Source organism: Humulus lupulus, chromosome X (assembly GCF_963169125.1).
Source record: "Humulus lupulus chromosome X, drHumLupu1.1, whole genome shotgun sequence".
NCBI classification, from domain to species: domain Eukaryota; kingdom Viridiplantae; phylum Streptophyta; class Magnoliopsida; order Rosales; family Cannabaceae; genus Humulus; species Humulus lupulus.
Genome location: NC_084802.1, coordinates 206,040,305 through 206,184,483, shown reverse-complemented (window position 1 = coordinate 206,184,483; position 144,179 = coordinate 206,040,305). Strand labels below are relative to the sequence as shown.

Here is a 144,179-nt window from a genome sequence, read left to right as displayed (position 1 = left end):
GGCTTTTGAAGTGCGGCTTCATCCGCGAGGCTAAGTATCCGATCTGGGTCGCTAATCTGTCCTGGTCCCAAAATCAAATGGAAAATGGTGGACCTACATCGATTTCTCCGATCTAAATAAAGTATGTCCCAAGGATTGCTTCCCCTTGCCAAGGATTGACCAGTTGGTGGACGCCACCGCAGGGCACGAGCTCATGTCCTTTATGGATGCGTACTCTGGATATAACCAGATCGCCATGAACCCTGCGGACCAGGAACACACTAGCTTCATGACTCCAACTAATGTGTACTGCTATAAAGTCATGCCCTTTGGGCTGAAAAACGTTGGGGCGACGTACCAGACGTTAGTTAACAGAATGCTCGCAGATCAGATTGGAAAAAACATGGAAGTGTATGTTGATGATATGCTAGTCAAGTCAAAGACTTCCAATAACGATGTCTCTAATCTGAAGGAATGTTTTGGAATTCTAAGTATAGTATGAGGCTAAACCCCCAGAAATGTACTTTTGGAGTGGCGTCAGTGATAACTCTACAAAATAGAGTTATTTTACTACTTTTTATGTGCTAATTGTTGCTTAATTCTTGAGTTTTTAATTGATTTATTAAGTTTTAAAGTAATTTTGAATTTATTGGGTTTATTTTGATTTTATATATTTTTGTGTGTTTTTATAGTTATTTTGTTGTAAAATATTGTAGTTAAGTATTTGAATTATTGTTGTTTAGTTTGAGGTAAAAAAATGTTGTATTATTAAAATTAAATGTTAAATATAAATTAAGTTATAATTAATATTTTCAAAGAACTAAATTGGTTTATTTTATAGTTGAAAATATTTTATTATGATTTAGTTTATATTTACTTTGTAGGAAAAATAATGCATTTTTGCTCTTGAGGAGAAAGAAAAAAATGAAGAAAATGTGACATTTTCAAGGAAAGTTGGCATTTTTCTCCTTGGGCCCACGCCAGGCCCATGCCCAGAAGCCACCTAGCCGGCCCACCATTTTCACCTCATCAACATAGCCTTCAGCAGGCCCACCCTCCCAAGCCTCCCCACTTCAGCAATCAATCAGCCTTCCTCCAAGCAATCATGCCGCCAGCTGTCCTCTTGCCTCCAACCTGAAGCTCCAGCCCTCACGTGCCAAGCTACCTCTTCCAAGCTGCCCACGACCCATCATCACCATAAGCCACCTGCCATGAGCCAGCCCACTGCCCAGCTGCCTCCAACAGCCACTTTGCCTAGCCACCCAGCTGCTTTAATTTGCCTTGAGCCCATAAATTACACATTGTCTCCCTTGTTCCTTTGTCTCAAAAATGCCACATTTTTACCCCACTTTCTACACATTTTACCAAAACTCATCATCACTCCTACAAATTTACCCCTATATGTCATATTATTCATCATTTCAAATTTAATTTAATCAATTTAATTAATTTAAATTGATTATTTTAAACACCTCATTTTGGCTATAAATATGGAGTTTTGAAGACCATTTAGGGTGTCAATTTTAGAGGGAGGTTACCATACTACACAAAGTTTCTACATTTCAAAACCTCTCCATTTTCTTCTTCTTCTTCCTTTTTGGTTATTTTCAATGTATTTTTAGAGGAAAGATTTGGGGGTTCATCCTCCAAATTTTCCTATTTATGTTTGTAATTTTTAGTTTGTATTTACTATTCTAGTTATGAGTTTCTAATCTTTTTAAGATTATTAAGGTGATGATGAAACAATTTGTAACTAGATAGTATTTATTTTGTATGTTGATTTCCCATTTTGTGCAACAAAGTTTATGGAATTTTCTTCTTCAAATATCTTCTTTCATCTTAAATATCATGTATTTTGGATTGTTAGCACATATTTACACTTTGTTCTTCATTAGTGCAAAAACATAATATTCTTTGTGTAAGATGTGTAATTAAATTGTACACATCCATGCTTAGAACAAAAATATTATGTTTTGCCTTATAAATAATGTTCATTGATTTATTTGTTATTTCATTAGATTGATTTACACTAAATGCTTTGAAATTATAATTTTGAAAAGTGAAGAAAAATCTTATCTTTTTAGAAGTAATTTGTGCTTAAAATTATAAATCTATTTGAAAAATGATAGTTTGATTTATTTTAACTATCACTAAAACTTGGGAATCAATGTACTTATAAATATTATTGAACTTATATTTTGTGGATTCTAATCCTTAATAATCTTATTTTACCATATTGTTTACAATTATTAATTTAGTAATATATATTGTCTTTAATTTCTTTATTATTGTATTTTATTTTATTTTTATTGATACAAATTTTCATCAATCTTTGGAGCTAGGTTAGAATTTATTAATTTTAATTTAAAATAGTTTTATTTTCGATTTAAGTCAACTCCTTTGGGTTCGATCTCGTGCTTACATGAACACTATATTCCATATACGATTCGTGCGCTTGCGAGTATAAATATTTAAAACATACCCGTTTTGGGTTCATCAGTCAGGAAAATTCCTGGGATTCATAGTCAACACCAAGGGGATAGAGGCGAACCCGAACAAAATCAGATCACTACTAGAGATGCCTTCGCCCAGGTCGCATAAAGATGTCCAGACTCTGACAAGAAGAGTGGCAGCCCTCAGTCGATTTATTTCTAAATCCACCAATAAATGTTTTCCATTCTACAACCTGCTTCGGGGGAACAAAAAGTTTGAGTGGACTGAGGAGTACAAGCAGGCTTTCATCGACCTAAAGAATCATTTGGCCAAGCCACCGGTGTTATCTAAACCAAAGGCAGGAGAGCACATTTTCCTCTATTTAGCCGTGACCAAAAATGCGGCCAGCGCCGTGTTGGTCTAGGATGAGGACCGAGTTCAAAAGCCAGTATATTATATAAGCAAGAGACTTCTCGGAGCAGAATCTCGATATCCTCTAATGGAAAAGCTGGCATTCTGCCTTATTACGGCTTCCCGGAAACTTAGGCCATATTTCCAATCCCATTCAATCCATGTCATGACCGATTAGCCTTTAAGGCAAGTGCTGCAGAAACCTGAGACATCGGGACGTTTATTGAAATGGGCGGTCGAGCTCAGCCAGTTCGAGATACTGTATGTACCCCGAACTACGATAAAAGGCCAAGCCTTGGTGATTTCATGGCTGAATGCACTGGATTCCAGGAAGAGCCCTTGAGAGAACCACCGCAGGAATTATGGAGAATCTTCGTAGACGGATCATCTAATGAGAACGGGTCCGGAGCTGGGATCATCCTAATATCCCTGGAAGGGAACCGTTTCCACTCCGCGCTGCGGTTCGGGTTCGTGGCATCCAACAATGAAGCTGAATACGAAGCCCTTTTGGTTGGGCTTAAAGTGGCGAAGGAATTGAAGGTCAAGGTCGTCCACTGCTACAGCGATTCCCAGCTCATGGTAAACCAAGTATCTGGGGAATATCAAGCTCGAGGGGCCCAAATGGCAGTTTACCTGGCCAAGGTCAAGACAGAGCTATCCGAGTTTGAGTATAGCTTAGTCGAGCAGATTCCTCGCCAGCAGAACGCCAATGCCGACGCCCTGGCTAGACTCACTACCTCCAGAGAAGCCGAGATTCTAAGCATAGTACCCGTGGAATTCTTAGAAAGTCTGAGCGTGGCAGAAAGCTCGGTGGAGGTCAAGATGATCGATATCAAACCGACCTGGATGACTCCCATAATAGAGTATCTTACGACAGGAAAATTTCCTGACGAGCGGAAAGACGCGAGGAGAGTACTCTATCAAGCTCCAAGGTACACAATCATAGACGGGACGTTGTACTGACGTGGACACTCCTTACCTCTACTACGGTGTGTTCTGCCAGAGGAAGCCAAAACTATTTTGCAGGAGGTGCATGAAGGCTTCTGTGGGGATCACGCTGGGGGGCAAAGCCTGGCCTTGAAAATATTATGGCAAAGGTATTTTTGGCCCACGCTGTAACGCCCTACTTGCTTAGAGTCGTTACTAAGTGAGTTTAAAAACGTGCATTCAACTCGCTAATCGAGGTTTTAAGTCAAGTAGTGTAATTAAGCCATAAACAAAGGAAAAACTTAGAAATAACTCCATTTCATTGAAAATCATAAAAGTTTAACACTTGAGATCCCAAAATACAGTTTAGAAATATTTACAACATATAAATTGAACCAAGTCGACTAAACGACAAAATTTAGGTTTATTTACAATCATCTCTCAAAAATCCACTAGCTGTGGCAGCCAGGCAGGCCAAACATGTACACGCCGCTTCATGCCTGCTACGCTCATGGTTGGTTGGCTTTCTCCTTGCCCTTACCTGCACCACAGAGCACCCGTGAGCCGAAGCCCAGCAAGAAAACCCACAAACAGATAACATATGCAAAACATACACCAAGCATATAAACAGGCCATCAATAGGCTAAACACATACGGCTAAGCCGTCCCAGGCGCTTTACCAGGCCCTGGGTTCGCGGTCTACACCGTGAGGATATCCCAGGTATCCTTTAGGGTCCCGCCCTGGCAGCTCGCACTCCACGTGCTCAATACTGCTCCCGGCCCCTTGCTGTACTCGGCCTTGCACTCAACGTGCCCAACGCCGTTCCCGGCCCTTTGTCATTCTCGACCTCTGCCGACCTCGGCCTACACCATTCTCGGCTCTTGCCGATCGTTTACACAATAGCAATCATAGCATAATAAACAAATATCGAATACTAAAAAATTCAATCAAAGGGCTACGCCCTGCAATTCTAACATTTTGGGGCTCAGCCCTGCATACAAGCTCTATGGGAACAAGGGTTCTCTTACCTAAGTCTCGAGCTCTCCGAGCACCGATATCCCGAGCACAGTCCTCTAACTTGAGCCTTGACGAAACCCTAGTCACAACACATTAACAATATCCATCCATCAAGTTCTAATCCATTAAATAACTTCGAGCCATATCCCTAACCTCCGGTGCTTGAATTATATCAATCCGAGTGATAAAATCCATCCCGAGCCTTAACCATTGAGTTCCCAAGCCTAAACACACTTAAAAACTCAGACTGGCACTAAGAGCTGCGGCTCTACCCACAAGCACCGCGGCTAGCCTCGAAACAGAGGCTAGCGTCTCCCTGAAGCACACACGGGCCGCAGCACATATCAAACATCTCGGCCTCCCACGGCCGCGCGCGCACACGGGCCACGGCATGCCCCTCCTAGGGCCGCGGCCCTAGCCTCCAACCCATAAATCTTCATCATTTTTCTGCGTTTTTCCTCAAACCAATTCACCCAAAACTTAACTAACAGTCCCAGATTATCACCACAAAAGTTATAACACAATCTCAACATCAAAACCTATCAAGAACCAGCTTCAAAACTCAACCAAGCAATCAAGAACATCCCAAACTTAGCTAACATGCAATCTCTAATAACCAGCAGCAATTCCAAACATAATCTTTATAATTAAAGCTTACCCTTGCTGAATTGAACCTTAGAACCAGCTCCCTATGCTCCAAGCTTCAAGCTCCCCTAAATCCCCAGCTGCAATTCCTTAGCTTTAAGTTGATTTCCCCAAGTTTTCCTTGCTAAGCCTTAGAGGAAGATAAAGAGAAGAAAACCAAGTGATGAGGGAAAGATATGGGTCGGTTTCTATATGTTCTAAACTATTCCAAGTTTTGTTTTATTTAACTAAAGCTTCAAGGTTACCTCAAGGCTCGGGGTACCAAAACGTCCCCGAGGGCAAAATGGTAAATTTCCCCAATATTCCCTCCTAGACATTCTAACATCAAATATATCTCCAAATATTTATTTCCATAACTCGATAACCCTATAATACATCTAATACCCAAAGTACCTCTCGACTCACCCTGAGTTGGATTCTTAACCCCGTTGTGACTTTCTGGCTAACCGCTCCCTAGGACTGTCTCGGATCGTGCTGCACAGATATATCACATATATATCGCATTTATCACATTTATACCCCTAATATCCAAACGGGGCCCAAATGCACATTTAACTCAACTAAACATGCTTCATTATCATATATTCACACAAATTCACATATTAACATATTAATTCATTTATTGCCCTTCAGGCACACTAATCAAGGCCCTAAGCCCTATTAGCGAATTCGGGTCGTTACACACGCTATCGAAGGACTCCATCTCTTATGTCAAAAAGTGTGATAAGTGCCAGCGGTTTGCCACCATTGCCTGAGCTCCTCCGGTCGAGCTAAAAATGATATCATCCCTCTGGCCATTCGCAGTATGGGGAATCGATTTAATTGGAGCCCTGCCCACAGGAAAGGGAGGAGTTCGCTATTCTGTAGTGGCTATCGATTATTTTACAAAATGGACAGAGGCAGAGCCCCTGGCTACAATCATCGCAAAGAGAGTCCTCGACTTTGTGGTCAAGAATATTGTTTGCCGATTCGGACTGCTAAGAAAGATTGTGCCAGACAATGGGATGCAGTTCAATAGCGATCTCTTCACTGTGTTTTGTGAAAGGCACGACGTAATCAAAAGCTTCTCCTCGGTGGCCTACCCGCAGGCCAACAGACAGGTCGAGGCTGTAAACAAAACTTTCAAAGAGAGCCTTAAAAAGAGGTTGGACAAGGCTAAGGGAGTATGGCCCGAGTAGCTCCCCCAGGTGCTGTGGGCTTACCGAACCTCCCACCGAACTTCCACGGGGCATACCCCTTTCTCCTTAACTTTCGGAAGTGAGGTCGTCCTCCTTGTCAAAGCAAAGGTAGCCACACATAGGCTCCAGACCTTTAGCCTGGAGCGGAACGACGAACTACTCAGCGCGTCCCTTGACCTAATTGATGAGAAATAGGAAGATTCACAGCTACGGCTCGCACATTATTAGCAAAAAATCACGCGTTATTTTAATTCAAAGGTCAAAAAGCGTGTCTTTGGTTTAGGAGACCTAGTACTCCGAAGGGTATTTTTGGCAGGCAATGACCCCAAAGACGGTGCCTTAGGCCCGGGCTGGGAAGGGCCCTATCAGATAGTCGAAATCGTATAGGAAGGTACTTTTAAATTGGCCCGACTTAGTGGAAAAATGGTTCCACGGACCTGGAATGCTTTGTATTTGAAAAACTATTATCAGTGATCAAACCACCTATCTATGTAAGGCTTGAGTATAAAAGCCAGCTAATTTTGGAAATATATATATAAAAAAAAGTTATGGTATATTTGTATTTTGTACGGTTTCATATGCATGTTAGTTCAAAGTAACCCAGAAAGTCCACTTCCTGATTACTTGGGGGGCAAACAACCCGAGGACCAGGTTTTGAAACTTAGAAGTTGGTTAAATTGATCAAAAATGTTTTTTCTTAAAGAAAAAGCGAAGTATTCAATAAAACTAACATGAACTAAGTTTTTAATTAAATATCCTGGACACGACCAGGTTCCGAAGCTTAGAAGTTGGTTAAATTGATTAACTAGTGTTTTTCTAAAAAACGCGAGGTGTCAATAAAACAAACGCGAACTAAGTTTTTAATTCAATATCCTGGACACGACCAGGTTCCTAAGCTTACAAGTAGGTTAAATTGATTAACCAGTGTTTTTCTAAAAAACACGAGGTGTCAATAAAACTAATGTGAACTAAGTTTTTAAATTAAATATCTTGGACACGACCAGGTTCCGAAACTTAGAAGTTGGTTAAATTGATCAACAATATTTATTCTAAAGAAAAAGCAAAGTATTCAATAAAACTAACACGAACTAAGATTTTAAATTAAATATCCTGGACACGACCAGGTTCTGAAACTTAGAAGTTGGCTAAATTGATTAACCAGTTTTTTTTCTTTCTAAAAAACGCGAGGTGTCAATAAAACTAACGCGAACTAAGTTTCTACCGAGCACATCATAAAGCATGAGAAAGAGATCGAAGAATAAGTAAAGCTTAGATAACTAAAATTAACATATATAAATTGTCTCGAGGTGAATAACCTCGTGCTTAGCATTTACAAAGGAAAAATACATAAGTAAAAGAAGAAAAAAAATCTAAGACCCCCCAGACCGCTCTGAGGACGTCACCTCCTCAGTCTCCTGCTCGCCAGTGACAGAGGCCTCCCCGGTCTCAGACTACAGCTCCTGTTGTAGCCGAGCCTTGTACTTCTCGAGGTAGTGCCCCCACACGTCGGAGGCCATGAAGGAGAAGTTGTCATCCTGATTGAAGGCCCAGCAGTGGTACAACATGCTCTCCATTGAGGATGTCGATGCCTTCTTCTCCAACAAATTTGTCGCCTTGACCTCCAGCTTTTTGGCCTTGGCCCCCTTGAGCTCGGCCTGAAGGGCTTCCGCGGCAGCCTTTGTCGCCTGCTCGCCTTCTTGAGTCGTGGTTAAGGCAGTCTTTGCCGCCTGTTCACCCGCTTGGACCGCCGCCAAAGAAGCCTTGGCACTTTGCTCGCTCAGTTAAGAGGCGATGAGAGCAGCCTGGGTAGTCTGGAGCTCGGCCTTGAGTTCATCATTCCTGGCCCTGGCCCGAGATATGCTTCGATGTTGAGCCAAGGCAACCTGCAAAAAGCAAAGAAACAGTTAGGCACATACTAGGGAAAAATAATAAAAGTTAGGTCAGGAAAAATGCTTACTGTGAGGTTCATCCCCGAGGTAGACTCCATGAAATTCTCCGGGCTCCTCTCCTCGATCGCCCTCAGGTCGTTGGGCTTGGCCTTATAGAAATGCTCCACCGAGTGACTCACCATCTCATAGACGGTCCCCCGAAAAGTGTCTGGAATCAGCTCCAGATCCTGGGGGTTGACGGGGATGCGAACAATGGCGGCAGGGACCACTAGAGCTGGGGGACCAACTGGTGTTACCGGATCCCGAGCAGGAGGTGGGGGAAAGCGAGGAGGGGGTGCAGCTAGACCTCTCTTCTCCGGGGCTGCGGCGGGCTAAGCTCCCGAGCCCAAGCCTTTCCCCTTAGCCAAAGATTTGGAGGCAGTCATGGCTGAGGGGGGCGTTTTCTTCGACGTGGGCTGAAGTTTCTTGACTAGGGGACCTTCGCTGGATCTCCCCTCCTGGAACATCGAGCGAATGTCAGGTTCCCCTCGTTGTGCCATCTCCTCACCTGAAAAAGGGAAATGTGCTAAGAATGCATATACGCTCATCAGTTTACCAAGAAAATGCGTATAAAGTAATAAAAATCCTACCCTCCGAGCTAGAGGAGTCTATTTCCACAACCTCCAGCGTCGGAACTGCTATAGGGGAAGGAGAGTCTAAGTCAACCACTTCTCGGATTAGGGGAGGTTCCGGATCAGGCTCTACCTCAGGACTGGACTCCTCTACGTATTGCCTGAGTCCAGGAGCTACAACACCTTGGAGAAGGGATGGCCACGACCTAAGATTGGTTCCATACTCCTCAAAGAAGGACAACCTAAAAGACAAGGTGTTATCTACTACTACGGTGCCCCTAGGGCGGCTCATGTTGTGACGTAGTACTAATTGATCGACACACTAGAGTAAGGTTATATTACGGTCAGGTTCGTTTTGGTGACGATGCACGAGCTGATTTGGGTTAAACCTAACTAGCCTAAGGTCTGCGGCTGCCCTATCTAGGTCCCGAAAAGGGTATGGGTTACCTTGGCCGGAGGGGCCGGCTGCTGCCCCCGATTGAGCTTGGTCCACATCAAGTTCCCGAGCGATCTCAGGAGCTTGCCTCTTTCGCACAAGTGGCACCTCAGGCTCCTCTTCCTGCTCGTCACCGTCGACGATCACAGCGCCTCCCTCGGGGATGGGTGCCAACTCGCGGGCTAATGTGTAAGTAGCCCGCGTCCTCCTCAGGGCCAAAGCCTGGCCTTCAGAAATTAATTTACACACCAACATCGTGTCATCAGACATGAGCTGGCGGTAGTCCTTCTCACTAGGCAGAAGCCCCGCCAGGGTATCATACTGACCACCAAGGGTCACTAATTTGGCCGTCCTCGCAAAGATGGATGCACGATGATGCTCCAATCAATATACACGAAAATCTAAGAATAAAAAATAATAATAATTTAATGAGCTGAGAATAAGAAGGAAACTTACGAGGACGGTTGAAGTAATGGTATTCGCAATTGCAAAACCCATTCGACATGAAAAATTGGTCTTTGAAGTCGATGGGATGAATGGGAAGCTCGATGACCAAAGGCAATTCGGGAACCAGGTCAAGTAGTAGAACCCGTCACCTCGCCCCCTTTGGTCCGGGCTGGCTTTGAGGCAGAAGAAGTATTGGTGGAAGAGATATCTCAGCCCGGTCAGTAGACAATAAGAGTTCGGTGGAAGTTGAAACGGTGCCAACCTCACATAGTTGAGGAAGTCCACGAAGTATTGGTCAAGGGGGAGGAAGGCCCCAACCTTTAAGTGTTCATCACTCCAAGCCGCGAAATTGTCCTGGAGTGGTGCGCAACTCCGCTCCCCCTCGTAGGGAGGTCAAGCGATGAGAGCCCCCGTCCCAGCCTCAATGTTATGAGACAGCAGGATCTTATTGACCCTTCCTTGGGTCATTATCTTCGAGACAATCCTTTCGGCCTCGAAAAGGGCATCAGGAGCGACCACGACCTCCTTCTCCACCACGGGGCCGAACTCAGGCAGGGGGGAATTAGGGACGACCTCCTTTCCCTTGTGAGATTGCTGGGATGATGAGCCAGCTATGTTATTCTTGGATGCGCCTTTCTTGGGTGCCATCAACTCGCCTATCGAATAAAAACGACGGAGTTTTTAGTGGGCGACGTAGAATTTTTTAACATGAGAAATAACAAGGGCCAGGGGTCCTAACACGCGAGCTGATGCAATATCAGCCCGCGTGATGTTGCGCGTCGCCTATGCTACGCGCCTAGGTTTCCCAATAGATCTCTGATATTTAGGGATCCGTGTGTCAGCAGAGTCAGGCCACTACTTTCCTTGGGGAAAGTGTTTTAAAGAAAAACCGCCTAAGAAACGTGACCCCTAAGTTACCCGGTTTTGTACCCTAAAAACCTCCCGTCTTCCACATCCCGAATGGGTATTTCCTAAACTTACCCAGAAATCACCCAGAAATTACCCAGTTATGAACATCACAGTTCTAGGCATGTTTTAGGATCTACTCAATACGCCTACAATCAAAACTTATGCACCAAAGTTATTTAGGAGCAGCCTACTGTTGGTAACTATAAAGTGCAGATTCACATGACAAAGAAAAAGGAAGAAAATTGAAACACGCAGAAAACAGTAACATACAAGTCTCGGAAAAACAGGAAACTTACAATATGTTCTTCAAACGAAAGTTGCAAGCAAAACAAAAGAAAGGCTCCTAAAGAAATCCTTGATGACTGGGTTTCCGAGGGTTTTTTGTGACAAGATTATGGGGATTTCTAGAATTTTAATCAGAAGAAGAAGAATTTTTGAAGCTTAGAAGAGAGAAAATGAAGAAAAATTTCGAATGAAATGTGATGAGTGCTAAAAATTGCCAGCCCTATTTATACGTAAAAGGCATAAGGAAACGAGAACTGTCCGATCAAGTTAATGCGAGATACGAGGGTCATGATTCGGAAGATGAAACGGCGGCAAAAAGGTGGCCAGGCCATTTAATACAATCCTCGAAACCCGAACAGACGCCAATCACGGCGTTCCACGTGTCCAGTACTCAAATGGTGGGCATGGTCTGGATAATCGCAAAGGAAGTTTAAAAGTCCCTACCGTGAAAGTCAGAAGTGATGTCATAGAACACGAGCAGGGACTCAGGGGGCAAATGTACGCCCTGAAAATCAGCACGTACCTTGTTGAAGAAGCTCAGGTACAACGGGCTAGCAAAAAGCTATAATCGATGTGCCACATGTTGACCTTTCATCCGAGGAAATTCGGTACGATTCCCCAGACAAATAACTCGAACTGGTGAGTTCAAAGCAGCATACCGCCTGGAACCACCTGTGGAATATAGCATCGGAAGGCACGAGCTGGCACTACGCTAGCTCGTGATAAGCCAGAGATCTAACATGCCTCAGGATCTTTATAAAGTTGACTATGCAATATAAACGTGCATAAAACAGACATCACGTGTCTGTTTATTCCCGAATTCCCGGATACGCAATATAAACGTGCATGATCAGACATCACACGTCTGATCTAGGCCATATGACCCATTATCCATTTTACATATTGATTAGACCACACTTCAATATAAAATTTAGATATTAATCATTAATGTCACAGAGATGATGTGAAGGATCAAGAGATCACGGGATGACCCCAACACCTACCCAGAGATCATTCTCCTATAAATACCAAGACCCTGGGTAGTGCAAGGGGTTGGATTCTTTCTGTAATGCTAATACTCTGTAAAAATAGAAAGAGATATACAACAATAATACTGACTCGTGGACTAGGGGGATTTTAACCTCCGAACCACGTAAAAAGGAACGAGTATTCTTACTATATCATTCTAAGTACCTAAAAGAGTGATTATTCTCATTACGATTTATCCTTAAGCACTAGTTCATTCCAGTTAATTTTCGTAATACACTGTTGCGAAAAATCGTGTCAACAAGAATTATTAAATATATTCTTTGTTTATAGATTAAATTATGAGTAGAGAAGTCCCGAAGAACTTCGTATGCATAAAGAATCATATTGTATATGGTTATATGATGTAGAAATTAAAGAACATGTAACGAATGCAACGAATATATGGTCCCGAAGTACCATTTTTATTGTAAATGAAAATTGATATTATCGAAGATATTCATTCATGTGATCATATTTAAATTTCAAATTTTGGATTGAACATAGTCATAGATAATGAATATCCACAAATATGATGCATATTATAACATTGTTGATATGATATGATAATGAACAAGGTTATACATGATTGATTTAATATGTTGGATAAATATTCATATTCCATTCTACACATATGCTCTAGGAGAGTTATAGTAAATATATGATCATAGATAATTTATGGTGATTTATAATTACAATGAAAATCATATGAGATATTTGATCACGAAAGTTACTATGGATATGCATGAGGGAGAAATATATACGTGTTGCACTCTTTTTTTCTTAGTTCAGGTTTTGTCCCACTGTGTTTTCTTGACAAAGTTTTTAACGGGGCAACTTTAAATTATATTGAGATACTTGCAATTCACGAGGCAAGGGAAAAATGTGTGATTGAGATCAACGAAACAACATATTTGAGGAACATGTAGATTATCACCCGATAAATAAATGTCAACAATTCTCTATAAAGATATGATGCATGCACTACTTAACTAAAAAGATAATACCTTAAAGGAGATAAATCTAAATATATTTCACCGCAGTTTTTCTTCACACATAATCTTCAAAATAGTGATATTTGATGTTCATCAAATTCGTTCAAGTGACATTCTTGTAAATTCATTTACAAAATCATTACAAACATCAACATTCAAGAAAATGGTATATAAGAATGAAATGCATCAATTAAAGGATCTCCAAGAGCGTCAAAATGAGGAGAGTAAATATAAACTGCATTATTTTTCCCTTGGTCGAGTTTTTGTTCTACTGGATTTTTCTGGCAAAATTTTTAATGAGACAATTTTCATAGACATCTAAGAAAGAGTATTATAAATATTATATATATGAATATCCATAATAATGAAGTTCCTTTATACCTATCAAATCTCTAGAGAGCTTATGTATTTATATAAATAGGTCCTTTCTATTTAAATATCACACAATAATTTAACTCTTTTTTTTCGTCTCTTTATTTCTCTATAAATTACTTTTCTTTATATTTTACATTTTACTATTCTAAATAGTCTTATAACAAACAAAGGATTTAAAAAAAAAAATATTGCAGCTGTATTATCTCAACGATAAATTCTCATTCAGAGCCAAAATCCAAGCACGGCAATAGCATGCATCTTCTTGATCTTGAAGCCGTACAAACCAATTAGCTCTGAATCGACGAACGGAACAAATACTCTTTCTTCAGCACCGCCCTCTTAGTCTCTCATCCATTATTGTGTGGTCCTACTACTCTCATCGAAAACCCTAGCTAGCTTCTGCAACGACGGTAATGGCGTTCCTTCTTCTTTTTTAATTTGATTGACTGTCCCTTCTTTTTTTGGTTAAAGAAATAAAAAGTTCTCTACGCGGGAGGGAGAAGGCAGTGGAGGGGCAAAATTGATATTTTCTCAGAAACTTTAATAGAAAATAAAGAAAAGCAGAATAAAAAGAAAAGAATTTTCTAATTCTAATCTTGTGTATAAATACGTGTTCTCAGACCACGCGGTCAAGCAAACCCAGATACGGACGCTATCTCCTTCTTCTTTCTTCAATGGCTGCTTCGATTGCTCCAACTCTCCTCGTCAATCCTATCTGGTGTTTTCTTCTTTCTCCTTTCACTTTGTAAAACTCTGTAAATTGAACCTGTTTCTTTCTTTCTTTCTTTTAGTGTTTGTGCGCGGATTGGAAATTATTTGTTTCTTTTTTGGAAATAATTCGAGGGTTTTTAAGAGTTGAAGAGCTGAATCTTTGGTAGAGTTTAGTGTGATGTTTTGAGCGTTCTTTGATACTTGCATCGTTCTTGATATTTGACTAATTTTTGAAGTTTTGGCTTTTGATGATTTAATTGGTAGGGATGAATCATAATTTGGGCAGTTGGAAATTCTTTATCTTCATTATAGTTTATATTTATTTGTGTGCGAAGAATGCTGGGTATGCGTGTATTTGTTGCTTATTTGTCCAGAAAATCCAGAAGAAGAGAAGAGAAAACGGATTTTTGGGCCTTTAAGGGTATTATCTTATTAACAGGTTTTATGTCGTCCGTCTTTATGAAGTGTACAAAGAAACTTTCATTTCCTCTTCTGTTAGGACGATTGACCTAGAACTCAGTGCTTTTAAATTACCTATCTGAAAGGAGGGGTAGCATAAGTTCTTGCTCTTAGGAATTCAAAAATATTTTTACGACCCGGGAAGTTATTTTGTTCTATTAGTTTTGTCATGTGTTGTTTTATCAATCTACATAATTTCATTCTGAACTTATTTTATTTTGTTTATTACTTTTGCTTCTGAACAGAATGGAGTTTTGTTAAGGTTTTCCATGCTTGTGGTGAAACATAGTTTATGTCCATCAGTACAACACATGTCATTTAGCTTACCGCATTTTCAAGAAGGAACGGAAAAGCGCTATTCTTTTTACAATTTTACGGATGTTTTCCTTATTCCCAATTGTGCTGGTTGAGTTGGATGGACATTGCCACGCCGAGACTTGACTTGAAATTCAAACAGATTCTTTGCCTTTGTTAATGGAGCAGCTGGGAAGTATCAGCATCAACGAGCACGTTATTGATGTAGCTGGGCATGGTGAAGGGTCCCCATCTACCTCATCTCATAGACTTTCAAATGAATTAAGTTTATCACAACAAGAAGACATAACTGCAAGTGCTGCAAGAATTCTTGCGTCTCTTGCTCCAATTTCTTCCTCTAATGGATCAAACTCTAGAAATACCTCGTTTGTAAGGAGAGGAGATACCCGCCGCCGTCGAAGTCCGTTGAATTCTGGATTATGGATCTCAATTGAACTAGTTCTTACAGTTAGCCAAATTATTGCCTCTATAGTTGTTTTATCTTTGTCAAGGGATGAGCGTCCGAGAGCTCCATTATTTGCCTGGATTGTGGGCTATGCATCTGGATGTGTTGCCATCGTCCCTCTTCTTTACTGGCGTTACCGACATAACAATCCGCCCTCTGAGCAAGATGTAGCTCAATCACGTCAAAATTCTCAGATTACTGTATCTGCAATGCCATTTTCTCTTTCAGTTAGTAGGTCACCTGAAGGAGAAGATAGTCGAGGTGGCACTTCGTCTCTAAGAAGCCGACAGGGTGCGGAGATAATGAATGCAAGGTATGGGTTCATTTTTCTTTGGCACGTCAAAGTTCAATAAACTATTGTGTGACTTACTGTTCTTGGAAGACTCATCACTTGTATTTTCTTAATTTTCATATAAGGGTGGGATGCTTGGTAAGTAGTGCTGTCATTGGCAAATAGTTGAGTTGCTGAGACAAGATTTTGTTTATTTGCTAACCTTTTAATATTCTATAGCAATGAACTGAGAACTGAATGATCTTTTAAAACTTGGAGAGAATTTAATTAGATTTTGCATTTGGCTATGCAACTTCGTTTAAAAATATAAAAGAAATTTTTTGCAGACATGCTTCTGAATTGCTTTTGACTATGCCCCTTCTTTCCTTGCATGTTTCTGGAGACACTGTACTCCTTTCAAATAAGTATGCTTCATGGTTACTTTTTGAAATTTGTTGGCAACTTTTTGAATTTTTGGCATACTGGAAGCTCTTAAGATTTTAATCATGCGTAGAGATGCTAAAGAGACATAAGATGAATACGTGGTTGTTTAAAATTCTTCTGATTTTGGCACTGTTGCTGCTGCTGTGTGGTGTGCATTTACAGCCTTTTTTGTTTGAGCTTATAATTTATTAAATTTATAATGTTTTAAGGATTCAAAATATTTAAAGAATAAGGATTGGTTATGGTGTTCGCTTTTCCTTATTTATTTGGAAACTCAATGACACGCCCATAGATATGATGCCACCCCTTCCATCAGTCTGCAAAATTCCTGTTTAAGTCCAAACCATCTTGACCAGTTAAAGTCTAAACTAGTTTTAACTTTTACCTACCTCCAAATAGTTATTGATGACATTGTATGAAAAATTACTGTAACTGTGTCTGGCATGTGGATTCACTTGTTTCTCATCAGGATCAAGGCCCTTGTGGAATACTTTAAAATGGGATTGGACTGCTTCTTTGCGATTTGGTTTGTGGTTGGTAATGTTTGGATCTTTGGAGGACATTCGTCTGCCAATGTTGCTCCTAACTTGTACAGGTATTGATTGCTCTCTGGCCTTTCTTGAGTCTAACCTTCAGTTTCTACATTTGTTGGAGTTAGTAGCTCATCAATATTTTACTTTGCAGGTTATGTATAGTATTTCTTACCTTTAGTTGTATCGGATATGCCATGCCTTTCATTCTCTGTGCAACAATCTGTTGCTGTCTACCTTGTATAATATCCGCCCTTGGGTTTAGAGAGGATTTGACACATAACAGAGGAGCCACTTCTGAATCAATTGACGCTCTACCAACATACAAGTTCAAGTTGAAGAAAAATAGAAGCGGAAATAATAGAGACAGTAACTCAGGTGTCTCTGAAGGGGGAATTATTGCTGCAGGAACAGAGAAAGAGCGTGTGATTTCTGGAGAAGATGCGGTAAGTATAACCTGGTGAATTTAGTATATTATAAAACTTTGGGATAGGTATAGGTTTCACACTTTAGAAGGATCTCATCATGACAACAATCAATTCAATTCCACAATATGCAAACCTTCTAAAGTGTGAAGCGTCTTTGTTCCCCTTTGAAGCTTGAGTGGATTCAAAGACTGCAACACAATTTTGATTTACTCTTAAAACATTACTGATTCTTTACGCAAGTGATATATCAATTTCAGTGGGTTTCAGAGGTTTGATGTATTTGTTACTTCCGCAGGTATGCTGCATTTGCTTGGCTAAGTATGCGAACAATGACGAGCTGAGAGAGATGCCGTGCTCTCATTTTTTCCACAAGGACTGTTTGGATAAGTGGTTAAAGATCAATGCAACTTGCCCTCTTTGCAAGAATGCTGTTGGTGATGGCCCGTTTTTGGGATCATTCTCAGGAGGGAATGCAGGCCACGAAAACAGTGATAGCTAAGGAAAGGCAATGGCTTTGGGGGTATGTTGTCCAAGTAGGATCACTTTCAGAGGGGAATGCAGGCAGAATTCCATTAAAACAGGTTAAAGTTAGCTCATCTTGGTCTGAGTTTATCCGTTCATAGTTTTATCCTTTTCTTCGTTTTCCCCAGTTTGGGTGAGGCAATAGGCAATAGCTAGGGTAGGTAGTAGGCAATTGCTTTTTAGTGGCATAAAATGGCAATGTATAGCTTTTTTTTTTTTTTTTTTGGTTGTTGTTAGAAGTTTGAGTTGAAATGATATGCAGTATTTAGTATTTACACAGTACAGAAATGTAAAGAAATAAGATGTTTATCTTTTTTCTCATATACTACTAGTATTACTGGATGTTCATAGTCCAACTTGGGTTCAAATTAATTACAATATCTATATGACGTATTTACAATTTAGTTGTCATTCATTCTGTTGTGCAATAATTTACTACTAATATTGTTAACTATTTATTTTAACGTTATTAAAAAAAAAGTAAATAAAATAAAATAATTCACTAAGTTGCTTTATGCGACTTTGAATTAATTTTTTACGATTGGGTTTTCAAACCATTTTGTTTACTATTGCAGTTTTCTAGGCATTCAAAATTCGAGTAGTTATTTTTTTATTAATTTATTTTTGAGATTGTATCATTTTGGCATGGCTCATTTTGTTCAAGTTAAATTTCACTTTTGGACATTTTTCTTTAAAAATTATTTTTGACTGTATTTTGTCAAGGGTTATAAGTATTCTTTCCAAAATATTTTTAAATATAACCAAAATATTGTTGATTTTATGCTGCAAAAAGAAAAATGTTGATTTTATGAATTAATTAATTAAACAGCAATAAATAAAATTGTAATTAAAATAAAAATCATTATTTTTAATTATTAAAAAACTTAAAAATAACTTGAACGCATACATAAAAAGAAAGCATAATAAATAAACTAAAACAATATTCATAAACAAAATAAATAAACCTTTAAATTAATTTCAAATTTAGAAACCTTTTAAGAATAAATCAGTTTTTTTCCCTTCCTAATCCTTCTTCTCCTTTTGTTCATCATCTTCAAATATCTTGTTTGCCAGCGTTGGTTCATCTGGTCTGCCATCGTTGAAGAAGGAAATGACAAGGCCCTCTCCCTGTCCTCGACCTCATCCTCCTACGCCCAACATTTGTTCCTCTCTGCCTCTAGTCTACAAGCCAAAATGTATTGGGGCGATGTTTGTGTTTTTTTAATATTAACATGTGCTTTTGTTTATTATTGTTGTGTTGTTCCTTTGCAGATTAGAGGAAAGAATTACAAATCTCATGGTGCGCTATCCCTAGCGTCTTTCCTTTCACCGACGCGTCAAGTTTCTTAGTCGACAACTATGAGGCTACGTTAGAAGGTAAGAAAGGAAAACTTTGGTAGATTTATACGCTTGGAATATGTAAAATCTTAAATTTTGGGTGTAGAACAATAAATTTGGATGTTTGAGGCCATAATGAAGATTGAGACTTAATTCATTGAAATTTGTTGTTCTACACACTCCAAATTTAAAGTTCTACTAATTTTGAATGTGTAGATCTTGAAAAAAAAAATTATCTCAAATTGAAAACTTGGTCAAAAGCTATGCCTCACTAACGTTTTTATCAAATCTCATCGCAAAACCATCGTTAAGTATCAATTTGTCATTGTCTTTTGCCTTAAAAAAAATCAAGTTTCATGGCACCATCGCCAAAGCACCATTTTTTTTGCCTAAAAATCAAGTTTTCATGGCACCTTCACTAAAACATCATTAAACTTCAATTTTTGCCTAACAAATCAAGTTTATATGAGACCATCACCAGTAACGGACCCAATTTTTTGTTTGAAGTAGGGTTAATATGTAATTTTTTATTGAGTCAGGGCTTATATTTAATTAATTTTTTATTAATATTTTAAATAATTAGACATTTGAGGTGGGGCTTGAGCCTCCACTCATGATAACGCCCCTCCGTGCGCTAAGCCGTCATTAAGCATCGTTAACAGAAAAAATATGCAATTTTTAGAGTTTTAGATGTGGAAAAAAAAAAACACATCCAAAAAATCTTGACGAGTTTTCACTATTATGTTATGTTTACGGATGATTGTACCTGATATTCATAGGTTTATGCGACATAAAAATTCAGTCTTTTTTTGTTTCACTCGATTTATGGCTTCTTCTTTTTTACACTAAAACATGGTCAAGTAAAATAACTTTCTTCATCAAAGAAGGGAAAAAACATTCCTATGAGTTTGCTTTTGGGGAAGATGAGTTGGGATTTAGCAGTGGATAATGAAAGTCTTTGGAGCAGAATTCTAAGAGGAAGTATTGTATCAGTACGGATGACTTAACTCCTAAACAAAGATCGCAAACTTTTATTAGTATTTGAATCCATGAATTTGTGTGTTAAAGTAAATATTTTCTTCCGTTTAAGTTTTGAATTGAAATTTCAATCATTAAAACATTAAAAAAAGTCACGGGTTCTTCAATGGGTGCTTCAATGGTGTTTCATAGGTATGGGAGGTGGCGGCATCGTGAGAGAAAGAGAGGGGCAACTTTGTCCAAAATTGTAGAGATGGCATATTTTGCATATAATCTTTAAGGTTGTCATATGTATATATATATATATATATTATAAATATGCTCTATTTTAATTCATATATGGTCAAATTTCCCATGTAATTTGGTATAAAAAGTAAACTATCATGAAAGATAGTAAATAAATTAAATAATTTTTAAAAAACAATGGGCCCGTTTGGTAAAATTTTTGTTTTTGAATTTTTTAAACACAAAAATAGAAATATTATTTTATTTTTGTTTCTTTATTTTTAAAAAATAAAAATATATTTGATAACTATTTTTGTTTTTTGTTTTTAAAAACAAAAATTAATAAACGCGTTTGATAACTTTTATTTTTATTTTTTGTTTAATAATATAAAGTGTTGAATTGAGGAAGAGAAGAAAAAAAAAAGGAAAAATTAAAAACTGTTTAAAAAAAATTTGAAAGTGAAAAAATTCTATTTTCAAAATTTAATAAATTTTAATAAAAATAATAAATAAAAATAGAGTTACCAAACACATTTTATGTTTAATTTTCAAATTTTTAATTAATTAAATAAAAAACTATTTTTTTAAGTGTTACCAAACAACACTAATAATAATGTTGTAATTAAAAAAATGTACATTAAAGTATATCTCATTAATTTGTGACAATATTTTAAATAGAAAATATATATTTATTGTTGTGTTAAATTTAAATATTGTACCAAATTTGACACACATATATGATTGGATAAATATTTTTTTTACAAAAATACTAATATACAGTATTTTATCATAAATTTGGCACTCCTTTTATTGTTGATAAAAAAGAGGGATTTTTTTTCTTTTCTAAATTTATTGAAATTAATTAACTTGCGGGACCGTTTATAATATTAAATGTATAAAATAAAAAATATAATTGTATGAATATTATGTGAGTGTGTATATTATAAAATAATTTAATAATTATGAGATAAGATATTATATAAATAATGGAAATATGTGTTTAAATTTATTAATTATAAAAAAATACTCATATTATTAAAAAATAAAATCTTTTATATATTAAAAAGTTAAATGATCATTAATTTTAAGTCATCAATTGTATTAATAATCATAATATGGTATAAGAAATAATTTCAACTAAAAAATGTAATAAAAATGAGCAAAATATTTTTAAATAAGATAATCTAATCAATATAATGATAATTTACACATATATAAATATTATATATTATGTGCAAGTAACGTGAAATGTACATTTATTTAGTTTTATTTATAAAATTTATGAATTATTTTTATTAAATTTTCATGATTGTCATATAAAATTTAAATAAATAAACAATGTTATATATAAAAGAATGACATAAACATATTAAAGAAAAATTAAACCAAACATTATTTATGATTTTTTAAAATAATAATATGATAACTTTTTTAGATCACAAACTACCATATTTAAGATACCAAATATTCATGATATTATTCAAATCACAACTCAATGATTGGAGAAAAAACTAACTTATTCTTGATAGAAAAGAAATGTTATTCTAATTTCTTATGTATTTACACAATCATACTATTTGTACACACATGTCACTTATATATAATGTATTTATAATGTTTGTTGTTATTTAATATGAATATATATATATATTTATATTAGTTAGATTATGTAATGAAAATAAATAACATGTTTTCTTTTTAAATATAAATGATAAAAAATTTAATAAAAATTCGGGTTTATACTTTTGGACCTTGTGTTTTGTCTCATTGTCTGTTTGGACCCAGCTGTGTTTTGACAAATTACTTTTTGGACCTTGTGTTTTGTAAAATTGTTCAAATGGACTTGTAAACCTGATTTTGATGAACAAAAGATTGAATATAACAACACAATTGTTAGGTAAAATGGTAATGCTTTTGTTTTGAGTTGTTAGTTTGGTGAATTATTCGTGATTTTAGTTCAAAAAACTTTGATCAAAATCAGATTTAGGAGTCTATTTTAACTATTTTACGAAATACAATGTCCAAAAAATAATTTATCAAAACACATGGTCCAACAGATAATGAGATAAAACACGTAGTATAAAAATGTATAAACCCTAAAAATTAAGATTATGTATTATATATTATTATAATAATGATATTTTATAACATTTGAATTTATATTAATATAATTATTAAATATCTAGTTTTGTATTAAATATTATTATAATAATGATATTTTATAGTATTTGAATTTATATTAATATAATTAATATATATTTATATTTAATTGGTTTTAAAGATATATTTCATTAAATATTTATAATATTCCGTTAAAGTTAATAAAAAAATCTGTTAAAACCAAAAAAAATTGTTAGATACACACTTTTTTATAGAAAAGATATTGGAAAGAAAATTTGAAATTTATATCAAAAGAAAAATTAAGTTTGCTTTTCAATTTTTACATCTCATTTAAAAAATTATAATTTGATACTAATAACAAAAGTTAATCAAATGTATATATTATATCGATATATACAAGAAACAAAATATATTCAAAAGGAACCACTAAAGATGTGTTTTGCAAAAGTTACCGATCGGACCCTATGTTTTGTTAAATGACAATTTGGACCATGTATTAAGTAAAATAGAACAAAAGAGTACCTTGGACCAGATTTTAGTCAAATTCTTTTTTAATATGACCAAAATTCCCTCATTTGTATTGATTAATGAATTAAATTATATAGATAAAATATTAATAAATTGATATAAAATGATATTTACCCTTAATTAATTCATTAAAACATAAATATAATTTTAAACAAAATTAAAGTAAAAAAATAAAATCAAAACCTAGATTATTCCCCATCAAAAATTCAACTTCATGAATAAATCTTGCAAAAACATGAACAAATCTACACAAGAATATTATCCCAACAACAATATGAACAAGATTCCTACAAAAAAAAAAAAAAATCGGTCTAGATAAGCATACAAATTCAAATCAAGTTTATAACCAATTTCAACACAAATTAAGTGAAATCTGAACCCCTAAGTTGTGGAAATCAAACTCAGATCTAAGCCTAAGTTCACATTTTCCCCTCAACTTCTCTTATTCTTCCTTTTCTTCGGTTCCTCGTATTTCTCTTTTTCCTATTCTTCTTACTGCACTGCAGGCATACCAACACAAACCCAGCCATTCAACAAGGTGGAGCTCGACCTAGGCAAGGCGGATGACCTTCTTTTTACTACACTGCAGGGTGGAGCTCGACCCAGCCATTCAACACATACCTTATTCTTACTGTACTGCAAGCATCCGTTGTTCGTCGCCTTCGTCTACAAGCATAGTTCCCAGATCCATCCTCACAATGAGCTTTTGTCTCCAGATCTGAAAATCGCGACATTGCCTTGCTTGAGCTGCTTGCCAGTGCCATCGCCCATGCTTACTTGTAAGGTCATCATTGCTGGAGAATAAGAGATGAGTATCAGCATGGATTGAAACCAGATCTTCAACACGGCAGAGCTCCACCTTTGCAGTCGCACTAAGCCTTCGTTTGTTGCAACAAAGCTCCACATTCGCAGTCGCCCAAGCCTCCTGCAAAGGAAAAGAAGAAGAAGAAAATGAGGGGTGGAGCTTAGTGTCACGCTCCTAGCCTTTAACTGTAATCGTGCGACACTTAGCACGGTTCGTTGTACTAAGTCATCCTTCCCAATCCCAAATGATCCTCAAAGTTGAGTATATAGAGACTTAGAGTGATGAAGAACTACAAGAGATGATTATGGAAAAACAAAGAGAGTATGAAAAAGTGCTTTATATTTCACTTGAGATGCTTTGTAAAAGTTGTCCAAGTTGGCTACAAATGATGTGACAGTCAGAATCTAGTGATCCGCAGGGGGAAAGACCGAGTAAAAACTGTGCAATCCCACATCGCCTAGGGAAGGTCAAGTGTGATGATTCTAAGACTGTGTAGGTATGGGACTACCCAGTTGAAGATGACTTAAATGGGTTGATGGGTACTACCTATGCCAACAAGATGCATCTTCTTTTTGGTAGCCCATCACTTGAGAACTCCAAAGTTAAGCGTGCTTGACTTGGAGTAGTCTCATGATGGGTGACCTCCTGGGAAGTTTTCCCAGGAAGTGTGCGAGTGAGGACAAAGCACGCTAGAAAGACTCGCGTTGGTTTGCAGGGCTAGTTGTCATTCCAGGAAGCAACCATAGTGAAGTAGGGCGTTACAAATGGTATCAGAGCCTTGACCTAGCCAGAAGTGTGGTCGAAGGGGACGCCAGACCCCTAAGGGGGGTGATTGTGATAGTCAGAATCCCGTGACCTGCAGGGGAAAGATCGGGTAAAAACTGTGCAATCCCAAATAACCCGGGGAAGGTCAAGTGTGATGATTCTAAGACTGTGTAGGTATGAGACTACACAGTTGAATAAGGCTTAAATGGATTGATGGGTACTACTTATGCCAACAAGACGCATCTTCTTTTCAGTAGGATTGATGGGTACTACCTATGCCAACAAGATGCATCTTCTTTTCAGTAGTCCATCACTTGAGAACTACAAAGTTACGTGTGCTTGACTTGGAGTAGTCTCATGATGGGTGACCTCCGGAGAAGTTTTCCCCGAAAGCATCCGAGTGAGAACAAAGCACAATGGAAAAACTTGTGTTGGTTTGCAGAACCAGTCGTCATTCCGAGAAGCAACCATAGTGATGTGGGGTGTTACAAATGAACCCCAAGGGGTTATTTATAGTTAAGCACCATGTTCATGAGTGGCTAAGATCTTGCCACTTGTCTAGATCCTATAGGCTTTCTATAATGTACATGGAATATTACAATTCTATATTATCTGCAAGGTATAGTACCTTCTAACCAAATCTAGTCAACTTCTAAAGTCTTCTAGAGTTGTCTAGTTCCTTCTTGATAGTTCTTGATGCTCTAGAGTATTCTAGTGGCTTCTACACTCTTCCCGCACTATCTAGCATGTTCTAGAACATTCTAGAATCTTCTAGTGCTTCAAGCACATTCTGGTGTACTCTAGAACTTTCTAGAGTCTTATAGACTTGAGTTGAGTCCATCAAACTCTAGCTTTCTCTAGAAAATGCTAGACCACTCTAGAACTTTCCTATGTAGTAATTTGTAGAAAAATCTATACTCTTTTGGAAAGCACCATTTCTTTGGATTTCAAGGAGCAAAATGAGCGGAGTGTGACACCCTCCCCAACTTAAGTTCGCGACGTCCTCGGTGCGTCTGCAAGCTTGAATCTCTCAATTTGATCCTTAAACTGCCACAAGGAGTCATCTAGTCCCAACTTGCTTCAACATTTGGATTATTTTTCCATTTTACCAAGTATTCTAGATAGCTTGGCAAACCCTCTTCGTCGAATTATTCGATCAACCAATATTATCTCTACCTCTTTGTCAAAAGAGGTTATTAATGCAAGTGGTGCCCTCTTTGATCTCCTCATGACAGATCCTCTTCATCCCCAAGATATGGCTTTAACATGCTCACATGGAGGATTGGATGAACCTTAGGTCTTGATGGTAGTTGGAGCTTGTAATTTACCTTTCCAAGTCGTTTAATCACTAGAAATGGCCTTCATACTTCCTTATTAACCCCTTATGAACCTTACCAAAATCTTTAAACTGTTGGGGCAATAACTTTACAAGTACAAAATCTCCCTCTTGAAACTCTACTAGCCTTCTCTTTTGGTCGGCCCACTTTTTCATCCTTTTAGATGCCTTGTTTAGGTATGCACGAGCCAACTTTGCTTGTTCATGCTATGCCTTAGCAAATTTGAAGGTCGTTGGACTCTTTCATTCGTAACTTGTTGCCAAGGCATGAGGTGTCATAGGTTATTGCCCCATGACAACTTCAAAAGGACTTTTTTTTGTATATTCACTTCTCTACAGGTTATAAGAGAATTGAGCCACATCAAGCAACTTGGCCCAATCTTGTTGATTTGCACTAACAAAGTGCCGAAGGTATAACTCCAGTAATGCGTTGATACACTCTGTTTGGCCGTCGCTTTGTGGATGAAAACTTGCTGAGAAGTTCAATTCTGATCCTAACAACTTGAATAACTCTGTCCAAAACTTCCCTGTAAACCTTGGATCCCGATCACTCACAATGTTGGATGGAATACCCCAATGCTTCACCACATGTTTGAGGAATAACTGTGTTGTCTCATCAGCAAGGCAATCAGCATAGGTGTTTATAAATTTGACATATTTGTTGAACCGATCAACAATAACTATAATGCTACCACATCCCTTTGACTTGGGTAGAGAAGTGATGAAGTCCATTGAGACACTCTCCCAAAGTCTCTTTGGAATAGGCAGAGGTTCCAACAACCCTCCTAGTGCATGTTTGATGGACCCAAAACGGGTATGTTTAAAATTATACTCGCAAGCGCACGAATCGTATTTATAGAATAGTTTTCGTGTAAGCACGAGGTCGAACCCAAAGGAGTTGTCTAAAATAAAAAAGAAAACTATTTTAAATCAAAAGTAATAAATTCTAACCTAGTTCCAAAGATTGATGAGTTTTAATATTATGAACATAAAATGAAATATATTGAAAAATAAAATTATTTAAGAGAATGAAAATAAACCAATAATGATTTGACAATAAGTGTTAAAAGAAAAGATTACTAAGATACTAGAATCCACAAAATGTAAGTTTAATAATATTTATTAGTATATTGATTCCCAAGTTTTAGTGATAGTTAAAATAATTTAAACTATCATTTTCCAAAGATATTTATAATTTTAAGCACAATTTTCTTATAAAAAGATAGGATTTTTCTTCACTTTTCAAAATTATAATTTCAAAGCATTTAGTGTAAATCAATCTAATGAAATAACAAATAAATCAATGAACATTATTTATAAGGCAAAACATAATATTTTTGTTCTAAGCATGGATGTGTACAATTTAATGACACATTTTACACAAAGAATATTATGTTTATGCACTAATGAAGAACAAAGTGCAAATATGTTCTAACAATCTAAAATACAAGATATTTAAGATGAAAGAAATATATGTAGAAGAAAAATCCATAAACTTTGTTGTATTACAAGGGAAATCAACATACAACATAAATATTACCTAGTTACAAGTTGCTTCATCATGATCTTAATAATCTTATGAAAAATATTAGAAGCACATAACTAGAGTATAAATTACAAAATAAATGACATACATACTTGCAAAATGCTCTTGAAAAACCCAAATGGAAGAGAGAATGGTAGAGAGAAAATGAGAGAAAAAGATGGTAACCAAAACATTAAGCACCCCAAAAATGGTCTTCAAAACCCTTATTTATAGCCAAAATGAGATTATTAAAATAATCAATTTAAATTAAGTAAATTGATTAAATTAATAATAATATGGTAAATAGGGGTAAATTATAGGAGTGATAATGATTTTGGGGTAAAAAGTGTGTAGAAAATGGGTAAAAAGGTGGCATTTTTGTCATAGGGGACAAAATGCAATTTTATGGGCTCAAGGGGATGGTGTACGGTACACCAGGCGGCTGGAACACGGCTGGGCCGAAGGATGCTGTTTGGGCCTTGGGTGAGTGAACTGAAGAGGCCCAAATGATTTGTGAGAAAAACAAAACACTTGCTGAAGGCTTCATTGGGCAGGTGGCGTGGGAGTGTGAAGAAGAGGCTTGGGCATTAGTGTATATATGATGAAGGAGGAAGTGCACAGGAGGCTGGGGACTTTGGGCCGTACGGTAGGCAGGCGTGGGCCTGGGTGGGCTGCTGAAGGCTGGTGGAGGTGGAAGAGGCAGTGGGCCTAGCGGGCCTGCTGAAGGATATGGCTGCCACAATTTGCTATTTTCTCTTCATAAATGCCATTTTTGTTTTCTTTTATCTTCTTTCTTTCAAGCATGCAATATAATTCCTACAAGATAAAAATAAATTAAATAACAATCAAATATTTTCAATTATAAATAAATCATATTAATTATTTGAAAATATTGATTATAACTTAATTTAATAAAGCATTTAAGTTCAAAAGAATTACATTTTTAACTTCTAACTTAACAATACAAATTTCATATAATTAAATTACAACATATTATAATAAAATATCTATAAAAACATATAAAAATCTATAAAACTACACTAAGACTAATAAATTAAAAATTACAAAAAAACTTAATAAGTTAATTAAAAACTCAAGAACTAAGCAACAATTAGCATATAAAATATGGTAAAATAACTTTATTTTGTAGAGTTATCAATGTTGTTCAGTCTTGTCTTGTTGGCATACAAGACAAGTCCTCATATAAGCCTCTACGTCATCTCTTAAATGAGGCCAATAGTAAACTGCCTTAATCAATGCAAGAGTGCGCTTGACACCTGGGTGACCACCCATAAGGAATCGTGGCATTCCTTGATTAGCTCTTTTCTCAGGTTACCCCATCTTGACACATATACTCATTTTTCCTTTGAGTAAAGCAGTCCATCGCTTGCCCAAAACCGTCAAGTCTTTCCTCCCTTGATAAAAGTAAGAATATTCTTTGCAAGGGGGTCATGCTCCTAACCTTTCCTTGATTCTCTCCATTAAAAAGGGCTGCTAGGTTGACTTAAGGCTACCAACTCAGCTTTTTGACTAAGCGCGTCTGCAACCACCGAGCTTGCTTAGGGCTCAACATATTTTGTGTTTGGAAATAACTAGTAGCCACGTTATCTGCAACGTCCCAAAATTTTCTAGTAAGACTTAGGGCCAAGGAGGGCAATATTGGAATATTGTGTGTTTATATGTGAATTGATTGAATATTTATGTGATTATGTGAATTTCATGGGTTATATTATTATATGAATGATTATGCATGTTTAAGTGTATTAAATGTGTGAAACATGCCCGTTTTTATTTAAAAGGACATATTTGTAATTTTGACCCGTTGATGGTATAATTGTGATTATATGATTGAGACCACATTATTTTGTGGATGTATTTGAGATGTTCGGTAGGAGTCGGTCCTTTTGAGCAATATAGCGGTTTAGTCCCAACGGGGACTTATACCTGGCTCGGGGTGAACCAAGGGGTATTTCAGTAATTTCATGAGTTACCGGGACTCATTAGAGTATAGCTCTTATTTTGGGAAAAATAGTGATATTCTGGATTTAGCAGAACTATCTGGGAATTATGAGTAATGAGAGACTAGAGAGTCAAATGACGTTTTTGCCCTTGAGGGGCTTTGAGAAGGTTTTAGGGGAGTGAGGGCATTATGGTCATTTGGACCATGAGGTTGCCTTAATTAGCTGAAACTTATCAGCTTTGATCTTTAGAAATAGAACACTCTCTCCTTCTCTGTCTTTCTCTCTAAGTTTTGAAACTTTGGAAGAAAACTTGAATTTTAAGGAGAACTAGGGCAAGTTGGAAGTTGTTAAAGCTTAGGATCTAGCTGGGAATCAAATTCTATCAAAGGTAACTCGACTATTTGAGTTCTTGGTTTTTTTTTATTTAAGTTTTGAAGTTTATTGAATTTTGATGTTCAATTGAGTTTTAAGGTTGGTTTACTATATTTCTGAGCTGCTGAGACCATTATTATGGTCGAAACTGGTTAAGATTGTGTTTTGGGATGATTTTGGATAGGTTTCTGATTCTTTAAATCGCTAGTTTTCTGGGTTCGAAGGGTTGCGCCGCGATGCTTTTCTTGGAGCGTCGCGGCCCTCATGAACTCAGGAAGGCAAAGGGTGCCTCAAACTGCCTTGGCACTTCGGCGCTAGGCAGGTTGCGCCGCGACGCTTGTCCAGTGATTTTTTGGGCTCGGGCTCTCTAACTTGTTGAGCGCCACTGCCCTTAGTAGGGGGGCGCCGCAGCTCAAATTAAGAAAAATTAGAAAGTAGGTTTTGGGAGCTGGGAACCCAAACCTAAGGGCTCACAAATGGTTCTACTACCCGGGTTAGTAGAATTTAGAGTCCCGAAGGCTAGGACTTGGTCTGGAAGCCTTTATTAGTTCATTTCCTAATAATTATTCCTTGATATGGTTGTGACTAGGGTGAACCGTTAGACTCGGGAGGAAATGTAATTATCTCAAAATTATTTTCTTGCCCTAGAAAATTAATTCCTTTGCAATTAAGTCATTCTCTCTACAAATATTTCTTTTGACATCCTTACCATTGACAGTGTAGGAGAGATGTGATTTGTGGACCATGAACCTATAATACAAAGCTCCGATAAACCAGATTATTAATTAAACTTTTTAGTATAATAATCTTATTTATTAATTCCATGATTACTCCATTATAAATATGGAATTGCACTCTAAGTATTTATAGAATCATATTTACAGAGTTTTCTCTTGTAGTCCATTGATATAATCAATAAATGTAGTTCTGTCCTCCATTTATTGGTTCGTTAATTATAGCTGGTCAAGATTATCGTTTTACCCTTCTAATTACCTATTGATCCTTAAGTACCATGAATTCACTAGCGAATAATTAATCCATAATCAAATTATAGATTTGAGCTCAAAAACTATTCAGTTCAAGAATTATCCTTAAGGGAACCAATAATTGACCCGTTAGGAAAGTATAGATTCCATTATTGTAATTCACATCCATTCAAAATATTGAATCTCCAAAACAAAAGTCATTAGCCTCATTATACTAAGAAACATTAACGAGTGAATCAAAAGATCCAATAAACATAGACAAGAGTTCATGAATTCTCAGGATTTAGACTGATCTACAAATGATCATCTATTATGATAAGAATTAAATCTTTATATCAAACGACAAGTTTATAAAGATAATTAATTCTTATCGGTCCTGTCATATATAATCTCTATTATATACAACATATTTACTAAGATGTTTATCCACATCAGTAATTCGAATCTAGATCACTTGCATCCCGTATGCTTAGTAAACTGCAATAGTAACAATTCATTAAAGATTCAATACTTTAATATGTTACAGACTATTTTATTCACTATATATGATCTTAATTCTTTCGTCCTAATACAATATCATATTCTCATGAATGAATAAAAAATTATTTTTGATATTATTATATAATTAATTCAAACAATTATTATAACATTCAAATATAATAAATTTGTACTTTTATTTAAATCAATAAAATATATTTACATGCTTTTAGTACATTAATCATAACACCCCTATCACATGCGATTGACGACCACATCCAGTACTTTAGGGATAAATTATGCATAGATATTTTTTTATGAGAATGCGTACCCTTGACTTTTAGATACTGTTAGAACACTAATTTTGATTTATGCATCACATTTTATATAAACGATGCAAAATCGATGCTACCTTTGTCAACCAAACTGTTATATAATACACGATGTCATTTCGACGGTGAATCAATGCCATATAAACACATGAATTTATAACTGCACATAAATTGATGCAATTTTGATGTTGAATTGATGGTAGATCGATGATAAAAGACTTGCACAATATACTCAACATTAATCGATGCCAATCAATGCCCAATCGAGGCTTACCGAAATGAAAAATAACAAACTCCAATTCGATTATGGTTCGATGATACATCGATGGTAGATCGATGCTTATAGACATATCATATGACAAATCCATATACTTGATAAAATCGATGCTATTATTACACAAATTAAAATTCTAACAAAGTCTATTATTACACAAATTAAAAGTCTAACAAAGTCTATTGTTACACAGATTAAAAGTTTAACAAAGTGTGTTAGTACACAAATTAAAAGTACAACAAAGTCCTCATAAATTTCAAACTCGAACTCAACAAGTTTCCCTATTATGGCCCCGACCTCCACATAAGTTGAATTTGCGTTCTACAACCAATTTTTCTCCATTGGAAAGATGAAGTTTCTTTTTCGGCCTACCTTTTTCTTGTTTAGACGACCAACCATATTTTTTTGTGTGGGTGTTCTCACTTTCATTGTCTTGATGTCATGTGGAGCAATCCATTATTCCTCGTTACCACAAGGGTATATAGTTTCTGTATAAGATGAACTCCATGTCTCAATCTTATAGTAATCTGAACACAGAGAATAAAAGTTGACCCCTCTCTTGAGGGATCCAAATAGTACATGAACTCATGGAATGCCAATGAGTTGAAACACACCACATGTGCATGTCTTATTCAGGAGGTCGACTTCACCATTTAACTCACCATCTACCACATGTAGCATGGGTAACCGATCCTCGAAATTATCATCAAAACTACGACACCCCTCAACTCTGTCATCATCATCACCCAAATGGGCAACTGGATCGTCATTGACACAAGGCTCGTACTCATACCCATCATCATGCGGGAGTTTGTTTGGGGAAAAAAAGTTTCATTTTGACTAGGACCTTCGATGCATACACTTGGGCCAAGAGTTGTTTGTAGAACAGCTGTGCAATATTGATTATGATAATACTTATTAACACTCGCTCTTGGAGATGGATCAAGAAGAGTAATGTTCTTTGCAATTGAAGTGACGCATAAAGGAACCCGATGTTTCAAGGACTTCAAATTGTCTAAAATAAGAGCACTTAATCCTTCATCATCTGTGATTTCAATGAGATTTAAGCTAAAATCATTGCATGTAAACGACACCTCCAACTTTAAGCCAAACAATGACCTATCCACTTTCAGCTTTGAAGACAACTCCAATAATTCAGTGTAACCAACATCAATGGGTACGTGTATTATAGTGTTCAAACTACATTTGAAATTCTATTTCTCTCCTTTCCATTCCCAAACACCGTTGTATGAAACAATTATATTAATTATGGAACATGCAAATTTACAAAAAAAAGCTTAAGAAAATTATAAAAATACTGTAAATTTGATGCAAAATCGATGCCTACACGGTGCTATTGGTCAGGGGCACATTAATGAGAGGATTATTTATGTTGGCATATTAAAAAATATCCACATGTCATGATGCATATAGCCTAAAATTTTCCTTTATTTATATGGTAGTAGGTATAACCTAGTTTATTTTCGAAGTCCAAGTTTGTATCTATCTTACCCAATGTCAAAAAAAAGTTATAGATTTATGGAAAAATACGAATTTAGCCCTGTATTTTTTTTTGAATACGTGATCGACCAATAATTAATCTTATAATTGAAAATATTTTAATAAAAATTAGGTCAAATGTATTATTTTGATCCATTTCGTAAACACACATGATCTGAATTGTCATTTAACAAAACACAAAAGTTGATTGCGTATTCGAGAAAAACACAGGAACAAAATGTTATTTTCCCTAGATTTATTTAAGTTTATTTTTACATTTGAATGTTTTATTCTTAAAAAAGATGGAGATTTGAATTTGGAAATCTAGGAAGCAATTCAGATTTTAAGTTTTTTTTTTAATGGGTATTTTTTTCGAAGAGTGTAGATCAGAATCAACGGTCCAGATCATCTCATCAAGAAAATTCGTGGGCTAAGTCTACAGGAGTACAAATTTACACGTGTCCACTTATCACTTCGCTACAAAAACCGCTCTTCAGCTCTCTCTTTCATATATATATTTTTTTCTTTCTTTTTCAGTTTAGAAGAAGATTAGGTTTATTATATACATCTTTGTATTCCACCGACCCTTTCTTCCAAGTGTTTGTACATTTCAATCCCCAAATCGATTTGTTTTCCAGTGCCAAACCCTAGCCTTTATCTACGTGTGTCCTTACTGTTCGACTCGGCCTCAAATCAGTTAGCTCTGGATCTCCGAACAGAACAGAACAGGTACTGTTCAGCAACGCCTCCATTACTGGGTCGTATCTGCAGATTCTATTTGTAAGCTTAGACTTAGTGATTTTCATTGGGGTTTATGTTTTTTTTTTTGAATTGTTTCTTTATGTGTTTTGCTATTGTTTGAATTGGGTCTTGTGTTCTTGGAGCTCTTTCTTTCATATGTGATGTTTTTGGGATTTAGGGATTTTGGTTTTAGATTGGTGAAAAAATTGATCTTTAAACTTATTGTAAAAGTAATTGGTCTTCTTGAAATGCGCTGATGGTCATGGATGGATTCTTGCCTTCTCTCGATACAGGTTGACAAGTTTTGCTGTGTGCTTATGTTTCTCAAAGATTTTCTCTAATTGTTTTGCCTGTTTTGCAATTTGAACAACTGTGCTTTGGAGAACGATAGATATGTTTGACATGTTAAGCTTCATTATTTCGAAGGGTCGTGATAATATGTTATTTTTTAAGTCATGAGAATTTATGGCTTTGGACCTACTCATGGACTTGAAGTTGAAACTTGTTTTTCTTCATGCTAACATATTAATATTATATATATATTTTTTATTTTTTGCTTACAGGGGTAACAAATCAAGAATCTTGTTCCGGAATAAGTGCGTCAGAAGATATTAGGTCCATGATTCTAGTGTAGCATGTCAAACAACCTTGTCTCACAGGTACATCAGTTTACAGGACCAAGCAATCAAGGAACTGAGCTGGAATCCATAGCGAATAATATGGAATCATCCGTATCTGAAATGCAAATGGGCGTTGTTGGCTCTGTAGGATATATATCAAGTCATCCTGTTTCGCACCAACTAATTTCAGATAATCCCTTGCCGCAGAGAGTAGGATCAATAGACATGCAGATGGGTAAGACTGAAACCAAAGCTAATGACACTCTGCAATCAGATCAATATTTAACCAATCAAATAGGACACTTGGGACCTATGTTGAATATGGAGCAAGTGTCTGCATCCTTTAAGCGCAAGGCACCTATGGAACCCATTTCCATTAACTCTATATCAGAGCAGCTGTCACTTAAGCGAATGGCACAACCGCAGCATAGACCATGGTTGCATCAGATGCCTGCACCAAATAAGAAAATTGTGCAATTGGAAACTATGCCAAATTCTCCAGGCTCACATAATTCTCCGACTTTTAACAAGAAAATGGTAAAGATGGATTCTTTTTCCAACAAGTCTGGTTCACAGCGAACACCAAGTCAGAAAGGTCAAAGTGCACGGATACAGCCGCCTTCTAAAGTTTCAACAGAATCGTCTGAATCTGTAAGATCCAAGATGAGAGAACAATTAGCTTCTGCCTTTTCTTTGGTTAATCAACAGGAGAACAAACCTTCACATAATCTTAATAACTGTTCAAGTCAGGGGAATCTTCAACCTGGTGATCATGTTGACCCTGAAACTATAGTATCTCATGAAAATGTGTCCTCTGGGGATAATAATTTATCTGAGCAGAAAAATGACAAGGAGAAAGGTGAATGTCAAAATATTCTGGCTAATGTAGGAAATGATGATTCAGCACTAACCTCGATTGGTGATGGCAGAGAATTCCAATCAGGTAACCTTTTGTCGTATAATGACGTGTCTTTTAGTGAGAACTTCTTTGTCAAAGATGAGCTCTTGCAGGGAAATGGGCTTTCATGGGTATTGGAATCTGATATAGAGATGGTTGGGAGAAAGAAAATGCAAAACGCTGAAAAGGAGAAGTCAGGTCATGAAGAAGTAGCTGGAGATAAGCTGGAGCAAACATACCAATCTCCAGAAAATTTGGCGTTTAAAATTGAAGCAGAATTATTCAAATTATTTGGAGGCGTGAATAAAAAGTACAAAGAGAAGGGAAGGTCTCTTCTATTCAACTTAAAAGATCGCAATAACCCGGAGTTGAGAGAAAGAGTTATGAGAGGGGAAATATCACCTGAGCGTCTCTGTTCGATGACTGCAGAGGAGCTTGCTTCCAAGGAGCTTTCTGAGTGGCGGATGGCGAAGGCAGAAGAGCTTGCACAAATGGTAGTTTTGCCAGATTCAGATGTTGACATTAGACGTTTAGTGAGAAAAACACACAAGGGTGAGTTTCAAGTTGAGGTTGAACAAGACGATAGCCTTCCTATGGATATTTCTGGTGGTTCAAGTTCAGTTGCTCAGAGTTGGCCAAAAAGAAAGGAGAAGGAAGTCCCTCCTTCAAAATCTGATGGAGATAAAGGTGATTTGAATTCTTTGGGCGATCGTAGTACTTCATGCACATTTACTATTATTCCTTCATGTGAAGCGAATGATTTAATCGAAGGGCTCATGGTTGATGATGGATTGAAGGATGCAGAGTTTCTTCCTCCAATTGTTTCTCTGGATGAATTCATGGAATCCCTTGATTCAGAGCCACCATTTGACAATTTACCATTGGATGATTCAGAGAGGAGGACACCTGTATCAGAGAAGGATGATTCTGAGGTTGGCTCTGGATCCAAGTCATTGGACCGAAGTCCCAAAGATGTTGATGCTTCCTCCGAAAAATGCGACAATACAAACACAGATGATGATGATGCGAAACCTGGTGACAGTCAAGCTGATTTAAAATCAAGTGGTCCTTGTGCCGAAGCAGAATCCAGAGAAAATCTTGATGATGTGAAGTTCAAAGAATGTCTTGTTAATGTGAAATCTCGTGACAGTGTCTTAAAAACCGAGACATCATTGTCGCCGACACCCAAGGGGGAGCATGTATGGGGAGGTTTGGTTCAGTTGAATATCTCAACCTCAGCAACTGTTATTGCCCTCTTTAAAAGGTACATTTTGTTACACACTAAGTGTCAAACTTATAATTTTTCCAATATTTTCTTGTTGCTCTCAACAAAAAAAATATTTTCTTGCCGCTAATGGTTCTCTAGATTTATGTTTGCACTTTTCAAAATCATGTTTGTCTTTTGAACTTGCACTTTGTGACTGTATGTCTTTTGAAAATACATATCAATTATTAGTATGTAGTATTTATGGGGAGCTTTCTCTTTTGAGATGCTTTGATCCCCCGCCCCCCGCTCATTGTCTTTAACAGATATGAGGTTAGTATTTAGTATTTATGGGGAGCTTTCACTTTTGAGATGCTTTGATCCTCCCTGCTCATTGTCCTCAACAGATATGAGGAAGTTGTTACCGTTTGACCAGACAGTTTGTATTTACTTCCTGAAATGACCTGGTTGCTCTTGAAATTTTATTACGTACTTCCTTTTGCGTATGTCTGTATGTCTCCTGTGTAATTTTATGATATGGTTCTTTGAATTTGCTTTAGACCCCCAGGTTTCAGTTTGTATTTTAAATGATTTTGACTTGTATTTAATGGCAGTAAAAAAATTATATGTCAAGGATTTTTTGAATCATCTTCTGATATAAAAAGTGTAGGAGAGATAAGTAGATAAATTGTAGTTCGACTTTGTTGTGCATTGGACTGGACTTACGGGAGCAAAGTTAACGCGGATTACTGATTGCTGTTGTTGCTGGTCGTGTGCAGTGTATTGATATGTGGTGTAAATGTGAATGAATAATTCCAAAGATTCTAGGGTGCTTGTGAATCTCAATATTTTTTCTTTCCCCTCTTGCTGATCTGATTTTTGTTGTTGCAGTGGTGAGAAAACCTCTGCTAATGAGTGGCCTGGGTTTCTTGAAATCAAGGGGAGAGTTAGACTAGATGCATTTGAGAAGTTTCTTCAAGAGCTTCCACTATCCCGTAGTCGTGCTGTCATGGTATTGATAGTTTATTTCTATTGTACAATAAAAATTGAATACTGTTGTGTCATTTTGTTGGTTAGAATGAGTTCTTCTGTCTCAGCTTTGATGTTCACTAACTTCTTTTTGGTACCCCAAGCTTCTCTGCCGATGGTGGGAGTGATTCTTTTTGGACTTTGTCTAACGAGACATTCATTGACCTTGGCAATATACAAATTTGATAATCAACCAATTCGAGTTCTAGCAGTATGTGCATGCAGCGTTATTGTCTCGAGTGATTCCCGAGATCAAAACTTAATTATATCATTGAATCTGGCCATATTTGGGACTCTATAAGATTTTACAATTTTTTTTTCTTTCCTCTAAATACTGTTTAGAGCACAGTGCAAACGGTTTCCTTATTTTTATTCATCGCAACTCTTATATAATTTTTCTGGGAACCTGAATGAAGTAAATCACATTCAAAATCTGTACAATATTTATATTTAAAGGACACTGTTAATTGGAACAAGGCTTCTTGGAGGGAATACAAGTATAAAGCGTTTCTTCCGTAGAAAGGAAATAAATGAGACATTTAATTGTGAAAGGGTGTAGCGTTATTGTAACTATATTTTGTGTAAAATAATAATAATAATAATTAAAAAATTCGGCTTTTCCTGTCATAAAGAATTAGTTATAATTTAAGCAAATGAATTGAGTTTTTTTTCTTTTTTCTGTTTTATAAATATTCTAATTGATAATATCTCAATTTATGCAGGTCGTTCATTTCGTTATCAAAGACCAGTCATCTGAAAGTGAGAGTGCAGCCCTTCAGGAGGTAACGTTTGATTGATTTTTCTACCATATTTTCAAGCAGTGTTCATTCATATACTAAATAAATAAGAAAGTTCTCATCTTTACAGGTGGCAGATTCATATATTGTTGATGAGAGAGTGGGTTTTGCCGAGCCTGCTTCAGGAGTAGAACTTTATTTTTGCCCACCACATAACAAGACAGTTGAAAGGCTCGGCAAAATCATCCAGAAGGAACACATTGAGGCACTTAACGCAATAGATAATGGCTTAATTGGTGTTATTGTATGGAGAAAATTAAGTACCACATCTCCCAAATCATCGTCTCACCACAAACACACGTCCAAAAAGCATCATATCACATCTAGGAGACATCAAGATTCAAGTTTAAATTCCAATTTCACACCCAAGCAGGCCTTGCCTCACCTAGCGACCACCAACTACAGACCTTCACCTGCCGATGACGATGACGAAGATGATGTTCCTCCTGGGTTTGGTCCTCCAGCTGCCCGGGGGGACGAAGATGACCTCCCTGAATTCAATTTTTCTGGTGGTTCAAATCAACCACTGCCAAATATTTCTGCCCGGAACCCCTCTAGGGGGGCGGTTCCGGCACCATATCACCCACTTAATACTTGTCCCGTTGAGCAAGTGAGAGAACTTATACACAAATATGGACAAAACAATACCTCAGCGATTCCACCGGGAAATTGGAAGGACAAAGGTGTAAGTGGGGTTGGCGTTCAGCACTGGAATGATGATGATGATGATGATATCCCAGAATGGCAGCCACAAGTACCAACACAACACGTGCCCAACTTCCAACAGCCAATGCTGCGACCTCACGTTCAAAATCAGCCACATTTTGGGTTAGTGCCTCCGCAGCCTGCCCATCAAGCAATGCAGCCTCCAGTGAATGGTCCAGAAAATATGGCTTTGTGGCAGCAGCAACAGCAGCAGCAAGGCACTTGGTGGGCTCCTCCTGCCCCCGGCAACGGCCTTCGGCCAAGTAATATAGGTTGTCAGCCTGATGTAGGGCAAATGTATGGGGCCTCTGGCCGTGGGATAGTTAATCAACCAGGCATGGTCTGGCAACAAAATACCCCTAAAAGTAGAGGATTTTGATCACCACCTGTAGAGTTTAATGTTCTTTTTTTCATTCAGTAGATGGAAAGAAAGTAGTGATTTTTTTGTTTAGTTGTGAATTTTCGCCAATGGAGCAAAGCCAAATCAAATATAGGGCCGCTTTAGAAAGCAATGTGTAGCTTTTCGTAGGAGTTATTCGATTATTGTTGTTGGTTGGTACTATTTTCCAAATTTCAAAGACCAAAACTGATAGGTATTTAGAATGAAGTTGAATTAAATGACGGACGGCTTCACATATCAATTGTATTTTTTTTTCTTTTCAACATTTTAAGTTCACTTGGTGGGTAATTTATTTTACAATTACTTCTGTGTGTGAGTGCCTAAGACAAAATCTGATTCTTAGTCTAGTCATTTCACTTTATTTTCTCATTCTCAATTTACCACATTATTTTTTTCTCTCAGTAATATTCTACGTCTTCATTTCTTTCTTCTCAATAAATTGACTTGACTCTCTCCCTCATTTTTCTTTCTTACTATTCATCAGCTCATTTCACTTTATCAATACTTTCTCATTCTCTCACCCACACTCTTCTTAATCTCTCAATTCACTTTCTCTCTTCCACTTCATTTTTGATTAGTTTTTTTTTTATTTTTCCTATCTCACCTCACTTTCACTTTCTCCATTACTTTCTTAAACTCACTGTTTTCTATTTCTGGTAATTTTTATTACTATTCATCTCATGATCTAATATTATCTCTGTTGTCCCTTCATTGATCAATTTTCTTTCTCTCCTATCATTTTAGTCATTTACAAAATTTCAAAAATTATATTTGTTAATATTATTCTAACATGTAGGAATATAAACACTAAACAGGGTTAGCATGAACTTGTCATTATGTATAGAGGCTTTGAAGCATTTTATATAACACAACTTCAAATAAAAACTTTCCAGTACCATTCTGGTTGAGAATTTAAGGTAAAAATATAATACTGAAAAATTAGCAGAAGTGCATGCTGTGCTACACTTAGTCAATTGCTAATACTGAAAAATCAGAAGTTGTTGTGTGTTAAAACTAAAGTAAATTGCTAGCTCAACCTAGTCAATTAGGTGGTAAATGAAAATTATATATTTATATCAGTTACCTCTGTGCCACCTTGTTCAGTTTCCATGGTGCACATGGGCTGATGCAGTTTCTGACTTTCTGGGACATAGATGATATTGATATCCAAAGTATCTTGAATACTTTCTGAAGACTCAACTGGATCAGGCTCCTGTAAACAGACAAATAAAGATGATCATGTGAATAGAGATTTAAGAGAAAATATAATAGAATATAGTTACCTTAGTTTATATTCTCTCATGTTATTTGTGATTTGAATTCGTACGCTAATGCATTGAATTTAGATGTAATTCTGAAAGAATTATATGCTATGCTCTTTATTGTATATACAAGTTCCCATCGGTCCAGAACTAGAAGTAAACTCAAAACCTGGATTTGGCTAAAAGGATCTATTATTTTCTCCTATTAGTCCTTATTATTCTTATTCTAAAGTTATTTGCATATTAAAAGTAACAGATATCAATTTATCTCAAAGGAATTTATCAAGGAACGTAATATAAGTATAACAAAGTGACAAGTGCAATTTGAAACTTATGTATGGTGAAAGAAAAGGAGCTTATATATAGGCATATATGAGAGGGAAAACATAGGGCTCATAACAATAGACAGTTAATTCCTCAACAAATTGAATAAGCCTCTTCCAGATTATTGGAAAAGATTTGGGGTCAACTGGTTTTCAGCGTTTATTCTTAAATGGCCAATGGGATTGGAACTATATATATATATATGAAAAGGTGCTAATAAGGAGGACATATCCCAGCAAAGGCAAAATTAGGCCAATTGATTCCAATCCATTCTGAAGTGAAGTGTGTCTGTTCTGTGAGAATCTATATTGTTCTGCATGCTGAAACTGCCTTTGCTCATCAATCAAACTGATCTAAACCAGTTGGTTGAGTCATTGGCTATTGTCCAGGCTAGCTAGGTAGCTAGTGAAAGGTTGTTTACTCGCAGAGAGGCATGATGAAAGGTTTCTATGCACAGGTCAAAGGTACTAGGCCAACTATCACAACACAATAGTTGGTTTGGCCATCTGCAGCATCAACAGCTGGTGCACACTGAACATTCTGCGCAGGACAGCACCAAGTACATGGATTGGATATCCACCGCACTTGCCAGTATCATCAAGTCTCTTGGCGGTGCCTTAACAATTGGGCCTCTTTTTTGAGATATATTGCACCGTCTGAAAGCCTTGGTTATTTTAGTTTTTTATTATTGTCGTTTGTTGGTTTCTGTTCAGATATGTGTGTGTGTATATATATATATATTTTTTTTTTTCAGCTAGTTGTAGCTTGGACTTTTTAGTTTGTTTTTCTTTTCGATCGCATTTTAGTTTGCTTTTCTCGGTTAATTTGGGTTGTTTCGTCGTTGTTTTCTCCTTTTTGTTTTTAAAATTGGATTTTTATAAATGAGAACAAAAAATAAATTTTGTAGTTATAAACAACAACAGCAGTTTGGTTAATATTTTTTAAAAATAATTTTTTAGTTTTAATTTTTTTAAAAATATCTTAAATAAATATATTTATAAAAAAAATCTTTTAAAAATTTATACTAATGTGAGATAAAAAGTAATGAAAAATTTTAGAGAGAAAAAGTACCACAGTGTAAGAAAGAACAAAGAAAAAGAGTACTACAGTGTTATTATATATCTACAATATGAGGGGGCATTCAAAAGACTACTGAGTACTGACCCTTTAGATAGAAAAAAGAGGGTAATAATACCTGTCATCTGAATAATCAACCAAAAAAAAAGAAAAACTGGGAAATAATTGACAATGACATAGAGACCAGATCACCATTTTAGCATATATCAATGGTGCTTTGCTTATATCAACACATGCTCACAGCTCATCACAAATATGTATATCTGCGATTCTGCATCATAGTTAGAAAGATATAATTTTTCAATTTTGTTTATTTAAAATTTTATATATTTTTATGGAGTGAACTCTTTAAAATGACTGAAATAAAAAAAATATAAAATAAATTAAATATGTGATACTTATTATGTCTATCAACAAGTAGTGTGTGATAAATCTAATCGACACTTGAAGATGATGAATCAAATTAGAATTGAGATTTCTTGACGCGTGAACGTGACGCATCGACACTTAAACACGACAAGTTAGATTAGAGTTGGGATTTCTTGATACAAAATATAAATAAATTGGGTTAAGATCGACTAATAATTAGACACGCCAACTCGCCATGACACGACAATGACATAAATTGTCACCCTTAATTATAATGGGCAGCTCTACACTATGCTTTATTATAACGCGCGGCCAACCACGCATCATAATAAAATTTCAAAACATTATTACACTGCAATGTAATAACATATATTTTTACGTCGCATATACCATGTTATAACGTCGCACATGTTACACTATAGATACGCCGTAACATGTGCGCGGCAGAAAAAGAATACAATGGTGCGTTTCACTTTAATTTAGTAAAGATTATTGCACTACTAGTGTGACATAATAACCTCTATAATACCCCTCGTTTGACATATGATTATATTGTTATATTTGTTGTCTTGAACATCACAAATGAAACCCAGATATCTGATGATACATATAATCCATACATACATAGAAACAAGAAGAGAAAACAAACTATCTATAAGAGATCGAAGTCGTTAAAATGAAAAACAATAAATCCAAGTGACGAGCTTAATTCTCAATACATCAAGTTTAATTTCTTCTAAAAGAAACCATAAAAAATAATTTAACCCCATTGAACAATTCTAAACAAAACCACACACACATATATATATATATACAGATGATATGAAATTAGTAAAAGAAAAACAGTGTTAGCTCGATTTGTACAGAAAAAAAAAGGGAATAAAATTGGATACGTACCCATAGCCATAGGGTAATTACGCAGAAAGCAATGGAATGAATGGTATAGAATTAGGGCAAAGTGATATTGTAACTTAATTAATAGTGAAAAATTAATAAGTTGATTATTCTTGCGTGACAAGCAATTTTTCAAACACACCTTGCTAGTTTTCATCTCCTCTACTCTAAAAATAATATTAGTAATTATTAAATTTTAAATTTTATGTTGAATTTGTTTTTATATATAAAGTTTGTCATTTTATGTATAAAAGGGTCTAGTAGTGCTTTGGTGAGACATATACCCAGATTCCGATTATTAAAATAATTATTTTAACTCTTAGAGGTGAAAAATTTGTTTTTTTTAATCTTAATATAATTTAGAAAATTATTTTAAGAATTTTTTCCTAATTTCAAATTAAACTACAGAAAATATAGATTAATTAAGTTAGTTTAAAAAAGAAAATAAATATAATTCAAACAAGTTTATTTTTTTTCTTATTAGAATAAATTAAAAAGACATTATTAGTCCTAATTGTTTTTGGATACTACACATGATACAACATCTTATGATTGATGTGATATAATATTAATATATAAGATTCTATATAAAATTGTATAAATTCACATCAATTGTTTGTTGATGTACACTATAATGTAAAAAAAATAAATTTAGATTTGAGTATAACACACATTAATTTAAAAATATAAAAAAATTATGTAGCATTTTGAAAATAGATTTTTTTTGAATTTTTTTTGAATTATAATGCCTCTCTTATTAACTCTTATCTTTCTTTCTTAATCTATCTCTCACATCATTTTTTGAAGAGTTAATAAGTGGAACATTATAATCAATATATTAAAAAAAAAATCATATTTTCGGGATGCCACATAATTTTGATATATTTTTTAATTACTGTATGTTATCATGCATAAATCATGGTATTTCCCTATTTTTATGAGACAGTGGTGTACAACATTACTTAATAAAACATATTTGATTAATTTAATATTAATTATGATATTAAATGGCTAGCGTTTGGACGCCTTTGGCTGTCTAGATTTTCTCATAAGCTGACGTGGTAGAAAACTATTGGTGGGCTCATGAAAATGGATTCATGCAATCGATAGAGAATCTAAACTTATATTTTTCATAAAAACTAGCTAGTAAAGTGGATGAGGTAGCAGCAGTAGTAGATGTACTAACAGGCAACAGCATAGGAAGAAGAGAGCAGCAAACATGGCTCTTCTCTCTTTCTCTCCCTCCTTCTCTCTCGTCACGCCCACTCATCATCGCCTTCACTCGAATCCTCTCTTCTTTAGGTTTTTTCTTAACTCAACTTTACTTTTTTGGGTGTTGTGTTGTGTTGTGTTGGGTTGGGGTCTTATCCCATTTCTTTTTCTCAATCCTGAAACAAACTTCGTTTGGTATGTAAGAAACCAGAGCAGGATTGTGAGTATGATGCAGCACAAGAATGGCGGGTTCGATGATATGCTCCAGCCCTGCTCAAGTTCTACCTCGGAACCCACTTCTCAAATTGGCTTTTGGAGACGGGACTTTCTTCTCTTTGGCCTTTCTTCTTCACTTCTCTCGCTTTTCCCATCTTCAGGTGAGCTAACTTCACACTTTTTTAGGATAATTTATTTTATTTTTTCATTTTTCTTCACATTTAGTTTCAACCCCATTTAGATTTTTTTGTTTTGTAATCATACCATTAAGCTTGCTGTGGTTTCAGGTTCTTTTGCAGAAGAGGATTCGAAGATGGTTCCGTTTGTTGATGAGTTAAATGCTTATTCTTATCTCTATCCAGTGGAATTGCCATCCAAGAAGCTCCTCTTCAAATGGTATGCTTTCTCTGAATTCATAAATTTTAAGATTTCTTATGCATAAATGTTGGCTTCAAATAGGAGGCAATATTGTGTTTGTGAGTGACTTAAATGAGGATTTAGAATCTCTCTCCATGCTTGTATAGAAAATTGTGCATGTTTACTCTTTACAACTTTTACTGAAATTTGATTGGAATAGCTAAATTCCACCTCAGAGCAAAATTTCCTTTGTTTTAATGAAGTTACACTTCCAAACTCCGAGTTAAATTTGCTCAAAGCATCTGTTGTTTGTCTTTGTCCAAAATTCTTTGATTTTCAATGTTGAACTGTCTTGAGTTCTCAATTCTTTGTCAACAAGAAATGTTGTTGATGATTATTGCCTCTTAACGTTACTTTGCTTTGTTCTCTATCAACGTATTCCACCTTAACTTGTTAAAACTTGACTCTTTTCTTTTGAAGGGTGGAATCCAGAAAGCCAGAACGATATTCATCAGCAGCACCGCTATCTCGTAAGCCACTAATCCTGTTCAGCTTTGCAGTAGGAATAATGAAAGTCTTTCAGAAGTTTGAAAAAATGTCATAGATGAGCATGTCTTCATTTTCAAGTTTTGCATTCTGGGTATTTTTTTTTATTGAATGTACTAAAAATTCACTTCCTAGTCTGTTTATTGTTTCTGTCAGTGATTACAAAAACTAATTATGCATGATACTCACTGGATACAGTTTTGCATTTTTTACAGCCGATGCACGCCTACGAATTGTGTCTGAGCGTGTTGACTTTATTGACAATCTGATAATTTCTGTATCGGTAACTTTCAATAAAACCATTTTACTAAGGTAATTCTGTTTTGTTATTTCTTCACCAGTTTATGATATCAGTTTAATTTCATTCAGATAGGTCCTCCAAATTCAGGGCTTCTAAAATCAAAAGACAAAAATACATGGGCAGCTAAAGATGTTGCTGATTCTGTTTTGTCTGATAAGTCTGCACTGGTAAATTTCTGCCTGTGTTTTCCTTGATGTAAAGTTGCGGTTTCACTGACACGTCTGATGAATCTTGTACTATCCTTTGTGCCATTGCTACATCTTGATATTACTATCTAAGACATTTTCTTAAATCTTACATGGACCAAATACTAACCTGAAAGCTGAGGTTTTGATTAAAGTCTCTCAGGCCTGAAGTTTGAGAAATCTAGTGTCTTTTGGGAATATGAGCATCATATATGTGCAAAGCAAGTTGTTTGTAGAGCCTAGGCCATAGTCCATCTTGGGCCCTCTTGAATTCCAGCTCTTCCAAAAATCTCATCAGCTTGATTTCAAATATTCATTGCTAGTTTAAACTGATGTGTGTGTGTTTTGCAGCGAGTCACCTCAAGTCAGCGCATGAGTGAAAGTTCAGTTCTTGATGCACATTCTACTGAAGTGCGACTCCAAACCTTCCTTATTTTCTTATGTACTTTTGACATTTACATGATAATTCAATTTTGAATGTGTGGTAAATGTGTGCATAAGAGATTTTTTAATATATTTCTCAGATTGATGGTCAGCCTTACTGGTTCTATGAGTATCTGGTTCGCAAGTCACCTACAAAAACAGTAAGCTTATCCTTTTTTAGCAGATTCAGTAAAAATATGTTTGCGTACTGCTCTAGTTTCTTGACACTCTACAATTATGCAGGCTCAAGAATCAAGTATTTACCGGCATTATGTTGCTTCAACAGCTGAACGAGATGGTAAAACTCTAATATGTTCTACTGTTTTGGACTGTGCATTATGGGAACCTGCAGATTCTTGTGCATTCTTTTCATTTCTTAATTTTTCTGTGAATCCTGATTTTGAAGCTCCTTGTTTCAAGAAATTGACTACTACTAGTTAAATTCCTTGTTAAAATAATAACATTGAGGCATTTAACCACTGTCGATTTAAAGCTTCTAAAGGTCATTCACCTCTTTAATGTACTCTCCTGGATATTCAGCTAGCCTTCTTCTTAATAAGTGACCTCACAGAAACTTAAATGCAGGTTATTTGTACTCTCTGAATGCCTCCACCCTTAACAAGCAGTGGGACAAAGTAAATCTCTCTCTCTCTCTCTCTCTAAATATATACTTTATCTAGTGCTCCCAATATTGAGTGTGTGATCTTTTATGTGGTGCAGATGGGGCCTCTGTTGCAAAAAGCTGTGGAATCTTTTCGACTTCTTCCTGCAACTGAAGAATATGTCCCTCCATTCAAGGACCCCTGGAGATTTTGGTGATAGGGAATTAGAAGATCTTTTATATTTTTCCCCTTGACACCAATATGTGAAGTTAAAGGGTTTTAAGAATCTTTGCTGTTTTCTTTGTACGAGTTTGATGACTTAATAATATCCTCTAGACCTAGTTTCTCATAAAGTTTTCTCACTTGTACAAGATGCTCAAAACTTTCCCACCTAACCCAATTTTGGTGAAAATTTTCAGCAGTGAATGAGAGAGACAAACGCTATTGGTAAATCTCGTTTCTAAACACATTTTTGTGAACGACTGCTCGGTGATAAGTCTTCTATTCTATATATGGGGGTATTTTTTTGTTTTTGTCCCACATCGAAAGGAAACAAACAGTTGAAGGGGCAAAACGAGTATATAAGTGAGTTAAGGGGACACGAGTAACATACTTACCTGGACGGGGTCTATGAGCGATCAAGTAGACTCATGGCCTAGGCTGGTGACCTCCATTGCACTTAGGAGGGGTGCCCGCCTATGGTCTCCCCAAGTGGGAGAGCCAACGTCATAATTTGTGGCAGTGGGGGCCAGCGTACGCGCGGCCCCTGTCCAATTCTTAGTTTAAAATTACAGCTAATACAGTAGGTTTGTGTTTCTGCTAGTTAGCTTCAATTGGGTAACTTAATGTTTATAATTATGTGTTATTCGAAGTTAAATCTAAATTTGTAATTCGTATTAGCCAAAATTGGACATGTGAGACCGATATTGGATTACATGGGGCATTATTTTTTTACTTCTAAAATAGAATCTCGTAAATCATATCATGTTTTGATGCACACTCGTTGGACCTTTACTTCTAAAATAGAACCAATCTAAAGTGAGTTTTCATAGGTACATCAAAAACTATTGTTTTTGCTCAATATTTTGCAAATTTCACAAATATGGAGAAAAGAAATGCGAACAAAACCAAAAAAATCTTATACAGAAGCATTTGAAATCATGTACAAGTTTCTTTCATTAGTATCGACTATGTACATCGTCAACATTCTGGAAATACAATTATACAGACAAAGCTCGTTTAATTTTGAGCGAAGAATGATATATAGCTATATGCATATTTTGACTTATTATTAATTTGTTCAGAATGAATATATCGCTTCTATCTCTTAAAAGAGTACTAAAAAAGAATGCTAAGAGCTGGATGGATTACATTGATATTTACATTGGCAGGCACCAAATGATCAGTCCTGTGATGAAGCAGAGTATTAAAAAATAAGACGTTTTAATGGTGCGGATTGTAGCAGAACACGCAAGCGGCTTGGAAGCCTGTGAGAAGAAAAGAAATATATGATAAAAAGTTAATACTTTTGATGTGTAACTAAATTTCAAGGAATATCACGTTATAAATGCCAGTTATAAAATAAAGATGATGACCGCGGCTGCCATTCCATCATCTCCTACTTCATTGAAATATGGTCTCCACCATTTTCTTCTAGAAGGAAATCCATCAATACTTGGTTGCTTAGTAAGTTAATTTCATTATTTTCTCAGAGACGATCCCATTAGATATTATGAAACTCATCAGCTTTTAAAAGATATGGAAAGCAAGGATGAAAATTTTCAGTAAAATAACCTGAAGATGCTTCCCAAGCTGCACTTCAAATTCTGCACCAAATGAAATACTACTGGCAAGAGATTTAAGAGGATCAACTGCGCCGTTATTTGAAAGCAAACTAGGGATTTGTGGTTCATAAACTATCCGCCACCTTGCGTGACCAAACTCTCCCTTCCCTTCAATTCTTGGCATGAGCTTTTCAAGAGTTGTAGTGGCAAGCTTTTAGAATGCATGCTGACCATTGCCTTCAAGGATGGGTTCTGCCAATTGACTCTCAAAAACTCTTGTAGTCTGTGCAACAGCTAAAATCACATCAACTTGCAACTCCAGTGTAAACATACATATCAACAATTAATTGCATGTGCACCACACATATATGAATTCCTGATTGTGTTGTCAAAGAAAATTAATTTAGGCTGATATTAAAAAAAAAAATAGATGATAATATCAAAATCTTAACAAAAACAAATGGAATGAAAACTTCTCAGAATGAGAATAACCACAAAACCAGACTATTCTAACAATCCCAAATCCTTAATCAATCAGAAAAAGGAAAATTCTTAAATCCCTCAACACTTTTCAAGCGCCATCCAAAATTTTAACATTTTCCCAGATTTCCTCCTTTTAAGATGTCAAGGCTTAGAAAATTCTTTGATTTTCTTTCTCTAAAACAGCCCAAGTTATAGCAAGCAATGGAGAATTCCTCAACCACTTCTTTTTTTCCATTACCAACAAGACCCAACTTAACAATAAAATGATCAGAAGTTATTAGATTAGAACCACCCAACTTAACCTAAATTCTACCAAAATCCTCCATAATTTCTGAACAAAACTGCAAAGAATTAATATGCTCCTCAGAATTCTTAAACATAACACAACATCCCGGACAAATAGCTTGAATAGGCCTTCTCCTTTGTAGCATTTCAAGAGCATATGATTTCCCCAATGCTACCAACCACCCAAAGGTTTTGACCTTAACCGGAATTGCGGACTTCCACACTAGCTTAAAAGGAGTAAAATATTCAATAACATCCAAATATCTTATATAACTGATAGACATGCTACAGATAGACCATCCATCCGTTTTACTTACTCCAGAAAGAAGAGTAGTGGTTCCAAGGATTTGGGAGGGGGGGAATTGTAGTAAGGACCAAAAATGCACATATAAGTCAATCTGAAATTTAAAATCAAGATTGGTTCTACCCCATGCATGGTTTCCACCTGAAATATATTTTGCGTTCTATCCCCCCTCAAAGATCATCACATTCTCTATTTCTCGTAGTCCGACTTAAGGTATTTGATAGGGAAGATGCAAATAACACAACATGAGCCAAAATAATCAAATTTTTCTCAATGAAACAATGTGAACAGAGAGAACAGAGATTGAGAGAGTTTCTGAAAAAGCTTAAGAAGCTTGATTATTCATTGTATTGATTTCACTGTTTATATACAATTGGTTTTCATACAACTAACAGAAACTAAACAGAAAACTAATTCTATTAACCAACAACTTCAACAGAATCTATTAGTTGGTTATCATCCCCCCTCAAACGAAAAGGGGTAGAAACCACTTTGAGTTTGGTCTTCAAATAGTGAAATCGATCTTTGTAAAGTGCCTTGGTAAGTATGTCTGCAATTTGGTCAATCGAAGGCACATAACGAACTGAAAGTTCATTATTTAAAATCTGATCACGAACAAAATGCTGGTCTATTTCAATATGCTTGCAGCGAGCATGAAAAACCGGATTCGCAGCCAATGCAGCTGCTCCTTGATTGTCCACCCAAACAATCGGTATTGCAGCAGGCTTAACTTGCAACTCAGTAAAGAGAGAATGAAGCCACTTAATTTCAGCTGCAGTGTTGGCTAAGGCACGAAATTCTGATTCAGTTGATGATCGAGCCACCACTTGCTGTTTCTTAGCTGACCAAGAAATCAAATTTGGTCCCAAAAAGATAGCATATCCACCTGTGGATCGTCTGTCGTCAGGGAAGCTTGCCCAATCAGCATCTGAGTAAGCTACAAGCTCCATTCTAGAGGCAGGTTGAATAAGTAGACCCTCTGAAATGGTGCCTTTTAAGTATCTTAACAACCGTTTACAAGCTTCCCAATGTACATTTGTAGGAGCATGAATTAATTGAGATAACTTGTTAATAATGAAAGCCACATCTGGTCTGGTCAAGGTTAGATACTGTAAGGCTCCAATAGTATTCCTGTAAAGTGTTTTATCTTCAAAAGGTGTTCCTTCTGTCAAAGCAAGTTTGTGAGAGCTGCTGGTGGGACTAGTACAAACTTTTGTGCCTTCTAGATGCACTTTAACTAACAAATCTGTAATGTACTTGCTTTGAGAGAGATACAGACCTTCAGATGTTCTGTGCATCTCCACTCCAAGAAAATAATGCACTTGTCCCATGTCAGTTAAAGAGAAAGACCTGTTAAGATCTGTAATAAGTTGCTGAATAAGAGCAGAATTGGGACCTGTAATCAAGATGTCATCTACATAAACAAGTAAAATGACTAGGTTGCTGCCAGTGCCATAGATGAAGAGAGAGGTGTCAGCTCGAGAAGCAGTAAAACCCCAATTAAACAGTGTAGTTTTAAGCTTGTCATTCCAAGCTCTAGGTGCTTGTTTCAAGCCATAAATGGCTTTGTTCAACTTGCAAACATATGTAGGGTGAAGAGGATCCTCAAAACCCTTTGGTTGGGTCATATACACTGTTTCTTGAAGATCTCCATTAAGAAAAGCATTAGAGACATCCAATTGTCTTACTTCCCAATTATAAGAGACAGCAAGAGTTAAAACTAACATCACAGTAACTGGTTTAACTACAGGACTGAAGGTTTCTTCAAAATCGATTCCAGGTTGTTGAAGATAACCCTTGGCCACTAATCTGGATTTGCACTTATCAACAGTCCCATCTGCATTAAGTTTCACCCTATAAACCCATTTGTTATCAATGAGAATCATAGAAGGTTCATAAGGTACTAAGGTCCAGGTTCCATTTTTGATTAAAGCCACAAACTCCTTATTCATGGAAGCATTCCAAATAGGGTCTAGAAGAGCTGCTTTGACTGATTTAGGCTCCCTAGGAAGCAAGGAAGAGGGTAACGTGTGCTTTGTTGCCAAGTATGCTTTGGGTTTATAAATACCCCTTTGAGACCGAGTAACCATGTGATGAGTTCTTTGTGGCTCAGGAGCTTGAGGAACAGCAGCTAAACCGGAGTTAGACATACCAGTAGCAGTAGGAGATGTAGCAGCAACATCTGGTGTATTGTGCTGTTCAGAAACAGAAAGTGTAGCTCCAGTTTGAACAGATGCAGATAAAGAAGGAGAGACTGCAAATGAATTGTGTGGTTGAGGAGAACCTGGTGCAGAAGATTCAGAATTTGGAGCTAAATTCTGTGAATAATCAGTAGGTGAAAGTTGAGGCTCATCATTGGTGATTGAGTGGTGCTCAGATACAGTAGCAGACATACTAGCAGAAACATTAGAATTAGCACCAGAGATATGTTGATTAGTGAAGAAATGAGCAGTGGGAAATGAAACAGGTGTAGAAGATACCTGAGACATTGATGCAGTGCTATGTTTGGGAAAAGAAAGCTCATTGAAAATTACATTTCGAGCTATAAAGATCCTTCCAGCTGCATTTTCACATAAATAGCCCTTATGCTGAGATGAGTAGCCAAGAAACAAGCATTCCTCAGACCTGTAATCAAGCTTGTGATGATTATAAGGTCGCAAATGTGGGTAACAAGCACACCCAAATGGTTTCATAACTCTGTAATCAGGAACTTGCTGAAATAAGCACTCAAAAGGGCTAATATTTCCAAGAACTGGAGTAGGCATTCTGTTGATGTTGTAAGTAGCACACTGAAAAGCAAACCACCAATATGTGAAATCTAAACCAGAGTGAGCCAATAAAGTCAGACCTGTTTCAGTTACATGTCTGTGTTTCCTCTCTACTCTTCCATTTTGAGCATGAGTATGAGGACAAGGATGCTGAAACAGTATGCCTTGATCACTTAAAAACCTCTCAAAAGACCTATATTCTCCCCCACCATCAGCTTGAATTGCTTTTATAGGCAAGTTGAATTGCTTTTCCACTAAACTTTTGAACCTAATAAAGGTAGCAAAAGCTTGTGATTTAAGAGTTAAATGGTATATCCAAGAAAACCTGCTGTAGTCATCCACAAAGATAATATAATACTTGAAATTATCTTTAGATGGAATATGAGAGGGACCCCACAAGTCAGTGTGTATAAGTTCAAGGGGTTGGCTAGCCCTAGATTGAGACAATGGAAAGGGAAGTCTATGACTTTTACCCTGCTGACAAGCTCTACAGAACTGTAAATTTTTTAGATTGTGAGGAATATTAGCAGTTTGTAAGATTTTACTTAATGTGGCAGGTGCAGGGTGACCAAGTTTATTGTGCCATAGATTAAGATCAGAGGATAAGTTTGTAAGAAAAACATTTGGAGATGATGCATCAGTGTTGAAAGAATCAGAAGTTTTATTGATAGAATTGTGTATACAAGTTGACAAATTGGAATTACAATTCTTATGACAGAAACTGACACTAGAAGTACAACACTGATGAGAAGAACTAGAAGTACATTCAGAATCACAACATTGACTAGTAGTCAAGTGACATTGTAAAGCAGTATTTGACAGACTTGATTGGTCATCTCCAAGTCGATAGAGGCCACCTTTTAACTTCCCTTTAAGTAGTACTTCCCCCGATTGCTTGTCCTTAACAAAACAACAAGACTTGTGAAATTCTAAGAAAACATCATTATCTTCAGTAAGTTTAGACACACTGACTAAGTTTTTAGTAATAGCAGGCACTTGTAAAATCGAATTTAAATGCAAGGGATGAGACGAATGGGAAGATAAAGTTGATTTACCAATGTGGGAAATAACTAATTTCTTACCATTCCCTACAGCAACAGTTTCCTGACCAGAGTAAGGAACTGAGGAATCAAGATTGTCCAAATTGCAGGCAATGTGATTGGTAGCTCCTGTATCAACATACCAGCTTGAATCATCACCAAAATCAGGCACAGACTGAGCAATAAAAGCCTGCGGATCATAGTCAAGGGTATGTTCAGTAAGATTAGCTTGGGGTTGAGCGGAAGGAGTTTTAGGAGTGACCCAATTCCTGTCAAAACGATAGTGACATGTGGGAGCTGTGTGACCAAATCTCATACAAACTTGACACAAAGGTCGATTGGAGTGAGGAGGTCGGGGATAGTGCCTGGGAGGGAATCTTGATGAGCTTTCTTGAGTTTGGCCTCTGCCAGAGCCTTGATAAGGACGATAGTAACCATTCTTGGATCCAATAGTAAGATTTGCACTCATCTTGGCAGTAAGATCCATCATCGAATTGTGTCTTTCAAGTCGAGATTCATGAGCCATCAACAAAGCTTGAATTTCTTCCAGGGATAAGGTGTCACTCCGAGATGTGATTCCATAAACCACGAGATCAAACTCAGGTCCAAGACCATTTAAGAGATGCAAGATCATGTCAAGATCAGTAATCGGATGTCCAGCAATGGCTAAAGCATCACAAAGAGACTTAATTTTATCCACATAGTCAGAGATGGACACACTACCTTTCTGAAGATTCGACAGCTGACTTTTAAGTTGAAGCAATCGAGCCTTGGATTGACTGGAAAACTTCTGTTCCAAAGCATTCCAAACAGAGTAGGATGTAGTATAATTCGCCACAGTACCAAGAATCCCTTCAGACATGGACGATTTGAGCCAAGAAAGAAGAAGTTGATCTTTACGTCGCCACTGTGTAAAAGCAGGATTGATGGCGCCATTGAGAAGTGTCGATGGAGGAGCAACATTGCTGAACAGAATTTCGTCAAGTTCGTGACCAATGACAGTAGGTACGACTTGAGATTTCCAAACAAGAAAGTTAGAGCGATCGAGTTTCGTGGTAAGAGATGAGGAAAGAGAATTAGAGAAAGGATTCCAGTTGTGTAATGGAGCAGAGGATTGAGCTTGAGAGGAAGCAGGATCGGTAATGCCTACCGGAGACGAGTGGTCGCCGGAAGAAGCCATGGACGCTAGTCAACCTGGCTCTGATACCATGAAACAATGTGAACAAAGAAGAAGAGAAAAACAAAGAGAACAGAGATTGAGAGAGTTTCTGAAAAAGCTTAGGAAGCTTGATTATTCATTGTATTGATTTCACTGTTTATATACAATTGGTTTTCATACAACTAACAGAAACTAAACAGAAAACTAATTCTATTAACCAACAACTTTAACAGAATCTGTTAGTTGGTTATCACTCAAGTCATAAAATGTTATCTAATTCCATCTTTGCCAATGCACAAATTAAGTACTTGATCCTGCTCCAAATTCAATAGGTCTTATTACCCTCTTCTGGTATATTAAAACTGTCTTGATTATTATCGATGAATAAATGCTACCTAAAAATATTTTATGTGCTGCAATCTATATAAATCTCAGCAGGCAGGATTCTTAAAGATCACTTCTGCCACTTTTACCCCGTAATTAATTTTAAAATGAAACTGTCTCCAATTTTTTACTTTCCTGCACTAAAGTATACAGCTCAATTACCAATGGGACAGATTATTTCATGAATGATGAAAATCTAAAATTGACACTGGAGAGTAAATCTTACCTCAGTGGGTGAATGGGAATCCTGCTCAACAGACCGAGTAGAAGTCACCACCAGTTTATCCTGCCAACTGCTGGTTCGACTTTGAATCCTGAATTGCCACTCAGATCCTACCAAAATCAGATCGAGCATCGAATCTAGTCCATTCTCGGGCTCAAATTTTGCATTATTCAGATGCTCTTGCTTAAGTCTCACCTGAATTTGACATGAAAAAGCCAATAAATAAAGGAACAAAAAGAGAGATTTAACAATGACTGGAACCTTAACTCTAAAAAAGGGAAAAAAAATGATATCCAAGATCACTATAAAAAAACATTGGATATTGACCTGCGTAGCAAATTTACATCACCATTCTCAAAAGTAAGGATGCCTTTAGGTTGTATCCTTTTAGGATGAGCTAGGCCATTTAACTCAAGTTCACCACTAACACCAAAATTAAGAATCAAAGGATATACTATCCTCAACTCAGGGCCGAGAAAAAGCTTCAAATCACTATGTCGAATATCTACATTGGGTTTGAAATCCACTTGCTCCATCTTCTTCTCAACTTCAGATGAATCAACTGCCAATGTGCAAAGGGATTTCAGACATTATTTCTTATGGGGGAAAGAGAAAATAATAAATATCAACCCCAATCATATAAACATGGTACATGAATTATTTATTGCAAAATATTAGTATTTTCCAGTTTTTTTTTTAAAATTTTATTTCTATTTCTATTCCTGTGTCATATGATTTAGGTAAAAACATATGAACTGACAAAAAACATCATTAATAAACAATAATTAATTTCTTATTAACATAAAAGTAACTATAATTTGAATAAAAGATAAATTTAAAGTTAAAATTTATTAATTACTGAATCGAAACTAAAATATAATTAAGAAATAATTGTTGAATAAATGATAGGCATCCTATTACTTTTGTATATGCTAGGAGGGACAAAGGGAAAGAAGCTCAGGGGTAGTTGCTGTCCAGGGGATTTTTTGCCAATTTCAGTTAGTTAAGTGAGCTGTTATTGAGTGGGTTAGGGTGCACAATAAGTAAGTGGGTAACGATATAAATAGCTTGTAAGAATCAATGTTATTTAGGCTGGAATTGAGTGGTATTTTCTGTTAGGAGAGGCCAGGCTCTCGAATTCCTGGGTATCAATACAAACAGAAGTTTATTCATTCTATTTCTGCATTTTATTGTTGTTCTGTGTGCTGTTTTCTTGTTTGGAAAGGCCAACAGATAGGTAAATTCCTATCAAATTGGTATCAGAGCACCGATCTCCATGGGGCCGAAGAAGGATTTGCAGAGTGAAGTGATGGAAGAGAAGATGGAGCTGATGCAGTCGGAATTTCGGAAGGAATTGGAGGATCTGAGAGTGGAATTCCAGCACCTTCCTCGGGAGCTGGAGTCGATGAAATCTGAAGTTCTGAGGTTGCCTGCGATGGAGAAGAAGATGGACCTCTTGATGGTCCATCTCGCCCAGTTGTTGCAAGCATCGGGGAAGTCCGGAGGGGGATCTGCGAGTGGAGAGGCGGGTGGTCAGAAGCCCGTTTCGGCGAAGGAGCTTCGGTCTGGAGCTCAATCACCACAACTGAGGGCACCAATTTTTTCTCCTGTGCCGCCTACGACCGGAGAACAGTCGAGTGGTCAACCGGAGCAAGCGCATCAGTCATCGGAGCCGTGGGGAGTTGCACAGAACTTCGGTCAGGATTTTCGGCCACCCCGGATGGAGCTGCCACTTTTCTCAGGGGAAAATCCAGACGGTTGGGTGTATCGAATGGAGCGCTATTTCTTGCTCATGCATCTGACAGAATCACAGATGCTGGAAACAGCAATTATCGGATTGGATGGGGATGCTTTGACGTGGTTCCAGTGGGAGAACCAGAGGCGGCCGATTTCGTCGTGGGCGCATCTGAAGCAGCAGCTTCTTCTCCGATTCCGGTCGTCGCCAGTGGGGTCGGTTTCGGAGGAGCTCTTGTCGATCACGCAGACATCCACGGTGAAGGAGTACAGGTTACGATGGGAGATGCTTGCGTCCAGGGTTCCCGATGTTCCAGATCACGTTCTGGAGGGGAGCTTCGTTCGTGGACTTCAGGAGAATATCAAAGCGGCTTTGCATATCCTTCAGCCGGTGGGCCTGGCCAATATCATGGATACGGCCCAACGGATTGAAGAGGGACACCAGCTTATGCAAACGGGCCAGCCCATCAGGTCAAATTTCACTAAGCCAACCCTAAGCCCAATTACCCCAAACAGAAGCCCTTACCAATCACTTACCGTGAAACAAGCTGTAACGTCTCCTCCACCTTCATCGTCTTCCCAGTCCGCAGCCACCATACGCAGCCACACAGTTCAGCCATCAAAACCTCCTCCTTTTCGCCGATTAACTGAATCTGAGTACCAAGACAAGAAGGCTCGCGGGGTATGTTTTCGCTGTGATAAAAAGTTTCATCGTGGACATGAATGTGATCAGAAATTTTTACAAGTTCTGTTATTTGCTGATGAGGAGGATGCGCTGCCAGCAGAAGAGTCGCCGCCCCTGTCCCCAGACACAGATGATCATTGCGAATCTGAGGAAACATTGGCCACCCTCTCACTGAATTCCTTGGTGGGAATTTCGTCCGCGCACACTATGAAATTGGCCGGGCAGATTGCTAATCGGTCGGTAACGGTGTTGATAGACAGCGGTGCGACACATAACTTTGTGTCAACGGAGATAGTGGCAGCAGTGGGCTTGCCAATCACAGCCACTACTTGTTATGGAGTGCTTTTGGGAACGGGAGGAAAGGTCCGCACAGAGGGCATTTGTGCCAATGTTGAGTTGGATTTAGGAGCGTTGCGGGTTGTCACTGATTTTTTGCCGTTAGAGCTGGGTGGAGCAGATGTGATTTTGGGTATTAAGTGGTTGGAAACGCTGGGGAACATGCAGGTTAATTGGCGGTCCATGGTGATGAAATTCGAGTTGGGAGGGTCTTGGATTACACTACAAGGCGATCCAAGTCTGTGCAAATCGCCTATTTCACTCAAAGCAATGATTCTGTCTGTGGAAGGTGAGGCTGAAGGGTTTTGGATTCAGTTGGGGACGCTGTCCACGGAGAGTTTGGGCGAGCAACAGGCTGTTCCGCAGGCAGTAGCATCAGTTTTGGAGGAATTCCAGCCTGTGTTTCACATGCCAGAAGGTTTACCACCTGTTCGAGCTAGGGAACACGCTATTATTCTTAAGGAAGGGGCGGGCCCGGTGTCCGTTAGGCCATATCGTTATGCTCAAGTTCAAAAAGATGAGATTGAGAGACTAGTTACAGAAATGCTCACTGCAGGAATAATTCAGCAAAGTAACAGCCCATTTTCGAGCCCCGTTTTGTTGGTTAAGAAGAAAGATGGGAGTTGGCGCTTCTGTGTTGATTATAGGGCATTAAATAGGGAGACCGTGGCGGATAAGTTCCCGATTCCAGTCATAGATGAGCTGTTGGATGAGCTTCATGGGGCTCAAGTGTTCTCCAAGCTCGATTTGAAGTCCGGCTATCATCAAATTCGGGTTAGGAGAAGGGATATTGAGAAGACGGCCTTTCGAACACATGAGGGGCATTATGAATTTTTAGTAATGCCTTTTGGATTAACCAACGCCCCAGCTACTTTTCAAGCACTCATGAACGAGGTGTTCCGCGATTTTTTGAGAAAGTTTGTGCTAGTGTTCTTTGACGATATTCTCATCTATAGCTCGACTTTGGAGGACCATCTTACTCACTTACAGTTGGTGTTGGAACGCCTTCAAGAACACAAGCTTTTTGCTAATAGGAAGAAGTGTAGGTTTGCACAAGGGCAGGTGGAGTACTTGGGCCATGTGATTTCGGCTAGGGGAGTGGCTGCCGACCCAAGTAAGCTGGCTGTTATGGAGTCTTGGCCAACACCGAAGTCTATTAAGGAGTTACGGAGTTTCTTGGGACTCACCGGCTATTATCGGAAGTTTGTTCAAGGGTATGGGAGTATAGCAAAGCCACTTACAGACCAGCTGCGCAAAGATTCTTTTGGCTGGACACAGGAGGCAGATTCGGCTTTTAATCACCTCAAAAGAGCTATGTGTACGGTGCCGGTTTTGGCGCTGCCAAATTTTTCAGCTCCTTTTGTACTTGAAGCTGATGCGTCGGGGGTTGGTTTAGGGGCTGTTTTGATGCAGAATGGACGCCCCATAGCCTATTTCAGCCAAGCATTGTCTCCAAGAGCTCGCATGAAATCCATTTATGAACGGGAACTCATGGCAATTGTTTTGGCAGTCCAAAAATGGAGACCGTACTTGTTGGGACGCAAGTTTTTGGTGCGGACAGATCAACGAAGTTTAAAGTACTTATTGGAACAAAGGTTGGTGGCTTTAGAACACCAAAAATGGCTTACGAAGTTGCTGGGATATGACTTCGATATTCAGTTCAGACCGGGTTTGGAAAACAAGGCAGCGGATGCACTGTCCCGCTTACCTTGTGAGCCGTTTTTTGCTGCCATTTCAGTCCCAAATGTCATCTCGATTCCGGACCTTCAAGCCCATATTAGAACTGATCCAAATCTGTCCACAATAATAAAAAAGCTGAAGGAAGGGCAGCAAGTGGCAGGTTACACCTTGGTGCAAGATTGTTTGAAATATAAGGGGCGGTTAGTCATCCCATCTTCATCCCCTTTCATTCCACTCCTATTACAGGAATATCACAGCAGTAAAATGGGGGGACATTCAGGGGTGTTTAAGACGTTTCAAAGGGTGGCAGCGGACTTGTTTTGGCAAGGAATGCGAGGAGATGTACAGACGTTTGTGGCGGAATGTGCAATTTGCCAGCAGAACAAGTATTTGGCTCAATCTCCGGCGGGTTTGCTCCAGCCTTTACCCATTCCAGACCAAGTGTGGGACGACATTTCAATGGATTTCATAGAGGGGCTGCCGAGATCTAATGGGTTTGACTCGATATTTGTGGTAGTAGACCGTTTGAGTAAATATGCTCATTTTATACCCCTTCGCCACCCATATACAGCTAGTACTGTGGCAGCCAGCTTTGTGAGGGATGTTGTCAAGCTCCATGGTGTACCACGTTCGATTGTTTCAGACCGCGACAAGATTTTCCTGAGTTTATTTTGGAAGGAGCTGTTTCGACTTCAAGGCACAAGTTTGAAGAAGAGTACAGCCTATCACCCTCAATCTGATGGGCAAACAGAAGTGGTAAACCGCTGTTTGGAGACTTATTTGCGCTGTTTTGTTAGTGCTAAACCAACCCAGTGGGCAAAATGGGTGCATTGGGCAGAATATTGGTACAACACTTCATTTCATTCAGCCGCTGGAATGACCCCGTTTCGTGCATTATATCACAGGGACCCTCCACCACTTATACGTTTTGAGGCAGCCAGCACTAAAGTGTCAGCAGTGGAGCAAACACTCCAGGAAAGGGATAAAATTCTGGAGTTATTAAAACTGAACCTTCAGCGAGCTCAACAGAGGATGAAATCGCAGGCTGACAAAAAGAGGAGGGACGTGCAGTTTAAAGTAGGGGATTTAGTGTACTTGAGATTGAGGCCTTACAGGCAGAAAACAGTCGCTAAACGCACCAACGAGAAGCTGTCTCAGCGCTATTTTGGGCCTTTTCCTATCCTGGAACGCATTGGAACAGCGGCTTATCGTCTTCAGCTGCCACCAGGTGCCACAATACACCCTGTGTTTCATGTTTCGCTGTTAAAAGGGGCCTTGGGACACAACCAGCAGCCATCCCAACTACCGCCTGAGTTAACAGCAGAATTGGAGTGGATTTTGACACCTGAAAGGGTGTTGGAATTTCGGCCAGGCACACAAAAAGCTGCCCCTCAAGCGTTAATCAAATGGAAAGACATGCTGGAATGCGAAGCAACTTGGGAGGATTTTCGGATAATTCAAGAACAGTTTCCAGACTTTCACCTTGAGGACAAGGTGAAACTTGTGGCCGGCGGTAGTGATAGGCATCCTATTACTTTTGTATATGCTAGGAGGGACAAAGGGAAAGAAGCTTAGGGGTAGTTGCTGTCCAGGGGATTTTTTGCCAATTTCAGTTAGTTAAGTGAGCTGTTATTGAGTGGGTTAGGGTGCACAATAAGTAAGTGGGTAACGATATAAATAGCTTGTAAGAATCAATGTTATTTAGGCTGGAATTGAGTGGTATTTTCTGTTAGGAGAGGCCAGGCTCTCGAATTCCTGGGTATCAATACAAACAGAAGTTTATTCATTCTATTTCTGCATTTTATTGTTGTTCTGTGTGCTGTTTTCTTGTTTGGAAAGGCCGACAGATAGGTAAATTCCTATCAATAAACAACACAAAAAAAAAAAATGGTAAACGCAATCTTCTCAGACTATCAAAGTTCCAGTCTTACCCAAAATGTAATGAGTAAATCCACCCTAGATCATTAGTTTGCTATATTTTAATTTCTTTTCTTGATTATTAATATTAAAATCATAAAATTAGTTTAAAGAACTTTTAATTTTAGTTTTTTAATTTAAAAAGACATCATTTCCACGTTTATAATAGATTAATTATTATATATTAAGAACATGAGTCATAGTCATGCTATTTTTCATGACAGGGGTTTAGACATCCAATTTCAACCACAACTTAAAAATACAAAAGTCAGACAGCAGGAATTTAGAGAACCCTTGCTAACTTTGAAGTAAGACTAATGCTACGTCCCGTGCATCTGACGCACAGACGCGCACGGACGGATGCGCGCATGAGGCGCACGGACGGATGCGCACATGGGGCACACGGACGCCTGGTGCCCCTTCCAGCAGGCACCTCCTCGGCTGACCATCGACGTGTCCGCGCCTAGAGGCCTAGGCGCGCTGGCGAGGATGGCTGACAGATGGGCCGCGCGGCCCATGGGTGATCCAATGGGTCTTGGGCGGTTATGGGTAACTTAGCATGGAAGACTTCCTCCTTAATGGATAACTTAGCATGGAGGACTTCCTCCCTAATGGGCTGGCCTTACATGTGATGAGACATGCCCATGTGCATTCTCTAGATATTTTAGGGGATGAAGGGTGGGTAGCTTGCCACTTGTCGGCTTAGGGTATACTTTAGTTGCCTATATAAGTGATGATCCCCTCACTTGTATAGGCAACTGCCTTTTACATTTCTATGCACTTGTAAACATCATTTTTATCTATACAAAGCACGGATTCTTTGTGTACCTTATTGCCTTGTTCTTTTCGTTGGTTGCTACACTCCTTATATATGTTGTTCTTAATAACTCCCAAAGGCTGACTTTGCCCACGGACTAGTAAAGTGCTGCACTCCCTAACCTCGGAAGGGTTCGGAGCTTGTCACTAAGCTCCCAATGAAAAGTTCATGTTTTAAATCCAACAGTTGGAAAGGAATTTGACATTTAGACTTTACTATCAAGCAACACAATAGAGCATTGCACAGAAACAAATCAAGCACTGATTACTTCTTACTTGAGGGTTGAGGGAATCGGGTCCTTGAAGTAGTAGGTTGTGCATTGAAAAACCGAGAAACATATCTCAAAGCAACTTCACTATTGACACCACCACCTGGAAGTGTAGACTGGCTCGATGCCAATCTATTAGGAGTAGACCCACTACCCTTGTCATGTGGTAGATATGCTTCTCCTTGGCTCAATTTAATATTCCCAGAAATATTTGGTTGTAATATGTAACTTGTTATCTGCATCTGAGAGTCAACCTGGGCACTGAGAGTCCACAGCCACTACTCCACCGACATTTAGTAAGGAACAAGTTGAACAGTTGTATAAACTTCTGAATCAGTCTTCTCTGGCTCCTACTTCAGCACCTAATATGGCCTCGTGTTCAATATAGCACACTCTGGTAATTTTTATTCTGCTTTGACTTCTCTAAAAATTTCTTCAACACCTTGGATTATCGATTCAGGTGCCTCCGATCACATGACAGATTTATATCATTTATTTGATTCATATCTTCCCTGTTCTAATAATTCTAGCGTGAAAATTGCTAATGGTACTTTGTCTTCAATTGTTGGTATTGGTAATATCCGCTTGTCACCTGATCTTACTCTTAAATCAGTCCTCTATGTCCCGTCCTTAACTTTAACTTGTAATCTTATATCTGTTAGCAAGTTAACTGCTGATAATCGTTGTGTTACTAAATTTCTCTCAAACTCGTGTCAATTTCAGGAACTATCATCGGGGAGGATGATTGGTAGTGCTAGGCTTCATGATGGACTTTACTTTTTCCAAAATCAGCCTCAAATAACACACCAACCGAGTGTATCTGGCCTTGTTTCTAATTCTGATTTTTCTAGCAAAATTATGTTATGGCACTATAGACTTGGGCATCCAAGTTTTTCATATTTAAGATTTTTGTTTCCTTCTTTATTTATCAATAAAAATTCTGATTTTCTTCATTGTGATGTATGTCAACTTACTAAACACACACGGGCTTCATTTCCCCAAAAATCTTATACACTATCCACTCCTTTCTCACTAGTTCACAGTGATGTTTGGGGCCCTTAAAAAATCACTACTTCTCAAGGTTAACGATGGTTTATAACTTTTATTGATGATCATACTCGCATCACTTGGGTTTATCTACTTCGACATAAATCTGACACATCAAGTTTTTCAAAACTTTCACCAAATGGTCCAAACTCAATATCAAGCATCCATTTGTGTTCTAATAACAGATAATGGCACGTAATACTTTAATACCTCTCTAAGTCCTTACCTAGTCAAGCATGGTATTATCCATCAAAGCTCTTGTGTTGATATACCTCAACAGAACGGTGTGGCCGAACGAAAAAATCACCATCTCTTAGAAGTAGCTCGAGCACTTATGTTTACTATGCATGTCCCTAAATATCTTTGGGGAGATGCCATTCTCACTGCTACCTATCTCATCAATCGTCTCCCTAGTCGGCCACTACAGTTCAAAACACCTTATTCCATTTTTCAAACTTCCTATCCTCACATTTCCACAAACACTCTTCCTGTCAAGACATTTGGTTGCACAGCCTTTGTACATGTTCATTCACAAGGTCGTCGCAAGCTTGATCCGAGAGCCATTAAGACTATTTTCCTTGGATATTCTTCAATTTAAAAAGGCTATAAATGCTATTGTCCACTCACTAAAAAAACATTTGTTTCTAGTTGTAATGCCCCAAATTTCCTAATAAGGTTTAGGACCTTGATTAGGAGGCCGGGAGGGCCATAATTGATTTATTATGGTATTTAATGATTATATGCATGTTTATGTGAATTATATTATTATATGATGGTGAATGCATGCATATGGGCTCATATTTTAATTGCAAGGGCATTTTGGTAATTTGGCCGTTGGGGGCGTGATTGTGTAATTTTATGCATATGGGTGAATTATAATTTTACCACATTATATGTGGATTGGTTCGAGCCATTCGACATAAGACGATCATGAGATGCAAGTTGTCGGTCTAGTCATAACGAGATTTGGTTCGAGCTCGGGGTGAGTCTCGGGGTCATTTTGATGATTAGAACATTACCGGGAATTAAAAGGTGATGGGGTATGATTTATTGGCATCTGAGAATGTTGAGATTAGCGGGAATTGGAGAGCGTTAATTATAATTAGCGGTATAGGTTGGAAATGACGAATTTACCCTTGGGAGTGTTTAGAAGCTTTTAAATTGGCCTAGGGGCATTATGGTCTTTTGACCTTAAGGATTTATATCAGCTTTGGGGTTTAGAAGACTGTGGAAAAACAGAACTAAAACATAGCCTATCCTTATCACTTCTCTTTCTCTCCCGTACAAGCTTCTTCCTTCATCCTTTCTTTGAATTTTGAGAGCCATCTTGAGGAGTTGAGCTAGGAGATTAAAGGTGGGAGTTAGGGAACTTGTTTCAGGCATTAAAGGGGATTCAAAATCGTATTTGAGGTAAGTTCCAGTTATGAATTTAATGGTGTGCTCTGTTTTTGAGCTTTAGATTTCAGCTTGTGTTTTTATGGAGGATTGTTGGAAGTTTTAATTGGGGTTTGCTAAGGGTGTGATATAGAACAAGTTTAGGGATTTTATTGGAGGTTTGGGTGGTGTTTAAACTGGGTTTGAAGGGTTGGTTCCAAGAGAAAACGCAAGGGAAGAAAAACAGGGGTTTTGGCTGAATTGGAGGTTGCGCCGCGGCATGGCCAGGGGGAGCCGCGGCCCTTGGGGGATGCTGAGTTTGGGCGCCTCTGTTTGAGGGGCGGGCCGCGGCATGGCCAAGGAGGGCCGCGGCCCTTAGTGGCTTTTTGGCTCGAGGATGCAAGCCTAAGGCCTCGGGGTTGAACCTAGTGCCCAGTTGGGTAGTGTTTGATGTCTCGGAGGCTGGATTTTGGTTTGGGAACCTTTTATTATTCATTTTATTGATGGAATCCCATAATTGGTTATGACCAAGTGACCGTTAAAGGACCAAAGGATTGATCGTTCTCAAAGGTCGTTTCTTTTATTAATTCTTGCTCGAACCCAAGGTAAGAAAACTGCACCCCATATGTGACATGCATGACTATGATTGATGCATGTTGGATGTTTAAATGTAAACATGGATAGCATAATGAATGCTTGGCAATCTTGCCCACTTGCATATGATTATTGTTGAGGCGTGCTGGGTGATTAAGTGCGATGCACGAGAAACATGTGATTAGGGCATGCCATGAATGATGAATATGGGATTGGTCAGAGCTTGAGTCTCTGTGTTTGTGCATGATCATAATTATGCTAGCAACTGTATAGTAAGCATGTTGAATGCCCTGTTATTGGATAATTGGCATATGATACACACTGATAGCATTGCTTACTTGTGCATGGTACTGGCTAATTAGTCAGGTTTGGCAAAGGTGCTAGTATCAACTGTGAAGCTGTGACTCATTAGTCAGGTTCAGCAGTGGTACTGGGCACTGGTCACACAGGGCTGACTCATTAGTCAGAATTGGCAAAGGTGTTAGTATCAACTGTGAAGCTGTGACTCATTAGTCAGGTTCGGCAGTGGTACTGGGCACTGGTCACATCGTGCTAACTCACTAGTCATGACAACCCTAGTGTGTTTAGTGCAAGCTATGCCGATTGGACCTAATCGACCTTCTGCATTGAATGACTCAAAGAGCATTAATGCAGGACCGACCTCAAGTTCGATGAATATAAACAAGCGTTTATCTAGCCAAAGGCTAGTCATTTAGAGCCAGGGCCAGCGAGCCCCGTGACTGTTAGGTCACATGGCTATGGGTACCGGCCCCTTAGTGACATGCTTGTCAGTCACTCATTTGATAAGAGTCATTGCGGGAAAGCCTAGGTAACGGTGTTGTTACAAGGCTATGGGCACTGGGCCCCTAGCGACTTGGTTGTCAGTCACTCAGTATGGTTTACCAGGACCTCAAAGTGATATTCACTCATCTGATCAGAGCTATGAGCTCTGTATGATCATCATATGCATGGCTTTGGGCACTGAGGCCCCAGTGACTTGCTTGTTGGTCACTCAGCATGGTTTACCAGAACCTGTTGAAGGTTAGAGGCTTACCCAACAGCCACCCTTCCACTTGAATTAGTGACTCGCTTGTCGGTCACTCAGTATGGTTTATCAGAACCTCAAGTGTTGCGACACTCATCTGATTAGGACTGACTTGATAGTCCTCCAATCAGAAGGCCAGGACTTCTTGTCCTGGATACCCCAGCATCTGTTTGAATTCATTTGCATGCTGAATAGAGCTATGAGTGCTAGGCATGCCAGATATGATTTGATAACATGATATGACTGTTTATGAGCATATGAGTTTTCTTGCTGGGCTTCGGCTCACGGGTGCTTTGTGGTGCAGGTAAAGGCAAAAGGAAGCTGGGCCATCCTTGAGTTGGAGAGCTTAGGTGATGACGTGTACATATGCAGCTGCTCGACCAATACTTGGGCGAGGTTTGAAAGTGGAACTAGGGCTGAACCCTGTTTTGCCGCTTAGAACGGCTTGTTGTAAACACTTTCTTGTAATAAACTTTGAAATTATATTTTTGGGATCCCAATGTATACAGTAAACGTTCTAGTGAAACGTTATATCCTTAACCAAAGTTTTTAACCCCTAAAATACTTAGTTACACGTTTATGGCCAAATGGCTCGATTAGCGAGTTTAGCACTGTTTGCAATGTGCACTGTAGCGGTCCCTGGAGTTGGGGCGTTACACTAGTAATGTTACTTTTTTTTAAAACACTCCATATTTCTCTCCCACCTCGCTTCAGGGGGAGAACAATAGTCATCAAAAGCAAGAAGCTCAGTAGTCATGGGGGCTAGAGCTGCCTATAAGTCAACCTATGCCTACAAGTCAACCTATCATTGTTTCATCTCTTCCAAATAATATGTCTGCTCCTACTTCTACTCACACATGATCATAATCCTATGCCTACAAGTCAACCTACCATTGTTTCATCTCTTCCAAATAATCTGTCTGCTCCTTCTACTCACACTCGTGATCATAATCCTAGTATCAAAGCAGAAACAAATCCTCCACAACAACTACAACAACAACCAGAGTTGCGTGTATATTTGTTAACAGTCAGAAAATAATGTCAATACGTTACAGAAGGATGTTTCCGTTTCCTAAAGTCTATAGGAATTCTCCTTTATTGTATTTATGTTGTATTAAAGATAGTTTAATGTGTAAATCTGTATATAAGCCTAAGTTCTAGTTGGTAAAAATACACAGAAAAGAAACCATTTTCTTCTCCTCACCATTTTATATGGTATCAGAGCCGTAAGGTTCTTTTTTTTTTTTTTTTTTTTTCTATTCTCTCTGATCGGCTCCCGGCGTCATCTTCGGCGACATCTCCGGCACTCCAGGCGGCTTCTGCAACTTCCGACGTCATCTTCAACAACATCTCCGGCACTCCAGGCGGTCTGCAACTCTAGGGGCAATCTCTGTCCAACCCTCCTCGAGCTCTTCCAAAGAAAAGGTTCGATAACCAGGAAAGCCGAGTGTTCCTGACTTCATTGTATGAGATATAAAATTCGTATTCAGCCAACCCTTCCTTATCCTCTCACATTTCCCTGCCATAAAACAATTTTTTATTTGATACATCCCCACTTGTCAGCCAACCCTAGCCACGTGTCATCATGTCAAGCAGTGATGAAATCTCTTCTCAAACTAGTGGGCCTAACTCAAATCCAGCCCAAAGTCAGTCCTTTGGCTCCATTTATAGTCATGATACCAGCTCTCTCCACATTACAACCCATAAACTTGATGGTAGAAACTATTTACAGTGGGCACAGTCAGTAAAGTTAGTCATTTGTGGACGTGGAAAACTCGGATATCTCACTGGTGACCTTCCTGCCCCTCCATTGACTGACTCAACCTACAAGGTATGGTAGGTTGAGAATTCAGTCGTAGGTATTTATTTTTTTAAACTGCTAAGGAAGTATGGGATGCTGCAAAAAATATGTACTCTGATCTTGGGAATGCCTCTCAGATTTTTGAAATTCGTACCAAACTCAAAGAAATCAAGCAAGGTAATCACACTGTTACCCAATATTTTTCAGACTTACAAGACCTGTGGCAGGAACTCAATTTGTATCTGGATACCACTCCTTTGTGTGCTACCTGCACCACTCTTCAGCGCCAACAATTAGAAAAAGAGCGGGTCTTTGAATTTCTTACTGGGTTGAACAGTAATCTTGATGAAGTTCGGGGTCGTTTGGTGAGTCGTTCTCCATTTCCTGACACTGAAGAAGCTTTCTCTGAGGTCAGACGTGAAGAAGCACGTCGTCGCGTCATGCTCACTACTCAAGAATTATCGCCCGTAGAGAGTTCAGCTCTTGTCTCAAAATCTGGTCCACCACCGTTTGGCAGATCAAATCCTGATCCTTGACCTAATCACAAGGGTGATCGACCTTGGTGTGATCACTGTCAACGTCATGGTCACACTCGCTCCACTTGTTGGGAAATTCATGGCAAACCACCAAATTGGACTCCCCGTCGCCAAAATGACAGAAAGGCCTACCAAACCCAGTCTGAGAATAGCACTACTCATAGTGGTACTACTGCCCTTTCATTCAGTAAGGAACAACTCGAACATTTATACACACTCCTTGGTCAATCCTCCATAAAACCCAAATCTGGTCCCGAGTCTCATCGTACTTCTGTTGCACACTCTGGTAGTTTCTCTTCCGCTTCCCATACACCATGGATCATCAATTCAGGGGCGACTGATCACATGACAGGTTTACTTCATTTGTTTGATTCTTATAGTCCCTGCTCTACTGCCTCTAGTGTTAAGATTGCAGATGGTACTCACTCACCTATTGTAGGCATTGGCACCATAAAATTGTCTACTAATTTATTTCTTAAATCAGTTCTCTTTGTTCCTTCCTTAAAATGCAACTTAATCTCTATTCAAAAATTAACCTCTGATAATCATTGTCTTGCTAAATTTATGTCTGATTCTTGTCAATTTCAGGATCTATCATCGGGGAGGACGATTGGCAGTGCTAGGATTCGTGACGGCCTTTATTTCTTTCAACACCCGAACAAAGAGTTGCCTTACCTACACTGTTTAACTTCAAGTTCTATTTCTAATTCATCTTTTGATGCAACTTCTCAAAAAATTATGTTGTGGCATTGTCGACTTGGACATCCAAGTTTGTTATATTTAAGACATTTGTTTCCTTCTTTGTTTTTAAATAAAAATGTTGCGGATTTTCAATGTGATATTTGCCAACTTGCTAAACATACTCGTGTTTCATTTCCTCACAAACTGTATACACCCTCTAGTCCTTTCTCTCTTATTCATAGTGACATATGGGGACCATCCAAGGTCACGACTTCTTCTGGTAAACGTTGGTTTATTACATTCATTGATGACCATACACGAATTACTTAGGTGTACCTTCTTAGGCACAAATCCAAAACATGTCAGGTATTCCAAAACTTCCACAAAATGATCCAAACACAGTACCAGACATCTATTCGGACACTTCGTATCGATAACGGTACTGAATACTTCAATACCACTCTTGGTCCCTATCTTCTACAAAATGGGATTGTTCACCAGAGCTCGTGTGTAGATACTCCGCAGCAGAATGGAGTAGCCGAAAGGAAAAATCGTCACCTCTTAGAGGTAGCCCGTGCTATCATGTTCAACATGAATGTTCCAAAATATCTTTGGGGCGATGCTGTACTCACTGCTACTTATCTAATCAATCGCCTTCCAAGTCGGCCTCTTCAATTTAAGACACCATATTCTATTCTTCAGTTTCTTTATCCTCACATTTCCACAAATACTCTGCCAGTAAAAGTCTTTGGGTGCACCACCTTTGTCCATGTGCACTCCCAACACCGGAGTAAACTTGATCCTAAAGCCATAAAAACAGTTTTCCTAGGATATTCTCCTACACAGAAAGGCTATCGCTATTACTGTCCCCTCACCAAGAAAATCTACATCTCCCGCGATGTAACTTTTTTCGAAAATACTCCATACTTCACTCCCACTCCGCTTCAGGGGGAGCATATTCATCACGAGCAAGAAGCTCAGTGGTCGTGGGGTTTAGAATTACCCCTAGACGTGTCCTTTCCTCCAGTGAATGAAATCATTCCCGAACTAGAAAATCTTCCACCTTCTCATGACTCTCAAAATCAAAACATGCAGAAAGAAATTCGGGTGTATACCAGAAGAGAAAGAAATAAACAAGTGACGAATTCTCATCACAGTCAAGAGGCCGATCCAGTGATAGAACCTCCTCAGTTAAAAGATTCAGGTACTCTACCCTCAAACACTCAATCAGATCTAGATATTCCTATTGCTTTAAGAAAAGGAAGTAGATCTTGCACCCAACACCCTATTTCAAAATTCATCTCTTATGCAAAATTATCATCTCCATTTAAAGCTTTTACCACTAGTTTATCAGATGTTGTGATTCCCAGAAATATCAATGAAGCACTTGGTACTCCTCAATGGAAGACAGCAGTTCTCGAAGAGATGAAAGCACTTGAGCAGAATGGTACTTGGCGATTAGTGGAGTTACCACCAGATACGAAAGTAATAGGGTGCAAGTGGGTGTTCACAGTCAAATATAATGCAAATGGATCTATTGAGAGGTACAAAGCTCGGTTAGTTGCCAAGGCTTTTACTCAAACCTACAGAATTGACTATACTGAAACATTCGCTCCGGTTGCCAAACTCAATACCATCAGAGTATTGCTCTCGCTTGCAGTCAACTTAAATTGGGAATTACATCAACTTGATGTAAAAAATGCATTCTTAAATGGTGAGCTGGAAGAAGAAGTGCACATGAGTCAGCCTCCGGGTTTTGAAGAATCTCCCAATACAACCAAAGTTTGCAAACTAAACAAATCGCTCTACGGTCTAAAACAATCTCCTCGAGCATGGTTCAATCGATTCTTGAAAGTTATCAAGGGACTTGGATACATACAAGGTCAGACTGACCATACTCTCTTCATCAAACACTCAGAAAGAGGGAAAATGTCAGTTCTGATTGTATATGTTGATGATATCATTGTCACTGGAAACCATACTGAAGAGGTGATTCAGATTAAAGAAATGTTGGCAAAGGAGTTCGAAGTCAAGGATCTCGGTGAACTCAGATATTTTCTGGGAATGGAATTTGCTAGAAGCAAAAAGGGAATTTCTGTTTCTCAAAGAAAATACACTCTTGATCTCTTGAATGAGACAGGAATGCTAGGCAGTAAACCTAGCAAAACTCCAATCAAGCTCGGAGACAAGAGGAAAATGTTTGAAGGAAACCCAGTTGACAAAGAAAGGTACCAGCAACTAGTAGGAAAGCTTATCTACCTCTCTCATACCAGACCAGATATTGCCTTTGCAGTAAGTCTGGTCAGTCAATACATGCATGATCCATGTCAAGGACATCTTAATGCAGTATATAGAATTCTAAGGTATTTAAAGCAAACACCAGGAAAAGGTCTTTTCTTCAAAAAGACTCCTCAAAGAAAAGTTGAAGTATTCACAGATGCAGACTGGGCTGGGTCAGTTGATGATAGGAAATCTACATCTGGATATTGTACAATTGTATGGGGCAATGTGGTAACATGGCGAAGTAAAAAGCAAACAGTGGTTACAAGAAGCAGAGTATAGAGCCATGGCCCACAGAATATGTGAAGCGATATGGATCAGACGTCTGTTAAGAGAACTAAAGATTGAATGATGCTCCCATTCAGCTTTATTGTGATAATCAATCTACCATCAGTATTGCACGCAACCCTATACATCATGACAGAACTAAACACGTGGAAGTAGATCGTCACTTTATTAAAGAGAAGATTGATGGGGGAATTGTCAACATCAAATATGTTCATACGGATCAACAGTTGGCTGATATTCTCACAAAGGGGTTATCCGAGCGAGTATTTGAGTTCCTAGTAAACAAGCTTGGACTCATCAATATCTATTGTAACGCCTCAACTCCAGGGACCGCTACAGTGCACATTGCAAACAGTGCTAAACTCGCTAATCGAGTCGTTTGGCCATAAACGTGTAACTAAGCATGATTAGCGGTTTAGGGGTTAAAAACTTTGGTTAGGATATAACGTTTCACTAGAACGTTTACTGTATACATTGGGATCCCAAAAATATAATTTCAGAGTTTATTACAAGAAAGTGTTTACAACAGGCCGTTCTAAGCGGCAAAACAGGGTTCAGCCCTAGTTCCACTTTCAAACCTCGCCCAAGTATTGGTCGAGCAGCTGCATATGTACACGTCATCGCCTAAGCTCTCCAACTCAAGGATGGTCCAGCTTCCTTTTGCCTTTAATTGCATCACAAAGCACCCGTGAGGCGAAGCCCAGCAAGAAAACTCATATGCTCATAAACAGTCATATCATGATATCAAATCATATCTGGCATGCCTAGCACTCACAGCTCTATTCAGCATGCAAATGAATTCAAACAAATGCTGGGGTATCCAGGACAAGAAGTCCTGGCCTTCTGATTGGAGGACTATCAAGTCAGTCCTAATCAGATGAGTGTCGCAACACTTGAGGTTCTGGTAAACCATACTGAGTGACCGACAAGCAAGTCACTAATTCAAGTGGAAGGGTGGCTGTTGGGTAAGCCTCTAACCTTCAACAGGTTCTGGTAAACCATACTGAGTGACTGACAAGCAAGTCACTAATTCAAATGGAAGGCTAGCTGTTGGGTAAGCCTCTAACCTTCAACAGGTTCTGGTAAACCATGCTGAGTAACCAACAAGCAAGTCACTGGGGCCTCAGTGCCCAAAGCCATGCATATGATGATCAAAATGATCATACAGAGCTCATAGCTCTGATCAGATGAGTGAATATCACTTTGAGGTCCTGGTAAACCATACTGAGTGACTGACAATCAAGTCACTAGGGGCCCAGTGCCCATAGCCGTGTAACAACACTGTTACCTAGGCTTTCCCGCAATGGCTCTTATCAAATGAGTGACTGACAAGCATGTCACTAAGGGGCCGATACCCATAGCCATGTGACCTAACAGTCACGGGGATCGCTGGCCCTGGCTCTAAATGACTAGCCTTTGGCTAGATAAACGCTTGTTTATATTCATCGAACTTGAGGTCGGTCCTGCATTAATGCTCTTTGAGTCATTCAATGCAGAAGGTCGATTAGGTCCAATCGACATAGCTTGCACTAAACACACTAGGGTTGTCATGACTAGTGAGTCAGCACGATGTGACCAGTGCCCAATACCACTGCCGAACCTGACTAGTGAGTCACAGCTTCACAGTTGATACTAGCACCTTTGCCAAACCTGACTAATTAGTCAATACCATGCACAAGTAAGCAATGCTATCAATGTGTATCATATGTCCAAGAACAGGGCATTCAGCATGCTTACTAAACAGTTGCTAGCATAATTATAATCGTGCACAAACACAGAGACTCAAGCTCTAGCCATTCTCATATTCATCATTCATGGCATGCCCTAATCACATGTTTCTCGTGCATCACATGCATCACACTTAATCACCCAGCATGCCTCAATAATAACCATATGCAAATGGGCAAGATTTCCAAGCATTCATTATGCTATCAATGTTCACATTCAACATCCAACATGCATCAATCACAACCATGCATGTCACATATGGGGTGCAGTTTTCTTACCTTGGGTTCGAGCGAGAATTCATAAAAGAAACGACCTTTGAGAACGATCAGTCCTTTGGTCCTTTAACGGTCACCTGGTCATAAACAATTGTGGGATTTCATCAATAAAATGAATAATAAAAGGTTCCCAAACCAAAACCTAACCTACAGGACCTCAAACACTACCCAACCGGGTACTAGGTTCAACCCCGAGACCTTAGGCTTGAATCCCCAAGCTAAAAAAACTATTCTGGCCAAAATGACCTAAAGGGTCGCGGCCCTCCCCTGCTGCGCCGCGGCGCACCCTCCAGACAGAGAGGGCCTCCCTGCCAGACGCCAAGGGTCGCGGCGCTCCACAGCTGTGCCGCGGCGCTCAGCCCAGACCAGCCATAACTCATCACACGAACTCAACTTTTCCCCTGTGTTTTTCCTCTCAAACCAGCCCTTCAAACCAACTCAAAACCTCTTCCAAACACTCATTTAAACCTCCAAACATCACCCATAACTCACCCTCATCAAAACCCAAACTTATCATCAATCAAAACCTCTTCAAATCCACACTTCCATCAAGAAATCAAAAACTGAAAAACTAAAGAGAAAAACAGAGCACCACCTGAATTCAAGACTAAAACTCACCTCAAAACCAGCTTTGAACCTTCCTCAACAGCTGAACTAAGTCCACAACCTCAGCCTTCAAGTTCCTTAGCTTAATATCCCACCTTGAGCTCAAGAACACCAAAGAAGAGATGTACGGGGAAGAGGAAGAGAAACCCTGTTTTTGTTCTGTATTTTCTACAGCCTTCAAGTCATATAAATCCTTAAGGTCAAAAGACCATATTGCCCCTAGGCCAATTTAAAAGCTTCTAAACACTCCCAAGGGTAAATTCGTCATTTCCAACCTATACCGTTAATTATAATTAACGCTCTCCAATTCTCGCTAATCTCAACATTCTCAAATGCCAATAAATCATACCCCATTACCCTTTAATTCCCGGTAATGTTCTAATCATCAAAATGACCTCGAGACTCACCCCGAGCCTCGAACTTAATCCCGTTATGACTAGACCGAAAACTTGCATCTCATGATCGTCTCATGCCGAATGACTCGAACCAATCCACATATAATGTGGTAAAACTATAATTCACCCATATGCATAAAATTACACAATCACGCCCCCAACGACCAAATTACCAAAATGCCCTTGCAATTAAAATATAAGCCCATATGCATGCATTCACCATCATATAATAATATAATTCACATAAGCATGCATATAATCATTAAATACCATAATAAATCGATTATGGTCCTCCCGGCCTCCTAATCAAGGTCCTAAACCTTATTAGGAAATTTGGGGCATTACATCTATGGTCCAGCTTGAGGGGGAGTGTTAACAGTCAGAAAATAATGTCAATACGTTACAGAAGGATGTTTCCGTTTCCTAAAGTCTATAGGAATTCTCCTTTATTGTATTTATGTTGTATTAAAGATAGTTTAATGTGTAAATCTGTATATAAGCCTAAGTTCTAGTTTGTAAAAATACACAGAAAAGAAACCATTTTCTTCTCCTCACCATTTTATAATATTCAAGGAGACATAAATCTCAAAGCAGTAATCCAATCATGAATCCTCAGCACAATCAAGAAATCAATCTGGTGATAGAGCCTCCACCTTCAAATGAGTCAGGTAATCCCCAATCAAACACTAATTTTGATTTAGATGTTCCAATAGCATTGAGGAAAGGTACTAGGTCTTGCACTCAACATCCCATCTCCAAATTTATATCTTATTCAAAACTATCATCTTCATTTAAAGCTTTTACTTCTAGTTTGTCAAATATGTTTGTTCCTAGAAACATTGAAGAAGCTCTGAAAATTCCTGAGTGGAAAGCAGCGGTACTGGAAGAAATAAAAGCACTCAAACAGAATGATACCTGGAGTTTAGTGGAATTACCTCTTGATAAGAGTGTTGTGGGGTGCAAATGGGTGTTCACAGTCAAGTATAATGCTAATGGCTCTATTGAACGGTACAAAGCATGGCTGGTAGCAAAGGGATTCACCCAGACCTATAGGATTGACTACACTGAGACTTTTGTTCCAGTTGCCAAGCTCAATACCATTAGGGTCCTACTCTCACTTGCAGCAAATCTAGATTGGGAATCACATCAACTTGATGTAAAAAATGCTTTTCTGAATGGAGAACTTGCAGAAGAAGTTTACATGAGCCAACCACCATGCTTTGAAGAAATTTCTAATGCCAAAATTGTTTGCAAGCTTAATAGGTCACTATATGGCCTAAAACAATCTCCTCAAGCTTGGTTTGATCGATTCTCAAAAGTTGTCAAAAATCTTGGCTACACACAAGGTCAAACCGACCATACTTTGTTCATTAAACATTCAGAAAAAGGTAAAATTACTATCCTGATAATATATGTTGATGATATTATTGTCACTTGAAGTAATACTGAGGAGATAACTCGAATCAAAGAAATGATGGCAAAGGAGTTTGAAGTCAAAGATCTAGGGGCATTGAAATATTTTCTAGGTATGGAAATTGCTAGAAGCAAAAAAGGCATTTCTGTATCTCAACGAAAATATACTCTTGATCTCCTAAAAGAAACTGGGATGCTCGGTAGCAAGCCTAGTGGAACTCCAATTGAACTTGGAGACAAGACTAAAATGCATGAAGGTGATCCAGTGGACAAATGAAGATATCAGCAACTAGTAGGAAAGCTCATCTATTTATCTCACACTAGACCAGACATTGCTTTTGCTGTAAATCTAGTAAGTCAATACATGCACAATCCTTGTCAAGGTCATCTCAATGCGGTATATAGAATCTTGAGATATCTAAAACAAACTCCAGGAAAAGGGCTATACTTCAAAAAGACAAATGAAAGAAAGGTGGAAGTCTTTACAGATGCTGACTAGGCTGGATCGATTGATGATAGGAGATCCACATCAGGATATTGTACCCTACTATGGGGTAATCTTGTCACTTGGAAAGCAAACCGTTGTTGCAAGGAGTAGTGCAGAAGCAAAGTTTAGAGCTATGGCCCACGGGGTATGAGAAGTGATTTGGCTAAAACGGCTGCTCGAAGAATTAAAGATAGAATACAAAGCACCTATCCAACTATTCTGCGACAACAAGTCCACTACCAGTATAGCACATAATCCTGTTCATCACGACCGAACCAAGCATGTAGAAGTGGATCGTCACTTTATCAAAGAAAAGATTGATGGAGGGATCATAAGTATCAAACATGTGCACTCTGATCAACAATTGGCAGATATACTGTGACTTTCTGAACGAGTTTTTGATTTCCTCACAAACAAGCTTGGACTTATTAACATTTACACTCAAGCTTGAGGGGAGTGCTGACACCTAGCAAATCAATTCACAAATGTATGATTTTAGTGTGACAGCTGTAGACTTTTATTGTATTTATATGTTTCCTTATTTATAGGTTTCTTGATTCTTTTTATTTATTGTAATTACTCTGTACAGTCCCTATAAAAGGGCTCTCATAGTCTTGGTCGTAAATGACAAGAAAATACAATTCAAAACATTCTCTCTGCTTTATTCTTTACATTTTACTGATCCTACATTAGATCTGAATTTTTTAAAATATCATTTAGGAACTGAAAATAGGCAGGTTGAAGAGATTAGTGTGGAAAAAATTCAGGAAATAAGTCAAACAAAATCCGTTGCAATTGAAACTGTTATACAGCAAGAAAACAGTGAGGTTGACACTATGGTACAGCAGGAAAATCAATGTAATGATCAGAATAGAAACAAGTTTGGGTGTGTTTATGCGCAAAAGTTTCCTCGTCTAAGAACTGAAGTTACTGCATCCCTGCCAAGCGAAGAATCTGAACCTCGACTAGAAGCTGAAACAGGTAATTCTTCTAATCATATTCCTTCAAGTTCTGAAGTCTGATCTTCCAATAGCTATTCGAAAAGGGAAACGCTCATGTGCTGAATACCCCTTGTCTCTCTTTGTTTCTAACTCGAAACTTTCATCCTCATTTGTCACTTTCACCACCAATATTTCGAATGTTCCGATTCCAAAACATATACAGGAAGCTCTACATGTTCCGGAGTGGAAGAAGGTTGTCCTTGAGGAGATGAATGCACTTGAGAAAAATCAGACATGGAGGCTTGAAGATCTTCCCAAGGGTGCTCCAATAGTCGGCTGCAAGTGGGCTTTTACACCCAAATTCAATGGAGATGGAACTCTAGAAAGACGCAAAGCTCGATTGGTGGCCAAGGGGTTTACACAAACCTATGGTATTGATTACACCGAGACTTTTGCTCCAGTAGCTAAACTTAACACTGCTCGAATTTTGTTGTCTATTGCAGCTAATTTAGACTGGCCTCTAAGACAGTTCGATGTGAAGAATGTTTTTTTGAATGGGAGATTGGAAGAAGGTGTATATGCTTCCACCACCAGGTTTTGAACACAAATTTGGAACTAAAGTTTGTAGATCGGAAAAAGCACTTTATGGGTTGAAACAATCACCACGAGCTTGGTTTGAGAGGTTCACTCAAGTAGTGAAGAAACAAGGCTACACTCAAGCACAATTAGATCATACTTTGTTCACTCGTTACTCAAACAATGGAAAGATTGCAGTCCTTATTGTCTATGTAGATGATATCATTCTCACTGCAGACAATCTAGAAGAACTAGAGGCAATGAAAAATAAGCTCTCTAGAGAATTTGAAATCAAAGATCTAGGAGAGATGAAGTATTTTTTGGCAATGGAAGTAGCACGGTCTATACAAGGGATTGTTATTTCACAGAGAAAATATATTCTTGACCTGCTGCAAGATACTGGAATGAGTGAATGCTGCCCAGCAAACACCCCTATTGATCCGAACAAAAAGCTTGGTGATTTCAGCAAGGCAAACTAGTGGATGTTCAACAATACCAACAATTGGTGGGAAAACTTATCTATTTATCTCACACTCGTCCTGATATTGCATTCGCTGTGAGTATGGTGAGTCAATTTATGCATCGTCCTTACAAAGAACACCTTGAAGCTGCATATCATATTCTGAGGTATTTGAAGAGTAGTCCAGGGAAAGGTCTTCTTTTCAGAAAAGAGACTAGCAGGAGTGTTGAAACTTTTACGGATGCAGATTGGACAGGTTCTATCACAGATAGAAAATCTACTTCAGATTTTTGGGTATTGTACTTTATGGGGCAATTTAGTGACTTGGAGAAGCAAAAAACAAAATGTTGTTGCAAGTAGTGCTGAAACTGAGTATAGAGCTATGGCTAACGGGGTGTGTGAGCTTTTATGGATAAAATGTGTGCTTATGGAGCTGAAGTTGCAAGTTAGTCTACCTATGAAGTTATTTTGTGACAACAAGGCAGCAATAAGTATTGCTCACAATCTTGTACAACATGACAGAACCAAGCATTTAGAAGTTGATCGACACTTCATAAAAGAAAATTTGGAAGAAGGGGTGATTTGTATCCCATTTGTAAAGTCTGAAGATCATATTGTTGATATCTTAACAAAAGGCTTTTTTAAACCAACGTTTGATTTTCTTGTAAACAAGTTGGGTATGTTTGATATCTATACGCCAACTTGAGGGGAGTGAATTAAATCGTGTAAAGTTGGGTTAGTATAATCGGTCTTAGGTTGTTACCCTAAGTCTAGGAACTAATTGTTAGTATTGTTAGACAGTTCCTATTTTTATGGCTTTTATTTCTCTGAGTTGTTAAACCCTTTGTAATATTTATATGCCTATTCGGCTGTTAATGAAATATAAGAAAAATATTAATTCTCCAAAATTACAGAAAATATTACAACTTTTGCAAATAAAAGAATATATTTATATATATATGTGTAGACAGGAATTAGGATTGACTGAGGACATATTGACTGCAACTGTTTTCCTATTCGTTCTCTTGTCTAGGTACTGATTACTAAACATCCAGACAAAAAACAAAATGTCGTGAGAAAAATAAGTATATTTCAAAACTATTTAATTATATTTGTGAGTAGAAATCGGTACTAGAGGAGGAACAGAAAACCAAGGCTGCTTCAGCAGCCCTGAGTTAGCTCCTAGAATTTTGTTGATAACCACCGAGATCTAGGAATCCTTTCCAACAGTGTTCTATAACAATGAATTGAAAAATGGCAACTCTGTTCCAAGGTCAAATGCTGACTTCAGGAAAGGCAAAAAGAGGTTGGTTGGGCAGAGTTTGTGAAGAACCAATTTCCTAATTTTCCTTAAACACCATGAAATGACAAATCTTCAATCTTTGTAAATAATATATATACATATATAAATAAATATATACGTGTGTACTTTAAACTAAACATGACTCTTGGATAATAAAGAAGCCCTTTTAAAACTCCTTGTAACATTAACGATTGTCATTCAACATAAGAGACATTTGATGAAACACTAACCAAGTAGTTACAAACAATTATCATCCATCTTTAAGATCATAAAAATTATGCATCCAAACAAGAAGCAAGCTAAGAAGATACCTGACACATAACATGAAACTCTCCTTCGTCGGGATGAATTCTGAAATCTCCCGATGCCTCTAAAGGAACTGCACCAAAAGACCCATGTGCATATGTAGGAATATTCGTTGGCCACGGAAACATAAGCTTGCTGACGTGTCCTGTTCAAGAGGCATGCACAACAGCGCAGTAAAAAAAAGAACTCTCTTTAGTTTTTGTTATTTGAGGTGAAAAGAATTGTATTCTCACCTACTTTTCATGGAAAAATGATACATATTTATATACAAACTAGGATAGCTAACTTAGGAAACTATGTCAATTAAGATCTCTACAATTAATCTAATTGATAACTAATTGACAGCTATATACATACTATAACACTTAAATATTAATCATGCCCAGCTGGTTACAAAGATAATCAACCCGAACCCTATTCAACGCTTTTGTGAAGAGATCGCCTAATTGTTCTCCTGTCTTCACATCCCCAATAGAAATCAAACCTTGCTGAATTTTCTCACGAACAAAATGACAATCAATTTCAATATGCTTAGTTCGCTCGTAGAATACAGGATTGGATGCAATATGAAGGGCAGCTTAGTTATCACACCATTATTTTGCGGGTACTGAAGTTTTAAAACCTACTTCAGTCAAGAGCTGATAAATCCATATTATCTCGCACACAAATTGTGCCATAGCCCTATATTCCGATTCTGCACTGGATCTTGATACAACATTCTACTTCTTACTCTTCCAAGAAACCAAATTTCCGCCAACAAAAACACAATAACCTGAAGTGGATCTTCTATCCACATTGGAATTTGCCCAATCTGCATCTGAAAAACATTCAATATGAGAGTGACCATGATTTGCATATAAGAGACCTCGTCCCGGTGCTCCCTTCAAATAACACAAAATTTGCTCTAACGCTGCCCAATGATTAATTGTTGGGGATGTCATAAACTTACTGACAACACTAACTGAATATGCAATACCTGGACGAGTTACAATAAGGTAATTCAGCTTTCCAACCAACCTTCGATATCTCTCAGAATCCTCAAATAGTTCTCCATCTTTTGTAAGGTGCATGTTCGGCGTCATTGGAGCACTACAAGGCTTTGCTCCCTGTTGAGTCTAGTTTTGTGTTGTGTTTTAGGTAGTTTTTATTAATCTTTTTAGTTTAGTGCAGTATTATGTTTTGTTTTTGTTTTTTTTTAGGTTTTAGCTTGTAAATAAATGAAAAGAACAATTGAAGCAAATTGGCATAAAAATGATGAAAAATTGGATTTTTGGTGTTTATTCCGTGAAAAGATGAATCATCAAGCAATTTTATGGCTTTGGTGAATTTTCGGGATCAAAATCACAAAAATTGAAGAAATTGTTAAGGGCCGCGGCGCTATGATGTTGAGCTGCGGCCCGATCCAAGGTAGAAAGCCTGTTTTTCAGAAAATTGACATGGGCCGCGACGCGCCTAGCTTTGTCTGCCTAGAAAATTTATACGGGCCGCGGCGCGCCTAATGTCCATGCGAGCCTAAATTGACACGGGCCACGGCGCTTGAAATGTTGGGCCACGGCCCGCATTGCTTTTGAAGAAAAAAAAAGTTTTAAACCTAATTTCGAGAGGAGAAAAAAGGACTTTTTGGGGAAGACGATTTTGGGAGCAAGGAATACATCGTTGAACATCTCCATTCACTCTCTAGAGTTCTTTTTCTTTTACCTTAGAATTCTATGTTGTTTTTCATTGTTGTTTATGTTTAGAATGATGATTATGAACTAAATTTGTCTCTAGGGTTTTTATTGTAATCACTTGGATTTATTGATGATTTCATGATTCTTTCTTCACTTCTATTCTAAATTATTTGATCTGTTCTTAATATTTGTGAATGCTTGATCACCATTTGCATGATTTATGATTTTGATTCGAAATCTGAAAAGTGAGAATTGATTATGCTATGATGGAATAATCACAATTTTCATATTAGATGAAAATATTTATATGAATTGTGTAGTTTTAGGATTATTGTGTTCAATGCTTTTTATGTGTTGGAATTTATCACAGGAATGTAGAAAATTCACATGTAAATTGAGTTCTTTGTTTCTTGAAAAAGAGTAAGAATCGCTTTTGTTAATCCACTATTAGTTTAGGAAGAAGAATTGTGAAGTCTGATTTTTTTTTTAAAAGGAGACATAGGTCAATGAAGGTTGACCTCCTCCCAATAAAATTGAGAGCCCTCACTTATGGCGGAGGAAAACCGTGGTTACAAAAAGGAAATATTAAAAAATAAAACCCCAGAACAAACCCACCCCGAAAACTTAAATCCAAAAATTTCCCCAATCCCTAGAAAGATCAGAGAAAGCGACTCCAGCAAAGCATTTGTTTCTATACACCCAAGTAGCCACCCAAAATTGGATCTTTTCCCAAATATTCACTGCTGAGTTGGAAATATCTTCGAAAATTCTGTTATTTCTCTCAAGCCATATTGCCCAAAAAGTTGCCAACACGGTAGTTTGCCAAAGACAAGAAATCATTTTTCCGCCCCCTAACCTAGTTAGAAACAATTGAGAACAGTTAGAGGGCATACACCAAAGAATACCAAACTCATCGAAGACTTTCCCCCACACCTCTCTAGAAAGAAGACACTCCAAAAATAAATGGCTAGTGGATTCCCCTGCCTGCTTACAACAAATGCACCACCCAGGGGACAAACAATGGTAAGGTCTTCTTCGTTGCAAATTGTCGTGGACATTTAATTTGTCGTTGAAAACCAACCAACCAAACACTTTGACTTTAGAGGGAGAGACACTTTTCCACAAAGGTTTTGCCCACTCCCGAACTGAACCCAACTGAGCATAACTAAGCCTCCAAAAGGCCGACCTGCAAGAGAACACTTCATTAACGTCAAGTATCCAAGCCCTCCGATCCTCCAAAATTCCTAGCAAAGCCACCCTTTCTAACAAAAGTAATAACTTAGTAAGACTGGTGACCTCCCTATCGAACAAATTCCTTCTAAAGCGCAAATCCCAACCCTGAGTTTCCAAGCCCGATTCTCCACCAAAAATTGTGAAGTCTGATTAGCGAAATAATAAAGTGAATAGTTGATGAAATTAAAACCCTAGTTCTTTATTTTTGAAGTTTTTACAATTATTTGCTTTCTTTCATAGTGTTATTTTATGTTTATTGCTTTTATTATTTTAATATTTTTTTAAACCAAGTTATTATTGACCAAATAGATATAAAAAATTAATTTGTTGGTAATTAGTAAATCAATCTTCGTGGGAACGATCTTTATTTATTATTGTATTACTTGTGTCGATTACGTATACTTGCGTATCAATTTTAGCAAACAAGTTTTTGGCGTCGTTACCGGGGATTGATTTTTATGAATATAATACAATTAATTTTTATTCTAATTTGGTTTTTCTATGTTAATTGTCTTTAATTGTTGTGTTTGAGAATCTTAATTTTAGGTGCCAATTGGTATATGCGACGTAAAGGGACTAACAATCTTTTTCCCATTAATACTGAAATTGAGAGGACTTGCAGACAAATCAGAAAGCAGAAACAGTTAGCAGAGATGGCCCAACATCAGGGCAATGTGTTGAATGGGGACGTTGCTGAGCCGGCAGTTCACACACTCAGAGACTGTACTCCTCGCTGTTACTGGAGTTCAATCATGCATCCAACCGCTGGCAGTTGCAGCCAATAAGTTTGAAATTAAGCCGGTGATTCTACAAATGGTCCAGTCTACTGTCTAGTTTGGTGGACTCCCTAATGAGGATCCCAATATACACAGTCAATTTCCTGGAGCTGTGTGGAACTTTTAAATATAATGGGGTCACCGACGATGCTATTAGACTGAGATTGTTCTCGTTCTCACTGCGGGATAGAGCTAAAAGTTGGTTGAACTCTCTTCAAGCCAACTCAATCACTACATGGGAGGCATTAGCTCTAAAATTTCTTGCTAAAACTTTTCCCTCCATCCAAGGCTACAAAGTTAAGAGGGAAAATTAATAACTTCTCCCAATTTTATGGAGTCTCTTTATGATGCATGGGAGAGGTTTAAGGAGCTTTTGAGGAAGTGTCCTCATCACGGGATTGAAAAATGGATGCTAGTCTATAATTTTTACAACGATTTGTGTGGGATGACTCGCACCATTATTGACGCTACAGCAGGTGGTGCTTCATCAGCAAGAGTGCTAATGAGGCCTATGAATTGCTTGAAGAAATGGTCATGAATAACTATCAGTGGCCTAGTGAACGGGATAGAAATAAGAAGGTAGCTGGTATGCATGAGCTGGATGCTATTACCACTCTCATTGCTCAGGTTGCATCATTGACCAAGCAACTGCAACAAAATTCTATGGCCATTCAAGTCATGCAAATCCAACCAATATGTCATAATTGTGGAGGTCCTCACAGTGCATGGTAGTTGAGATGAACAACTCCATTCCCATGGAAAAGGTAAATATGATGGGAAATTTCAATAGGCAAGCTAATAATCCATTCTCCAACCCGTTCAATCAAGGGTGGAGAAATCAGCCTAATTTTGCATGGAGAAGGTCCTCAACAAATTCAACAGCCTATGCTTCAAGCTCCACCTCAAGCACCGTTACAACCACCGATACTACCTATTGCTCAAGAGAAGACAAATGAGTTACAAGTTGCATTGTTAACTCTGACCAACTCTCCATCTCAATGTATGACAGAAACTCGCTCATCCATCAAGAATCTTGAGATGCAAGTTGGTCAGTTGGCAAATATGTTACAAAGTAGGCCTCAAGGAAATTTGCCAAGTAATACAAAGGTAAATCTAAAAGAGCAGTGCAATGCAATCTCTTTGAGGAGTGGGAAGAAGTTGGAAGAGCCAGTCAAGAAGTCTATACCTGCACTAAAAGTTGATGTTGAGAATGAGGGTAAGGTAGAAGAAGAGGTTATTGAAGACCTTAAGAAGAAGCAATTGCCAGTGAGTTATGGGCACCACATCAAGATTCCATATCCTCAGCGATTTTAAAAAAAATACTTGACAAGCAGTTTTCAAACTTTACATTAACATACCTTTTGCCGAGGCACTTGAACAAGTGCCAAGCTATGGGAAGTTTATGAAGGAAATCTTGTCAAAGAAAAAGAAGCTGCAGGATTATGAGACAGTGTGAGGAGTGCAGTGCTATTTTGCAAAAGAAACTACCTCCCAAGCTTAAAGATCCAGGTAGTTTCGCGATTCCTTGCTCAATAGGAGATACTGTTATGACCAAGGCCTTATGTGATTTAGGGGCTAGTGTAAATTTAATGCCCTTATCCATTTTTCGGAAGCTGAAATTGGGAGAAGTTCGCCCCACTACTGTGTCCTTACAAATGGCAGACAACTCTATTAAGCAACCTCGTGGAGTAATTGAGGATATCTTAGTTAAGGTTGGTAAATTTATCTTCCCTGCTAATTTTATTATTCTAGATATGGAAGAAGATGCAAACATTCCCATCATTTTGGGAAGATCATTCTTAGCCACAGGGAGAGCACTAATTAATGTACAAAAGGGGGAGTTGAAGTTGCAAGTGCAAAACGAAGAGGTAACATTTAATGTTTTTGTAGAACTGATATTCCAACTTGTTGTAAACTGGATGTGATACGTAGTGGTGGTAGTAATTTGGAAACCACCAAGGGAAAAATCAATTCTGAAATTGGTAGTTGAGCAGTTCGCCATTGTTTGAAACAGTTCTATAGTGGGAACGCTCGAAGGCTACACGAGCGGTGGAAGGCTCTGACAATTAGCAACATCAAAAGACGAGTTTTTGCTTATGACACTATGGCTCTGAAGGATGAGCGGGGTTGGACTTGACCCGAGTTGAAGTTTAATGAAGGAAGTGAGCGTCCAGCTGGAGACGTTAAATAAAGCGCTTTTGGGAGGCAACGCAATGTTATTTTTAATTCGAGTTTTTACGTGTTTGTAATTTTTATTTTCTATTAAACTCTTTCTAATTTTTGTTCTTTGGTTTAGATTTTATTTTTAGTAATTTTTAGTTTAGTTTGTAATTTTTGAATCGTGAAATACATGAAAAAAAAATGATTATTTTGAGCTGCAGTGCCTGGGGCAAACTCAACTTTCCAAGCACTGTCTCCGCCACCTCCCTTTTGATGATGTTTAGCTGGACCGTTGGTAAGTTTTCTTTCCTTTTCTTTTTATGTCACATTGGGGACAATGTGCCAATCAAGTTTGGGGGAGGAGTCTTATTATTTTGTGTGTTTGTGTCGTGTTGTTAGTTTGTGTTTGTTGTTGTTTGAGCTTTATCTTAATTAAATGTTGGGTTGTGTGAATCAAGTTGTCAATACTAGCCTATGATATGTAAGAAAATGTTGTGCAAATTTTCGAAATTTTTGATCGATTGAATCCGTGTGCTTGGTTAGACTTCATTGGTAGATTATTTCGATCCATGAAAAAAAAATTGAATGTTTAGCCATGATTGAAAAATTCTTTGCAATTTGAATTTGAATGTATGCATTGTTAAAAAAAATTGGCTTGTGGTTTGATGAATGAATGAATCTAGAACTTTCTTGTTTATCATTTGAGACGAAATCCTAGATGAGATATGCTTAGGAAAGTGATTTACGTAATTTTTTGGAACGTTTGAGCCTTTCAAGCCAACCCAAAAGTAATTTTCTATTGTTACCCTTGTTGAGCCTAAAATTATACTCTTTGTTGTTTGACACCAATTGTGAGCCAAATAGACATTTTTGTTAGTTTTCATCCCTTTACCAAATTACTATGAGCATATGGATAAATATTGGGGAACGAATTGTAATGGGATGTGATTAGTTTTTGTAATTTGGTGTATTGTAATGAAGAGTAAAAAGGTTGAGAATTGAACAAAAATATAAAAAAAAACAAAAAAACAAAACAAAACAAAACAAATTTGAAAATCGAAGCTACACTCTTGTTATGCTTTCACAAAAACAAGTTTGGGGGAGTTTAGTTTGAATAAAAAAAAATGAATGATCAAGTGAAATAAGTGTTTCTCAACCTTTACTTGGGTTCATATGGGGTTTTCTTTGGAAATTGTTTGGGTGAATTGTTGGTTTGTAAGTTCATATGCTTATGGTAATTTGAAGCCTAAATGACATATATCTACCCATTGCCTAAGCCTTTTGTTAAGAGCCTAAAGTCCTAATAATTCTTGAGCATATTTTGTCTACATTAGTGGAGGGTGGTGAACAGCGCAAGCATATGGATTATTGGTTTGATGGAGAGTTTTGGCATGCATACATAGATTAAATTGTTGAGTAATTTTGGGATTATGGTTAAATAGGCATTCTTGGGATCGAAACGGATTGTTGATGTGGTTTAACTGAAATTCTGGATCGTTTAAGAAATTGGAATTTTGGACTTTTGTGTGATATTTTCTAAAATTGAGGCTAATTCAGTGCTGTTGACTTGATTCATAAGTTTGTGTAGTTTGTGTTTTTGAGTTGTCTATGTGTGGGTGTTTAGTTTGAGTCTTTACTTGAGGGTGAGTAAATGTTAAGTTTTGGGGAGTTTGTTGAGTCTAGTTTTGTATTGTGTTTAGGTTGTGTTTTAGGTAGTTTTTATTAATTTTTTTAATTGTTTAGTGTCGTATTATGCTTTGTTTTTGTTTGTTTTTAGATTTTAGCTTGTAAATAAAGGAAAAGAACAATCGAAGCAAATTGACATAAAAATGATGAAAAATTGGCTTTTTGGTGTTTATTCCTTGAAAAGTTGAATCCGCAAGCAATTTTATGGCTTTGGTGAATTTTCAGGACCAAAATCACAAAAATTGAAGAAATTGTTAAGGGCCGTGACGCTATGATGTTGAGCCGCAGCCCGGTCCAAGGCAGAAAACTTGTTTTTCAGAAAATTGACATGGGTCGCGGCGCAGGAACAGAGGGCCACGGCACGCCTAGCTTTATCTGCCCATAAAATTTACACGAGTCGCGGCGCTGAAGAGCTTGGGCTGCGAGGCGCCTAACGTCCATGAGAGCCTAAATTGACACGGGCCGTGGCGCTTGCAATGTTGGGCCGCGGCCCGCATTGCTTTTGAAGAAAAAAAAACTAGGCTTTAAACCTAATTTCGAGAGGAGAAAAAAGGACTTTTTGGGGAGGACGATTTTGGGAGCAAGGAATACATCGTTGAGCATCTCCATTCACTCTCTAGAGTTCCTTTTCTTTTACCTAGAATTCTATATTATTTTTCATTATTGTTTATGTTTAGAATGATGATTATGAACTAAATTTGTCTCTAGGGTTTTTAATGTAATTACTTGGATCTTTGTTATTTTCTATGAGGATTTCATGATTCTTTTTTCACTTCTATTCTAATGCTTGTGAATGCTTAATCACCATTTGCATGATTTATGATTTTGATTCGAAATCTGAAAAGTGAGAATTGATTATGCTATGATAGAATAATCACAATTTTCTTATTAGATGAAAATACCTATATGAATTGTGTAGTTTTAGGATTATTGTGTTCAATGTCTTTTATGTGTTGGAAATTATCACAGGAATGTAGAAAATTCACATGTAAATTGAGTTCTTTGTTTCTTGAAAAAGAGTAAGAATCTTTTTTGTTAATCCGCTATTAGTTTAGGAAGAAGAATTGTGGAGTCTGATCAGCGAAATAATAAAGTGAATAGTTGATGAAATTAAAAACCTAGTTCTTTATTTTTGAAGTTTTTACAATTATTTGCTTTCTTTCATAGTGTTATTTTGTATTTACTGCTTTAATTATTTTAATATTTTTTAAACCAAGTTATTGTTGACCAAATAGAAATAAAAAATTAATTTGTTGGTAATTAGTAAAGCAATCTCCATGGGAACAATCTTTACTTGTCATTGTATTACTTGTGTCGATTATGTATACTTGCGTATCAATTTTAGCAAACACTACCAATTTTTCTGTCTCAGTTAACAAGTCAAGAACATATTTTCTCTAAGATAGAAAAATACATTTCTTACTCCTTGTGACTTCAACACCCAAGAAATACTTTTAGCATCCCCAAGTCTTTTGTATGAAACTAAGTATGAAGGAAAGACTTGAGAGATAAGATTCCCACAATATCACTTCCAGTTAGGGGTGCACACGGGTCAGATTTTCGGGTTTCGGGCTCATCGGGTTCGGGTTTTGCGGGTTTCGGATTAAGAAAAATGGTACCGAAACCGATCCGAAATTTTCGGGTTTTTTCGGGTTCGGGTTCGGGTGTAATTTCGGGTTTGCTGGGCCATTTGTGATTTTGGGCCGAAAAGCCCAGATTTGCAAAAATGCCATTTTTTACACTTTTTTTTTTCAAAAATACCATTTTTTTTTTCAGATTTCAGGTTTGATTTTGGGTTGGGCTGAGCCTATTGGGTTTTGGGCCGAAAAGCTAAATTTTGCAAAAATACCATTTTTTTACACTTTTTTTCTCTAAAATACCATTTTTTTTTTCAGATTTCGGGTTTGAACCCGAACCCGAGGCTAACAAATTTTCAAACCCGAACCCGACCCGACTTTTGTTAGGTTCGGGTCGGATTTCACCCAATTTCGACGGGTTTTCACAAAAAACGGGTTTTCGGGCTGCGGGTTTGCGGGTTTTTCGGGTCAAATGTTCACCCCTACTTCCAGTAATCACAATATCATCCACATACACAACTAACAGAATGATACCAACTTCTGATTATTTGTAGAACATAGAATGATCTAACTTACTTTTCATCATGCCAAAATTTTCAACAGCCTAACTAAATTTACCAAACCAAGCACGGAGACTCTGTTTCAAACCATACAAAGACTTTCGAAGACGAAAAACTCGGCCATACTCCCCCCTGAGCAAAAAAATCAGGAGGTTGCTCCATATACACCTCCTCCTGAAGATCACCATGAAGAAACGCATTCTTTATATCAAGCTGATGCAAAGACCAATTATGAGTTGCTGCCATTGAAATAAACAACTAAACAGGTGTCAATTTTGCAACGGGGGAAAAAGTGTCAGAATAATCTACTCCATTGGTTTGAGCATAGCCTTTAGCGACAAGACGGGCTTTCAATAGAGCAACTGACCCATCTAGATTAACCATAACGGCAAATACCCATTTGCATCCAATAGTTTGTTTCCCTGAAGGTAAATCGACCAATCCCAAGTACCATTTTCATCTAAAGCATTCATCTCCTCTGTCATGGCATTATGCCAACCAGGATGATATATGGCTTCACAAATCGTTTTAGGAATAGGGATAGAATCAAGGGAAGCAATAAAAGAACAAGATAAAGACGACAAGTGATTATAAGAAACAAAAGAATAAATAAGGTAAGTGCACTTATGTTTACCTTTGCGTAAGGCAATAGGAAGATCATCATTTGGGACTGGATCTGATGACAAAGGAGCAGGTGCAGGACATGAATTAGGAGGTGGACGCTTGGAGTAGACTTGCGTAATAGGAGGCCTGTTTGGAGCTGTGTTTGTGGCTAAGACAGGATCAAAATATGTGATAGAGTATACCAACAAATCATCATTCTCCCCCTGACAAGTAGAAATAGGTGTGGATGGAAAGTAAGGTGAGTCTTCCATGAAGGTAACATCAATTGAGACAAGATATTTGTTAAGACTGAGACAATAACACTTACACCCTTTCTGAAGACAAGAATAACCAAGGACTACACATTTCAATGACTTTGGATCTAATTTAGTGACTTGCGGACGAACATCTCGAACGAAACAAGTACTACCAAATATCCTAGGATTAACTGGAAACAATGACTTATTGGGAAAAAGACCCTTATAAGGAATCTCACCATTAAGAACAGAGGATGGCATGCGATTAATGAGAAAACATGCTATAGAAACAGCATTGGCCCAAAAAAGTTTAGGAACATTCATTTGAAATAAGAGGGCTCGTGCAGTTTCAAGAAGATGTCTATTTTTACATTCTACGACGCCATTTTGAGATGCAGTATCAACACAAGAAGTTTCATGAAGCATACCATTCTGAACCATATATGAGTTAAATAAAACAGATGTATATTCTTTGGCATTATCACTTCGCAAAGTACGAATGGAAACATTAAATTGAGTTTTGATCTCAGCACGCAAAATATGGAAAACAACTCAGGACAATTTTTTATTAAGGATAAACAAGTTACAAAATACCTGAATCCAGGTTTAGATAGAATAAGTGAAGGACCCCAAACATCAGAATGAACTAATTCAAAAGGAACACTAGCACGTTTATTGATTCTAGGACTCGAACTAAGACGATGGTGTTTGGAAAATTGACACGACTCACAATCTAATGAAGACACCTTACTATATTGAGGACAAAGCTTCTTGAGCAAAGGAAGAGATGGGTGAACCAATCGACAATGAGTCTCGAAAGCAGAAGTGACTCGAGCAAGCAATAGAAGTTTATGGCAGTGGGTCAAGAACATAGAGCCTCCAGACTTATGTCATTTACTAATAATCTTCTTCGTCATAAGATCCTGAAATAAACAATAATCGGAAAAAAAAAATGAGATTCAACATTTAAGATTACGAGTGAGTTGACTGACAGAAAGCAAATTAAATGATAAATTAGGTAAATGTAAGACAGAGGACAAAGGAAGCAAAGGGGTAGGATTCATAGTGCCAGAACCACGAACACAAGATGGTGACCCATCAGCTAAAGTAACGGTACAAGTGGAAGCATGTGATTGAAAAGTGGAAAAGAGATGAGAATTACTTGTCATATGATCTGTGGCACCAGAATCAATGTCCCATTTGGAGGATGAGGAAAGAAGACACGTATTGGATTTACCTGAGTCAGTAATAGCAGTGACAGAAGAATATGAAGGCTTGAGTGATTCCTGATACTGTGAGAACTTGGCAAATTCATTGGCAGAACTAAGGACTGATTTTTCAGAGGTATCATTAGTAGAGGCAACGTTGGTCAAGTGTTTTTGCTAATTTTTGTACTGAAGCTTTCGACACTCAAACTTCTTATGGCCTGGCTTTTTACAATAGTTGCACATAATGGTTCCAGAGTCCGACGTTCGAGTTTCAAATCCTTGCGAGCCACCTCCCTTGTTTCCAGTATGATTATTTGATCTCCCAGGAGCATAATTATTATTTCGACCCACTAAAGCACCACTAACTGGAACAGGTGGAGGACTTTCTGTACGTAGAATGCGACTAAAGACATCTTGGAGAGAGGAGATCTCAAAACCAGAGAGGATTTGTGACTTAGCAAACTCAAAATAAGAAGAAAGGCTAGCTAGAAAACTCATAATAGCCATTTTCCCCCGTTGGCTTTGTTGAACCTTCACATCAGTACTAAAAGGCAGCAACATATTAAGCTCCCCATACTTCTTCTTGAACGCCATAAAATAGTTTATGAGGGACTGATCTTTTTTTTCCACACGATAAAAGGCTTTGCAAACTTCATACACGCGGGAGAGATTCCCTTTTCCTGAGTACAAAAATTCCAAATAATCCATTAGTTCTTTAACAAATTCACAGTGATTGATCAAGCCAATTACCTCACTATCAATAGAATTCTGAATCTGAAGGAACAATCGAGCATCCTCTCTGAGCCATGTAAGATCCGCTTTCTCCTTTGAATCGTCTTTAGGAGGATCGTTCGTCAAATGATCATCTTTGTCTATGCTCCGCAGATAAAGGCTAACAGTCTTACTCCAATCCAAATAATTCGAACCATTTAGCTTATGGTCTGTGATCTTAGACTTCACCAGCACCACATCCGTCACAATCAACGATTTGTTCTCAGCCATAGAGCCTAAACAAAGAGATAAGGCAGCAACCACTAGAACCAAGGTAGAATCACAACAAAGGACCAAGAACAAACCTTGACAAACTCAAATTCAAAAGCTAGATGGACGAAAGTAAAGTACAGACAAACCAGTGACGCAGAGGAGAACAACTGGCGAGAAAACGACGATCGAAAATTGTGCCACGCGCGCCGACGCGTGGAGAGTGTCGCGACGGAGGACGGCAGCGCGTCCTGGTCACCAAACTCCGGCGAACGGCCGATCGAAGGGTGGACTTCTTCATAGGACAGGCGGTGAGAATAAATTATTTCTCAAAATAAGGTTTCCGAAATGGAACCCTAAAAGACAACACCCTAATTTGTGTTTATAAACCCAAAGAAAATCTGAATGTAGAAAACCCTAAATTCGAACCCTAATGCTCTGATACCATATTATTTGAGGTGAAAAGAATTGTATTCTCACTTAATTTTCATTGAAAAATGATACATATTTATGTACAAACTAGTATAGCTGACTTAGGAAACTATGTCAATTAGGATCTCTACAATTAATCTAATTGATAACTAATTGACAGTTATATACATGTTGTAACAATTTTCTAATTAATTAAACTAAAAAAATGTTAATATAGCCTAAAATTATGAAAAAATGAAAATGAAGCCACCCAAGAAATACTTAAATTCACTAATTAGATTTGGTATCTATTAAAGGCATCTCAACTATTTCCTCAACCATCAAACAAAATGAAAGTAGAACGTACATAAAACCAAGATGGAGCATCAAGTATTTGAAAAGCTAAGCCTGTTACGTCAAGCTGTCCATGAAGATTTGTAAATGTTTCTCCTGTAGTCTTGCAAATGTGAACCTGAAAGAAAAAATCTCAAAATAAGCTAAAATTTGATAAAGAAAAACATAACTAGCGACAACTGTATATAATTTGAAACCATGCAGGTTTCTATTACAAATAACAAAAATAAAAATATGACTTTACACCTTGCCATCAATACAAGGTAGATGACAAAAAATATAAATGAGAACAAAAAAAGAACCAAGAAAGCATCTTTTGATACTCAAAAATGCAAAGCATCAAATACAAATATCAGAGCAGTGGCTCAGGGATCATTGGTATAAAGTTTGTGAAGAAAATAGTATGAGAGAAATTATTTTTATTTTTGTATTCTCTATCTTTTACAACATAGAACTAGGTTATATATACAGCAAACAACTATGACCCTTCATATTCAAAAATAAATACAATAAATAGAAATTCCTATGGACTAGGAAGCTGAAACAACAATTGTAAACATAAATTCCTTTCTGGCAACATCTGAAAACCAATAACTAGTTTGATTTCCTACACTCTAGGGCTAAGCATAAAATCTGAAAAACCGATTACACCAACCTTCCGAACACCGAAAAAATCATAACCAATTAAATCGAACACCGAAAAAAACCGTTAACGGCATAAACTGCCACTGTTCGGCCAGTTTGAAAAATCTGTGTGGACCGACCGGTTTGAACCAAAACTGACCGAAATTATATGTATATGTAGGTTATGTTATGCTTATGAACTTTTAATTATGTTTTCAAACTTTCAAATTTGTGAATGTAACTATGTTCTATGAATTTATGTTTTAAAAAAGCACAAAAATTAATTCCAACAATCAAAATTTTTTAGTTTTTTTAACTAAAACTTTCTCAAAAATTATAGAAAAAAAAATGAACTTCGGTTTGGTCGGTAAAACGGTCGGTTTTTTTCTAAGGTTTGGTCAGTCGGTTTTTAGATCGCACCAATCCGGACCGAAAACTGAATTCTAGATTTAATAATATGAAAAAATTGCCTAAACTGACCGATGCTCAGCCCTACTACACTCCCCCTCAAGCTAGATGATATATAATAAACATTCCTAGTTTGGAGCTGAGTTCACTGAAATTAGGGCGATGGAGAGCTTTGGTTAAGATGTCAACTGCCTATTGTCTTGAGGGAACATCCTTCAAGTTGATGATCTTACTTTCAATCTTCTCATTGATGAAATGACGATCAATTTCGACATGTTTGGTTCTATCATGATGGACTGGATTCTTTGCAATTGCTATAGCTGATTGATTATCACAGAAAACATTTATAGGGCCTTCAAGGCGGATTCTGAGTTCATCAAGTAAGCGTTTCAGCCACATTCATTCACAAATTCCATGTGCTAAGGCACGAAATTCTGCTTCAGCACTGCTGCGAGCTACTACCTGCTGCTTCTTGCTGCGCCAAAATACGAGATTTCCCTAAATATAGGAGCAATATCCGGACGTGGATCTTCGGTCAGTGAAAGAACCTACCTGTAGAGTCCAAGAACTTTACTTAGCTAGTTAGATAGTAGTATTATAGTATGTATAGTATTATCTTTGTTACTGTGGATTTTTGGTTCAGACCGGGAATTATTTGGACACTCATAGTAGTACTTGTAGACTTTCTAAGTTTAATCTATAGTTTAAGAATATTAATTTTAACCTAAGGTTTGATTATATTACTGATATTAAGAATAATATTTATTATACTATAAGGTTAGATATCAACCAATAGGATTTTAAGCACATGTTATGAATGGATGATTAAAAATTAAGTATTTTGAGGATTAAATTTAATAAGGAGTAAAGTTTGAATGCAATAGGGTCAGTCAGCAGCTTTGAATCCGTTGAGGGCTTAGTCAAGGCTGTTTACTCCATTCAAACTTAGTTAAAAATGTGTAATTTCGTGTTTAATTAATCAGTGTGTGCCGATATATCGCAGCTATAGGGGGCGATATATCGCAGCACGTAGATACGGAAAACACGAGACGATGCACGGTCGCCTCGGGCATACTGGCCCAGGCGATATATCGCCTACAGGGGGCGATATATCGCCTCCTTCAGTGTATTTTCAAATGTTTTTGAATTCTTTTCCTTTCAGCCATTCAAACTCTTGATAAGTCCAGCATCTTTCTGAACGAGTCTTCAGCCTCTGCTGAACGATTATTCAAATTATTTTCACCTAAAAAGCTATTATTTTTATTCAAGTAAAATCAAGATCCTTTCATTCCTAAACTCTATAAATAGGACCTAGTACCCAGCCATTATTCACCTTTTGCTCTAAGTTCAGAGGCTGCAAGTGCTAAGTGAGTGTGAGAGTGTAAACACCTGGTTTGGGGAAAACATAAGCTTAAACATCATAAGCTTATCAAACACTTTGAGAAGTAAGGTTCTATAGTATTTCAGTTGTGGTGTAGATTGATCTTACAAGTCTTTGAGGTAAACCAAAACTCTAGTTCATTTGTTTTATGTTATGTTTCCTTCTCTTAGTCTTCTACTCAGTCTCCTAACCTCATTCTTATTTTGGTTAGGAAATCTAAATTCTTGAGCACATAAGTTTTGGTAGGTGTGACTTTCAATGGTTTAGTCTTTCCATCCCTTTCATTTCATCTCTTTTCTTCAAATCTACTCACCCTTTATATATGGTTTTAGAAGTGTTCCAAAAGTCCCAACTCAGTCCACATATCCCGGTAACTTTGGTAAGGAAAATAGGCTAGAATCAATATGTTATATGTTTATGTTATCTTATGTTTTATGTTATTAAATGTGTTATGATATGTATGTATATATGTTTGTAGGCTTGGGCATATGACCCATATGACTAACAAGACCCCAAATGGGTTATGGGCATATGACCTACTTAGCTAGTAGGACCCCACTAACCCCATGGGCATATGACTTGTTTAGTCTATGGGACCCCAAGTAATAATGGCCATTATAATAAGTGTATGTAATAAGTGTTATGATATGTCTTTATGTTATTATGGAATTTATGTTTATGACTATGCATTAGATTTTCCTTGCTGGGCATTAGGCTCATTCCTTTTTGTTTTATGTGCAGGAAAATAGCTTTAAGAGGCGGTAAGATTCGTGGACGCTTAGAGAATGTGTATCAATGGTGAATGGAGTCAAGGAGCCGAGCGTTATTCGATTCGAGGATGTAGTTTTATTTTATGTCTTTTTACATGTATTTTCCGCACTATTTATGTAATGTCTCTTTATTTTAAATCATGTTTTGTTTTTAAAAGACAATGGGATCCCATATCCTTCTTGGTATTTATTTTGTAAGTAACTCTTATTTTTACAAGTTACTTAATAAAATTATGGTATTTTCGCAAATGTGAGTTCTATTAAGGATTGTATGTATAGTTTTGTTAGTGGTCCAAAAGTCTAGAGTAGTGGGTCATTACACTACCCAATCTGCATCTGTGTAGATTGTAAGATCCCTGTGAAAAGCTTTTCTGAACATTAGCCCTTTTCCTGGTGTTCCTTTGAGGTACCTAAGAATTCGATAGACAATATTCATGTGTTCCTCTGCATGATTGTTGAGAAATTGACTAACAACACTAACAGCAAAGCTTATATCAGGCTGAGTGTGAGTTAGGTAGATTAAATTTCCCACGAGACGGTGGTACCTTCCTCGATCAACTTTTATTCTGTCTGTCTGTGCTCCAAGTTTGGTATTAGGATCCATCGGTGTATTAACTGGCTTGCATCCAATCATCCCTGTTTCCTGTAAGAGGCCGAGGACATATTTTCGTTGAGTGACTGAGATGCCTAGGCTGATCTTGCTACTTCCATCCCTAGGAAGTATCTTGATTGTCCTAGATCCTTTATCTCAAATTCACTGGAGAGGAGCTGCTTGAGATGAGTAATTTCCTCCATGAAATTTCCTGTAACCACAATATCATCGACATAAACTATTAAGGTTAGTTTTCCCCCTGCTAAATGTTTTACAAACAGAGTGTGATCTGACTGGCACTAAATGTAGCCATCTCCCTCTAGAACTTTCATAAACCTGTCAAACCAAGCTCGAGGGGATTTTTTGAGGCCATAAAGGGATTTCTTGAGTTTGCACACCTTTCCCTTAGTGAATCTACCCTAAGTATACTTCTTCCACTAGATCTCTGTTAAGAAATGCATTCTTTACATCAAGTTGGAATAAAGGTCATTCTTTATTGCAATCAACAAGAGAACTAGAATGGTGTTCAACTTAGCAACAGGAGCAAACGTCTCTTGGTAATCAATGCCATTGGATTAAGTGAACCCTTTAGCCACTAAGCGGGCATTTGTAGTGTCCCAGAAATTTACTTAGCTAGATAGTAGTAGTAGTAGTAGCTAGTAGTACACTGTAGTATGTTAGTTTCCGTGGATTTTGGTTCAAGCCGGGACTTAGTTGGAAACTCATAGCAACAGTTATGAATTTTATAAGTTTAACCTATAGTTTAAGAATATTAATTATAACATAAGGTTTGATTAATACTGTTGGTTCTAGAAATATTATTTATTATAACCTAGGGTTTAGATAGAATTATTAAGAATGTGACACTTGTCATAATTATGTTTATTAAGGATTTAAGTATTTTTTATGAATAAATTAAATAAAAGAAAGATCTAGAAGCTCTAGAACCTTCCAGAAACTGTTAGGATCACGTTTAGACTTAGTCAAAGTTGTTTTATTAATTCAAAATATGCTGAAAAAGTGCAAATAAGTGTTTGATATATCAATGTATGTCGATATATCGCCTACGGAAGATACGAAAAACACATCGACTTCGTACAAACAATCGAACGGGGATTGGGAATATGGGGGAGGCGATATATCGCCTATAGGGGGCGATATATCGGCTCCAACTCTCATTTTTTGAAGTTTGAGGATTTTTCAATTTAAAAATAACTTTAACCACTTAGACCTGCCTTTGAACGATTTTAACCGAGTTTTGGGCGTCTGTTGAACGAAAATTCTAATTTTTTTTATTTTATATTCATTTATTTATTCAAATTAAAAAGGGTTAGTTTCACTCCTTGAACTCTACAAATAGGAACTAGTACTCAGCCATTTTCTTCATTCTTCAAGCATTTGTTCAGAGCCTCCAAGTCGCTAAGGTTACTATAGAGAGAAACACTTGGGTTTTGGGTTAAAAGCTTTATCATTCTAAGCTTTTCTAAACACTTGGGAAGTGAGATATAGTGAGATTTCAGTATCGAGGTTTAGATCAATTCATAAAATCATTCAAGGTATTCTTATCCCTAAGTTCAGTTCTTTATGGTTCTTTAGTTTTCTTTTATTTTCTTTTCAGATCATATCTCTTGTTTATGATTCTTGGTTAGGTATTTAAGTTTCTTGAAACTTAAGGTTATTTTCGGTAAGTTTCTACTTGGATGGTTTAGTTCTCTTTTCATCTTCATTCTTTAGAAATACTCAAGGTTTTGCTGTTGGATTTTAGGAGTGTTCCAATCCCGTTCTTATTCTCAAATATCCCGGTTTTTGGTAAGGAAAATAGGATAGATTATATGTGTTTATATGTTTATGTTATGATATGTTTTATGTTATAATATGTATATGTATAAATATGTTTTGTAGTCTTTGGGCATATGACTTGCTTAGATAGTGTTGACCCTCGATTTGGCCAACAACACGGAGTCAAAGAAAACGACAGAAAATGAGACGACAATTAAGAGTTTAATCTAATGGTAAAGAATAAAACGCCAACGATTTATAGTAGTTCGACCCCAAAGAATGGTAATGACCTACGTCTACTTAGTGTTATTATTGATATTGAATCTCAAAGTCGTGATCAAAGAACTAGGGTTCTTGAGTTTTACAAACTTTGGGAGAATTACAATAAAACGATGGATAATCACACTATAGCTCTCTCTCTACATATTCAGGAAAAAGATTAGAAATCAAAAGTCCCTTCCTTGAGTTATTTCATGTATATTTATAAGCTCAATGGGGAGTTACATGGGTCAATGGGCCTTAACTCTCCTTAATATCTGCGTATCAAGGTAATAAAGAGGAAATAATCAACGTAGTTATTACAAGATTACAATCGTTTAAGGAAATAAACTGAATCATATGACCAGCCTGGTCGTGTCTAATAGCTAAGCTTTGATGAAGCATCGAGGAGTCGGTCAACAGACGAACAGCACCCCGTCTTAATGACGCTGACACGTGTTACCCTCGTGTACAAAATCCCTACCCCATCATCCGCAACCATTTTGGATAAACATTTGCCCCCCAAGTTTATTTTACTGCGACCAGCATAAAGTAAACTTAGGAAACTGACTCTTCGCTTACCCCACCAAATCTGTCAGAGCCGCCTGTGCTTTCTTGAAAAAAGTGATCAATCATGTCCAATCAAGTCTTTTCGGTTTCCCAAAAACTTGTCTGACAGCTATTACACTTCCCCATACTTTGAAAAAAGTAATTCATGATTACTTCTTTTATCGTGTCGCAATCACTATAAATAATACCCCAAATCCACATTTTCACTTTTTACTTTTCACTCGCCATCTCCTTTTCAAGAACTCCAAAGAACTTCGACCTTCAGAGCCCAGAAATCCCAGGAAATTTCATCACTGATCCAAGGAACCTCCATCCGGACGCTCAAAACTTTCGTGTTCAGACTCTACCTTTCATCTAAGTAAGTTTCACGAACCCCTTAGACGTTTGAGTTGCCATGCAAAATTGTTTTGTCTTTGAGTTCTTGGCTGTTCTTGGCTAAAACTATCTTGGGGTAATGGGCATATTGATCGATGCTTGATAGGGTAGTGAAATAACGTTTCATAGGAATTAGGAGTCAGTTTGATAGTCGAGATTGTAGATTTAGTGGCGTAAAATCGAAGTAAAAATTCGATTTTTAAGCTAGTTGAAAAACTGGGTTTTTCCCGCCCTTTCGGAGTCGAAAAAGCTTTTTCTGAAAAACTTTTCACTTCTGCTTTTTAATCCATTTCTCAAACTACTCGTATAAAACTTAGTGCTTTTGCTAGAATGCTGCTGGCCGTATAAAAGCTTAACTTTTATACGCGAGCAACGTTATTCCAACTCTCAACACAAATTTTTAGGCTTTACGTTCTCATCTTCCCCTTTCTCTGTTCACAACTTTTCATGCAAGATCCGTGGGGAGGTGAGAGACCCATCGACGACGACTTGCTAGCTCAATTGCTCGAGGACGAGGAGCAACCGTCGCTATTGATACCAGAATTCCTTTTTCTCTAACTACCTCAAACATTTCTTCGTCCCAGCGCCAAAATATGGGTCGTGTTAAGTCTAAAGCCCAGAAAAAGAAACCTTCCAACCCTTCAAATCAGCCTGCTCCTTAGGCTGAAATTCCCTCGACCAGCGGTCGAGAAAGAAATATCCCCGACCCCAGCATTCAAACTCGCACCCAACTTCGAAACGCCATTCAACCAGATGTTGAATGGTACGTCGCCCCTCCTAGCCGAGTAACGATTAGGATGATTGCCAATTACATTAAAAAATACGAACTTCTTGGGGTGACCCTAGTCCAACCCACCAGAGACCAAAGGGCGAATCTGCCTGGAAACGCGTACAACACTTGGTCGAGGTATCACATCAAGGCAAGTGCGATCATGTAATGCCCCGAAATCCCTAATGCGTTTTAATGGTTGGATTAGTAAGCCGGAAGGGTCATAATTGTTTAATTATGCCATTAAATGATTATATACATGTTTATGTGAATTATATTATAATATAATGTTAAATGCATGCATATGGGTCCACATTTCATTTCAGTGGTGTTTTGGTAAATTGGCTCGTTGAGGGCAGAATTGTATATTTGTATGCATGTTGGTGACATATTGTTGAGACCACATTATAATGTGGATTTGTTTGGGCTATTCGGCATGAGACGATCTTTGAATATTAATGAGCGATTTAGTCATAACAGGTTTAAGTTCGAGGCTCGGGGTGATTTTAATGATTAGAGCGTTGCCGGAATTTAAAGGGTAACGAGATATGAAATATCGATGTTTGAGAATATCGAGAATAGCGGGAATTGGAGAGCGTAAATTATGATTAACGAAATAGGTGGAAAATGTCAATTTTGCCCTTGGGAGCCTTTAGAAATCCTTATTTGACCTAGGGGTATTTTGGTCTTTTCACCCCTATGATAGATTTAAGCCATTGAAGGCTGTAGAAGGAAGAGAAAACAGAGCATAGAACAAAGCCTTCTCCAGTACCTGTTTTTCCTCATTTTCTCTTCGAATTTTTGAGCCTAACTTGAGGATTCAAGCTTGGGAAGTAAGTCTTGATAGCTTGGGAGTGTGTTCCACCATTGAAGAGCATCATAATCTGAACTTGAGGTAAGTTTCTAGCCATTAAAATTCCTGGTTTGCTCTGTTTTAGCTTTGGTTTTCAGTTGAGATTTCTAGGTTGGATGATTGGTTTTGTTGGGAGTTTTTGGCTAGGGTTCTTGGGGTTGTGATGCTTAGGGCTTATGGGGATGATTTTCGGGTTCACTTGGCACCAAAAATGAGGTTTGGAAGCATTGGAATCAAGTTGGAATTGAAGGAGTCGAAGGAGGAAGAATCAGGGGAAGATCAGCCTGGGTGTAGCGCTACAGTGCCCACAAGGGGGCGCTACAGCGCTACCCAGGGTTGTGTTGGGCGGTTTGGGGTTCTGAGAATAGCGTTGGGGCGCTAGTGAGTAGCGCTGTAGTGCTTCTCTGTTCCTTCAGAATCCCGTTTTGAGTGTTTTTAAGTGTTTTTGGCTCGGGGTTTCAATCCTTAAGGCCTGGGATCGAATCTACTCACCGTGTGGGTACGTTTCGAGGTCCCGAGAGTGGGGTTAGGTCAAGACCCTTTCATTGTTGATTTTCATTAATGGAGGTTATAATTGGTTATGATTAGGTAACTGCTAAGGGATCAAAAGGTCGATCGTTCTCAGGAGTCGTTCTTGTTCTATTTCTCGCTCGAACCAGAGGTAAGAAAAAATGCACCCTGTGTATATGACATGCGTGGTTGTTGTTGAGGCATGTTGGTTACTAAATGTGAACATTGATTGCATATTAAATGCTAGCAGAGTTTGTTTACTTGTGTATGGCACTGATTATTCAGAATAGACACTGGTCGCGTATTACTAACCTGAGAGTCAGAAATGGCATAAGCATTGTAAACGCAGGGCCGATAAAAGATTAGATCTAATAGATATCAGCGTTGAATGACTCTAGGAGCATTAATGCTGGACCGACCCTAAGGTCGATGAAAATTATAAGCGCTTAACTAGTTTAGGACTAGTTACTCAAAGCCAAGGCCAAAGGCCTAGGTGACTGCTTGTCACATGGATAGGGAGCAGAATCCCACGGTTATGACTCTATGGTCATGCGATAGGTTATATTGGTGACCAGTTCATTGAGCACCTATCTTGATAAGCTAGTGAAAGGATCACTTATTTAAGCCCCGGTGACCCTATCGTCACATGGCTGATGGGAACGGAACCCACCTTAGTGACTTTTGCGACTGTCACTCATCTGTTTTGGACTGAAAGTCCTGAATGATTATTATGATCAATGTTGATACTATATTCATGCTATATTGTGTTTTCTTGCTGGGCTTTGGCTCATGGGTGCTATGTGGTGCAGGTAAAGGGAAAGAAAAACTCACCCAGCCTTGAGTGGAGAGCTAAGGTGGTGCTGTGTACATATGCGGCCGCTTGACCACCACGACCAAGGAGTTCTCAGAGGAACTAGGGGGTTTACCCTATTTTTGCCACTTAGGTCGGCGGGTTGTAAATTTAAACAGTAATGACCATTTTGAGTTGTAAATAACTTGTAAATGTTTTTTATGGGCCCATGAACTGTTTTATGTTCTAAATAAAATATATCTTATCCTTTTGATTGGTTTTCTACCTTAGCCTATTAATAATACCTAGAAGTACGTTTTTAACCAAAGAACTCGGGTAGCGAGTTAAATTTCCAGTTTACCATTCACCGTAACTGTTCTGGGGTAACCAGGGCGTTACATATCCTGCCTCTTCATCCTTTCTTCCAGGGAGTGGCCAATTATTTCGAGGTCGCTCCTTTTCAAATAACCCCTAACGGATATAGAATGCTTTCTGCACTCTATATCCTCTATAGCCATAAGAAATGGCCTGTCCCCACGCCACATAAGGTCACTTGTTTGACAGGGACGAAAATTTTAAGTACGCTCTCAATTTAGATTCAGACTTCTTCATACCAGAGAGTGAGTGTAACACTAGTAGAGTATATAATGTAGCGACCAGTAATGATAGCTCAGGTATTTTACTTACGATTTTCTTTGTTTCTTTTCCTAACATAACATACTCAGTCATTTGTACTATCTCACTGCTCGTGTATTTGCTTTCTTGCAGACATGGAATCCGAAAATGTGTTTGATATGTACTGTGCTCCCGAGGCTCCTGAAGCTCCTACGAGCAAGAAGAAAGCGAGCAGGCAGCATCACGGAGAAAGCAGTAAAGCGCCTCTGGCCAAGAAAACCCGTACTGCAGACCCTCCGGCAGACGTACCTTCAACAAATGTAACACCACCTCCTTCTCCCCTCGAGCAGCAAACTCCGCCTGCTTCAGTCGGGTCGACACCTTCCCCACTAGCTCCAGCTAACCAGACTCAGCAGGCTACCCCTGCTTCCACAGGGGGTGACATATCGAGTCGTGCCCTAAGATCAGCCAAGGACAGAATGGCAAAAATTTTGAGGCACGAACGTTGCCAAGAAGCGATGGCTGGGACGAAGACGATGACGTCGACCAGATCTTAACCCGCGCTCTAAATGAGCTCGCAAGTGTAAGTTGTCTTTTTTCTGTGTAGACTAAATCCTTTTATTTATTATAGTCAATTTAACTTTCGTGTTGATCACAGGCGATGCTAACCGTGACTCCTGGCCGTCTCCGCTCGGGAGCCATCACCGAACATTCCAAGGCTTCCGAGCAACAGCACGCTGAAGAACTCAAAGTTGCCGAAGCAAAATATGTTGAACAACTTGAGGTGGCTCAGAAGACAAACGCAACACTGCTCGAGGAGAAGAACAAGCTGGCTGAGGAGTTAAGAGAGAAGCAGACTGCTCTGGACAAGGCCGTCGAGCAAAGAGACCAGTTCAAGGAGTCTAACCGCATCAACTACCGCGAGGCTAAAAAGCTCGAGGAGGACCTGATTGCGAGCAGACAGGAGACTACAAAGCTGGAAGGCCGGATCGAGGAACTTGAAAAAGCCAACGCCAGCAATTTGGAGAGGTACAAGAATGCCACGATTAAGTGTTTCTATAACTTCTGGAAACACAACCAGGAGGCCAACTTCAGCTATCTTCCCAAGCGCACGAGGCATGCTGAGATAGCCCACTGTGTTGTTCGCCTGGCGGAAGAAGAGAGAGCAAGGATACATGCCTCGCCTAAAATCTCTTTGGCTACTGGCGTGAAAGGGGCGGACAATGAAGCTACAACTGTTGTTGACCAGGACACCCCTCAAGATCCTCCTTCCTCGTAGTCTACTATTTTTCTTTTATTCTTTTAAATACCCAACCTACGGGTCGTGATGTAGAGACAATATATTTTTTGATTGTTGCGCGGGCAGCTACTTTTTCCTTTTATCAAACAATTACATCCGAGCAGTAACTGCTCGCGGTGTAAAAGGTTTCCTTAAGATATTATAATATTTGCATTTTATTATAACATCTATCCGCATGACCGAACTTAGCATAGTACTTTGGTTTGACTTAACAAAATACAAAATTTTGAAAAAACTCTAAGTACCCTAGCATGCTTTCACTTATTTTGCTCATGTGTTTACATACCTTTCGATATGTCTTGCTTATTAGATGCCTTATATACCCCCAAGTAATTGAGGAGCTTTAGGTCCTTAATCACTTGCCTTTACCAAAACTTGTTCGAACATTACTGCTCGGAACAAATAATTAAAACGATAATACAACAAAACAACACACGTAATGAGCAAATACTTGTAATAAATACAATAATTGGCAAGAATGACTGGCTGCACACAGTCCCTTATATTTCTCGTAATAATTGGACAAAACGTATCTGTACGAGTGATCACTAAGATCTTACACTTATAAGCAATTAGTCACATAAAATGACCAACCCTTTTTCATAACTTGTAAAAAGTAAAATTAATAGAAGTCAATTCTTTAAGAAGAATTGTTTATTGATAGTACTTGCGCAGGTGTTCTCCATTCCAATAGCGAGGAACGAGATCTTCATTTAAGTGAGCAAGTTTGTAGGTGCCTGGATGGAGGACTTCTTCAATCTGGTATGGTCCTTCCCAATTAGGTCTGAGTACTCCAGCAGCCTGGTCGCAAGTATTTAGGAAAACTCTTCGAAGTACTAAGTCTCCGACGTTGAACTTTCTTTCACGTACTTTAGAGTTGAAATACCGGGCGACTTTTTGCTGGTACGCAGCTACTCGGAGTTGGGCTTGTTCACGTTTCTCATCGATCAAGTCCAAGGATTCCATCAATAGTTGGCTGTTAGAGCCTTAATCGTACGTTATCCTGCGATGCGAGGGTGGATCTAACTCAACAGGCAACATAGCCTCATACCCATAAGCCAAAGAGAATGGAGTATGGCCTGTTGCTGTTCGGTGGGAAGTTTTGTACAACCAAAGGACTTCAGGAAATTGCTCTGGCCATGCACCTTTAGCTTCTTCCAGTCTTTTCTTCAGGGTATACTTTAGTGTTTTATTGACTGCTTCGACTTGTTCATTTGCTTGGGGATGAGCGACTGAAAAAAAGCTCTTGATAATCCCATGTCGTTCGCAAAAGTCAGTGAATAAATCACTATCAAACTGTGTGCCGTTATCTGAGACAATTTTCCTTGGCAATCCATAGCGACAAACGATGTTTTTTACCACAAAATCCAGCACCTTCTTGGTCGTTATGGTTGCGAGTGGCTTGGCTTCGGCCCATTTAGTGAAATAATCGACGGCAACCACAGCATACTTGAGGCCGCCCTTTCCTGTGGGTAAAGATCTGATTAAGTCTATCCCCCACACTATAAACGGCCACGGACTTTGCATCTGTTTCAGTTCATTAGGGGCTGCTCGCGGGATTTTTGAGAACCTCTTGCACTTGTCACATCTTCATATGAATTCCATTGAGTCTTCATTCATTATTGGCCAGAAATACCCTTGCCTCAGGATCTTTTTTGACAAACTTTGCCCCCTAGCGTGGTTTCCGCAGAAGCCTTCGTGTACCTTTTTCATCAATTATTTGGCTTTCTCTTTCGAAACACGTCTGAGGAGTGGCATTGAGTATCCCCTTCGGTACAAAATTCCATCGACCAGGATATACCTAGCAGCATGTCGCTGAAGGGTCCTGGCTTTGTTTATGTCCGTTGGTAACACGCCTCGCGTCAGATACTCTACGTATGGTGCCATCCATGTATCTGCCATTTGGATCACCAGAGTGGTCTCCTCTGCTCGGATGCTTGGCACAGATAGCCATTCAACTGGCACTATGTTCAGAGTATCAGCATCCTTCGCACTTGCTAGCTTGGCCAAAGCATCAGCGTTTGAATTCTGGTCGCGAGGTACCTGTTGTTGAAGGGTGTACTTGTCAAACTGTGCTAATAAATCTTTTGTTTTGTTTAAATAGGCAACCATCTTTAAACCTCGGGCTTGGTATTCTCCCATGACTTGATTTACCACCAGCTGTGAGTCACTATAGATGTCAAGTACCTTTATATTCATGTCCCTGGCTAATCGTAACCCAGCGAGCAACACTTCATACTCAGCCTCGTTGTTGGAAGCAGTGAAGTCAAACCTGATTGCACAGTGAAATCGATGCCCTTCAGGCGTAATCAGGATCACCCCTACCCCTGCATAATGTTCGTTGGAAGAGCCGCTGTAAATAACTTCCATGAGGGAGGTTGGTTTTGAGATTCAGGCTCATCAGGCTCTTCGGTCTGCTCACTATATGTAAGTTCAGTGAAATCTGCAATGAAGTCAGTCAGGGCTTGCCCTTTTCTCACTGCTCGCGGCAAGTAAGAGATATCGAACTGCCCATTTCAACAATCTTCCTGCAGCCTCTGGCTTTTGCAGAACTTGCCGTAGAGGTTGGTTGGTCAAAATTGTGATTGGGTGAGCTTGAAAGTAAAGTCGCAGCTTCCTCGAGGCCAAAATTAAGCAATAGGCTAACTTTTCAATTGGTGGATATCGCAGCTCCGCTCCAATTAGCCTCTTGCTTACATAATAAACAGCCTTCTGCACGTCTTCTTCTTCCCTTACTAAGACAGCACTAGTAGCATATTCCGTAATTGCCAGGTACACAAACAAAGTCTCCTCATCGACCGGCTTTAATAGGATAGGTGGTTGCGTCATGTGAGTCTTTAATGCTTGGAAATCATGCCCGCACTCTTCCGTCCACTCAAATTTTTTGTTGCCTCTAAGTAGATTAAAAAATGGAACGCACTTGTCCGTTGATTTCGAAATGAATCTACTGAGAGCAACAATTCTTCCGGTCAAACTTTGATTTTCTGGCAATTTCATATCGATCTGGGCTTTGATTTTCTCGGGATTGGCTTCAATTCCTCTCGAGTTAACTATAAATCCCAAGAACTTCCCTGATCCTACCCCGAAGGAGCATTTGAGGGGATTCAGCTTCATCTGATATTTGTTCAATACATTGAAGCACTCCTGCAAATCCTCTATATGCCATTCTGCCTTCTTCGACTTAAACAGCATGTCGTCGACGTAGACCTCCATGTTTGTGCCGATCAACTCCTTAAACATGTGGTTGACTAGTTGCTGGTAAGTCGCACCAGCGTTTTTCAAACTGAAGGTCATTACTTTGTAACAGTAAATCCTTGTATCAATCCGAAAGCTAGTGTGATCCTCATCAGGAGAATGCATACTAATCTGATTATACCTGGAGTATGCATCCATGAATGAGAAAATCTCGTGTCCTGCAGTGGCATCGACCAGTTGGTCGATTATTGGGAGTGGGAAACAATCTTTGGGGCAGGCTTTATTGAGGTCTGTGAAATCCACGCATGTTCGCCACTTGCCATTTGGCTTTGGAACTAGTACGGGATTAGAAACCCATTACAGATAAAACGCCACCCTGATGAACCCATTCTCCTTCAGCTTCTCGACTTCTTTTAAGGCCTTTGATCTATCTTTATCGAGCAGCCTTCTCTTCTGTTGCACTGGTCGAAAACTCTTGTCGATGTTCAAGACATGGCTGATGACTACAGGGTCCATTCTGACCATGTCTTTGTGCGACCAGGCGAAGACTTCCTGGTTCTTCCTCAAAAACTCCACTAGTGGTTGTTTTGTTGTTGTCTCTAAGTTTTTACCGACTTTCACAACCCTAGTCGGATTTCCTTCATCGAGTTGGACATCTTCAAGGTCCTCGATAAGGTCCTATTTCTTCCTCAAAATCCCCAAAGCGAGGATCCAAGTCTCTATCCTCCTTTGGGCAACACCCTATTTGGTGACATTATCACCTAACTGGGCCTGAGCATCAATTTCCATTTGCAACTCTTTTCCGGGAACATCTCTCGACACACATTTCTTTGCCTTGGTTATCGAGGCGTTGTAGCACTCCATTGCTTCCCGCTGATTTCCCAATATGCATCCTACCCCTGCGTCTGTTGGGAATTGCATGGCAAGGTGTCATATTGTAGTGACGGCTCGTAGGTCGACCAGAATCAGCCTCCCAATTATAGCATTGTATGTCGAAGGACAATCAACTACTATGAAAGTAGTGAGTAATGTTCTGTTAGCAGGTGCAGTACCTGCTGTAACTGGAAGCCTAATCGACCATGTTGGGGCGAGCCCTTCACCGAAAAAACCATAGATGGTTTGGTTGCTTAGCTCCAGGTCCTTGACGGACAGCTTCATTCTTTCAGCGAAGACTTGTATAGGATGTTGACCGAACTTCCTGTGTCGACCAACACCCTTTTCACTATCATGTTGGCAATTTGTACGTCTACGACCAGCAGATCGGAGTGTGGGAATCGTACGTGCTGGGCATCGTCTTCAGAGAAGGTTATTAATTCCTCCTCTGTTCGAGCCTTCTTTGGTGCTCAATCATCCACGCTCATCATCTTGATGTCCTAGTCGTGGCGTAGGGTTCGAGCATGTCGTTCCTTTGCCTTCCCACTGTCTCCTGCAAGATGTGGGCCTCCGCAGATGGTGAGTAAAATGCCTACCACAGGAGCTGGTTGTAGGGGTGGCGAGCGTTGGCGTTGCAGGCGCCTGCTCGTTGCCACCTTGAGCCTCTTGCTGAGACCCTCTTGCGACTCGTACATATCTTCTTAAATGTCCCTGTCTGATCTGGAACTCAATCTCGTCTTTCAACTGGTTGCATTCGTTGGTATCGTGCCCGTAGTCGTTGTGAAAACGACAGAACTTCGTTGTATCTCTCTTGGAGATATCTTTCTTTATAGGTACGGGTCGTTGTAAGGTACGCTTAAGCTGGTCGCCTGGTAGACTTCCACTCGGCTTTCGACGAGGGCCGTGTAGTTGGTGAACCTTGGCTCGTATTGACTGCCTTTGGGGCGTTTATTTTCAGAAGTTGAGGGTTCATTGTTCCCCCGTTTCCCACCATTCCTACCATTGTCATTCCCGTTTCCCTTGCCGTTGCCATTGGGTTTTTCCGACCCGTTGGCGGCCTTGGCGAGTTCTTCCTTTGGCCCCTTGTCTTTTGTTGGCGATTTCCCTTCATTGGCAATCGTGTCCTTGAGCTTGATATATCGATCAGCCCGATCCAAAAACTCCTAGGTACTTCTTACCCCATTCTTTCTGAGGCTACTCTAGAAGGGTTAATGGCACCTAACCCCAACAGTTAGGGTTATCATCTTACCTTATCGCACACTGTCTTGGCTCCAGCTGCTGCTCGCATGAAGCGTTGGACATACTCTTTTAAGGGCTCTCCCTCCTTCTGGCATATCTCGACCAGCTGGTTGGCCTCTGTGGGGTGTACGCAACCCGCGTAGAATTGTCCGTAAAATTCCTTTACGAACATCCCCCAAGATACTATACTAGCAGGAGGGAATTTAAAGAACCACTCTTGGGCGATGTCAGATAATGTCGCGGGGAAGATCCTGCAGCGGGCATCTTCCGACACTTTCTGTATATCCATTTGTATCTCAAACTTGTTAACGTGAGATACTGGGTCTCCGTACCCATCAAAGTTCGGCAGTGTTGGCATCTTGAATTTATTGGGGGTTTCAGCCGCAGCAATCCTTTGTACAAAGGGAGTGCCCCTCCTCCTATCGTACTCTATATGGGACGTTCGTCCCCCGACCAGCTGTTGTACTGCCTGGTTCAAAGCATCAATCTAAGCCTGAACCGCTTCTGGGACTGCTGGCATACTCGTCGTGCCTCTCGCAGCGGTTGTTAAGTACATCCCTTAAATCATCGTCTCTGCGTCTCTGCTCGCTAACTCCTAACCGATCAAAGACGCTCTGCTGCTTGGATTGCCCCCCAACGTTATGGCTAGCTGGCCTGTTTTCTCTAGGCGGAGGGCTTCTGCCTCCACCTCTTTCCTCATTTCTCCGACCAACATTTCCTCTGCCGGAATCAGCTTCATTATAGTCACAGTCATCTCTAAACTGTGGCTGACTGCGGCGTGACCGACTGTTCATGCTATTTCCTCCTCGGGCTGGCATCTCCCGAGCGTCAAAGGGAGGCCTGCGCTGGTCGTTGGGTCCTCGTGCATTGTTATGTCGTGGGGGGCCCCTGACCGCAGAGCCTGACTCGATGTTCCTTTTGTTGGCAGAAAGACGCTGTCCCCTGCTCGGTAGATTCGACTCTTCATCCCCTGGGCGTCTAGGGCTGCGGGGCAGCTTCTCGACCTTATTCTGCCTTGCGTGCTGGGGATTGCCTCGACTAGCCTGAGATGGAGGCTGTTGTTCAGGATCCCTAGGTGGGACATCATCCTGAGCCATAGGCGACTGCTCTGGCCTTTGAGGGCTTGCTGGCTGGAGCGCAGGGCTAGGATTGGGACCTCTTTGAGGTGGCGCATTCAGCGGCTGACCTGGCTGAGAGGCTGGCGCAGCCTGACTCCGAGCCAATTGGATGGCTGCCTCGAGAGCGGCCATGGCATCCCTCTGCCGACGATCCATGTCCGCCTGCCGCTCACTCAGCTCTTGGCGCTAGCATTCAATTTCCCTCTGCTGCATCGCCATTGTCTCCGCAGCATTCTCTTCAATGACCCTCAGATTACCCAACTCGTCCTGCAACACGCCCAGTGTTGCCCTCAGTGTTTCGGAATCTAACTCCTCTTCAAACTCCAATGAGGTTCATTCTCAGCCACATTTGGGGGAGGAGGATGGGATGGTGCAACGCCAGCAGTCTGTCCAGTCTTCTTGGATGTTTTCGCCATTAGATTTTCTTACAGTTTTTTATCAATCTGTCAATGAAAGCACTAGAATGTTGACCCTCGATTTGGCCAACGACACGGAGTCAAAGAAAACAACAGAAAATGAGACGACAATTAAGAGTTTAATCTAATAGTAAAGAAGAAAACATCAACGATTTATAGTGGTTCGACCCCAAATGGTAATGACCTACGTCCACTTAGTGCTATTATTGATATTGAATCTCAAAGTCGTGATCAAAGAACTAGGGTTCTTGAGTTTCACAAACCTTGGGAGAATTACAATAAAACGATGGATAATCGCACTATAGCTCTCTCTCTCTCAATATTCAGGAAAAAGATTCAAAGAAAAATCCCCTCCTTGAGCTATTTCATGCATATTTATAGACTCAAGGGGGGTTACGTGGACCATTGGGCCTTCCTTGAGCTATTTCATGTATATTTATAGGCTCAAGGGGGGTTACATGGGCCAATGGGTCTTAACTCTCCTTAATATCCGCGTATCAAGGTAATAAAGAGGAAATAATCAACGTAGTTATTACAAGATTACAATCGTTTAAGGAAATAAACCAAATCATACGACCAGCCTAGTCGTGTCTAATAGCTAAGCTTTGATGAAGCATCGAGGAGCTGGTCGACAGACGAACAGCACCCCTTCGTAATGACGCTGACACGTGTTACCCTCGTGTACAAAATCCCTGCCACATCATCCGCAGCCATTTTGGGTAAACAGATAGCAAGCCCCAAGAATATGTTTTGTAGTCGCTTGGGCATATGACTTGCTTAGATAGCAAGCCCCAAGAATTTTTTATCATTTTCATGGTTTAAAGTTATGATTTACCCTACCTCGATTAGTAGACAGAGGACCTAGATGGGTTATCATATACTACCATGTGATCTAACCTACCTCGATTAGTAGACAGGAGACCTAGATGGTTTATCACATGCCATGTTAATGAGTTAATGGCCATTAATATTGTAGTCTTATATAATATATGTTTTTATAATCATATGTTTTATAGTATATGTTTATGTTATAGTCTTATGTTTATGATGTATGTTGTTAGTAGATTTTCCTTGCTGGGCATTAGGCTCATTCCTTTATTTTTAGCTTGATGCAGGAAAATGATTATGGAAGGCGGAAAGATTCATGGCAGCTTGGCTTGTGTGTTGAGGATGAATGGACTGCGTGACGATCAAAATCGAGGATGACGTTGTTTTTAAGTCTTTTTATTTATGTCTTTATGTATTTCCACATTTAGTATTTAAACAATTAAAGTTTATGTTTTATAAACAATGAGATCTCATACCATATCACATTTTATTTTATATTTTTACCTTATCTTGTATTGGTACAATACTTTAGGTTTTAAATAAAGTTATGTTATTTATAATATCCCAAAATAGTAGCTATGTCTAGTAGTTTTAATGGTCCAAGGTCTTAAAAATAGTTGGGTCATTACAGCCTTGAATCTTTCAATGCTTCCATCCGCCTTATGCTTGACTGAGAAGATCCATTTGCAGCCAACCGTGCGTTTGCCAAGAGGTAGATCTGTGAGGATCCATGTTTCATTCTTTTCAAGTGCTCTAAGTTCTTCCATTGTGGCAGCCTTCCAATCAAGAATCTGCAGGGCTTCCTGGATCGATGTGGGAACCTAAACTTGGTCCAAGGAGGTGATAAAGGCTCCATATGTAGGAGATAGGCTTGAGTAACTCAGATAATTGTGAATGGGATGTTGAGTGCAAGAGCGTACCCCCTTTCTGTGAGCAATGGGGATGTTCAGATCATCTGACACATTTTCTTCCATAATAGGTTCAGGTCTAGCGTCTTCCTGTGTTTTTTCAAGGATGAATGAGATCAGGTCATATTCTTGACCTTGTTGAGTTTGTGTAGTGGCTTGTTCAATGCTTGCTAGTTGTTTCTTTCTCCTTGAGTAAACCTGGATCTCTTTGCTTGGGAAGGGGACGGGACTTAGAGAGATTGGATGAGGAGTTCTTGGCTCATTTGATTTGGCTGAATGATGAGGTTGGACCTCTTTGCTTGGAATGTGGATAGGACTTGAAGAGATTGGATGAGAATTTCTTGGCTCATGTGATTCAACTGAATAGTTTGGAGTATGGGCAACGAAAAGAGTTGGTGATGTTCTTGGAAGAATTGTGTTGTGAGGAAAAGTATTCAGAGGAGAATCAACTGTATTGTTAATGAGAGAAACAAAGTCCCAATTTTGCAATTCCTGACTATGGTTCTCCCTCGGAATTGTAGAATTGGTGTAATCAGGCTTGTCTTCAAAGAAAGTGGCATCCATGGAGTGGAACAACTTTTTGGAAATTGGACAGTAGTATTTGTAACTTTTTTTATTGGGTGAGTAGCCAAGAAAGATACATTTGGTGGCGCGGGCATCAAGTTTGCTTTGGTTTGAGGAGTGAACATGGACAAATGCAACACAATCAGACACAAAGGGGAATTTGAGACACAAGATGTGAGTGAGGATATGATTCAAGAAGGATTTGCAGCGGAGTTTTGAACTTTAGGACTCGTGATGACATTCTATTTATGAGATAGGTGGTTGTGAGGACAGCTTCACCCCAGAATCTTTTTGGAACATGAGATGAAAAAAGTAAGGATCGAGCTACTTCAAGTAAATGGCGATTTTTACGTTTGGTCACACCATTTTGTTGTGGTGTGTCGACGCAGGAACTTTGATGAACAATCCCATGAGATTGCAAATATGATCCAAGGACAAAATTGAAGAAGTCACGAGCATTGTCGGTTTTTAATACCTGAATGTTTGTTTGAAATTGGGTTAGAATCATTGTAACGCCCTAGATAGCCAAGACTGTTACACTGTGTGTTTATAAAGTGCTAGACTTACTAATCAAGTCATTTAATTTAAAACGTGTTACTGAAACTATAAAGGAACTAGGGTTAAAACATTTTGGTCTTAAAAGCCACATTTGACGTAAGAAACATTATCTGTTTACACGGGATCCCAAAAATATTAAGTTTGAAGACCGTTTACAAAAGTCATAAGGTTTAGATACAATAACAAGCCATATTAAGGCAAAACAAACAGTTAGGCAATCCCTGTCCTGATCCACCCCTCGACCATGGTGATCGAACAGTTGGCTATGTACATTCAACCCCGCAGGCCTCCCACTCAGGATTGGTCCAGCTTGCCCTTGCCTTTACCTGTACCACGTAACACCCGTGAGCCAAGGCCCAGCAAGAAAACGCAACAACAGAGCATAAGCAATCAACAGTCAAATCAATATCTCATATTGCATCACATAATCTCAACTATATAACCATTCAGTAAAATCAAGTATTCCACATACTAAACATATCAACTCATATCATATACAGTTCACAAATGATAACTAGGGCTAGTGCCCTTAGGCCGCTCCCTCCGTTATCCCATTGACTCCGGCCCGCTTAAACCGAACTCAGTGAATATTAAGCTATCCTCGGCTACCAGTGGCCAAGCCGCGCCCTGTGCGCAAATATTATGTACGGCACTCTTAGGCCGCTTTCACATGTCCCATGGCATAATACCATCATTGACACGATACAAATATCGGGAGCACTTGGTCCCATCACAAACATATAACTGGGTATAGTTTTCTTACCTTTCAATTCACTAGCTTTGATCCCTCGACTCCTTGAGTACAATCCCCCTCGAGCCCTAGCGCTCACCTAAACACAATCATAGGCCAAAGTCATCATTAATCCTCAAGTCCAAAACCTAGCCTCGGGGCTAATCCTGAGCCCCCGGGAAGTCCTAGTTCCACCAAACAAGGTGGTGGAAACAAACCCCAAACCCTTGGTCAAAAACCCTTGCAAATAACCCTAAAATCCCCTTCAGAAGGCAGGGTAGCGCTACAACGCTCATGGAAGGGCGCTACAGCGCTACAAACAGAAGCAAAATCCCCTCAGCAAGCTTGGCCTAGCGCTATAGCGCCCAAAGGCTAGCGCTGTAGCGCTAGTCACAGGCAGGCTAACACCAGTTTTTCCCTCCTGCGATTTCCTCGAACCAGCCTCAACCAAAACTCCTCCAAATCTTTCCCAAATTCAAAAACAACCTTATGACCATACTCCACTCATCCCAAGCACCCCAAATACCTAGAACTCAAGCACATGCATCCCCAAACTCAAAATTCACCATAGCCACTTCTAGACAATGAAACTCAGCAGAAACCAGTTGAACATCAAAGTTAGAGCTTAGAATTTATACCTTTGATGGAATTTCGACCTCAAGTTGTCTCTAGACCTCCTTGACTTGCTTCTCCTCAACCCTTGGCTCCAACTTCCCTAGAATTCCCCATCAACACAGCTTAGATATCTTTGCCAAATACCAAAACCAGAACTGAAGGAACTTACAGAATTTACCTCAAGTGTTGATGAATCCTTGCTAAACCTCTGCCAATTCCCCAAACTTGGCTTAGAATTCTTGATGCTTAGTTTATCCCAGCTCTCCTCTGAGCTTTGCTCCAAAAATCCTCAAGAAACTGATGAAGGAAGCTTAAACCGACCTAGAAAACTCTCTCTGTTTATCTCTCTTTCTTTTCCTTCCTTTTTCTTCTTTTTCAGACTTCTACACTTCTCTACAATTTCCACTAACATAAAGTCTCAGTAATTCCCATATTAAGAAAACCAAATGACCCTAATGCCCTCCCCTTTATTCCTAACCCTTTAATCCACTTAAGGGCATTCTAGTCATTTTACCCAATTCCCGTTAACTCCTCGAGTGTCTCTAATATTTCCCGCTTAACTCCCAATACCTAATTAATCACCAATAATATTCCTCAATGTCAAGATAGACTCCAGTATATTCGCTAAATTCCCATTTATACCCCTGAGCTCACCCCGAGCCGGGTATAAATCCCCGCCATGACTTTTTCGCTACTTTGCTCACTAGGATCGTCTCGAGTCACAAATCACAGATATATCCACATAATAATGTGGTCTCGACAATTATCACATATATCAATACAGTTATTCCCATAATGGCCAAAATTACGATTATGCCCTTCTAACCTAACCAGGGCCTACATGCATACTAATACACATAGTCATGCATCTCAAACATTCAAATAGTCATATAACATGCTTTAAATCATAATCATGCATCTTAATCATTAAAGTCACATAATTCCCATTATGCCCTCCAGGCACACTAATCAAGGCCCTTAAGCCTTATTAGCAAATTTGGGTTGTTACAATCATTTTGTGGAAGTTTTGAAAAATTTGATTTGTTTCAGACTTTTCTTTCATGAGGAATGTCCAACTTAAGCGGCTATGATCGTCAACTAGTAACAAAAACCAATGTGTCCCACTGATATTCTGAATTTGGATGGTCCCCAAATATCCCCGCGAATGAGTGAGAAGGGATGAGAGGGTTGATGAGGTCTTGGGGCAAAAGAGTGACAAGAGTGCTTAGAAAATTGAAAAATATCACACCGGAGAGACTGAGGGTTTATATTGACAAATAGGGATGTGAATAAGTGTTTGAGGTACAGGAAATTTGGATGACCTAGACAATAATGCCATAATGTGATTGTACTGATTTTACTGGACTGGTTTACTGATGTAAGAGATTGACACTGAGAGAGACAACAATGATTTCCAGGGTTAGACTCAGGGATTTTGATTTTTAGCAGATTCAAGCCCTTGCTGAACTCAGCCTGGCCAATCATCATCCCCGATTCCACATCCTGAAAAACACAAAAATTAGCAATAAACTTAGCTTCTCAATTAAGATCTCTATTCAATTTGCTCACTGAGATTAAATTACAATCAAGTTTGGGAACATAAAGAACAGAATTTAAAACAAGACTTGGTGTGATTGTTATGGTCCCAATTCCGTCTATTCTCGAACACGAACCATCTGTTATGCGGACAGTGCTATCAATGGAGCATTTGCTAAAAAATGAAAATAGTGATCTATCACCTGTCATGTGGTCTGAAGCACCAGAATCCACAATCCAATAGGTATGAGGGGTTTGAATAACCTGGAGTGCATGAGTGTTGATTTGTTATGCAACTATAGAGAAATATTGTGAAGAACTTTGTGCTGCCATAGAGAAATACCAGCGAAGACGAGGCAAATGAGCACGAATGAATGGTGCGCCGGAGGACTGGGGTTCGCCGATCGGAAGATGGGCAATCTCCTTGGGCCGGAGGTGAGAATAAAATAACACTCGAAAATGGTTTTCTAGGATTGAACCTCAAGAGTACCAAATCCTAAATTTTTAAGAAAGAGCTGAAGAAAAATTGAAAAATAAATCCCAATTTTGAGTTTCTATTGCTCTGATACCATGAAGAAAATAGTATGAAAGAAATTATTTTTATTTTTGTATTCTCTATCTTTTACAAAACATAGAACTAGGCTATATATACAGCAAACAACTATGACCCTTCATATTCAAAAATAAATACAATAAATAGGAATTCCTATAGACTAGGAAGCCGAAACAACAATTGGAAACATAAATTCCTTGCTGACAACATCTGAAAACCAATAACTAGCATGATTTCCTACCGTTTGAGATACATCTAATGTAATCATGACAATGACAAGTAAAACTAAAGTTAAAAGCATGGAAAAGCACCTTGCCTGTGGCTCTTCCTTTGGACCACTCAATTGGAATTTCTAATATTCTCTCAAAAAGCTGCAGAAAAACAAGGTATTTAAACATTCTTATAGCCAAAAGTCCAAAAGAAAAGTTTGACGGTCTCAATAATTTATCAATTCAACATGTCGTATACCTTACCGGAGCAAATAAGTTCGCAATTTTCAAGTTGGCATGCCATTTCTCTTCAACAATGTCAACAAAAACATCTGCAGACAACCAACCACCATCTTCACACATCAAATCTGATCTCCACATCATACAGTTCCCACTCAATTGTACATGAACTTGACCATAGTGATTTTGAAACTTCACATGTCCGCTGACATTCTCCATTTCCCTATACATTATCAAGATTTGTTATTTCAAAGTTACAATCAGTAAAATATAATGAAATAAGGATTTCCAACATCACTATACTCTGGTTTCTGCTAATATGTTTACCACATTGTAAAATCATTTTAGTGACTTTTTTCTTTTTTGTTTTATATTCATTTCTTGCCTATCAGTGTCATTAGAATATCAAAGTAAGGCATGAACCATATTATAATAAGCAAGTTCATCATAAAATAATAATAATGATAATAAATAAACATGATTATAGAAATCACAACTAAATTAGACCAATAAAACCAGTCTTGGAAACAAAATCTTTGGTCAAAATGCAAAACTACTGAAAATACATATATATCTTCAAAAATCACTAAGAAACATAACAGAAACAGCTCACACCTTGGTTCCATGTCACCATACGCAAGTAGCATTAGAGTTCCACCTTTGAAATAGACAGAATCCAACGTAACTGGAAGCATTTTCTCGATGCCTGCATCGTGCACTGTATCTACCCCATCAACTAGTTCTGCAACAATAAGTTCAACTCTAGGACCCATATCTGATGTCAGCTTTTGAATGGGACCAGAGAATAAGCAAGATAACAACTCCTTCAGATTTCTAGAAAAAGTGGGAAAACTTGATTTCAAGGATTGGGGCCAGATAAAAGTTGGACGGTTTGCTTCCAGCTGAGTGTCAAGCTGTATGGAGGTTGAAAGATTCTCTTGGTTCTCAAATTTCTCATCATTGGTACTCCCATTGACTACATCACCTCCTACATTCTCACTTTTCATATAACAATCAGCATTAGATCCTGCAACACTTGTGATAGGAGTGCCAGCATTAGCATCAATCTCATTTTTCACTGAGAAAGTGTCAAGATTTGTAACATCATAACCTCCAGATGACTCTGAAGACTCACTAGACTTTCCATGCAATAGTCCCTGAAAATATGCAGCAGCCGCTATTGCACTATGCCCAAGAATTCTTCTTTTGGCAGTAATGGTAGATGCTGAGAGATCACTTCCATTAGCTTTCTTATTGAATTTGTGCCTTTTAAGGCCCTGTATTACTTTGGACCAGAATTTAACCCCAGAACCTGGAACTTTTACACCAAATGATTTCTCTAAATCTGCATGCTTCATGTCATAATCGACACCTGTGTCCAGGCAATGATGACCTCTCAAGTGCATCCTCTCATCCATGCATAAAAAAGACTCTAAACTTGTAAATGCTATTGATTGACTGCCACTTTCCTTCATAACATCACCTCCATATTGACTAGATTCCTTATCAGTGACAATATAACCCCTTTCTGCAGCTTTCATGGCTGTTTCATCCCTTTCTCTTTCCCAGCGAGAAGATGCTTCCTCTCTAACAATCCTCCTGGTTTTTGTAGGGTAATCAATTCCTTCTTCAGTTGACAAATGTCTGTTTGAGCCATCTCCCGTTGAAGGTAACCCTAGCCAACTAAAATCTTTCTTCTGCACAACCAATATACTTGGATGAGACAAAACTACATCAACCACAATCTTTCCCCTCCTCAAACTAGCAAAAGGACGGAGTCGAATTTTCATTGTGGGCACCTCCCCGCAAGAGAATTCCTCATATGAGGCCCTACAGAGCATGACTATAATGTAATGCTTAAAGGTGAAATACTTCGTACCTTACCAAAAATCAAGTTTGCGTTGTACATATTCACTGACTGATGAACAAACAGATGGTAAAAGTTTAGCTTCAATAAACCCTTTGGCTATTGACTACCCATACCATACTAACAAGCACACCCCAGAGATCACAGCTACAAAAACAGAACATCTAACAAAAAGTAATCCCTCATTCCAGAGAGGGGACAAAGAGCTCACCAAAGCCTGGCTTCGAGTAAGAAGCTCTTCAACACATTTTACCTTGATTTTATATCTAGAGCCTAGAGTGCTCTTTAACAACTCCACATTTTGTCCACAAAAATGTGAAAACCTAATCACTTGAGTTATCCAATTATTCTGTTCTGCACATACACACCAACGATATCGCCTTTTTCCCAACTGCCCTCCATCCAAGTAAACAAAACTTCCCGCTGTTCTACCATGTGAAGAAGACCCATGAAGTGGAACCCCAAGAAAAGGGCAATGGAGTCTCAAACTCATGGTCTGGTCTCCTTCGCCTACATAACAGATACACAATTTGGACTCATACGTTGGAAATGGGGACCAAGAAATTGCTCCTAGACCCCTGACCAATCACACCATTACAAAATGAGCACCCACTCCAGCTCCAGCCCTATTCAAGAAGCAATATCATGTTCCTTTAATCATCATCTACACAAAACCACAAAATAAGAGTATAAAACAAAAGGAAGACCAAGAAGTATTATTATAATCATTATTTTCCTCTAAGAAAAAAAAGTACACAGCTGAGCTGAGCTACTTTAGTATGCCGTCATTAGAATTCTATTCATGGAGACCTCTCCTTCATTTTATCCTTATTGTGTAAGCAAAAAAAACAAAAAAATATATATTTATACATGGATAGAGTAGGTTTCTCGTTACTTTCTTCGAATTATAAAACGACCAAACACAAAGAGTGTCTTTTTAAGCCATTTTTTCAAATCTTTCTTGAAATTAAACAAGCTGACGAACAATAACAAGTTTGAAAAATTGAACTAAAAAACAATAATAAAAACGGAAGAGAATATAACCTAGAGAAAGGGTAATATAAATGAGCATTCTCGTGTGGAAGAGAGAGAGAGAGAAAAAAAAAAAGAAATGAATCCTGGAAGCTGCAACTGAATATTGGTTTGCTTCCCAAATCACCCAATTCCCTTTCCTTTAATTTTCTCCTTCTTTTCCAATTGAGTACGAATGTGAGAAAGCGCTTTGCTTGAGTAGAAAGCTGAGAGAGAGAATTTGGCAATTTTTCTTTTTCTTTTTCGTTTTCTTCTTTCTTTTTTTTTTTTTTTTTCTTTCTATTTGAGAAGTGGCGGTAAATGCTCAAATGGTTTCTTCACCGAAGAAAAGAGCCACCTGTACCTGAACTTGAGTATAAACGCAAATGACCATTATGACCTTATCTCTCCGTAACATTAACGTCCTTGTGTGTGAGTGAGAATATTTTGAATGAAGTTGGTGCATTCATATATTTAACACTTTTTTTTTAGTAAAAGTGTCACTTAAATATTGTTCTAAAAAATTGTGTCAATTTTAGCACAAAATGTAATATCAGAGAAATTTAATACAATAATAAATATTTTTTTATTTATTATATTGTCACTAATTTATTAATTAATAACTAATCATATTATTTTTTTACACAAAAAAAATATTAATTTTTATATATTAGTAATAAATATTAAATTAATTGTTCACCTATTTAAGTTAATCTCTTTTTTTTGTTTCAAACAAAATCTACAGCATTGGAGATGGTTACTTTATTTTTTCTTTTTTCTTTTTTTGGTTTGGTATAATTTGGTCAAGTCTATTCAATGTGTGAATTTATGCACACATATTACCGTATATAAAAAAACAAAAACAAAAGTTAGTTTTAATTCATATGTACTTTTTTTCTCATTTTCAAAAAACCTTTCTTGTTAAACACTTGTATGCGATAGTGAGAATCCAATGCTGAACATTGGACCGTTTGTACACCCGCAACTTGTAACCTAACTCTTAACTAGATGTGCTACCAAAATGGCAAAAGGTGACATTTGCAACAACTCATTAGCCCAACTTCAATGGGATTGCAAAACACCAATTTGGCGTTGATTCTATACCATATATCACTCTAATGAGATTTTAAATGGGACTGCAAAATGATGTACATAAACAGTGTCATGGCATTATTGATGTGGCACTGTTCACCATGGCAAAAAAAAAAATTTGTGTTTTATATTAATACTTTATATATAAATATACGTATATTATTTAATTTATAAGATAAAATAATATAATAATATAATGTGTACTTTGTAGAGAATATAATAATGTTAAATATTTTTTTTTTTGGTGTAATTTTTAATATTATAGTTGGATTGAAAAAAAAAATATAGTACTAAAATTACATCATTTTGATACCAGTTCATCACTATTTTAGTATTCATAGTTAGTACTATTACCACCGTATGAACATTAGATGAGAGATAAATATTGTAATATATTTGGTATAAAAAACAATATATAATATATTTAACACAATTTTCAACATTATATTCATTAATGCTTATTTAATATTAGATTGAAAATATATAAAAAAAAAAGTAATAATTTTTATTTATATTTTATTACTATAGTAAAAATAATAAATAAAAAAGTGTGACATTTAATGCAAAATATGCTTTCTGTTCAGAATTTGACTCAACTTTTGCCGCACTATTCAATGAACATGCTTTTTTAACTCCGACTGTAGAATAAATAAATATACATATATATCACAAAGTAGTTTACAAGAAGAATTTCATCCCCTATGAAAAACTTATCAGATGCTTCCAATTGTCTACACACGACACTCGTACTAATTTTTTCAACACAAAAAGAAACTACAACGGACACCCAGATAAATTAAACACTTTCTAGAGAAGAATTTCCCATCGACCAAAATTGCCAAATGATAGATATGCCCCATGACAACAGAATAAGAAACAAGAGATCTCAAAGAGCAAAAGTGAAAATTCCTACATATGGTCCATGCTTCCCCAGCAATACAATTTAACATCCACCTTTCCGCAAAAACCAGACCAATAACAACCCCCCACTGTTTATTACCCGCATATTTGTTCAATGATGACAAGGGGGGCATGCTCATAATCATATAAATGAACAAAACTGAGCTTTTACCGCACTGGTTGCTGGTTGTAATGGCTCTTCTCTTTCTTCTTGGAAGCAGCATGCCTTGCATTTCTCGCCGCAGCCTCTTGAGCAGCAGCTCTTGCGGAAGCATCCATCTCTTTACTAGATTTCTTCTTTTTCATGGACGCCATCTTTTTCAGCCGCTCCTTAACATCAACAGTAGATACATCCTCCTCTGTCTGTTGAGTTCCAGCGGCTTCATTAGGTTCATTGCCAGCCTCTGAGTCGTTTGGTTGATCTTGTGGTTCCTTCACTTCTTTAGAAGCTTTATCCTTCTTTTTCTTCTTCCTGGCACTTTTGGACTCCACTGTAGAATTATCCTTACTTTCTACATCTCCATTAGGTTCTGCATCCTTGTCTTTTGCAGCACCTGAAAGTGCAATTAAACAAGAATCTTGGTAAGACAAAATCCCCCATTTAAGGAACTCAATAAACACTTATCATCTTACACTTCATTGATATGGATGCATCATTTAGGCATGAGACCATTAGTTCGGTTGCATTTTTATATTTACAATATGACTCATAATTAATGCATTAATCCCACTATAGATGATCAAACTCAAGTTCAAAGAAAACCGAATGGAAACATTTGAAAGTTGCTATGACTATATCAGGGAAAAGGGTAAACCGCAGAGAGAAAAATCAACAGCACTTTAACAAAACAGTAGTTCACAATTACCAGATGACTCCTCTTGACCACCACTCTCTTTCTGAGTTACTCCAAAATCAGCCAAAAGGGCCTCAAGCTCAGCAAGTTCCTTCTTTTTCCTTTCCTTCTTTGAAAGCTGCCTCTCTGCTTCCTTAGGAGCTATAGAAACCTCAAGAGGTTTGATCACCTCCGGCTCAGGGTGTGCAGGAACCTCTGCCCCATGATCATCTTCTTCTGCATCATCATCAGCATCACCCTCATCAAGAATATCTTCGTCACTATCTGTATCCTGCAGTTAAAGATACAACTACTAATTTTTAGGGATTTATTCTAGTCAAAAGCATATCATCGCTATTCATAACTACAGTCTCCTATGGTATTGAACAGTTGGAGAGAAATGAAAGTCCAGTAAAGAAAATACTGAAACATGTCCCATACAAATTAACAAACTAACACCAACACAACACAAAACAAATAACATAGAAAACAGCTGGAAATCACATTCAAATCAATTTAACCCCGACAAAGAAAAGGCAATTTGCAACAGTCGAAAGTGTATTAGAAGTAAATGATCCCATATAGACGAACTACAATGAAAACAAATGCCACTTTGTAGGAACTGAACTCTAATCATAAAACCCACGGAGATAATAACTCTGTGCCTTGACTGTTTCTGGGAATTGATGAAAGGTTTATCCCCGTGTAGTTTGGTGCTATAGATTCTAATATATGCAGATTATCAACTAAACAACCACTATCACAAAATAATTATACATCTGTTTCAATATAAGTGCAGATTGCAATATAAAAAGTTATTACTCCTCAGTAGCCTCTTTATATCCCACAAGTGGTCGTGTATCTCAATGGATTAAAATTACACTTGAGAAAAGTTAATTAATCGTGAAGGAAAAGGATTCGCTGAGGTTTAGTCTCAACTGGGGGGAACACTACCCTTATTCCCTTAGTCTCAAATAGACTTATCAAACGCTCAAAAATTTACAACCCAAAGTTTCTGATGTAGGATAATAAAGATATATAGGCTTTGTTTAAAACAAAAAATACATGTATATACGCATAATTAACCACCGAGCAAGTTATTCCTCTCATCACACCATTCACACTGATAAAAATAACAATAACATTACATCTAAACCACCAAAAGAAATTTTAATTTTTAAAAAAAAAAAGCATAGTGGATTAGATGGCAAAAGTATACAGTCAATTCAATACCCACCTCTACATTGCTGGGTGTCTCCTTGCTCGGTTCGGACTCAGGCGATATCCAGACGGACTGAGGCGGGGCTGTGGTGGCAAAATAGTCATCGTCGTCATCGACATCGGCCCACGATTTAGAATTCAGAGGCGCTGGAGCCCAAAACACCTGTGGCTCGGCCTCTTTAGGTTCGGCGGACTCAGCTTTGGATGATTTTTTCTTTCGTTCCTTGTCGGACTTCTTCTTCCTCCTCAGAGAATCTAGCGCTGCAAAAACGTTGGTGTTGTTCATCACAGTCGACCCGTCGTCTCTCCTACTTCCACCCAACATCAACGTCGATTTTCCAGATCAACAAAGTCTGGAAACCACCGCAGCGGCAGACACTATATGATAAATATAAATGTGAAAAACCCAATAGAAACTCTAGAAAACTTCCAAAAACCGAATTCAAAATTTGCTGTGATTAATTCCCAGTTGGGGCTCTGCAAATCAATTAGGATTTCGTGAAATGAAGACCAGACCAAAAAATATATACCAAAGAAAAAAAAATAACAATATTGATAGATTATTTAAAATAGGGAACTCAAAAAAAATCCCAAAATATGAAAGCTTAGGAAGAGAGATTGCGATCAATTAGGGTTTGCGATTGAGAGAAATAAGAGGGTCAGGGTTGCCACCGACGACCGCCAAAGGAACAAGTTTGAGGGTCTAATTGGGATTTAGAATTGCAGGAGATGTATATATGTGTGTGTTTGGGTGCGTTTTGCAAAGGGGGTTAGGGTAAAATCGAGACTTGAGGGGGAGAGGATAACGCAATGGATGAAGTCGGACGACTATAGAGAACTTTTTTTTGCAGAATGGTACTCTAATTTATTGAATTTTACAATTGAGCATCTTTTTCTTTCAGAAATTTTACAAAGACACTTTGTTCTTTTTTTCTTTTTCTCTTTCTTATATATTTCCTAACGCCACACCACATATTTAACAAATGCTTAGTGGTACAGGTTTGTTTACAAAATTTATTAATTATTTTTATTAAGTTTTTACGATTATTATATATATTTTAAATAAAAAAAATAGCATAAATATATTAAAAAAAAACTAAATCAAAATATTGTTTATAGTTTTTTCAAAAAAAAAAATAATAATAATATGATGATATTTTAGATCACAAACTACACTTTATAAAATATTTATGATATTATTCAAATTATACATTTATAATTGAAGAAAAAATTTATTTATTCTTTATAAAATATAAATATTATTCTAATTTTTTATATAGTTACACAATTATATTATTTGTAATAAGAATATATATAATATATTATTATAATATTTAAATTTATATTAATATAATTACTAAATATTTATTTTATCAAAATTTTATAAAAAATTAGAATTAAATATTATTATAATAATATTTTATAACAATTAGATATCTAGTTTTTGTATTATATATTATTATAACAATTATATTTTATAATATTTAAATTTATATTAATATAATTAATAAATAGGTTTTAAAAGCATGTTTTGTTAAATATTAGTAATATTTTGTTCAAATTAACAAACAAAACTACTAAAACTAAATATTTCTATTATCTACACATTTTTTATATAGAAGAAATGCTAGTTTTACTAACGGAAATGTTGAACCCCTTCTATAACTCCTTTTTTCTCTTAATTTATTTTCTCTCTCTTGATTTCTCCTATCTCTCTACCCAGTATGGCAACGCACCACCTCCCCACAGCGACATAGCAACACCTCAACGCCATTAACGTCACCACTGACCGCCACCACCTCCAATCTCCATTGAAGCATCCATCAATATTTTTATATGTTATAATGATTCAAAATCCAATTTAAAACTTAAACCTAATAAAATACTTACTTAAGACACTGATTTGTAGGTTTCAAACACTTTTTGTTCATAATTTTTTTGTTTTGTTTATATTTTTTCGAATCTGAAAATCTAAACATCTGCAAAATTTCGTGCAAAATTGATACAATTTCGATGCAGAATTGATGGTCCATCAAAACTAGATTTTGGAAGACAAAATCAATGCAAATTTGTAGCAAAATCGATGCACTTCAATAATTCCATTAAAACTTGATTTTGGAAGTGAAGAATGATGCAAAATCAATGCACTTTGATGATACCATAAAAACTTGATTTTGAAAATCATAATTGATGTATTTCGATGGTTTCATTAAAAATCGATTTTGGAAATCAAAATCAATGCACTTCGATGATTTTATTAAAAATCGATTTTGTTGTAGGCAATTTCAATGTAAAATTAATGCACAATGGACGCAAAAACTAAAAAAAAATCCTTTGCATGTTGTTAAATTATGCAAAAAATCTGATTTCTTTTTTTTTAAATGCACAACAGTCACATATTATTGGAATTAAGAGAGATTAGTAACATAAAATTCTTAAACTAATAAATATTTAGAAATCTTCCTAAATTATTACACTCGCAATGTCCTTCTAATTTATTATTCTGGTTATGCAAACAAAATTATGAACTAATGATGCATTCTTGGATAAAAATGATTTCTAATGAAGTTTTGAATGAGAATTTCTTAAAGATCAACCAATAAAAACAAAGTGAAATATCCCCCCACCACATAATAAAAAAACTATAATGTATAAGGAGATAAAAATTTGTTTCCCGAAAAATATTCACATTCGTTTCTTTTTTTTTGTTTTTTAAATAACTAAAATTTTAATCAGAAAATTATATATAATAAAAGTCATTTATATTTCTCTATTTTCTTAAAACCTAAACGAATTGAAAAACAAAAGATACCTATAATCCATTCAACTCTATTTTCATAACTATTATATTAGTAAGAAGATAACATATTACCAAATTGAGAACATTAAACATAAAATAAGTAAAAAAATGTTACAGTTGATATCAAAATATTCCGAGTTTAGACACAACCACAAAATGAATTCAACATACTTAACAAATAATGCCGAAATACTCAAAACCATATATAACAATACAACTTAAGAAAACTTGGAAAAAATGTCTTTAGATAGAAGATTTATGTTTATAATGAATATTTAAGATAAATAAATTAAATATGTATATATACTCGAAGGCCAACAAAATAAAAGTTGTTGCGACATTGTGCTTGGTAGCTTTTACATGTATCAGTACATACATACCATTAGGCAAACTATTACTCATCGGCATGAACTTATAACACATAATAAACAAAAAAGAGATTTAGGATCAGAAATAGCTTATCACCAGTCACCACCACCAATTTTAAAAAAGAACAGTTATTTTCTTCCTTTTTCAATTGTGTTCCGAATGACTAGGCCACAAAAAATAGGAAAACCATGAGGAAAAAAATCAAAACAAAGAATATCTTGATCATCAGCCACCTATTAGATGATATGCTATTCAAATACTTGAGTAGTGCCCCTTGTGCTCCCTCTACATTGGCCAATGAGTCATCCATGTTCTCATCGATCCTGAAAAAAAAAAACCAACATCAATTTTTAATACTCAACACATAACCATATTATATACAACTAAAGATTTCAATATTTATTAAACTCATTAAAATAACTAGTTTACTTATCAACATTCTCGAGCTAGAGAATATCAAAACGTAGAAACTAGGAGCTAAATAGAGGATAGCAAAAACAGATAAGCAAATAAATTGTATGTCATAATTATATTACAATTAGTTATCAGTCTATCATCCCATCACAAAATTTGGAAAGGCCAAAAGAAACTAAGCTTATGCTATCTACGAGTCTATATATTTATACACATAAACGTGGGATGAACCACAATATGAACTCCAGCATATCACCATAGTTCAAAGATATGTCGAACAAGATTTACCAAACCAAAATAATCCATCTCTGCTCAGCCTTGATAACCCAAAGATGCAGTAAAAACAATCACATAGGAAATAAAATTACAAAAAAAAAGAAGATATTTATGGACTCACGATTTATGTCAGCTTCATCATAAGATTTAGTTAATATATTGAGTTTAAGACAGAAACCTGATGGCTATCTCTCCTTGCTGGGAAACCAGAGTTGCTAGTTGATTGAAGATATTACTTAGCTCGTGAATGGTGGACTCCACATTTTGTAGCGCTTCAGCTCTGCTCTGCATGTAAGTGTCTTGCAAAGGAACAAGTTGCTGTTGTTGCTGTTGATGGTTCTGTTGTTGCTGCAGCAACGGCTGACCTTCTCCTTCTGCTTGCTTCCTGCATGTTTAGAAACCCCAAAGAAAGATAAACACAATGTCGTAGATTAAACAAAATTATTGAGTGTCATTAATTGCACAGGAAGTTGATTCAATAATTAGACATGAGTAATTCAGTAATGCGCAGGCCAAAATGTAGAAGCTCAGAAAAATCCAAAAGTTGTATTAAACACTGCAATACATGTTGACAAAAAAGAAAGAGCATGAGAGAGAGTAGAAAGCAAGAATGTGGAGCTCCATAATGTGTTGTGTGCAAGCTGTCTCATGGCACTACCTAATAATTACAAACAAGTTCAACAAGAAGAATAGAATGGTAGGAAAAAGTTTTGAAATTATAGAAATCACAGTTCCATATGCTGGTTATATGTAAGTAATGAACTATATCACATAGTTTCACTTCCCATATTATCCATTTGGTAAAAACTAAAGATATCTTGGGTCTTCAAATAACTGCATTGGTTAAAATCAACTAACTAGCAAAATCATAAAATTGGTGCAGCTCATATAAACCAAATTTCAGGTGAGCTCTTACCCAGGGAGCAACTGTGAAGAAGATGATGATCCGTTAGCCCATGGAGCAGGAGGGGCATTTGAAGTACTAGCACCTGACCTGGAAGCTAGCGGACGTTGGCGAACAAAAGGATTTGCAGAATCCTTTGATGCAGTAGAAGAAAACAATTGTCTTCGATTTTCATGAACCTTCAAATTCTTTATGAATGCAAAAAATTACCATTAGCCTAGTATAAAAAATGAATCCAAAAATGTAGAGGCAGTGATAGTAAAACACTCTCAAACTCAGATAACCAATCTAATTGGACAAGCAAAATTCGGCCTTACCTCTGTTCGCATGGTGAGAACTTCTTTAAACTCTTTTGTGGCGCTCATTAAACGATTCTTCAGATCATCTACAACTGTGGTGGAATGACTGGTAGTGTCACTAGAGATATTACCAGTCTCATTTCTAGAATTACTGAGGAGCTGAAGGTCTACAACTGCAGAATTCAGAGCAGTAATATCCTGCTTGATTACAGCTGTCAGTTCCTGAATTTCCATTGTGGGATCATCAAAAACTGAAGTCCTCTTGGCCACTACAATTAGGAAGAAAACAAAAAATAAACTATTTATAAATATATATATATATAAAATTAAAAAAAAACAAATACGACAACAATTATCAAAGTGGAATTGGGATAACAGTGTTCATGAGTGTTAAAAATGATGTCAACATCAGTGAGTATATGTTTGAGCATACAATTTTGTATATCTCTATTCTCTAACACTTTATTCCAATGAATCACGAAAAGAAACTCTGAACAGCTCTTTCAAGAGATAATTCCCACCCCACCCAACCAAAAAAAAAGAAAGAAAGAAAGAAATCTATCCCAAATAGACCCATAATCAACCAACGAGAAAAGTCTACCCGTCAATCCAGATATCAACAAGCAGTAAACTATCGAAAATCCGTTATTTTTCTTTAAGTGTCACTCGACCTGTTAATGATAATTGGAACAAAATAAGTATCCTATCCTTTTCACACTTGCTCACTAAAACCAACTTGTAATTTATTGATGGCTCAATCTTTTGAAAACAATATGGATCATTATACATTAACTAAGTTCAGCAGCATATAAAACACCAAGAATACATATTGATTTGATGTCTTACACTTGGCCAGCTTTGCAAGTTTCTGCGACGTCTGATGTATCCCATATCCGATCTTGGAAGCCCTCCGATTGAACTCGGACTGAATTGCAATCGCAGATCGCTGTTCTTCAGATTTCGAACGGCTACTTGGCCCACTCGAAATCGGAGCCGACGAAGAAGACGATATTGACTTCTTTAACCTCTCGGCTACGCTCTGAAACTCATGCGTCCGATCCCGAAACGACGATTGTGACGCTTTCATATGCATTTTGCAAAACCCTAAACTCTAAATTCAAATTCTACAATATCATAACCTGAAATCGATGGAAAAAAAAATCGTCAAAATCCTACTCCATTCTACAAATCCAAAATCCGCGACAAATGCAAGCCAATCAAAGATTTGAGCAAAGTAAAGAAGAAAAAGAGAAAGCTCCAAGAACGGAAGATCCAAATTACCAACAAGAAAACGAGATCTGGAACCCTAGAAGCGCCAATTCAACCTCGTCTTCGAGAGAAACCGACAGAATCAACCGCGAAATTGTAGAAGTGTGAAATCGAATCTCCAAATCCGGGTCGTGGGTCGATGTAGTGGCGGGAGCTTGAGGGTGAAATTGAAAAAAATTGTGAAAATAAGGGTGGATCTACAATGTAATTGTGGGTGCGAAAACGAAAACCAAAAGCTCTCTCACGCGGAATATTGAAGAGCTGGAGCCTGGTGGTGGATGGAAAGTTTTATTAGTGAGACCCTGTCGTTGTTTACTTTTTTTTTTTCAAAATGGCCCCTCAAGGATTTATTTTATAATTTTATTTTATATTCAGCTAGAAAAAATAAATAAAATTAACTGTGAAGCTGAAGACGGAAGGTTACTGTGGTGATAAGAAGAGGAAGTCCAAATTGGAAGAGAAATTTCATGGTTTATGCTTTATAACACGGGTTAATTAAAAAAAATTGCCTTCATAATTTAACATCCCACAAAAATATGACATTCTACATTTTTGGGACTAAAATACTCCTGCTATTCAAATTATCCTCTCTCTTTCACTTAAGTTTTCTCTCGTCTCTCTAGAACGTCTCTGTCTCTTCCAGACCCCTTGTAACTCCTCTCTCTCACTCACACATTGCCCCATCGGAGACTCGTGACCCAACTCTAGTCTATCATCGAGCACCACCATCGTCTTTGTCCACAGCAAGGTAAATTTGAATTTTTTTTAAATTTAATTGTTGACTTGCATTGAGTTCAAACAAAGCAAGTGTAGTTATTAAATATGTCAATTTTAATGTATTTTTGGTAAAAATGTTGATTGAAATACTTAAGATGGAGGTTATGATTCGATCATAATTGGTTTCAAAAAATGTATTTTGTTTTTGTGAATTTGAACGTTTGTGATGCATAACAATGCAGTTGTTATGTTTGAAAATGATGTTTGTACGATGTTATTGCGATAGTTTCTGTTTTGTTTAATCGTTTGTGAAATCTCAGTAATGATGCAGTTACTATGCGTTTATGATACATTTTCTTCATACTTATATGAAACATGAGCTAACGATGCTTGTGTGATGCTACTGCGATGGTTTACCACTTGTTTTGTCTTGTTTAAATCTTTGTAACGATGTGTTTTTGAAGAATTGATGATGCATTTATTTTATTTTATATTTGAAACATGAATTAACGTTTATGTTACGATGCTTCTGCAATGCGAATATGATGCTAACAATATTATCGATTCCCATTGTACGAATTATTAATGATGCAGTTACGATGCATATGTGATGCTTATAACAGTGTTTAATTGTTACGTTAACTTGTTGATGCATGTCGTTTACCGTATTAAACTTAACAATTATTTCTTTAAGATTTACTAACTATTTCAGTATAGTAGTAGCAAAAGTCGAACCCACAAGGACTATCAAATCAATTTATTACTCAATTTAATGAATAGTTAACAAATGATGGATTTTTATGATGCAATAAAATAAAATAAATAAAAGCAATAATAAAAATGAAAAATATGATGATTAAAGCAGTTAATAGGTCATTTGCTACAACTAAACAATCATTCAAGCAATTAACATTCTCAATGAATCAAATTCCTTATCAAACTACTAACTGTAGATAATACAAAAACGTCATTACCCCAATCCCCCAATATAATTAATTAAAGCAAACACTCTTAATCAATTCTATTAATTAAACAACCTAAAGCAAACACCAAAAAATAAATATAATAGAAGCATTAAACACAGTGGAGATAAGTTAGTCTAAGCAATAAATCCATAAGCATGTGATCTATTTAACCTAGGTCATATTCTTCATCATAATTAAAACCAACTTCGACATTAATCTTAATTACAATGTATCACTCAAAACCTGAAATTCTAAACGATTAGGTGAATAGAAATTTCAAGATGATAATAGATTAAAGAAAAACCCTATTTCGGAGCTATACTAAATAAGATCTAAATAATAATCATAGAATTAAGCATAGATGAACATGAATAATTCGATAATTAGGAACAAGAAAATAGAAATATCATTAAAAACTCAAAATCACATGTATAGGACTTTGAAATTGCCTCTAACCTATAAAACGTCTACTCCATAGAAACCACAAACATTAATCTCATAAACATTATATCAATTTGTAGATCAAGGAGAGAAAGTAAAGGAAAGAAAAACTTGGTGATCAATCATGCAGTTCAGTCTTCAATTAGACTTAGGGGTGTGAAAAAATTATCCAATCCAATTACAACCAATTAATCCAATTACAACCGACTGCCAAAATTTGGATATCCAATTATGATTGGATCGTATCGGATTTTGAAGATCCAAATTGGATCGAATCGGTTGTTAGATGATATATGCAAAAATTCAATACAACCGAACTGATCCAATTGTATATGTATATTTTAAATATATATTTAAAATATATATTTTTTAAGAATATGCTTATAATTTATGTTGTATTTGTATGGAGTTGTATCATTTTGAATAAACTCTTTTATATTATGAATTATTTTAACAAATTTAGCTAAATAAATGCTAAAAAATATTGGATGGATCCAATCCAATCAAATACATAAGCAGGGGTCACATCCAATGGATAGAATTGATCCAATCCAATGGATAATTGGATCAGAGGTTGAGACAAGTTAATTGGATTGGATCCGTGGTAAAAATCCAACATCCAATAGATAATTGGATCGGATCGGATAGGCCTAAAAATATTGGATGTGATCCAATGAACACCTCTACTTATGATCCTCTTGATTATTCTTTGTTTTGTAGCCTCTGTAAAGTGCTTCTCCCTTTTCTAGACAAACTCTAAAAGTCTTATTTATAACCCTCTCAAAGTTGCATTTAAAAATAACCTAGAAACTTAAAAATTTGAACTAGTCATACGGACAGTGCCTAGGCGCTCAATAAGTGGCGCCTAAGCGCTCAAGCTCTTCTCTGCATTCTGGAATTCCACTAGCGCCTAGGCTCTAGATAAGTGGCACCTACGCACCTGACTATTTTCAGCATATTTCAATTCCTTTGGTCTTTTTGAGCATCTCGACTTCAACCACTTTCATGAAAACCTTCTAAATTCCTTCCAATTGACTCCAAACACGCTATTAGTCTCCATACATCCTATCAAATCAAAATCACACTAATCAACGGTTTAAGAATTAAATCGAGAATAATTGTGAATGAAAAATAACAAAATTTATGTAACAAATATGCACTTATCACTTGTGTGTTGCGATGCGGTAGCGATCCATAACGATGGTTATGTGATGCCTTTTCGATTATTTGCCTTTACTTTTGCCTTTTTCTTTGTAATTTGATTTTTTTTTTTTAATATTTTGCAAATGTCATCTAAAATTCTCCCTAAGCTTGATATCCCCCTAGAGGATCATTAGATGGGTAATCTCACCTATAGGGGTTCGAGGAGGATAACTAAATTGAAGAAGAAGTTTGAGGAGTACTGATTGTTGGAGAGGGCCAAAGAGTTTGTTTTTGGATAATTTTTCACTGCCCCCAAATTTACATTCTCTGGGCAATGGTGCACACCATACTTCTACGGAGGATCAAGTCTCCGCGTGAGGATGAGTTAAGGCTGCACATCGGGCGGGTTTTTGGGTTGTTAAATTCGGGTTTAGCAGGTTTCGGGTGCACGAAAATGGTACTGAACCCACCCAATGCATTTTCAGATTTGGGGTATTTTCAGGTTTCGGGTTTGGTTGGGTTCGGGTGGGAATGGACTTGCATTTCGGGTTTGGGCTTTGTATGGGCTTTGACAGCAATTTTTACAAAAATGTCATTGTTTGAGTTTTTGTTTTACTTTTGTCATGTAGTTTTACCAAAAAAAATTAATTGATAGCAACTTTCCAACATTCAAAAGCATAATTGCTAAATTGGTTTTGGTTAGACAAGTGTTTTATTTCACGCAAAAATTATAAAACAAAAATATATAAAAACATAATTTTAAAACAAATTATGGAAACTTCATAAAGTCTCTCTTCCCTAATGTCCATCCAAAGTTCAAAATACAAACATAACAAAGTCATAAAGTCCAAAGTTCAAAATACAAACATAATGTCCATAATCCATATAGAACTAAAGATATTACAAAAGAAATGTAAGTCCCTAAATAAACTTTAGTTCTTCCAAAATACAAAGTTTTGTGTCCTTAACTCATTCATTTGTTCTCCTTCCAAATTTTGAAACTTAATTGTCCAATTCCAAACCTTTTCATAACAAATTAAAAATTAAAGAAACTAAATATATAAATAATTAACAATATAACACTTAGTATAAAATAAGAAAGTTCTTACTTTTTCAATTCCCAGAAATTTCAAGTCCCTTCTTTTTCTATCTAAACTTCATCTTCAAGTAGCAACTAGGGGTGCACACGGGTCAGGTTTTCAGATTTCGGGTGCATCGGGTTCGGGTTTTGCGGGTTTCAGGTTGGGAAAATGGGTACCGAACCCGCTCTGAATTTTTCAAATTTTTGGGTAATTTTGGGTTTGGTCGGGTCTGTGGGATTGGGCCTAAAATGGGCCTTGGTAAAAAAAATTCAAAAATACCAATTTTTTTTTTTTTTTACTTTTCACATGTTTTTTTTTAATTTTGTTGTTAGTTTGGTTCAATTGTTTTTTTACAAGAGGATTAGGGTTTTTTTGTCATCAAATTTGAATTAAAATTAAAATATATATTTTATAATTTTTTTGGGTTCAGGTTACACACGAACCCAACTCGAACATACTCGAGTTCGGGTTTAATCCGACCCAGTTGCGGGTTTTTGAGTTTTTCGGGTCAAATGTTCACCCCTAATGGCAACATCATTAGAGGAAGCATTGTCTACCGTAATTGTAAACAACTTAGATATACCCCAATCCTTTAACCATCTCTCAATCTCTTTACCAATAGTTTCCCATTTATGATCTACCACTTGGAAAAAAGTAATAATTCTTTCTTGGTATGCCCAATCATTATCAATCCAATGAGTCGTGATGACCATGTAATTCAAATTTTGGATGGAAGTCTGTTGACCCACGATTTGGCCAACGACACGGAGTCAAAAATACGACAGGAAATGGGATGATAATTAAGAGTTTAATCTAATGGTAAATAATAAACACAAACGATTTATAGTGGTTCGGCCCTAATAAATGGTAATTACCTACGTCTACTTAGTTCTATTATTAATATTGAATCCCAATGCCGTGATCAAAAACTTGTTGCGAAATTTATAGCTATGCAAGTGCACACAGTCGCAAACTCGTAATAAAATGATAAAACCAAGTATCGTCCTCAAGGACTGATTTACCAATTACCAGTCAATTAATTTCTTGTTCTATTTGATGAATTGAAATTTTTTGATTTTTATAAATGCAGCAAAAGAAACTACAAATTGCAGAAACAATAATTGAAAATTAAATAAAATAACAACTAATGGAAAAACTTTTAATTTAATTACTGAGAAACAATTAGGATATTTAATCTCATCAACTATCCTCCCTATTATTCCCTAATGCAAAGTGTGAATTCTCATTCTTTTGACCTAATTCAATTAACAAGTTGATAAAGCAGCCTATAATCATACTATGAATTATAAACTCAACCTAGATGACAATTTCCTATATTTCTATGGTAAATTGAACCACACAGGTAGCATTAATCTCAATCAACTTAATAACAGTTACACAATTAATTCAGAAACTTTCGTTCTAAATTAGAATTATGTCCAATATAACCACAGCATAATTAAATCTCACTTCTCAGATTTTGACTTAAAAACATATGTAAATGACTAAAGATGGCCAATCAATAATCAATTTAAAAGAACAGATTATATGGAATTGAAGAAGAATGAAGAAGAAGAATAATAAAAATTGCATTAGTTCATAACAGGGATTCAAGTGATTCAATTAAACATCCTAAACAGAAAATTAGTTCCTAGTCATAGTGCTAATCACAACAGAAATTAAAGATAACATCAAGAAGAAGAAAAACATGTAAAAATACTCTAAGCTTCAGCCTTCAAAACCAGTCCTCTTCCCTTTCGTCCGTACATATCTTTTTCTTCTCCTTTTCCTCATTTAAAACCTAGGATTTCAGATTTTAAAGAGGCGGGCCGCGGCCCGTGTCATAATTCCTGGGCAGAAGATCCTCTCAATGCCGCGGCCCTCTGAAGCCATGCCGCGGCCCGCATCAACGATTTCTGGGCAGAGTGCCCATCTATGCCGCGGCTCTCTATAGCCATGCCGCGGCCCGCAGATGTCCTAAAAAACAATGCTTCTGTTTCTCCCCCTAGCCGCGGCTCCACTTTGCTCATGCCGTGGCTCTTAAGGAATTTCTCAATTCTTCAAGTTTTCATCCCAAAATTTCACCAACACTTCCAAATTGTGTTGAGAACCATTCTTAATCAAAATATGATGAAAAACTTGATTATTTCTTCCCTTTCTATGGCATTTTCTTCCACATGCTCAATTCTTCCTGACATTCACAAAGACAAACAAACAAAGCATAAACACGTGCTAAATGAAGGAAAAACAAAATAAAAGACTACTAAAAACATCACCAAAACATGATAAAAACTAGACTCAACAATATTTTATAATTTTTTCGGGTTCAGGTTACACACGAACCCAACCCGAACATACTCGAGTTCGGGTTTAATCCGACCCAGTTGCGGGTTTTTGAGTTTTTCGGGTCAAATGTTCACCCCTAATGGCAACATCATTAGAGGAAGCATTGTCTACCGTAATTGTAAACAACTTAGATATACCCCAATCCTTTAACCATCTCTCAATCTCTTTACCAATAGTTTCCCATTTATGATCTACCACTCGGAAAAAAGTAATAATTCTTTCTTGGTATGCCCAATCATTATCAATCCAATGAGTCGTGATGACCATGTAATTCAAATTTTGGATGGAAGTCTGTTGACCCACGATTTGGCCAACGACACGGAGTCAAAAATACGACAGGAAATGGGATGATAATTAAGAGTTTAATCTAATGGTAAATAATAAACACAAACGATTTATAGTGGTTCGGCCCCAATAAATGGTAATTACCTACGTCTACTTAGTGCTATTATTAATATTGAATCCCAATGCCGTGATCAAAGAACTAGGGTTCTTGAATTTCACAAACCTCGGGAGAATTACAATCAAACGATGGATAATCGCACTATATGCTCTCTCTTTCAATATTCAGGAAAAAGATTCAAAGATAAAAAGTCCCAACCTTGAGCTATTTCATGCATATTTATAGGCTCAAGGGGGTTGCATGGGCCAATGGGCCTTAACTATCCTTAATATTCGTGTATCAAGGTAATAAAGAGGAAATAATCAACGTAGTTATTACAAGATTACAATCTTTTAAGAAAATAAACCGAATCATACGACCAGCCTGGTCCTGCCTAATAGTTAGGCTTGACGAAGCAATGTGTAGCTGGTCGATCACCGAACAACACCGCCTTATTTTGACTTTGCCACGTGTTAACCACGTGTGAGAAATCCTTGCCACGTCATCAACAGCCGTTTTTGGGTAAACATTTGCCCCCAAGTTTACTTTACTGCGACCAGCATAAAGTAAACTTAGGAAATTGACCCTTTGCTTACCCCACCAAATCTGTCAGAGCCGCCCATGCCTTCTCGAAAAAAGTAACCAATCATGTCCAATCAAGTCTTTTTTGGTTTTCCAAAAACTTGTCTGACAGCTATTCCCCATACTTTGAAGAAAATAATTTCATGATTACCTCTTTTATGGTGTCGTCATCACTATAAATAATACCCCAAAATCATGTTTTCACTTTTTACTTTTCGCTCGCCGTTTCTTCTTCAAGAACTCTAAAGGACTTCGACCATTTGAGCCAAGAAAATCCCAGAAGCTCATGTTGTTGATCTAAGGAACTTCCATTCAGACGCTCAAAACGATTGTGTTCATACTCCACCTTTCATCCAAGTAAGCTTTCCGAAACCTTTAGTCGTTTGAGTTGCCATGCAAAACCGATTTTTATTTGTTTCATATCTGAGTTCTTGACTGAAACTGTCTTGGGGTAAATGAGATATTGATCGATGCTTGATAGGGTGGTGAAATAACGTTTCATAGGAGTTAGAAGTCAGTTTGGTAGTCGAGATTGTAGATTTAGAGCGCAAAATCGATGTAAAAATTCGATTTTTAAGCTAGTTGAAAAACTGAGTTTTCTCGCCCTTTCGGAGTCGAAAAAGTTTTCTCTGAAAAACTTTTTACTTCCGCTTTTTAATCCGTTTCTCGAACTGCTCGTAAGAAACTTAGTGTTTTTGCTAGAATGTTGTTGGCCGTATAAAAGCTTAACTTTTATACACGAGCAACGTTATTCCTACTTTCAACACAAGTTTTTAGGCTCCAAGTTCTCATCTCCCCTTTCCTGTTTGCAGATTTTCATCCAAGATCCATGGGGAGGTGAGAGACCAATTGACGACGACCTGCTCGCTTAACTGCTCGTGGATGAAGAACAGCCGTCATTACTAATTGCGGACATCCCTTTTTCTCGAATTCCACCTAACAGACCTCACTCAAACCCTTCAGCCATAGAGTAAAATCCACTGCCCAGAAAAAGAAATCATTAAAACCTTCTGAAAACCAAACTGCCCCTCATGCGGAAATTCCCTCGACCGGCGGTAGAGCTGAGAACACTCCCGAGCCAGGAATCCAAGCTCAAGCCCAACTCAGAAACATCATTCAATCAGATGTCGAATGGTACGTAGCCCCTCCTAGTCGAGTAACGATTAGGATGATTGTCAACTATATTAGGAAGTACGGGCTTCCTGGGGTAACCCTAGTCCGACCCACTAGAGACCAATGGGCGAATCTGCCTGGAGGCGCGTACAGCTTGGTCAAGGTATCACATCGAGGCAGGAGCGATCCTGCCTCTCCATCCTTTTTTCCAAGGAGTGGCTAATTATTTTGGGGTCGCTCCTTTTCAAATAACCCCAAATGGATATAGAATGCTCTCTGCACTCTATATCCTTTATAGTCATAAGAAGTGGCCGGTCCCCACGCCACATGAGGTCAACTACCTGTTCGACCTAAAATCCAACCCCAACCAAGAAAACACGGGGTTCTTCCATTTCTACCAACAAGAAACGACGCACACTTTCCTGAGTGATACTACTTTCATATCCAACGTGGGGAAGTACCATCTGGGGTACTTTCTGACTACTGATATGGTCGCGACCAACCTGGCCTTCACACAAAGAGGTAATATCTTTGCACCCCTGGTCATTTATTACTTTTCTTTGATTCTTCCTGCATTGCCCTTAGAGATTTAGTGTATTTTAGGCCCATGGATGCGACTAGCTCCTACTCCAGACATGGAGGTCTGATCAGCCCTTTTGGCCAGCATGATCGACATAGAGAAAAGTGTCAAATAGCTAGTCACAGAGGCTAATCTGAGGCTGGTTGGCCTTCTGGCACCTCACCAGGATGTGAGGGAATCTACCGCGGGGAGTGCCACTGGCACTGAAGTCCCCGAGCAACAACAAGACGTGTCATAACCTCCACCGAGGAGGGCAACAGGGGTGACCATCAACAAACCAACTGATGCACCACGACCTGCTGCTGCACCGACCCCTCCAGGGAAGGGCAAGAAGAAGGCCTCAGAGCCTGTTCTTGAGTCGTCGGACGAGAATGGTACTGATTTTTCGCTTTTAGATAGTCTGCTTATTTCCTATCACCTTTTCGACGGGGATGGCAACTTTAAATACCCACCTGCTTTAAATTCAGACTTCTTCAGGCCAGAGAGTGAGTGTAGCACTAGTAAAGTAAATAGTGTAGCGACCAGTAATTATAGCTCGGGTATTATACTTTTAATTTCTCGGCCCTTGTTTCCTAGACTTAACAAGTTCCTTTTGTTATATTGCCTGACTGTTTGCTTGTTTCTTCTTTGCAGACATGCCTCTCGAACGAGCCTTTGACTTGTACGCTAAATCAACGAGCAAGAAAAAGTCCCACAAGCGCCAATCTGGGGAGGGCTGCAACAATCCCCCCACGAAGAAATCCCGAACAAACGACCCTCCTGCGTCTACCCCCACAAAGGAGACAACTCCTCCACCAGCCCCTGTTAGAGAGGCAACTCCTCCATCTCCAGCAAACCCAAATCCCTCGTCTCCTGTCGGACAGACTCCTCCTCCAGTTCCAGCTGACCTTACGCCCCCAACGTCCACCGTCCAGCAGCCAGGTGGCTGCCGAGAAAAAGCCTCAGGGGACGACCTCACGGGTGTGGTGCTTAATTTAGCCAAACATAGACTGTCAAGAATAACAAAGCACCGCCACAGCCGGGAGGTGATTCAGGAGACTGGCTCTATGGCAGTTGACCAAGTCTTCAACCGCGCACTGAACGAAGTGCTTGCTGTAAGTTGTTTTCTTTATCATACTTTATGAATTTTCTTGCCAATTTGTTCCTAGTAACAACTTTATATCTTTCTAATCGCAGGGAGTTCTTACCATGACTTCTGGCTGGCGATGCTAGAGGACGCTGACTGCTCAATTCAAAAAGAGACTTAGCGATCAGCTTAGTGCTGCCGAGGCTCGATACACCGAGCAACTCAAGGCGACTGAAGCTACTCATGCTGAGCGGCTGAAGGTGGTTGAGGTGAAGCATTCTGATGCTCTTAAGGAGCCCGAGGCTGTAATTCCCCAAATTTCCTAATAAGGTTTAGAACCTTGATTAGGAGGCCGGGAGGGCCATAATTGATTTACTATGGTATTTAATGATTATATGCATGTTTACATGAATTATGTTATTATATGATGGTGAATGCATGCATATGGGTTCATATGTTAATTATGAGGGAATTTTGG

At 37.9% G+C, this 144,179-nt stretch overlaps 7 protein-coding genes and 1 non-coding gene across 14 annotated transcripts; 4 read left to right on the top strand and 4 right to left on the bottom strand.

The window, feature by feature from the left end:
- Nucleotides 1-13,754: 13,754 nt before the first annotated feature.
- On the top strand, nucleotides 13,755-18,104 carry LOC133807124 (E3 ubiquitin-protein ligase At1g63170). 2 transcript variants are annotated; one of them, XM_062245283.1, is made up of 6 exons: nucleotides 13,757-13,974; nucleotides 14,185-14,282; nucleotides 14,980-15,807; nucleotides 16,679-16,804; nucleotides 16,894-17,185; nucleotides 17,463-18,104. In XM_062245283.1, the coding sequence occupies exons 3-6, from the start codon at nucleotides 15,209-15,211 to the stop codon at nucleotides 17,664-17,666; spliced, it is 1,221 nt and encodes a 406-aa protein (XP_062101267.1). In that variant the 5' UTR covers nucleotides 13,757-13,974; nucleotides 14,185-14,282; nucleotides 14,980-15,208; the 3' UTR covers nucleotides 17,667-18,104. The 2 variants fall into 2 exon arrangements, with proteins under 2 accessions (XP_062101269.1, XP_062101267.1); XM_062245285.1 differs by lacking the exon at nucleotides 14,185-14,282 and having other exon boundaries at nucleotides 13,755-13,974.
- Nucleotides 18,105-33,745: 15,641 nt separating this feature from the next.
- LOC133804587 (uncharacterized) lies at nucleotides 33,746-39,843 on the top strand. 2 transcript variants are annotated; one of them, XM_062242732.1, is made up of 5 exons: nucleotides 33,746-33,941; nucleotides 34,517-36,735; nucleotides 37,567-37,687; nucleotides 38,427-38,486; nucleotides 38,572-39,843. In XM_062242732.1, exons 2-5 carry the CDS (start codon nucleotides 34,589-34,591, stop codon nucleotides 39,583-39,585), a joined length of 3,342 nt encoding a protein of 1,113 aa, XP_062098716.1. In that variant the 5' UTR covers nucleotides 33,746-33,941; nucleotides 34,517-34,588; the 3' UTR covers nucleotides 39,586-39,843. The 2 variants fall into 2 exon arrangements, with proteins under 2 accessions (XP_062098716.1, XP_062098717.1); XM_062242733.1 differs by having other exon boundaries at nucleotides 33,746-33,992.
- Nucleotides 39,844-44,675: 4,832 nt separating this feature from the next.
- LOC133807034 (psbP domain-containing protein 5, chloroplastic) lies at nucleotides 44,676-48,144 on the top strand. The gene is made up of 11 exons (XM_062245163.1): nucleotides 44,676-44,834; nucleotides 44,949-45,121; nucleotides 45,248-45,356; nucleotides 45,798-45,847; nucleotides 46,079-46,146; nucleotides 46,233-46,331; nucleotides 46,701-46,760; nucleotides 46,874-46,933; nucleotides 47,016-47,070; nucleotides 47,358-47,407; nucleotides 47,493-48,144. The coding sequence occupies exons 1-11, from the start codon at nucleotides 44,752-44,754 to the stop codon at nucleotides 47,589-47,591; spliced, it is 906 nt and encodes a 301-aa protein (XP_062101147.1). The 5' UTR covers nucleotides 44,676-44,751; the 3' UTR covers nucleotides 47,592-48,144.
- On the top strand, nucleotides 47,984-48,143 carry LOC133807523 (U1 spliceosomal RNA). The gene has a single exon (XR_009879431.1). It is a non-coding gene; the product is annotated as a U1 spliceosomal RNA (small nuclear RNA).
- A 33,122-nt stretch (nucleotides 48,145-81,266) lies between the features above and the next one.
- On the bottom strand, nucleotides 81,267-94,141 carry LOC133807035 (uncharacterized). Its single transcript, XM_062245164.1, has 2 exons — nucleotides 93,858-94,141; nucleotides 81,267-81,522 (listed from the first exon to the last, which is right to left on the bottom strand). Exons 1-2 carry the CDS (start codon nucleotides 94,107-94,109, stop codon nucleotides 81,442-81,444), a joined length of 333 nt encoding a protein of 110 aa, XP_062101148.1. The 5' UTR covers nucleotides 94,110-94,141; the 3' UTR covers nucleotides 81,267-81,441.
- A 488-nt stretch (nucleotides 94,142-94,629) lies between these two features.
- On the bottom strand, nucleotides 94,630-123,397 carry LOC133807033 (protein TIC236, chloroplastic-like). Of its 5 annotated transcripts, none has more exons than XM_062245158.1 (5): nucleotides 122,941-123,397; nucleotides 120,645-122,560; nucleotides 120,054-120,252; nucleotides 119,892-119,951; nucleotides 94,630-94,971 (listed from the first exon to the last, which is right to left on the bottom strand). In XM_062245158.1, exons 2-5 carry the CDS (start codon nucleotides 121,868-121,870, stop codon nucleotides 94,834-94,836), a joined length of 1,623 nt encoding a protein of 540 aa, XP_062101142.1. In that variant the 5' UTR covers nucleotides 121,871-122,560; nucleotides 122,941-123,397; the 3' UTR covers nucleotides 94,630-94,833. The 5 variants fall into 5 exon arrangements, with proteins under 5 accessions (XP_062101142.1, XP_062101146.1, XP_062101143.1 ...); XM_062245162.1 differs by having other exon boundaries at nucleotides 94,865-94,971; nucleotides 120,049-120,252; nucleotides 122,941-123,396; XM_062245159.1 differs by lacking the exon at nucleotides 94,630-94,971 and adding an exon at nucleotides 116,215-116,472.
- Nucleotides 123,398-124,640: 1,243 nt separating this feature from the next.
- LOC133807071 (uncharacterized) lies at nucleotides 124,641-127,750 on the bottom strand. The gene is made up of 3 exons (XM_062245214.1): nucleotides 126,970-127,750; nucleotides 125,766-126,024; nucleotides 124,641-125,453 (listed from the first exon to the last, which is right to left on the bottom strand). The coding sequence occupies exons 1-3, from the start codon at nucleotides 127,276-127,278 to the stop codon at nucleotides 125,068-125,070; spliced, it is 954 nt and encodes a 317-aa protein (XP_062101198.1). The 5' UTR covers nucleotides 127,279-127,750; the 3' UTR covers nucleotides 124,641-125,067.
- Nucleotides 127,751-130,034: 2,284 nt separating this feature from the next.
- Nucleotides 130,035-133,558, bottom strand: LOC133803118 (syntaxin-32). The gene is made up of 6 exons (XM_062241062.1): nucleotides 133,297-133,558; nucleotides 132,862-133,154; nucleotides 132,034-132,284; nucleotides 131,729-131,904; nucleotides 130,991-131,197; nucleotides 130,035-130,445 (listed from the first exon to the last, which is right to left on the bottom strand). Exons 2-6 carry the CDS (start codon nucleotides 133,106-133,108, stop codon nucleotides 130,286-130,288), a joined length of 1,041 nt encoding a protein of 346 aa, XP_062097046.1. The 5' UTR covers nucleotides 133,109-133,154; nucleotides 133,297-133,558; the 3' UTR covers nucleotides 130,035-130,285.
- Between the last annotated feature and the right edge of the window lie 10,621 nt (nucleotides 133,559-144,179).

Bases quoted from the DNA above. Each gene is read 5' to 3' on its own strand.
- LOC133807124 (XM_062245285.1), top strand. From the start codon at position 15,209: ATGGAGCAGCTGGGAAGTATCAGCATCAACGAGCACGTTATTGATGTA. The intron at 15,808-16,678 runs GTATGGGTTCAT...GTTTCTCATCAG, and splicing joins GCGGAGATAATGAATGCAAG to GATCAAGGCCCTTGTGGAAT. The intron at 16,805-16,893 runs GTATTGATTGCT...TTTACTTTGCAG, and splicing joins GTTGCTCCTAACTTGTACAG to GTTATGTATAGTATTTCTTA.
- LOC133804587 (XM_062242732.1), top strand. From the start codon at position 34,589: ATGTCAAACAACCTTGTCTCACAGGTACATCAGTTTACAGGACCAAGC. The intron at 37,688-38,426 runs GTATTGATAGTT...CAATTTATGCAG, and splicing joins CCCGTAGTCGTGCTGTCATG to GTCGTTCATTTCGTTATCAA. The intron at 38,487-38,571 runs GTAACGTTTGAT...TCATCTTTACAG, and splicing joins AGAGTGCAGCCCTTCAGGAG to GTGGCAGATTCATATATTGT.
- LOC133807034 (XM_062245163.1), top strand. From the start codon at position 44,752: ATGGCTCTTCTCTCTTTCTCTCCCTCCTTCTCTCTCGTCACGCCCACT. The intron at 44,835-44,948 runs GTTTTTTCTTAA...TTGGTATGTAAG, and splicing joins TCGAATCCTCTCTTCTTTAG to AAACCAGAGCAGGATTGTGA. The intron at 45,122-45,247 runs GTGAGCTAACTT...CTGTGGTTTCAG, and splicing joins CTCGCTTTTCCCATCTTCAG to GTTCTTTTGCAGAAGAGGAT.
- LOC133807035 (XM_062245164.1), bottom strand. From the start codon at position 94,109: ATGGCTGAGAACAAATCGTTGATTGTGACGGATGTGGTGCTGGTGAAG. The intron at 81,523-93,857 runs GTAATTGGCTTG...CCTCTTGAACAG, and splicing joins AGAATTCTATTGATAGTGAG to GACACGTCAGCAAGCTTATG.
- LOC133807033 (XM_062245158.1), bottom strand. From the start codon at position 121,870: ATGCTCTGTAGGGCCTCATATGAGGAATTCTCTTGCGGGGAGGTGCCC. The intron at 120,253-120,644 runs GTGTGAGCTGTT...GATAATGTATAG, and splicing joins TATGGTGACATGGAACCAAG to GGAAATGGAGAATGTCAGCG. The intron at 119,952-120,053 runs GTAAGGTATACG...GTTTTTCTGCAG, and splicing joins TTGCGAACTTATTTGCTCCG to CTTTTTGAGAGAATATTAGA.
- LOC133807071 (XM_062245214.1), bottom strand. From the start codon at position 127,278: ATGTTGGGTGGAAGTAGGAGAGACGACGGGTCGACTGTGATGAACAAC. The intron at 126,025-126,969 runs GTGGGTATTGAA...CTTTAACTGCAG, and splicing joins AGACACCCAGCAATGTAGAG to GATACAGATAGTGACGAAGA. The intron at 125,454-125,765 runs GTAATTGTGAAC...TTGCACTTTCAG, and splicing joins TGGTCAAGAGGAGTCATCTG to GTGCTGCAAAAGACAAGGAT.
- LOC133803118 (XM_062241062.1), bottom strand. From the start codon at position 133,108: ATGCATATGAAAGCGTCACAATCGTCGTTTCGGGATCGGACGCATGAG. The intron at 132,285-132,861 runs GTAAGACATCAA...TCCTAATTGTAG, and splicing joins ACTTGCAAAGCTGGCCAAGT to TGGCCAAGAGGACTTCAGTT. The intron at 130,446-130,990 runs GTTTCTGTCTTA...TTTTTTTTTCAG, and splicing joins CAAGGAGAGATAGCCATCAG to GATCGATGAGAACATGGATG.